The sequence below is a fragment of the Budorcas taxicolor genome, chromosome 5 (genome assembly GCF_023091745.1).
Source record: "Budorcas taxicolor isolate Tak-1 chromosome 5, Takin1.1, whole genome shotgun sequence".
In the NCBI taxonomy this organism is placed as follows: Eukaryota; Metazoa; Chordata; class Mammalia; order Artiodactyla; family Bovidae; genus Budorcas; species Budorcas taxicolor.
Genome location: NC_068914.1, coordinates 89670675 through 89814853, shown reverse-complemented (window position 1 = coordinate 89814853; position 144179 = coordinate 89670675). Strand labels below are relative to the sequence as shown.

General features: G+C 38.5%; 1 protein-coding gene and 1 pseudogene across 1 annotated transcript; one reads left to right on the top strand and one right to left on the bottom strand.

The window, feature by feature from the left end:
- Positions 1-78921: 78921 nt before the first annotated feature.
- On the top strand, positions 78922-125205 carry RAP1B (RAP1B, member of RAS oncogene family). The gene is made up of 8 exons (XM_052639675.1): positions 78922-79051; positions 114761-114842; positions 115830-115898; positions 117111-117167; positions 118030-118170; positions 120150-120293; positions 120925-121041; positions 123147-125205. Exons 2-7 carry the CDS (start codon positions 114786-114788, stop codon positions 121009-121011), a joined length of 555 nt encoding a protein of 184 aa, XP_052495635.1. The 5' UTR covers positions 78922-79051; positions 114761-114785; the 3' UTR covers positions 121012-121041; positions 123147-125205.
- Positions 110839-111221, bottom strand: LOC128047463 (40S ribosomal protein S15a-like; annotated as a pseudogene).
- Positions 125206-144179: the final 18974 nt, after the last annotated feature.

Here is a 144179-nt window from a genome sequence, read left to right as displayed (position 1 = left end):
GACAGGGAAGCCTGGCGTGCTGCAGTCCATGGGGTCACAAAGAGTCGGACACGACTGAGCAACTGAACTGAACGGATTCATCTGTACTGAGTGTTAACCATGTTCTGAGAAGTGTTAGGTACTTCCTAGTCTCACGGCAGCCACGTTGTTGTGTTTTTTTAATCCTTATACAGAAGCACATCTCAGGGCCAGAAAAGTAGCCACAGGATACTAGAGCCCATCCTTTCAACCCATATGCTTTGATGCCTACATAGATTTTAAAAAATGAAATCAAGGAAAGACTCTTTAATTTAAATATGGTTTCACAGGCTCGTTTAATATATCCAACAAGTATGAGCCAAATCTCCAATCCCTTGACAGGAATAAAGTATAGTATGAACATCCAAGAATGAGCATGTGGTCTCTTGCATGTAAGCTTAGTAGTGTAGTTAAAAATCTTTTAAGTCAAAATCAAATGTCAGTCATGAGACACTGAAGTGTGATATGTTCAGTACTTTTTCCCTTTATAAAACAGTCAGTAGTTGATGTTCCAAAGGAAAAGATGTGTTTGCCCTATGGTGCATTTCACTATTAGTGCATGTTGGCTTAGGCCTTTAAAGGGCCCTAGCTCATCACTTTTCCCTGAATTCAAAAATAATAACCAGAATAAAAAGAAATATTACAAAGCATCTCTCAGCAATGTCATTATTCCATTTAGTAGAAAGAAGGCACATTACACTAAGAACATTCTGAAGCCATACTGCTTTGGTTTATATCTAGGCTTTTCTACTTACTTACCTATGTGATCTTTGGTGTTATTTTTCACCCTCTCTGGGCCTCATATTCTCAACTGCAAAATGGGGATACAGTGATAATTAAGAGAGGTAATGTATACAAAGCCTGGCACACAGTAATAAGCACCATATAAATGTTAGTTATTACACACACTTGGATGTTTATAACACTACTTGTGATTACCATATTCTCAGTTTACTCTTGCTTGGATAGATAAATAAAAATTATAACTTTTTAAAAGGCATGTTTTCAGTGTTCCTCTGGTACATTCTTATAGCGCTCCAGGAAAAAGAAAAAAAAAACTCTTTAGGAAGACTTTCTTCATCTCTCTTGCCATCAGGCCTGGCTCTATCATTTGCTGGGCCCAGTGAAAAATGAAAATGTGGGGCTTCCTGCTCAAAATTGAGAATTCCAAGATGGCAACAGCATGAAAGTACAGAGCCCCTCTAAGTGCAGGACTTTGGGGGTACACATCACATGCCCATAAAGCTGACCCTGCTGGGCATCTTTTCTTCAGTAAGAAGATAAGATTCAGAAAGCACTCTAACTTCACTCAGTTACTAACCCTACCTTGTCCAGGAAAAAGTTTAAGGTATTAATAATTCTCCTTCTATGGAAATAGTCTGAGAATCAAAATATTCTTCAGAAAATCAACTTCCTATTCCAGGACAGATAGTCAGTATCTCATTAAATGTAACTGCTCTCCTGGAATGTGGGAATATCAATCTTAGAGTTAATAAGGATTCTCTCTGTTCAGGTGGCTCAGTCAGTAAAGTGTCTGAGACCCGGCTTCAATCCCTGGGTCGGGAATATCCCCTGGAGATATATCCCCTTGAGAAGTATCCACTCCAGTACTCTTGCCTGGAAATTTTCATGGACAGAGGAGCCTGGCAGGCAAGGGTAGGACACGACTGAAAGACTTCACTTTCTTTCTCTCTCTGTGTTCAGTGATAAGCTCAGAAACCTTTCCTGGACTGGGAACTGCCCCCAGTTGCCTAAAAGCAGGGGTGGAGCATCAGTGAAACCTGAGGCACAGGAGTAAGTCCTCACCTCCAACCAATAGCATGAGTCCTGTACTAAAAACTACAAGTTTTTATTGTAGTTTTTATTTATTCGGTTGAGATCCAACTGAATTTTCTAGCATGCCTTTCCCTTGCAGTTTTTTGCAAATTGCAAGTTTCCTAAATCATTCAAGAATATTCAAGGCTGAAATCTATTCACCTTAGTTCTGTATCACTATTGGTGATAATATCAATTGAACAAAAAGAAAAAAGCCAAACCCCTTTTCTTAATGAAGAACCTTGATTTTATTAGGTTCAAAGAGCAGAAAAGTATAAGCCTGTGCATTTCAAAACCATCTAGTGCTTAGCCTAGATTTATCCCACATGTCCTCCCTCTGGGCAGCAGCAAGGAAAAGCTCAACTGATAAAGGACCCAACGTTTACTCAGTCTCTTCGGAAACTTCTTTGAACTGAAAGCTGGGGAGGAGCCACCATTTGTTGAATTCAGTTGCTCCATTATCTTAACCTAGGCCCCCTTCAGAACTCTCAGCATTCTTGAATCTTCAGGAGTTGTTTAGAAGCAAGAGAGGGGTGGTTTTTGCCACTATTGGCAGATATTAATCACACTAAAATAGTAATACCTGCTTAAATCAGCTCATTTTCTCGTGCTGTTCTTTATCAGCTTCTGAATTTGAGTTGTGGTTGGCAAGGCCAAAGCTAGGAAGCCAGACAGCCCTATAATCAGATCATGGAATAAGGCCAGGTTTCAGTTATTGAAGCAAAAGGAACCTTGAGTCCAAAGGTAGATCCCAAAGTAAGAGCATATGCAGGATAGAAGAACCAAGAAGTAGAGCCAACGCAAGTCCACATGCCAGGGCACATATTCAAGCAGTAGCAGGGCAGGTGAGCAACAGAAAGCAATATGGCATGTGATCGCCAGGCAAGCAGTCCATATGTGAATGGGGCCCCATTTTAAAGAGCAGAACTTACATGACTCAAACAACCCTGAGTAAAGAAGGTATCAGAGAGAAACCAGTATTCAGGACAAAAAGCATTGTCTGGAGGGATGGTTGTATCCATGACTCCTTGGTTGTTGCAAACAAAGTACAAACTTGAGTACTGAGGACCTGGATCACAAAGATTAGAACATAGTAACATAATGAGAGAGCTAATGCTACCTCAAAAAGCTACTGACCCAGAGCTTCTAATAAGTGCCCTGCTTAGGAAAAAGAAAGACTGGCCCCAGGAGATTTGGCTGGAAGGACCTGTAGGGAAAGGAAATAATGACAATGGTGCGGAGGAGTTGGCTCCTATCTGCTCAAGACAGCCAATTGTTAAAATTTAAGGAATTTTGTAAGGCAGCCGTTAAACACAGTTATTAGTAAAAATTAAATTATATAAACTTCAGTTCAGTTCAGTCGCTCAGTTGTGTCCGACTCTTTGCAACCCATGGACTGCAGCACGCCAGGCTTCCCTGTCCATCACCAACTCCCAGAGCCTACTCAAACTCATATCCATCACGTCAGTGACGCCATCCAACCATCTCATCCTCTGTCATCCCCTTCTCCTCCCACCTTTAATCTTTCCCAGCATCAGGGTCTTTTCCAATGAGTTAGTTTTCCACACCAGGTGGCCAAAGTATTGGAGTTTTAGTTTCAGCATCAGTCCTTCCAATAAATATTCAGGACTGATTTCCTTTAGGATGGACTGGTTGGATCTCCTTTACGGTCCAAGGGACTCTCAAGAGTCTTCTCCAACACCACAATTCAAAAGCATCAATTCTTCAGTGCTCAGCTTTCTTTATAGTCCAACTCTCACATCCATACATGACTACTGGAAAAACCATAGCTTTGACTAGATGGACCTTTGCTGGCAAAGTAATGTCTCTGCTTTTTAATATGCTGTCTAGGTTGGTCATAGGAGAAGGCAATGGCACCCCACTCCAGTACTCTTGCCTGGAAAATCCCATGGATGGAAGAGCCTGGTGTGCTGCAGTCCATGGGGTCGCTGAGAGTTGGACACGACTCAGTGACTTCACTTTCACTTTTCACTTTCATGCACTGGAGAAGGCAATGGCAACCCACTCCAGTGTTCTTGCCTGGAGAATCCCAGGGACGACGGAGCCTGGTGGGCTGCCGTCTATGGGGTTGCACAGAGTCGGACACGACTGAAGCGACTTAGCAGCAGCAGCAGGTTGGTCATAGCTTTTCTTCCAAGGAACAAGCATCTTTGAATTTCATGGCTGCAGTCACCATCTACAGTGATTTGGGGCCCCTAAAAAGTAAAGTCTCTCACTATTTCCACTGTTTCTCCATCATTTGCCATGAAGTGATGGGACCAGATGCCATGATCTTAATTTTCTGAATGCTGAGTTTTAAGCCAGCTTTGTCACTCTCCTCTTCCACTTTCATCAAGAGGCTCTTATAGTTCTTCTTTGCTTTCGGCCATAAGGGTGGTGTCATCTGCATATCTGAGGTTATTGATATTTCTCCGAGAAATCTTGATTTCAGCTTGTGCTTCATCCAGCCCTGTATTTCACATGATGTACTGTGCATGTAAGTTAAATAAGCAGGGTGACAATATACAGCCTTGACGTACACCTTTCCCAATATGGAACCAGTCTGTTGTTCATGTCCAGTTCTAACTGTTGCTTCCTGACCTGCATACAGATTTCTCCGGAGGCAGGTCAGGTGGTCTGGTATTCCTATCTCTTTAAAAATTGTCCACAAGTTTGTTGTGATCCACACAGTCAGAGGCTTTGGCATAGTCAATAAAGCAGAAGTAGATGTTTTCTGGAACTCTCGCTTTTTTGATGATCCAGCGGATATTGGCAATGTGATTTTCTAAATCCAGCTTGAACATCTGGAAGTTCACGGTTCATATATTGTTGAAGCCCGACTTGGAGAATTTTGAGCATTACTTTACTAGCATGTGAGATGAGTGCAATTGTGCAGTAGTTTGAACATTCTTTGGCATTGCCTTTCTTTGGGATTGGAATGAAAACTGACCTTTTCCAGTCCTGTGGCCACTGCTGAGTTTTCCAGATTTGCTGGTATGTTGAGTGCAGCACTTTCACAGCACCATCTTTTAGGATTTGAAATAGCTCAGCTGGAATTAAATCACCTCCATTAGCTTTGTTTGTAGTGATGCTTTCTAGGGCCACTTGACTTTGTATTCCAGGATGTCTGGCTCTATGTGAGTGATCACACCATGGTGGTTATCTGGGTCATGAAGTTCTTTTTTGTATAGTCTTTCTGTGTATATAAACTTAAAGACATATTAAAATCAAATGTAATAAACACTCAAAATTCATCACTTACTAATTATTTTACTACATTTACATACTGTGTAAATACATACATACTATATTTACATACTGCGCTCATCAAGTCATTTGTGTCTATTGTAATGTGTGGGGAGAATATTTTTTGATGGTATAATACTGTGCATTTCTTTCTACATCCATATTCAGTAGTAACATCACATTGGTAGCTTGAAATTAGCTGTGACAGATAAGAAATATGGTCATAATATTGTAATAATTTTGTATGGAGACAGACATTTACTAGACTTATTGTAGTGATTATTTCATAATGTATGCCAATGTCAAATCATTATGTGGCATCAGTTCAGTTCAGTTCAGTCGCTCAGTCGTGTCCAACTCTTTGCGACCCCATGAATCGCAGCATGCCAGGCCTCGCTGTCCATCACCATCTCCCGGAGTTCACTCAGACTCACGTCCATCGAGTCAGTGATGCCATCCAGCCATCTCATCCTCGGTCGTCCCTTTCTCCTCCTGCCCCCAATCCCTCCCAGCATCAGAGTTTTTTCCAATGAGTCAACTCTTCGCATGAGGTGGCCAAAGTACTGGAGCTTCAGCTTCAGCATCATTCCTTCCAAAGAAATCCCAGGGTTGATCTCCTTCAGAATGGACTGGTTGGATCTCCTTGCAGTCCAAGGGACTCTCAAGAGTCTTCTCCAACACCACAGTTCAGAAGCATCAATTCTTCGGTGCTCAGCCTTCTTCACAGTCCAACTCTCACATCCATACATGACCGCAGGAAAAACCATAGCCTTGACTAGACGGACCTTAGTTGGCAAAGTAATGTCTCTGCTTTTGAATATACTATCTAGGTTGGTCATAACTTTTCTTCCAAGGAGTAAGCATGTTTTAATTTCATGGCTGCAGTCACCATCTGCAGTGATTTTGGAGCCCAGAAAAATAAAGTCTGACACTGTTTCCACTGTTTCCCCATCTATTTCCCATGAAGTGATGGGAACAGATGCCATGATCTTCGTTTTCTGAATGTTGAGCTTTAAGCCAACTTTTTCACTCTCCTCTTTCACTTTCATCAAGAGGCTTTTTAGCTCCTCTTCACTTTCTGCCATAAAGGTGGTGTCATCTGCATATCTGAGGTTATTGATATTTCTCCCGGCAATCTTGATTCCAGCTTGTGTTTCTTCCAGCCCAGCATTTCTCATGATGTACTCTGCATATAAGTTAAATAAGCAGGGTGATAACATACAGCCTTGACGTACCCCTTTTCCTATTTGGAACCAGTCTGTTGTTCTATGTGGCATATGTGAAACTAATATAACATTGTACATAACTATTTCAATTATATATGTATATATATATATAATTTTTTAAAGACTGGTTGTGACAGAAGCATGTATACCATGGGAATCAAAACACAAAACAAATCAGAGCTTTGGGCACGGAAAGGGAAGGAAGAAACTGTTAAACATATACTAGCACACCAATGGTTAGTGTCTCCATTACAGAGTTTGAGACTTGAAGAGTGTAATATTCACAGTTGTGAAAAGAATAAAGGATTTTGTGACTGCTGCTTGCAAATTTCTAAACCTAGCATATAGCAGTCTTCATGATCTGACCCCAATCTTCCTGCACAGGTTTGGCCCAGATCCTCTATTTTCTGGCCTCAACCATCATATAACCCATTAGGTTTTCTCATGCCTCCATTTATTCAACAGTTACCGAGCTCCTACTGAATACTGGGCACTGTGCTCTGGATTGAGGGTTCAGGAATGTAAGGAATCCTTCCTGCCCTCAGGGAGCTCATAGTTTAGGAAAGAAAGGGAAGCAACAAATATACACATGTGAGGATTAAATGTGATCATAAATGTAAGGCATTTAGTGTAAAGTTGATGATACAGAAATGCTTTTACAACATTTGTCTTTATATTAAGTATTAACCAAGTGAAGATGGAGAAGGCAATGGCAACCCACTCTAGTACTCTTGCCTGGAAAATCCCATGGGCAGAGGAGCCTGGTAGGCTGCAGTCCATGGGGTCACAAAGAGTCTAACACAATTGACTGACTTCACTTTCACTTTTACTTTCGTGCATTGGAGAAGGAAATGGGAACCCACTCCAGTGTTCTTGCCTGGAGAATCCCAGGGACGGGGGAGCCTAGTGGGCTGCCATCTATAGGGTTGCACAGAGTCGGACACGACTGAAGCAACTTAGCAGCAGCAGCAGCAGCCAAGTGAAGAAGGGAGTGAGGAATGTTTCTGGTAGAGGAAATGGTGCATGCAAAAACCTAGAGGCATAAAAAATTATGACATGTTTCCTCAAATGCATTTTTTTAAATACATCTGTTACCCAAAACAACAGCAAAGTGGGAATTTACCATCTTTTTAAAAGATGGTTGTTTCTGTAACTTTCTATAGCCACCACTCCAGCTGTGTGACCTAAGAATCATCTTACACTCCTTCCTTCCACCCACTCCATGTTATTCCATTACCAAGTCCTGCATGCGACTGCTCCTCAGCCACTGAAGAGCTTAAAGTATTTTGAACAGAGTCATGACAAAATATCTTATTGGGTTTTTGAAAGATGGGTCTGGAAACAGTATGATGGATGCATTGGGAATGAGAAGAGACACATGAGCCTAGAGAGACTAGTCTGGAATCTACTGCAGCAACTCCAGCAAAAAATGGAGAAGAGTTAGAGAGAAGACTGGTTCCATAGACATGAAAGAGGTTGAAGTGTGAGAACCCTGTTGAGCAATAGGAGTGGGGAAGCTAATTTCCAGATTTTTGTCTTGGTTCACTGGAGCCAATCGTTGACCAGAAGGATAAGAGTAAGGAGTGGGGTTTGGAGGGAAATCACACACGCACTCCTTCCTTTCTGCTCAGTAGCAAATTCAAAGCTTCACACTTTTCTCAAGTCTCATAGGAGAGCCCAGCAGAGAATCTCACTTGTTTATCCTTCAGGGAAAAAGAAGTCATCAAGCAAGAATCTCTCCATTTCCTTATTCCTTAGTCCTGCTGACTAACTCTTCTGTGTCTTCCTTCACACCCCAGTGGAAGAGGTTGCCCCCTCAGGTCTCACCCAACCCTATGCCCTCGACCTCAGCCCCAGTGAGAGTCTCTCCTCAGACCCTTTCCCTCTCCCTTATTAACTCTTTCCTGCAGCACATAGCTTTCAAATGTTCTCAAATCCTCTTCTGCCTTTTTGCTTATTCCTTGCTTTTCTTTCTTTCTTCTTTGTCTTTTTAAGAATATTTATTTCTTTGCTGGGCCAGATCTTAGTTGCAGCACTCAGGATGTTCAGTCTTCACTGATGCATGTGAACTCGTATTAATTGTGGCATGTAGGATCTAGTTTCCTGGCCAGGGATCGAACCCCAGACACCGCCACCCCTAGCACAGTCTTAGCCACTGGACCACCAGGATAGTTCCTATTCCTGGCTTTTCTTTAACCTTTCTTCTCTAAGATAAATCTCCACTGCTAACTTCAAGTTACATTTGCAATACATTATCATTGTTAAAAGCTCAAAAATACACAGAATATGAAGGAGAAATCATTTGTAATTCCACTATCCAGAAATAGTTCTTGCTAATGGACTGGTATATTTCTTTCTTTCTTTCTAGTAATTTTCCTTGCATATATCCAAGTATGCATAAATGTCTACTTTATAAATATGTTCACTTCAAATTCTACATGTTTTGTCATGTTATTAAATTTTTTTCCATAAATATTATGTTAAACGATATATAAAGCATCTATTATCTGGCCTAAATGTATTTAATTACCTCTCACTTGAATTTTTTTTAATTTTTCTAGTAATTTGTTAACATAAATAGCACCAAGTATTATAAATATCTTTATTCACATTTCAGATTGTTTCTTTAGACTAAATCTGTAAAAGTGGGACTCTTGTGTCAAGAGTATAAACATCTTTCAAGATTTTGATACATAGTTCTAAATTGCTTTTCAGAAAGCTTGTACTAAAATACACTCCTATACACTCTGCTTTTGTTAGATTTATTATCATTTTCTTTTAAAAAGAATTTTTTTCACTTAATGATCAAAAATTAGATCTGATTTTGTTCTGTACTTCTTCAATTAAAACTGTTGATCACAGAACTGTTCACTTAAAAATGATTAAGATGATAAATATTATGTGTATTTTACCACAATTTAAAAAATTGAAAAAAACAAGGTTAGGCATTTTAAATATTTATTAATATCTACTTTCCCTTTGGTGAAATATACATTCTTGTCCTTTGTCCCTTTAACTATTGGACTCAATAGTTTTCTTATTGATATTTATGAGTCCTTTATACAGTAAAGGCATTAAGTCTCTTGCTGTCAAATTTATTAAAACTATTTTTCCCTATTAGTTTCTCATCATGTAAGTTTGTTTATGAGCTTGAATGTTTATGGAGGAGAGGGTAGTATAGACACATTTTAAATTTATTATATTCAAATCTTCTAATGATTTCCTTTGGGTTTTCTTCCATTTCTATTATGCTCAAAAAGTTATTTACTAGCCAGCCATCAAGTAATCATTCATCTGCATGATTTTATTACAGATATTGTTCTCCAGTCCTAGGTGTAAAACAAAATGAAATTCAGTCTCTTTCTCAAGGAACTCCACCAGCCAATGAAGGAGACAGACATATACACAGGTAAACACAAACGTGTAAAAGATTGGTAAAGGAGTGTTCACCCTACTTAACAGAGGTTCATGACTAGGTCAGGGGGCCAAATTTGCCTAAAGCAGTTCATCTTGTGATTTTATCATCAATTAATTTTGGACCATGTAATACATGCACAAAATTGTGCTATTTCTAGAAATATATGAAATGGGAATATGATCGCCCATTCCAACTAATCAGCACCTTCTTCCTGAGTTGGGAGGTTTTAAAAGCAATGACTCATAAAATATTTCCCAGGCAACCGTCCATCTAGTTTCTTCCCACAAGTCTGAATTTGTCAGCCTGTCTCAATTTTGCCTAAGAAATTAAATCTCCATTTTAGTTTTATTAGCACTTTTACTGGTTTGCTGTTTTTAAAAGAAAACATGCAAACTATAATGAAAATAAACAAGAAATGAAAAGTCTACAATGGCGATGATTTTTAGTAAATGACCATTAGTAAAGGTTTCCAGAAATTAATCAAAACATATAGGCGTGGCAATCACTTGTGAAGGAAGCCTTCATAGAAATGCTTAGGGTTCTAGGAAATATACTGAGTCTCATACATTGATAACAGGAGTACAACCTTGCCATAGAATAATTTCTTTCAATATGAGTTAAGAGGCTTAAAGGGGTTTTAATTTTTTTGGGGGGGGGTTAATTTTTGAAATAATAATACCATTTCTTTAAAATTATTTTAAAGAAATCAGAGATTTATATATCAATATAGTGATATGTATTATGGCAAATATTCTAAACAGCCTCAGAAATAAAGGAAAAGATTAGATGAATTATTAATAGAGCTGCACTACAGAAAACTACATAACCATTCAAAAAATGGTTTCCTTTGGGTTTTCTTCCATTGAAGAAACAAATTTTTTTATGTTTTTAAAAATTCGTATGTACAATGACATAAGAATATGCTTTGGATAGTGCAAGATGAAAAAAATCAGGTTACAAAAACTATGTATGGTTGATTCCAATTTAGATATAAAAGAGACTGGAAGAAAATACACCAAAATAGTTTTCTCTGGCTAGTGTGATTACAGATGGTCTTCACATTCTGGATATTCAAAATTTTCTACAATAAACTAAGTTCTATAGGGGGAAGGAGCTATTTTCTATAAATGTTTGCCCTGTACAGTAAAAAGTCAATCCTTGTGATTGGCTCTGAGAAGGCCTATTTCCACCCACACTATTTCCAGAAAACAGGAAATGTTTAGAGGTCTGGAGCATACTGAATGCTTCCATGGAAAGGATTAAAAAAGACATGCTTCACACTTTACCTGAGAGATGTTCCATATTCATCTCTGGTCCCACCCAGATCTTACGTTCTCTATAAAGACCCATGACTTCTTACAGAAAACAACAAAAATAGAAAAATGCATTGAGTGTCCACAATATGCCAGGTAAGTTTACATGCGTTCTCTTATTTGATCCTCACAGAAACCTATAGCATCGACTTTGAATATATCTAGGCAACTTACCCAAAGTTACAGATACATTAAGTATTAGAGCCAAGATATGAAATCTAGGCCACTGACTCCAAGTCAAGAGCTTATCACAACTGCCTCTTTTGCCTGCACCTGCATATCCGAAGTATTAATACGTATAGTCCAAAATGTGTCCATGCTGCTTCAACTACTTGTCAGCTTAGAGAAACGAGACATTTGTATTTTTCACTAATCTGTTAAGTGTGTGATTATTTGTATGTTATGCATAAATATTGGCTACTTGTGTTTTATTTAAGCTCTGGTCCCCATTATCATCAATACCAAAAAACAAGTTCTAAACTTTTTCATGAAGAAAAGGTACATGGTTCTTCTCAAACAACAAACCTTCCCTGACATTTTTAAAAGATTTGTTTAAAAAGAAAAACTGAGTTACAGATTGTGTATTTAAATTTGTCTTTCCAGATTCACTTCTTTAAATCACTTTCCAAGTAACTAGAGATATGTGTTTATCTTTCTGGCAGTCCCTTTGTACTTACCATCCCTCCCCAGTCCCCCATGCTTCCTGCCACACCAAAGAAATCAATCTCTCTCATCTCAATTAATCCTAGATTAAAACCAATTTGAAATTTTTGTTCAACATTCACCAAAATAGTTTTCTAAGACTGGTCCAGTTCTGCTTTAATCATCTACCATTTCTCTTATTAGTGATGTATATGTTCTAAATGATTTCACACTTCTTCATGTATCATCTTGTGTTTGTTCTCCTTCATTTTATTTCTACCTATTTACATTATACATTTCTCAGGAATCATGACTAAACTTCTTTTTTCTCTTAAATCACCCCACACGCTTTATTAAGTGTTACGTACATTTCTTCTGTTGTTGCTGTTGTTTCATCTCCTAATTTATTAACTAGTCATAGGCCCCATCAGTGACAGAGGCAGTCTCACTCTTGTAACATTAGTTTTAAAAGTATGATTTTCACCCAGCTATAGAAGAAGGCTGAGCACCGAAGAATTGATGCTTTTGAACTGTGGTGTTGGAGAAGACTCTTGAGAGTCCCTTGGACTGCAAGGAGATCCAACCAGTCCATTCTGAAGGAGATCAGCCCTGGGGTTTCTTTGGAAGGAATGATGCTAAAGCTGAAACTCCAGTACTTTGGCCACCTCATGCGAAGAGTTGACTCATTGGAAAAGACTCTGATGCTGGGAGGGATTGGGGGCAGGAGGAGGAGGGGACGACCGAGGATGAGATGGCTGGATGGCATCACTGACTCAATGGACGTGAGTCTGAGTGAACTCCAGGAGTTGATGATGGATAGGGAGGCCTGGCATGCTGCGATTCATGGGGTCAGAGTCGGACACGACTGAGCGACTGAACTGAACTGAACTGATAGACATTAACATGCTGCTGCTGCTAAGTCGCGTCAGTGGTGTCCAACTCTGTGTGACCCCATAGACGGCACCCAACAGGCTCCGCTGTCCCTGGGATTCTCCAGGCAAGAAAACTTTATTTGATATGTACATAATGGTTTTCCAATAAATCCTTGTTAATCAAATGTTCCCAGCTTACTTCTGTTCACCTACAAACACATATTCCCAAGAAAATTAACAAAATGGAAAATAAATAGGCGAAGAATAAAATACCATGTTTTGAATTAGCATATAAGCCTATGCTCTCTTTCACTTTACTAGGTTCTTTTAGGCTGGGGAAAAGAAGTTTGGTATGTCTCCTAGCTTTTTTAGAAATTTCAGAATTGATGGCCAATTTCAGGGTCTGTCATTGTGACTGAGTTATCAGTGGAAATATTATGAAAGTTCAACTATTTACATTAGTTTGGTCTTTTCTGTGAAAAAAATTAGTAATGTGCAAAAATATCACCATGTATTAATCTAGCCCTACAGCTGCTGAAGGTTTCATAATTAAAAAAGAACTTATCTGAGGTAAAAGCTTTTATATATAAGAATTTCTAATAACTAAATGTATGATCTTATTCAAATCATTTAACCACTTGAGTAGCAATTTCTTCTTCTACACAATAGGGATAATAATACATTCTACACCTTAAGTGGATGGTTGTAAGAATCCTATGAGATAATGTATGTGAAAGCACATTATAAACTCAGCTGAAATATACAAACATGAACTTACTTTTTAATGCAGAGTTCCCCATATGCTCTTTCAGTTATGATTTTAATATTTCTAATCATTTGTGAGGATGATGGATATGCTCCCCATTAATGAGTGACAACACTCTCTTGTCTTCATTAAGACCATTTCCATCTCCTTGCTTCCTGCTGGCTTTATTGAATGATAATCACCACAAACCACATGCTCTTTAAAAATAGATCTGTTTTAGCCACTGTTTCAGATCACAGTCTGATCCTTTTATTCTTCTAGTGCAGACTGTCCCTTCAGGCACAGTAAAAGAGCTGTATTCAATTAAAATCCTTGCACAGTCCTAAGTGGACAGATAAATAAGTCCACTTTAACTATGCAAGATAAACTGTGCTCCTTAAACAAGTTTTCATTCATTTTTATCACATACTATCACTTAATCAAAATTTTGCTTTAAAAAAAAACCTTTTCTTTTTTAATTGGTTCTGGCAAAATTCCAAATATACACTCTTCCAAATGCTTAATTATTTGACATTACAATTCCCAAAATATCCCTAAGTAGTTAGAGGAAATGGAAGAGGGGAAAAGGTGTGAAAAACATTAGAAACATTAGAGGTAATATGGTGCCTTGAACACATGTTTCCAGCTGTCTCTCTCCTATTATCTTACCGAAACAATCCAGGAAATAAAAATACATCTATGTGAGCAAACCTACATCAGCAGTGGGAACGGAACTGGGGCAAAGGTACAAACATTTACTAGCAACACTGAAGACAATCTGCTAGACATGGGGCAGACTAATATGCGCTGAAGAAGGAATCCTTGTGTCCAGAGGGACTTAAGAACAGGTGATCCCAGCAGGCACTTAATACTAATTCCTCACAAGGAGGGACGAAGACTTAAGGCAAGACTAGAAAAGTCAGGGGCATTCAAGAAAGCCACCACAGAGACTCTTAGGAAAGTACTGGTCTGAGAGAGTATACAGATGGGCTTGCTCTTGACACAGACGTGTGCATTTTTTTAACCCAAATATATGCTCTGCTTTGGCTATTTTCCCATAATGTATAGATCTGCTGCACTATTTCTAATTTTCAGTCACACTACTGTATAGCTGTATCACATCTGGGTATACTGCTGAAAGAATAGTTAGCTAAATTCCAAAAAGTAAATTGCTAATCTAAAGGTGTGTGAATTTCATTTTGATTAATACTGCCAAACCGCCTTCCTTAACACATCAAAGCCACCTATTTTGCACCACCAAAGTATGTGTCAATATCTACAAATCCTTACCAATTACCATACTTTAATTCTTTAGTTTTCATGTTATCTCCCTATTACAATCTTTAAAAAAAAGTTTCTTTTTAGCCACTCTAGAGGGCAAAAGGTGACATTTCATGTTCTTTTATTTTTCTTTTCTTGAATGACTCATGAGGTTGAGCATATTTTCTCTTTTTTTTTTCAAAGAGCATATTTTCACACATTTGTAAACCACTGAATTTTTCCTCTGTGAAATTTCTACTTTTTTCTTTTGTTTATTGTTCTCTTGGGGTTTTGTTTTGTTTTTGGTTTATAAGCAGGAGAGTAGTTTAGAGAACAGAAGCTGGAGCCAACCCAACTTGATTCAAATCCCATCTCTGACCCTTAGCAGATACATCACACTGGAGAAGTTAATTAACCTCTCTGTACTTGTTTCCTCACCTATAAAATGATGATGCTAGAACCTATCCCATAGGGCTACTGTGGGATTTTGAATGGCTTAAAATTAAAAAGCACTTAGAATAATGCCAGACACAGAGAGAAATGCCTGATAAATGTTAGTAATTTATAGGAGTTTATTGACCAGGACTGACAGGAATCATTTATCTGCAGTGATTATTTTCTTCCACTCTACCTCTACTCTTTTTCATTTTGTTTTGTTTTAATCTGTCTTAAAGTAAGGTCTGTCTAGTCAAGGCTATGGTTTTTCCTGTGGTCATGTATGGATGTGAGAGTTGGACTGTGAAGAAGGCTGAGCGCCGAAGAATTGATGCTTTTGAACTGTGGTGTTGGAGAAGACTCTTGAGAGTCCCTTGGACTGCAAGGAGATCCAACCAGTCCATTCTGAAGGAGATCAACCCTGGGATTTCTTTGGAAGGAATGATGCTAAAGCTGAAGCTCCAGTACTTTGGCCACTTCATGTGAAGTGTTGACTCATTGGAAAAGACTCTGATGCTGGGAGGGATTGGGGGCAGGAAGAGAAGGGGACGACCGAGGATGAGATGGCTGGATGGCATCACTGACTCGATGGACGTGAGTCTGAGTGAACTCCGGGAGTTGGTGATGGACAGGGAGGCCTGGTGTGCTGCGATTCATGGGGTCGCAAAGAGTTAGACACGACTGAGCGACTGAACTGAACTGAAAGTGTACTAAATTGTTTTCATTTTTATAGAGTTAAATCTGTCAATCTTTTCCTTATAGAAAATTATTCTTTTTTTAATTGAAGTATATTTGATTTACAATGTTGTGTTAATTTCTGCTGTACAGCAAAGTGATTCATTTATACATACATGTACCTACTTTTTCATTTTCTTTTCCATTATGATTTATCACAGGATATTGAATATGTTACTGTACTCTACAGTACAATACTATATAGTCCTAATATATTATACAGTAGGACCTTGTTGTTTATCCAGTCTATATATAATACTTTACATTTGTTAACTGCAACCTCCAAATCCATCTTGCCAGCCCCCCTTGGAAACCGAAGTCTGTTCTCTATCTCTGTGAGTCTGTTAGACAAAGATTCTAGTATCATGCTCAGAAAAGTAATTCTTACTCCAGGATTTTATAAAGGCTTCCTCCACATGTCCTTCCAATGATTTTGTAATTTTTTTTCTTTTTACACTGGGCTATTTAATCAATTCAAAACTTATTTTTATAAGCTGGGTAAGATAAGACAAACTTTACTCTTTTCTTCATGGATAGCCAATTGTCCTGCTCCCCTTCTACTTATTAACTTGAAATAGTGCATCGAAGTTCCAACTGGAACTGCATTATTTCCATATCACCTTGGAGAGGATTGGTAATTTTATAATATGAGTTGTCTTATCTTAGGACATAGTAGTTTCTCTGTTTATTCCAATCTTGCCTTGTGTCTTTGGTTAAAGTTTTGTGAGTTTCCTTTATAAATCTTACAATTTCTTGCTCATATATTCTTAAACACTTCTTTAATTTACCAGTTGAGTTTACTAATTAATGAATTACATTAATATATTTTCCAGTGTTGAATCATCCTAATTGACTATGGGGTTCCATTTGATGATTTCTTATGAAATATGCCAAACATACAAAAAAGTATTACATATATTTAATTTATATTATGCTGTGCTGTGCTTAGTTGCTCAGACGTATCTGATTCTTTGTGACCCCGTGGACTGTAGCCCACCAGTCTCCTCTGTGCATGGGGATTCTCCAGGCAAGAATACTAAAATGGGTTGCCATGCCCTCCTCCAGTGGATCTTCCCAACCCAGGGATCAAATGCAGGTCACCCACATTACAGGCAGTTTCTTTACCATCTGAGCCACCAGGGAAGCCCATGAATACTAAAGTGCATAGCCTATCCTTTCTCCAGGGGAATCTTCCAGATCCAGGAATCGAACCAGGGTCTCCTGCATCACAGATGGATTCTTTACCAGCTGAGCTACCAGGGAAGCCCATGTTATACTTATATCTTATATTTAATTAATAGTTAATATAGTATAAATTAAACACCTCTGTATTATTCACCATTCATCTTTATCAAATCTAACATTTTGCTACACTTAAGTAACTGGAGGGAGGATAGAAATTCATCAGTATAGGCCCTTTAGGCCCTTCCCTTGCTCCCTACTCAGATACAGCCATTATCCTGAGTTAAAGGTTTATCATTAGCATGGACATGTTTATAATATTAATTATGAAGAACTCACAAGCAATGCAGTATTTTTCAACCAGCATACAAAATGTATGATACTATATTATCATTCTTCAGCTTGGTTTTGCTTTGTTTTTTGACTCAAAAAAAAATTATAATTACTGATATCTATAGTTCTAGTTTACTTATTTTGATAGGAGTATAGTATTCCAGTTTATGAATATATTACACTTTCATTTGTTCATTCTTATGCTGATAGACATTTAGGGTATTTCCAATGTTTTCCTATTATACATGGGGCTATGATGAAAACTCTACACATTCATAGATTTTCCTTAGAGCTATACTACCCACTACATTAGCCACTTCTCTAAATAGCTTGTTCATATCTTTGCTCATTTTTCTAGTAGATTTGCTGACATTTTAATTTTATACTTGTAGGAGTACTTTGTATAGTTAGAATATAAATCTTGTATGAGCGGTATGTGATATAAACATTTTCTCCCATTCTGAGCTTTTCTATCAACTTTGATTATGGTGTCTTTTGTTAAGCAAAGTCCTTTTAATTTTATCAATCTTTGCCTTTATGCTCTAGGCTTTTGATTGTGTTATTCAACAAATCCTTTCTTATCCCAAGGTCAAAAACATATTTCACACATTTTCTCCTAAAATGTCCTGAAATATTAAAGGCTTTCATATTTAGGTATTAAAATCACCCCCTAGAATTAACACTTTAGTATATGGTATGATAATTTCCCCTTCTATGTGGATACCCATCTGTTCCATGACAATATTTTGAGTAGTTCTGTTCCCAATTATCTGTAATGTCACATGCTATACCTCTATATGCATACGGCTCTTTTCTATGCTATTCTGTTACATATATGTATAGTGGGTCCTCTATATTCATAAATTCCATAGAAAGGTATTAAACCAACCATGAATTTAAAATATTTGGCAAAAAATTCCAGAATGTTCTAAAAAAAAAACTTGAATTTGTCATGCATCAGCAGCTATTTACATAGTATTTACTTTGTATTCAATATTATAAGTAATCTACAGTAATTTAAAGTACACAGGAGGATGTGCATACATTATGCACGAATGCTATGCCATTTTATATAAATCACTTGCATATTTGTGAATTTTGGTATTAGGGACATTCTGGAACCAATATCCCATGAATATACTCAGGGATGACTCTATTTGTATATCTTTGCATAAATATGATATTATTTTAGTTGCCTTAGGTTTATAGTAGCTCGGACGATAAAGAATCTGCCTGCAATGCAGGAGACCTGGGTTCAATCCCTGGGTTGGGAAGATCCCCTGGAGAAGGGAATGGCTACCCACTCCAGTATTCTTGCCTGTTGAATCCCGTGGACAAACAGACCGGCAAGCTATCCAGTCCATGGGATCGCAGAGTTGGATACAACTGAATGACTAACATTTTCACTTTTCCAGGTTTATAGCAAGCTTTGATATGTGGTTGTATAAGTTCCCCAAATTATTCTTCAAAATTTGGCTTAGCTTTTGTTCTTTCTAATGAATTTAAGTATCAGTTTGACAAGTTCCACAGACAACACTGCATTTGTAGATTGATTTGGAGAAAATGACAGAATTATATTCAATCTTCCTTCTCACAAAAATGGTATGCAGTTCTATTTATTCAGATCTTCTTTAATGTGATTCAGTGATGTTCTATCTTCTCTATAAAGCATCGTTTATTTTGTTAGATTTATTCAAACATACCTTATTATTTTGTTGCTGTTATGTAATAGCAACAAAATTTCTAAATAATAATTTAGAAGCAACTAATTTTCTAAATAATAATTACCAATATAGGAATGCAATTCTGTCTTACAAACCTGCTGAATTTTTCAATGGTCTTTAAATTCTCTATAGACAATCACATCCTTTGCAAATAAATCTTTATCTTCCTTTTCAATATCTTAATTCTTTTCCTTTTCTTAATGCATTTGCTAGGACTACCAATATAACACTAAATAGAAGTGCCAGAGGCCTCTTAGTCTTGCTCTTAACTAGAACAAGAATGAATACCTCCAAATTTTCACCACTAAAATATGATGTAAACTATTGTCAGGATTTTAAGCTTTTCCTTCTATTTGTAGTTTTCTAACAGTCTGGATATGTGAGTGGGTGAGTGTATAAATGAGCTCTGAATTTCATCAAATGCTCATTATGTACCTCCTGAGATGATGATCAGAAAGACAGGAATAACAAGAAACTTATTACTGTATACCCTTTTATACTTGTTGAATTTTTATCAGGACTTCCATTTCCAGTATTAAGGAGGGCTAAATAACTGGAACAATCCTTCACCTGAAAATACTAGATAAAATATTAGTAAAATCTCCCCCCAAAAAATTAGTAAAATCTTAAAAGCATCAAAGGAATGTTAAGAAGAAATTATTAAGATGGAAACCCAGAAGTGAATAGGACACTGAGGGCACTTGCCAAACCTAGTCTATTTCAGCCTTGGTTTCCATTGCCTCAGGAAATGTGGAAGAACTGAAGACAAAGCCCTGAGCCTGCATGGGGAATCAAATAGCATACTCATTTCCCAGAGGACTGGTAAAAGGATAAACCTCTGGTGCAAGAAAAAATCAAAAATAAGTCCCACAATTCCTGGCCTAGAGAAAGCAAGAATAAAGGAAAGGAAGTCCCCTGATGAGTTGTAATGACAAGCCAGCCCTCATGAGGATTTACAAATTCACACAATCTGGATGATCCAAGAAAAAGTAAAGAACTGATAGTGGTCCCAGGCACACAACCAAAGCAAACATAAATTCACACTGGAAAAGCTCACCATCACCCAGGGCCTCAAAGAATGCTCACAAATAATTCTCTAAAGGAAATGAGCAGCTCACAGTCATGCAGGAGACAAAGAACTAAAGCAAAACCAGCAGAAATAACAGAAAACGGAAACAGAGCGGCAAAACCTCTGATACAACAATTATCAGACACAGATTACAAAATGCCTATGAATTACGCTATTAAAGTCAAGCGTGAAAATAAATCCAGATAATATGTAACAAACTATACAAAATAACCAAGCAAAAATTTTTTTAAAAATCAAATAGAACCTCAAAAGCTGGCAACTATAACCACTTAAACACTAAATGGATGGTTTTAACAGCATGTTAGGCACAGCTAAAGAAAGAACTGGTAAAAACTGAAGTAGAGGCATGGATGTAGAAAACAAACTTATGGCTACCAGGGAACAAGGGCGGGGAGAGGGGAGGGATAAACTGGGTGATTGGGACTGACATATATACACTATTATATATGAAATAGATAATTAATAAGAACCTGCTGTATAGCACAGGGAACTCTACTCAATACTCTATTAATGGCCTTTATGGAAAAATAATCTAAAAAAAAAGAGTGGATATTTGTATATGTATAACTGATTCACTTTGCAGTACTCTTGAAATAAACACAGTGTTGTGAATCAACTATGCTTCAATAAAAGTTTTTTTTTTAAAGGCATTTTTGAAATGGAGGATAGATCAGAATAACTTGTCTAGGAAGAAGCACAAAGAGGCAGAGATGTAACATATGACAAAAAGGTTAAAAGACATTGAAGATGAGAAAGCAACATGCCTCTAAATCAGAATTCCAGAAGGAGAAAAGAGTGAGAACGAGACAATATCTGAAGACATAACAAGATGAGAATTTTCCCAAGTGAAGGATCCTAACCACAAACTCAAGAAGTGAATTACAAACAGGGATGAATTTGGAACTTTGTGAATGTATTATATATTTGAAAAACTTTGTAATTTAAACACCTTTTTGAAAAACAGACAACTTTGGGAAGAGAGGGGCAAGAAACTACAAAGAATCTACAAAGCAGATTGCATGTTGTTATGAACTACTTTGATTAAATTTCCCTTTGTGAATTAACTTGTACATCAGAAAGTATACTGAAAATAAATGAAAAAAAATCCATCTAATTATTTAGCATTTTAATATATGAAAAATGCTTATCCAAATTTCCCTTAAATCTAGACGTTAAACATTATTGAAGTATATATTCTGGAACGTTCTCATGATTTTTTTTTTAAGTATTGGCTAAGGAATCTAGCCTACTGAGTACTTTTTTAACTGGAATTTTGGTTCAATCACAGAAACATAAATTGAATCAGAAACCTGAACTAAAATGAACCCTGAATCAAAAACTCAAAATGAACTACACTAATCTGCAGAAAATACACAAAGGGAACCAAAGCCAAATATGGTAATAATTCTTTACAGAACCAAAATTCTCTCAGAAAATCATTTTCTTGTGCCTGTTTTTTCTCTTTCTGATATATTTTTAATACTTCTAGATAAAATATTATCTAACAAGATAATGTGTCCTTAAGAATTACCAGTTGGATATTTAATACATTGGTCATTCCTCTCTTCTCTTCAGACACCCTTAGCCAGCCCAGTCTGAGTGACAAGCTGAAAATCAAGCATTAAAGCAAACCAAGCCTTAAAAGGAACTCCAGAGAAGCCAGGAAAAACACTGAGAAAAACTAAGAAAGAAGCTGCAAATCCCTGGCTCTGTTCTGAGGTGGAAAAGGTTCTGAAAAAGGAAAAGAATAAGAAAGCTAATCTCTATTTTGCTTTTTTATTTAAAACTCTCTCTCTCTCTTCCTCCTGATCTTTCCCCTCTTTCTTCTCTCTTTTTTTACAAAGCATCTTTTTTTCTACACTTCTTTGGTTTTTTATTTCCATATCTTTGTAGTCTGTGTTTTCTGCTATTATCTCTCCCATTTGTCTTCTCTCATCCCTTTATCCCCATTCCTTTCCCTTGCCTTTTTCTACTTTTTTCTTTCTTTGGGCCCTATTGTTCTATTCTCCAATATTTCCCTTCTTCCATCGTTTTTTTTTTTTTTTCAATTATCTGACCTTGCTGCTGCTAAGTCGCTTCAGTCGTGTCCAACTCTGTGCGACCCCATAGACAGCAGCCCACCAGGCTTCCCCTGGAATCCCTGGGATTCTCCAGGCAAGAGTACTGGAGTGGGGTGCCATTGCCTTCTCCCTATCTGACCTTATTCCCTATCAAAAATGAAGGATGTTTATAATCTTATGAAACAGATTTGACAATATTTACTTATCTGCTTTATGCAACATGATGATATATTTTGTTCAAATACATGGGGAGAAATGATATTTACACACTTATCATGACTTTTTGTTAAATATTATTTCCAATTTTATACTACTCCATAATTTGTAAAACACTTTTTAGTGCACATTGATAACCAATTCAAAATTGGTGGAGGATTTTAAGACAACGCTAGTAATTTTCACTGTTAGTTAGCCTTCAAGATTTTTCCCCAATGATTCCCCCTCCTGGTATTTATGCTCTTTTGTAGTCCCTTGACCTGTTGTATAAGGGTTGGTTTGTGTGACTTGTTGAACATGGTGGAAATGATGGTGTGTGACTTCTAGGGCTAGGTGATTTAGAAAAACATAGCAACTTCCAAATTGCTTACTTGATCACTTGCTCTGCGGGAAGTCAACTACGTGTTGTACAGACACTCAAGCAGTCCTATGGAGCAGTACACAGCTTGAGGAACTGAGGTTTCCTGTCAACAGCCAGCACATATTTGCCAACTATGTGACTGCACCATCTTGGAAGCAGAGCCTCCTGTCCCTGTTATGCCTTCAGATGATTGCAGCCCTGGTCAACATCTTGACTGAAACACCCCTCCAGCAAAACATTCAACTAAGCTGCTCCTAATTCCTCACAGAAACTGTGAGAGACAAATGCTTATTATTATTTTAAACCACTAAATTTTGTGGTGATTTGTTATGCAGAAATAGATAACTAAAATGATTACAGTACTCTTTCAGACACAAACCCAAAGTAATTTGTGTGTAAATAAACACTTGAAAACAGTTCTTTCTTTACTCCACCAGTAATAAATAGATACTCACCAATTCCAGAAAGGAAATTTTTAAAAGTTCCTGGAAATTTCTTTTATGCACTTAGCTTAATTCAGGAGTACTTTGATAATCTTTTCATATGAAAATGGAAAAAATAGTACACATAGAAGAAAATTTAAACTTCTCTGTCTAATGAGCCTAGTTACATTAAAAAAAGAAATCCCTGATACTACTGACGATGTATCACAAGTAAGATCATCCAAAAAATGTTCAACTCTTTCAAAACAATGCATCTGCATTCTGAAATACAATCAGTCCTCTGTATCTATGGACTTTCAGAACTTGAACATCTTCAGATTTTGGTAATCACAGGAGTAGGGGATCCTGGAAACAATCCCCACAATCAAGGGCCAAGGGGCCACTGTATATTCTTTCAATTATCCGTAATATATAACCAAAGAATGTTTTTGGTATTTGCTGTCATTTCAAATAAATTTATACATTCCCTATTCAAAATTATATTTTCTCTTTTACAATTATATTTTCAAATAAATTTTACATCAAAAGTAATATTAAATCTTAATCTCATAGTCATTATTATCCAACTCCCACTATTGAACTTTTTTTAATTTAAAAAAAGTGAACCCAACCTTCTAATGACCCAAGGATATAATTTAACACTGCTATTAACTTAAAAGCAAAAACTGAACATCAAAACGTCCCTCTATTTGAAAACTGAACTCTACAGTTATATCACTTAATTGTACCTCTAGATACTTTGAGTGCAGAGCAACCATAATTCTGATTTTTTTTCCTTGCAAAGTATCCTGATGGGTATAATGTGATGATCATTTACATGATCTAAGATTAGGATGATAATCAAAAAGAATTAGATCAAAATACCCATCACTGAATCTTTCAGTATGTCTTTACAATAATAATCACATTGTATTTGTAGTGGCATATAAGGATTCTGATAATCTCTACAGATTAGATGCTGGGTGAAATTCATTCAATGATTCAACAAATACTTTATTGAGCTCTGATTACATGACAGGCATTATCCTGGAGCTTGAGAAACAGAAATGAATAAAGAATGTCAGTTCCCTGCTTTCATGGTCTCCACATTACAATGGTTGGCAGACAGACCAAAAACAGATTAAAAATTAAATGAACAGGCTCGCTCTAGGTGGTGATAAGTATCCTGAAGAAAATCCAAAGAGTGATGTGCAGGGTAAAACTTTATAAACGATGGTCAGAGAAGGCATTTCTCAAGAGATGATGCAATCTTAAAGTTTGAGTCCAGTCATTCCATTTGGAAGAAATAATGACACTGGATCATTTCTTTAGGTGATATACTACTATTTTTATATCCCCAAAGTGCTAAGACACACTAAGTGAGTGAGTGAAAGTTGCAGTCGTGTCTGACTCTTTGCAACCCCATGGGCTATACAATCCATGGAATTCTCCAAAGCAGAATACTGTTACAGGTAGCCTTTCCCTTCTCCAGAGGATCTTCCCAAGGATCGAACCCAGGTCTCCCACATTGCAGGTGGATTCTTTGCCACCTGAGCCACAAGGGAAGCCCAAGAATACTGGAGTGGTAGCCTATCCCTTCTCTAGCAGATCTTCCCTACACAGGAATTGAAACGGGGTCTCCTGCATTGCAGGCAGATTCTTTACCAACTGAGCTATCAGGGAAGCCCTAAGACACACTGCTGCTGAGTTGCTTCAGTCTGTCCGACTCTGTGCGACCCCATAAACGGCAGCCCACCACGCTCCGCCATCCCTGGGATTCTCCAGGCAAGAACATTGGAGTGGGTTGCCATTTCCTCCTCCACACTCCACACATTTCCTTCTCCACACTGAGCCAGGATCAAACATATTTTGTCCATTGGTTTATACTGTGGTCCTCTAGATCTGATCCTAGAACAGATATGATGATCTTGTACAAAGGTACCAATTTGTTGGTACATCTTCACCTGCATCTTAGCAACATGGGTAATGAAAAATTCCCTGGGACTATTAGAAATAGAAATTTTTAATTAGAAATTAAAAATTCCCTGGGACCCAGTTTATCCGGTTCTGAATTTATCTCTTATTCTCCAGGATTTTGAATTGATTTTGAAAAACTGGTGGTGTTGGACATTTATGAAATGTAAGGCTGGGATCTTAAATTTCTTTGATATTCTACTAAAAGCATTATTTTCCTCTGCCAGCCTCTTAAATTAGCATTGTTTTGAAGTCTAGCCAGTTCAAAGACTGCAAAATCAACTATGATTTTTAGTGTTTACCGCATCACATTTCCACATACCTCTCCACGAAGTAGCTTAAGACAGTTGCTTCCCGTCAGTGAGGAGGGTATCACAAAGTAGTGATTCTGGCCATAAAGTAGCTGGTTTAACCAAGGTGCCATAAGGAGCTCTCTAATCCCTTCAGAGATTTCAAAAAACCATCTAAATCTGTGAGCATCCAAAAAAATTCTTAACACTTATTCTGAGAGGTTGTTCTTTGCCTCCACTCTTGGGTCCACACAAGTTAACTCGTGTTCTAGTCTATCTAGACACAAGCCTAGCCCTTACTTTATACATGTTTCTATTTTTTAAAAAGACTTGCATCAAAAAAAAAAAAAAAAGACTTGCATCAAATATTTAATCAGTTTAGTCATTTCAGCGAAGCTGTGTCCGGGAGGGAAGCAAGGAAGAGTCACGTGAGCAGAGGAGAACGACTCTCCGCCCTCTTGGTGGCTGCGGCCCCTCCCCTGTGTCTCCTGACGCAGCGCTGGGAAGTTATGCCAAATTGCTCCCTTTGTCTCAGAAACATTCCGCCCACACCCTAGCCCCTCAGGGGCTCTCTCCTACTCTCCCAGCTCTTATCAGGGTATTTTTCAAAGTAAATCCATTTCCCTTTCTAGGGGGAATTCTGGTGCCAACTATTAATAAAATAACCTTCCTCTGCTTTGTCACACGTGATGCACCACTTTTCATCTTGGGGCCGCTTGGGATGGACAGCAGGAGGTTCCGTGTACTTTAGAGCTTGGTAAGCCTGACTTTTACCAAAAATAAAGAAGTTTAAAAACAAAGTGGAGCCACAGGGAGGGCTGCTTAGAGGGAAGGAACTAACAAGTGGTTTTCTACATTTGCTCAAAGCTTTGGGAGGTTGCTGATCTGTGAAGTTTGTCACCGCTGGCTTCCAAAACTAAGTCACATAAAAAGAGCAGACCTTTTCACATTCTATAGGGTTGTATTTTGGTGCAGACTGATCACGAATAATGAGCTTTTGATGCATTTCAAGTTGCTTGGTATAATCATAGGGTTTTGCGTTTTCTGATCCTCCCCTCTTAATTGAGGGATTGCCACACACCAGATGACATCACGAATTCCTTAGTTTCATTAGAAACAGCCCCTGCTCTGTCCACTTAGGTTAGGTTGTGAGAATTGCTTTTTCTAAAGGAAATACATGTATCTGAAAGCCACAGAAAGTTTCTAAATATAGGGTAGCTTTCAGAAACAGCAGTAGCTAGTGCCTTCAGGATACTTTATTTATATGGTTCATGAAATTTGATTCCTTTGAAATTGACAAGTAAATGTAAGTGAAGGAAAAACTCAGTTTTTATGGAAACATCTCATGGGGCTCTTCCTTTTCACATCATTACATGTTCCTTGGCTCAGTTGATAATGGGCATGTAAACTGCTTCATGCAATTGAATGGAGTATAATTTTCAGTTAATTTGGGGGTGTGATTATTATTCAAATATTTATGCATAATTACTATAAACAAATGCCCATAGAATTAATTTATCTGGACGTATATATCCATGTTCAAGCCTCCCTCTTCTTTCTTGATCCCTGCTTGGTAATTTCTTTTCTGACTCACTTTAATCTTGTCTTACCATCACATTGCTTTTTAATAAGACAGTTCTTGCCATCTTTCTGTAATGAAATGCTGTTCATGGAGCTTGATCTGTACAACCTAAATGATTTTTGCAGTCAGTACCACAGAATTATTTGTCTCAGACAGACCGTGAATGATTGTCCTGTTTCTTAAGCAGTTCTCCTTTGCAAATACCCAATTTACAAAGCTTTTCAAAGATATTAATAATAATAGCAATGAGCCTCCTAATCAATTTTCCTGTCTCTGACCATCTCATGGAAAAGCAGGTGACAAGAATGTAACCCAGAAGAAACAGAAATGACTGTTTTCTCAGCAAAGCTGTTTAGAACATCAATTGTCTGGTTTCCACAACTGCGAATCTCTTCATATGCCCAGGACCCCTACCAGCTCCATAAAAATCAGGCTCCCAGGGAAGACCACAAAACAGTAGGATCCAATCTATCTAAATGCATGTTCAAAAAAATAAGGTGACATTTAGATGTGAAAGATACGCTTTTGAGAAATGCACCATGAATTTAAGAGCATTCAAATCCTCTTTCTAACACTGGACAATACCTGCAAGGAGAACATGCAGATTATAACAAGAGTATTTTCAGGAAGCTGGAGGGCTAATTGCAACATACAATCTTATTAAATGTGGATTCCATTCACATTGTGGATGTGACAGTGTATGGATAATCTGAGGCGACAAGAGGAGTAAAACAGTTCTTTCCCTCACGAAAGGAATATCCTCCCAGAGAATGGAGAGGGTATTCGTAGTAAAAATAACTCTGACTAGTATTTACTGGATGCTTGCTATGTGTCAGATGCCCCACATGCTTACCTTATATAATCTTCATGACAACTATTTAAAATATGATTAAGGAAGACAATTTAGGTGATACAAACAAACTTTATTTAACACTTCATGAAGTGGACAGTTTCTATCCCAAGAAGTGCAAAAAGGGGTAGAAGGCAGGAAGCTCTGATAGGACAAAGAATAAAGAACAAGGAAAGACAAATAGAAAATATCTGATTGGCTGGAGCCTTATAGTCTGCCTTGTTTGGACTGAATGGCCCAGACTTGGGTTGGCGTTTGGGGATTGATTGACTGGATATCCTGCATTTCTGTTCAAGAGGAACATTTACAAGGATGTTATCTCCATTTCTGTTTGCTGAGGTGACATCCAGTTAGAAGCAGCTACATCTTGAGCCTAGAAATTTGTTTCATCACAACCTGGAAATACAAGGAATGTCATTATCCCCGTTTGCAGATGAGAAAACTGAGACGGGTTAAAAACTGCACCAAGGCCAGCGGCAACTGCTGAGCCCACACGCCCTAACTACTGAAGCGGGAGTGCCCTCGAGCCTGTTCTCCGCAACGAGAGAAGTCAGTGCGATGAGAAGCCTGCATACGGAAACTAGAGGGTAACCTCCGCACACCGCAACTAGTGGAAAGCTCGCGCTGCCAAAAATAAATAACTGCATCAAGGCCAGAAGAAAGTTCTGAAGTCGAGATCCAAACTCTGCGTCTGCTGCCAGGGATCCCACCCCTAGTCCTTCTGCTCATGATGACGGGGAGACAGAATATGCCTGGGGCCTTCCAGGGAGCGGGGAGTCCATGACATAAAGGAGAAAAGCTTTGCAGAGCTTGGAATGCTTCCTCTTTCTCTCCCCAACTCCCCCTCACCCGCACCCCCAATACACATAGAATGTCCATTCACTTGAACTGAGAAAACTAAAAGCATTATTCAGAAAAAAAAAGAAACCAAAAAATCAAAAGATGAGAGAAAAACATTTTCCTTTGCCTTATCTCATCTCTAAATATCAGCTCCCTGTTTGTTTCAAGGGAGAAGTTTGGGGGCTGAATTATTCTGATCACTACTCAGATTTGCCCCTTTACTCATGTAATCAAATCATCCCTCCAGACTCAGTCTGACAACTTTCATAAGGAAAATGAGCTCCATGGAGTAGTGACTACATTAATCATACTCATTTTATTCCATGTTCTAAAAATGTTGAGAGTTGATTTCCAACCATGGTCCCCAATTTTATGGGCAAAGTTCCCAGCATCGTCAGTGGGGGCAAGTTTCACACATCAAGTCCAACAGCTGGACTTGTAGGAAAACTTCATTGAATTTAATACCCAAATGCATTAAGGTTTTTCAAAGATTTAAATCCTGATTAGGTAAACATTGGTAACACAGAGAAGAATATTAGATCTCATTCAGTCACTTCCATTCCCAGATTGTTACTGTAGTCATTTACGATTTTTAGATTGACTCAGATGGAGACACACAGATAACTAGTTAATGCAAACATTAATAACCCTACGTGATTAAAAAAAAAGAGAAATAAGATACGAGAAGAAATTAGCCCTAACAACAGAAAATAATACAAGTAAACAAAGCAAGCTTCGATCTCCACACACCCCAGCCTCACCATTTCCGCTTTCTGAACATATGCACATTTCCGCTAAAAACAAAGTCCAAACCAGTGCTACATCTTAACAACTTCCTACCTTCCTCTTTCACTCCCCTGCTCCCGTGAGCAACTCCACTGGGTCGCCTAGGTCTCAGCAGCATTTGTAGATTTGTAGCACAATTTTTTTTTTTCTAAGAGCTGAGGAAGAGACTAACAGATGTTCTCTGGTGCCCTTGCCCTGGCTCTTACAGGGACACCTCCAAACAGGGCAAGGAGCAGACCGTTTTAGACTCTGTGGGAGCCAAGACTGCACAGTCACATAGCCTCAGATCAGCATTTAGATCTGGACTCACACATCCTATATAATCCTGAGTACAGTAGTGAAATCCCTTTGACTTCAGTTACCTTATAAATAAAACACGCTTACCCTACCAGGGCTTTCGTCTGAATTAAATAAACCTTGTTTGAAAAGCAAATTATCAGAAGCAGAGCAGCATTCACCAGTCTCTATTTGTGCATCTTTCTGCCCACCCCCACCGCATAAATACCCACAGCTTCCTATGATTGATAGTGATATCAAGGAGTCTTTCCTCTCTAGGTCACATTACCTTTTCTGGGTTTTTCCTGCTCTCTCGCCTTCCATTCTGTCAAAATGACTTATCCTCATGCTCCCAGAAAATCTGATCACCACCATGGGGGTTTTTATTTTCTGTATTTTATCTTTGATAATAACAATCTATATCTGCTTAGCCAGGATAGTCTGAATGTTTGTGTTTCCCTTAAAATTCATATGTTGAAACCCAATCCCCAGTGAAATTGTATTCGGAAGTGGGGTCTTGGGAAGGTGATTAGGTCATGAGGGTGGGGCCTTTATGAATGGAATTAGTGTACTTATAAAAGAAACTCCAGGAAAGTTCCCTCCCACTGTCTGCCCTGTGAGAACACAGGAAAAAAAGCCATCTATGAACAAGGAAGTAGGTTCTCACCAGATACCAGATCTGCCAACACTCTGATCTTAGACTTCTCAGCCTCCAAAACTGTGGGGCCTCCCTGGTGGTCCAGTGGCTAAGACTCGAGCTCCCAATGCAGGGGGTCCAGTTTCCATCCCTGGTCAGGGAACTAGATCCCGTGTGCCACAACTAAGACCCAGTTCGGTCAAATATGTCTGTTTTTGGACTTCCCTCGTAACTCAATCAGTAAAGAATCTGCCTGCAATGCAGGGGACCCAGATTCAATTCCTGAGTCGGGACTATCTCCTGGAGAAGGAAATGGCAATCCACTCCAGTATTCTTGCCTGGAAAATCCCATGGACAGAAGAGCTTGGCGGGCTACAGTCCATGGGGTTGCAAGAATCAGACATGACTTAGCGACCACCACCACCACCACCATATAAACCACTCCAGCTAGCTGTACTTTTGTTAGCAACCTGAACAAAGACAGTCCCAACATTTTACAGAGTACCATGATAGCCAAGCCCTCATTTGATCCTTCTGATGAAAGATACATGGGATGGGTGTTATTTTTTTCTCATTTTATATAAAGAAATCAAGGGTCCAAGCAATGAAGGGATTTGCTCAAGGTCACATCAACAAAGAAAGAAGTATAGCCAGGGTTTAATGACAGGCTTTCTGCTTGAGATAACTTGCCCTTTTCCACTCTTCATGGATTCATTCGACAAGTATTTGTTGTGATGTCACCTTTGCACTGAGCACCATTCCAGAGCTGAAGCTACCTCAGGCAAAGCAATGCCTCTGCCCTCATGGAGCTTAATTTAAACTACACTGAGGTGAGGTGAAGTCGCTCAGTCATGTCCTGACTCTTTGCGACCTCGTAGATTGTAGCCTACCAGGCTCCTCTGTCCATGGAATTTTCCAGGCAAGAGTACTGGAGTGGGTTGCCATTTCCTTCTCCAGAGGATCTTCCCAACCCAGGGATGGAACCCGGGTCTCCCACATTGTAGGCAGACACTTTACTGTCTGAGCCAAACTACGTTAGATTTATCCAAATTAAATTAATTCTTGAAGTGAAGTGAAGTGAAATTGCTCAGTCGTGTCTGACTCTTTGCAATCCCATGGACTGTAGCCTACCAGGCTCCTCTGTCCATGGAATTCTCCAGGCAAGAATACTGGAGTGGGTTGCCATTTCCTTCTCCAGAGGATCTTCCCGACCCAGGGATCGAACCCAGGTCTCCTGTATTGCAGACAGACACTTTATCGTCTGAGCTACCAGGGAAGCCATTCTTACATAAAAACAAATAAGTGACTTGCTGTGCTAAGACTTATAAGTGCTATGAAAAAAATAATGAAGCAGGGAAAGGGATTAATGAAAATGACTGGATAGGGGTGAAAGAGGAGGCTTTTTAAAATAGCATCATCCTGGAAGACCTCTCTTGAGCAGAGACCTCAGTCTGGGGAGGGAGTTAGTGATACGAATATCCAGAGAAACAGCATTCCAGGCAGAGGGAACAGTGAGGACAAAGGCCCTGAGGTGGGTGTGTGCTTGGAGGGTGAGAGAACAGCATGTTCATGGAACACTAATTTTACTGGTGGTTATTAGGTGTTAGCTGACAGAAGCTTTCTGTGGTTCAGTAACTTTCAGAACCTCTGGGTAAAGCAGAACTTCTAAGAGCCTCCAGCCTATGCAGGCGCCCTGCAAATCTTCCCTGAGCCAGAGGCAGTGTGCGGCATTGCACAATGTTGTTCAACCATGGAAACCTTTCCTCAAGGAGTATCTCAGGGGATTCTTCCTCCACAGAACACTCTGGAAAATGCTGCACCACACCCTGATTTTACTGGAAAGAGGAAGCTGGGCTCGGAGCTAGAGCTTCAGGCATGGCGTGAAGCCTTTAGAGTCCACCCGCAGAGGCACCAAGATCACAGCAGGCAGAGGCTAGCTCCTCTTATCCACAGGGGTGAATGTTCAGCTCATCCTGAGTTCTGTCAACTATCTGAAAACACTCTTGGTTCTTATTTCCTGTTTGAACCTCTGGTGTTTCTCATGCTTTAACCCTGGTTAGCTGATTCCCAGCCCTGCTGGCCTTCCTCGGGGCTCTCATTTGGGGAAATAGGAACAGGGCAGAAGAGGAACGGTGTAGAAATCTGCTGAGATGATGCTTCCCCTCGGGTCGGAGGTGGGAGGCAGGGCAGGGGGGATTTCCAGTGTCCTGCACCAAGTGTGCAGAAGGGTGGCCTCCCAACAGCCCATGGCCGGAATTCCTCTCAGCTCCATCATGGGCTCTGAGCTCTGACTGCCTGGGACACATCCAGCAGCCATGCAGGTGGGCAGCGGTGCAGCAGGAAGGCTCCGTATGGCAGGAAAACTGCCCACTGTGAAGAACACTGATCGCTGCCTCACTTGGGAAGTATTCCCAAGCCCTCTGCAAGCTGTGAAGCCAGGAAATGAATGGGAAGCAGCTGGAGTGGGCCAGGACAGCCTGGAGAGAGAGAAAGAGGGCCAAGCAGGGGCCAGACCCAGGGCGCCCAGCACAGGTCAGCTGGGCCTGCTGCACCAGAGGAGGAAGTGAAGGGGCAGAGGCTGGTCCCCGGGATATCACCCTGCAGGCTTAAATCAAGTCGCATCAGACAAGTGCCAGCAGGAGTCATCTGTTGGTTTAAAAAAAACCAAACTGTATAACTAGACCTTGATTCTAGATGTTGCTTACTCTTAAAAGGCATAAAGTGTAAGTGCTCAAGTGTAAATACCAAATGAATTCTTTCTTTGAGGACTTTCAAAGGAATCTTGCAAAAGATCTGACCACAGATTAACAAATACATTCCACGTAAACTTAGAATTTTTTTCATTATGATGGCTTGTCACAGGAGTTAAGAAGTTGACTCAGGACTATGATCCATGCACAACTGAGAAATCCTACTGAAAACTGCAAATGCCAGATGCCCAGGTCAGAATTTGTGAGCATTTTCTCTTTATGTGATGTAACAGATAATGTTAAAAATAAAATCTGTTGTAGCTTTTATTGTGTTGAGAGCTTGTGAGGCAGCAGACACCTCACACCCAGCGTTTAAAAATTTTTTGTTGAAGGACAGTCGATTTACAATGTTGCTAGTTTCAGGTGTATAGCAAAGTGATTCAGGTATGTATATATATGCATATATATTCTTTTTCAGATTCTTTTCCATTATAAATTATTGCAAGATATTGAATATAGTTCCCTGTGCTATACAGAAAATCCTCATTTATCTATTTCTCTATGGTAGTGTGTATCTGTTAATCCCAAACTCTTAATTTATACCTCCCCACCTTTTCCTTTGGTAACCATAAGATTGTTTTCTATGTCTGTGAGTCTGTTTCTGTTTTGTGAATAAGTTCATTGTATCATTTTTAGATTTCACACGTAAGTAATGATATGATTTTAAAAAACATGATATTTGTCTTTATCTGATTTACTTCACTTAGTATGATCATCTCTAGGTCCATCCATGCTTCTGCAAATGGTATTATTTCATTCTTTTTTACAGTGGAGTAATAGTTCACTGTATATATATATATATACATATATATATATATATACACACACACACACACACACACCCCTCATGTTCTTTATCCATTCATCTGTCAATGGACACTTAGGTTGCTTCCATGTCTTGGTTATTGTAAACAGTGCTGCTATGAACATAGGGGTGCATGTATCTTATTGAATTATAGTTCTGACTTTGTATACACCCAGGAGTGGGATTGCTGGATCATTTGGTAACTCTATTTTTAGTTTTTTGAGGAACCTCCATACTATTTTCCATGGTGGCTGAATCAGCTGACATTCCTAACAGTGTAGGAAGTTTCCCTTTTCTCCATACTCTCTCCAGTGCTTATTATTTATGGTCTTTTTGATGATGGCCATTCTGACCAGTCACACATAGCATTGTTAATGCTTACAATAAGCTAGCATTACTAAGCATATTTTACAAATGAAGAAACTGAGGTTCAGAAAGGTTAAGTAACACATCCAATGCCACAAGTTTAATTAAGTGGTCATCTAGGGTGCAGACCCCACTCTCTTGAACTGGAAAGTCTCTCTTCCTTGTATCGCCTACTGTTTGTGTTATCACATCAGTAGCACCGTAAGGTAGTTAGAACTGAGAATGTGAAGTCCAAGAGATGATTAAATTATTTCCTAGCACAACCATCCATCTACCAGCAATTTTCCACCAGGCTTCCCTGGTGGCTCAGAGGTTAAAGAGTCTGCCTGCAATGTGGGAGACCTGGGTTCGATCCCTGGGTCGGGAAGATCCCCTGGAGAAGGAAATGGCACCCCACTCCAGTACTCTTGCCTGGAGAATCCCATGGACGGAGGAGCCTGGTAGGCTGCAGTCCATGGGGTTGCAAACAGTCGGACAAGACTGAGTGACTTCACTTTCTTTCTTTGACAGAATTAGAAGAAAAGTGCTAGATTAAAAAATTATTGTACTACAAGATAAATCAGATCTAAATTGGACTGATTTGACTGCTCTGTCACCAACATGCCAGTAGTTTTAGGTCCTCATGGGAAGCTGCTGGCTTAGATTTCCCTGCAAGATATTAAAAGCAGTTCAGCCATGGGCGCTACCTTGCCAGCTTCTGGGAAACTTGGTGTTCTTCTCATTCTCCTCTACTCCTCAAACTGTTCTCTCTCTGAATACCCTTTCAGAAGCAGGTAAAAAAATGCAGCCACATAACTTATCAAATTGGACTCTGCAGGATCTATGGAAATCTCATGGATTTTATGGAGATCATGTGAAAATCTCATGGATCCTCATATCCTTGATCGCTTAGGTAATCACTTTTTTCCTGTCCCTATAACATATGCTTCCAGAGCTCACTCATGTTTTTAACTAAATCCTTTTTGTTTAATTTGCTATTATTTTAATAAAGTATTCAATTATTCAATTCATAAGCCTACTACTGTGTGCCAGCTACATGTTCCCAGAGAAAAACAAGGAGAAGGGATTGGTTCCCATCAAACAATTAGCCATTGAAGTTGTCTTTACATTTTGTTCTTATTAAGAAGGCTGTGCATTTATACATTTTTTTCATCTACATATTATTGCAATACACAACCAGAGCCAGAAATAGTGCCTAAACTCTCAACCACAGTTATCATTTGACTAGTATGTAATAGATAACCCCAGGGTTACCTAGGTTGTCCAATTTCAGTTTGTCCAAGTGATATCTGTGTAAAAAAAGAGAAGAGAAAATATGCTTTATGTGAATATAGTCTGCACACTGATATTCATGATCATGTCTTAGAAAGTGTACCATGTTATACAAAACACTTTTTCATAGTTTTTATTAACAGTCTCTATTCCCATGCTATGTCCATAGATTGAAAAGATCTACAGTTGAAAGAGAAATTGAGGGAAAATTTAATTCATTTACATAAAACTACCAAGAAAGTTAATAACAGTGTGCAGTGTGGAATCTAGTTCAATTTAAGTTCAACATTAAAGTTACTGCATAAAAATTCTTTGTAGTAAAATAAGCTTTAATTTTAAGGGGCTTTGTAGCCATTCTTGTAATCATTCAAGGTCAAAAGCAAAAAGAGCAGAAAAAGAACAAAGCTTGCCCCTGTTTGCAAAAACAGTAGCAAATTTCCTTTCAATCTTTTCCCTACTTCAATTATCAGAGACCAAGTCTTTCCCAGCCTGGTGGTTGTTTAGTCACTAAGTCGTGTCTGACTCTTATGACCCAATAGACTGTAGACTGCCAGGCCCCTCTGTCCATGGGGTTCACCAGGCAAGAATACTGCCATTTCCTTCTCCATCCCCAGCCCACTTTTAAGCAACTATATCTATTCTTATCTGCCTACCACCTGAATGACTGCAGCTTTAAATGATTTATTTTAGCATTTACACCCAAAGCAACATTCATTTTATGGACAGGTGGAGTTAGTGCTATAATCTGAAGACAGAAGAATAACTTCCTTTTGGCCTTAATAACCTGAACTGTGAAATTCTTCTATGAAAAAATTTGTTTCTTTGGGCAAAGATATTGCCTCCTATTAAAACATGAATATTCACTTTTTATCATGCATTGGAATAAACTTGAATCACTTTGGATAATTTATTCAAAGACGGATTTCTGAGCCCCATGTCTAGAATTTCCCATTCTTTAGGGTCAGTTCAGTTCAGTCGCTCAGTCGTGTCTGACTCTGCGACCCCATGAATCACAGCACGCCAGGCCTCCCTGTTCATCGCCATCTCCTGGAGTTCACTCAGACTCACGTCCATTGAGTCCGTGATGCCATCCAGCCATCTCATCCTCGGTCATCCTTCTCTTCTTTAGGGTAGAGCGCCCAGTTTTGCATTTCTCACAAGTCCTTGGTGATGCTGATGCTCTTTGTCTAGGGACCACACTTTGAGAACTTGGTATATCAGTTCTGAACATCTGGGGTGATACCACAGCTGTTGCCATCAGGCGGAAATAAGATATAAAGCTGGGACCACAAGCATACATAGGCTATATGCCCGGCTCTAAGAAACAAAATGTCATGGACCGGGTAGATGTAAAAGAAACTAAGAAGCAGCAGCAAAAAAAAAAAGAGAATAAGAAACACTGCAGGCACAATGAGAGAAAGTGCTTGTGAGAAGAATATCGCCTCTTATAATTCACAATTTGGATGCTTGATTAAGCAGTTTATAAGAAGTAAATAGCATTCCTGGTATTAAACTTGAGAATACTATCACTGTTTAGGGTCCACACATTAATTGCATTTGTGTTTTGCTGAAAGAGGGCACTCCCAGGTTAAACAGAGGAGAGTAAACTGTGTAGGTGTGTCCTTGGCAGTGCTGGGGTAATCAAAAGGTGAAGAATGCTTCTTGAAATCATGGCTAGCTAATGGTTATACTTTGATAGTTTTAGTCCTTTCTCTTTTTTTATTTATATATATATATATATATATATCGGTTCCAACTTCTCCCTAATTGCCTTTCCTCAAATATCACTTCAGTCCTCTAAAAACGTAGAACTATATTTTAGTTATATGAGGACTAAAAACATAACTATTTCTAGGGATATCATTTGGTCATCAATCTTTTCTTTGTATTTATTCGTGAAATTTCTCAGAGGTAAAAAAAAAAAAGACACTTTCTTTTTTCTTTTAGAGTTTCTTGTCTCATTAAAATAGAAAAAAATACCTGAACAAGGTTACAAAAATTACATAAATGTTAACATTTGGCAATGTCATACTTTTAACACTCTTTGCACCTCACCCACCCACGGAACAATGTGATAGTCACAAGATAATTGCAAGATTTATTCTAAAATAATAATTCATGGGAATGTAATCCAGTGATAAGATACACATTTAACATTGTAGAATGCATCTGGCAATGAGACTCTACATGCGACTACGTTTGGCAGTGGTATAACAGAAATCCAAATTTAATATTATTTGTGAATATGACTGTCCCCAGCCATAATAAGACCTTATTCCTTATGAGGGAGAAAAAAAATATTTGACAATGTGCTTTCTTCTAGAACAAGGAAGAAAAGGGCATATTTGTATGTTGGATTTCCAATTTGACCATTCAAATCTCGGAAAAGGGGAGCTTAAATCTGAATTCCTTTGAAAGCATCATCCTATCAAGAAGAATTTATTATGCAGCATGCAGTTATTTCTCCCACACTGTCCAGCCCAATGATTCAAACATTTAAAACAAAAGAAGACTTTACCATGCCAGTTATGTCAACGGCAGAGTACAAGTGTATTCATATTATTCATTTATCAAATGTTACAATAATGGCAACACAAAAATTTAATAACCTAACTTTATCTTTCTTAAATTATTAAAATATTATAGAAATATGGCTTAAAATAAACTGCCTATGAGGCATTTTTCTAAGAGGAAAAAAATTGTACAAATATTTATGGCTCTAGATAATTTTCAATATATTTGCCAGTTGAAACTTATCATGATTCTACCTGATTATATAAATTTGAGCCTCACTATTAAGCAATGGTTTCTTTAATTTTAAAATATGGTGAACGAATGATTTTTCATCCTAGCTTTGATATTGTCAAAGTCAACCTATCACCACGTTTATCTGTCTGTTTATAAAATGTATGGTTCATTTTTCTTCAACCTTTCAGCTCCACTAGAAATGCTGGGCAACAGAAAAGAATGAGTTTATGACTCAACCAGCTTATTAGGCTACTCTTTGAAGTGACTATAAATGCTGCTGTTAGTCTCATTTTTATGGTGCTAATAAACGAAGGTAACCTGTACAAAGGAGTTAGTTAAATGATCCAAAATATCATTGCTCAACACTGGAGATGCATTAATTTGTAGTCCTATAATTGGAAAACAGGATATGAAGGCTTTAGGGACTGACTGGCCAGCTGGTCAACCAAATAGACTACCATTATTACAGGAAAAGGAAATGTCATACAGCTCTTCCCTGAGTATATCACAGGATTTATTTTGCAAATCCTTTTCTTTTTTATTGGTTCATTTGCAGATTTTATTTGCTTTAGTTCAGTTCAGTTCAGTTCAGTAGCTCAGTCGTGTCTGACTCTTTGCAACCCCATGAATTGCAGCACGCCAGGCCTCCCTGTCCATCACCATCTCCTGGAGTTCACTCAGACTCACGTCCATCGAGTCCGTGATGCCATCCAGCCATCTCTCCTGGGTTGTCCCCTTCTCCTCCTGCCCCCAGTCTCTCCCAGTATCAGAGTCTTTTCCAATGAGTCAACTCTTCGCATGAGGTGTCCAAAGTACTGGAGCTTCAGCTTTAGCATCATTCCTTCCAAAGAAATCCCAGGGTTGATCTCCTTCAGAATGGACTGGTTGGATCTCCTTGCAGTCCAAGGGACTCTCAAGAGTCTTCTCCAACACCACAGTTCAAAAGCATCAATTCTTCGGTGCTCAGCCTTCTTCACAGTCCAACTCTCACATCCATACATGACCACAGGAAAAACCATAGCCTTGACTAGGTGGACCTTAGTTGGCAAAGTAATGTCTCTGCTCTTGAATATACTATTTAGGTTGGTCATAACTTTTCTTCCAAGGAGGAAGCGTCTTTTAATTTCATGGCTGCAGTCACCATCTGCAGTGATTTTGGAGCCCAAAAAAATAAAGTCTGACACTGTTTCCACTGTTTCCCCATCTATTTCCCATGAAGTAATGGGACTAGATGCCATGATCTTCGTTTTCTGAATGTTGAGCTTTAAGCCAACTTCTTCACTCTCCTCTTTCACTTTCATCAAGAGGCTTTTTAGCTCCTCTTCACTTTCTGCCATAAGGGTGATGTCATCTTATTTGCTTTAGCTTCTAATTAAAACATGATTTACAATGACTGTGTCTTTTCTGGAAATTATTTGTATTCATTTCTATAGGACAGTTTCTCTTCTTAGTAATATGAAGTGATGTTTGTGGTCACTTTGGAAAGTAGCACAGTTAATGAGATTGCCATTAATTCAATAACACAATGAAATATAGGGGGACTTTAGTTCTATGCATTTCCTTCTCGTAACATTATTTGATGTTCTATGAGCACATTGTTTCAAGTAGTTGTATAAACCATATCATAATGGCACCCCACTCCACTACTCTTGCCTGGAAAATCCCATGGATGGAGGAGCCTGGTGGGCTGCAGTCCATGGGATCACGAAGAGTTGGACATGACTGAGCGACTTTACTTTCACTTTTCACTTTCATGCATTGGAGAAGGAAATGGCAACCCACTCAGTGTTCTTGCCTGGAGAATCTCAGGGACAGGGGAGCCTGGTGGGCTGCTGTCTATGGGGTCACACAGAGTCGGACATGACTGAAGCGACTTAGCAGCAGCAGCATACAAATTGAAATACAAAAACATAGAAAACATGAGATGTATGGAAAGAGTAACATGGAAACTTACATTACCATATGTAAAATAGATAATCAATGGGAACTAAGATCACGGCATCCGGTCCCATCACTTCTTGGGAAATAGATGGGGAAACAGTGGAAACAGTGTCAGACTTTATTTTTTCGGCTCCAAAATCACTGCAGATAGTGATTGCAGCCATGAAATTGAAAGATGCTTACTCCTTGAAAGGAAAGTTATGACCAATCTAGATAGCATATTGAAAAGCAGAGACATTACTTTGCCAACAAAAGTCCATCTAGTCAAGGCTATGGTTTTTCCTGTGGTCATGTATGAATGTGAGAGTTGGACTGTGAAGAAAGCTGAGCACCAAAGAATTGATGCTTTTGAACTGTGGTGTTGGAGAAGACTCTTGAGAGTCCCTGGACTGCAAGGAGATCCAACCAGTCCATTCTAAAGGAGATCAGTCCTGGGTGTTCATTGGAAGGACTAATGCTAAAGCTGAAACTCCAATACTTTGGCCACCTCATGCGAAGAGTTGACTCATTGGAAAAGACTCTGGTGCTGGGAGGGATTGGGAGCAGGAGGAGAAGGGGACGACCCAGGATGAGATGGCTGGATGGCATCACCGACTTGATGGACCTGAGTTTGAGTAAACTCCGGGAGTTGGCAATGGACAGGGAGGCCTGGCGTGCTGCAATTTATGGGGTTGCAAAGAGTCAGACACAACTGAGCGACTGAACTGAATGGGAACTTGCTGTATGGCTCATGAAACTCTGTATTAACCTAGGGGGATGGGATGGGGAGGGAGATGGGAGGGAGTTTCAAAAGGGAGAGGATATTTGTATACCTATGGCTGATTCACGTTGAGGTTTGACAGAAAACAGCAAAATTTTGTAAAGCAATTATCCTTCACTAAAAAATTAATAAATTTTTTTGAAAAAACAAAAAACAAAATGTGTTGGGGAATCAAAATCTATATTTAGGGGTTAAAGAAAAATTTCAGTAAAATTACAAAAATAATATTGAGACATGATTTAACAGAGTTACTGTCAGGTGAGGCATTATTCCACATTAAGTGATTATACCAAAACCAAAAATACCATCGAAAACACATTTGATAGATGGAAAACTCATTCAAGAGTCCCCCCTCAAAAAAAAAAACAGTAAAAAAATATACAGATCCAGTGGCTAAGACTCCACACTCCCAATGCATGGGGCCTGGGTTCGATCCCCAGTCAGAAAACTATGATCCCACATGCCCACAGCTAAAGAGCCAACACATGGCAACAAAGATCCCACATGTCACAACAAAGAACCCAGCACAGTCGAAAAAAAAAAAAATTGTACATGTAACCACATCTAGACCTCAACAAAAATGAACATATATTATTACATAGAAATCTGTAAGGTTAAAAAATAAATTTAGGCCTAATTATTTTTGAAAGTGAGAGGAAACTTATTTTCAAAAATCCTGAGTTAAAATTAAGTTTTTACTGTGGGAAAGATCTAGCTTTGTGTAAGAGAGTGTATCCAAGTAAATAAAGGTGTGGGAAAAACATATTTTCATCATCCTGTGACCAAAAGTATAAAGACAGAGGGACTGTCCTGAAGAAGACGTTTTTTTAACGGTGAGGACCGAAGAAAAAAATAGGTCAAAGAAAAGATCATGATAAGCTTTCTGAACTATCAGAAGATTTCCATAGTCAACCCAACCAGGACCCTCCCAGTGATAAATCAGAAACATTGCTTATTGACACAAAATTCTCTGCTTCACAAGAGAGGCTTTTTAATTTTGAATAGGAATCTGCTGTGGCTAAATCAAACCAGATAAAGTAAATTCTAAACATCAGGCTATGAAATGTTGAAGACTCTTCACACTCTAGAAATAATTTCTGTGTGTTTCTAAGAATTCACAGGAGAAAACTTAAGACTATAAGATTTTCCTAATGACGCTCTTTCAGGATATCCATGCATACATGTATGCTAAGTAGATTCAGAAATATTTGACTCTTTGCGACCCTACGGACTATAGCCCGCCAGGCTCCTGTCCATGGGATTCTCCGGGCAAGAACACTGGAGTGGGCTGCCATGCCCTCCTCTGAACCCACATGTCCTGTGTCTACCTGCATTGGCAGGCGGGTTCTTTACCACTAACAGCACCTGGGAAGTCCCCATTTAGAACATCAGTTCAGTCGCTCAGTCGTGTCGAACTCTTCACGACCCCATGAATCGCAGCATGCCAGGCCTCCCTGTCCATCACCATCTCCCAGAGTTCACTCAGACTCACGTCCATTGAGTCCGTGATGCCATCCAGCCATCACATCCTGGGTCGTCCCCTTCTCCTCTTGCTCCCAATCCCTCCCAGCATCAGAGTCTTTTCCAATGAGTCAGCTCTTCGCATGAGGTGTCCAAAGTACTAGAGCTTCAGCTTCAGCATCATTCCTTCCAAAGAAATCCCAGGGTTGATCTCCTTCAGACACGCACTTTATTTCTGAGTCTCAAGAAACTTTGCCAAACGTGGCTGTCACATTCCATCCCTGGTGGAATTCCTAATTCTGTCTCTCATTTCTACTATGCAGCCATAATTGAGAACAAATAGAATGGAAAATAAACCTGAAGCCCATTCACAGTAATAATGAATGCCTTGATCTCTAGGAGAGCACTATCAACAAGCACTCCCAGACATGCAAAGGAAAAGGACCCCACCTTTTAGATTCTTTTCTCTCTAGGATTAAGCTTAATGATAAGATTTCCCTTACCCAAACACTACACTACCCAGCCTACCTCAAGCAGTTGGAAACTATGACATAGGAGTACCTCGGCCATCCTTGTTGAAAAGGAAATTTTGTTTGAAGACATTTTCTTACTGGCCTCATCCCAGCTCTGCTGCTGCTGCTAAGTCACTTCAGTTGTGTCCGACTTGGTGCAACCGCATAGACGGCAGCCCACCAGGCTTCCCCGTCCCTGGGATTCTCCAGGCAAGAACACTGGAGTGGGTTGCCATTTCCTTCTCCAGTGCATGAAAGGGAAAGGTGAAAGTGAAGTCGCTCAGTCATGTCCAACTTTTAGTGACCACCTGGACTGCAGCCTACCAGGCTCCTCCGTCCATAGCATTTTCCAGGCAAGAGTACTGGAGTGGGGTGCCATTGCCTTCTCCGCATCCCAGCTCAAGGACCCTTTATTAGCCACTGTGTGATGCTGCTTCCACAAGGGAGGTAGGTAGATGAAACCAGTTGAAACCCAATCAAATCTAGAAAAGAATTATACAATTGTAATGTATTAAATAAGGATTTCATGATCTGAGCCACAATCAGCTCCTGGTCTTGTTTTGGTTGACTGTATAGAGCTTCTCCATCTTTGGCTGCAGAGAATATAATCGATCTGATTTCGGTATTGACCATCTGGTGATGTCCATGTGTAGAGTCTTCTCTTGTGTTGTTGGAAGAGGGTGTTTGCTATGACCAGTGCATTTTCTTGGCAAAACTCTATTAGTCTTTGCCCTGCTTCATTCTGCATTCCAAGACCAAATTTGCCTGTTACTCCAGGTGTTTCTTGACTTCCTACTTTTGCATTCCAGTCCCCTATAATGAAAAGGACATCTTCTTTGGGTGTTAGTTCTAAAAGGTCTTGTAGGTCTTCATAGAACCATTCAACTTCAGCTTCTTCAGCATTACTGGTTGAGAGATAGACTTGGATTACCATGTTATTGAATGGTTTGCCTTGGAGACAAACAGACCATTTTGTCGCTTTTGAGATTGCATCCAAGTACTGCATTCCAGACTCTTTTGTTGACCATGATGGCTACTCCATTTCTTCTGAGGGATTCCTGCCTGCAGTAGTAGATATAATGGTCATCTGAGTTAAATTCACCCATTCCAGTCCATTTTAGTTCGCTGATTCCTAGAATGTCGACGTTCACTCTTGCCATCTATTGTTTGATCACTTCCAATTTGCCTTGATTCATGGACCCCCATGGAAAAGAAATGCAAAAAAGCAAAATGGCTGCCTGGGGAGGCCCTACAAATAGCTGTGAAAAGAAGAGAAGCGAGAAGCAAAGGAGAAAAGGAAAGATATAAGCATCTGAATGCAGAGTTCCAAAGAATAGCAAGAAGAGATAAAAAAGCCTTCTTCAGCGATCAATGCAAAGAAATAGAGAAAAAGAACAGAATGGGAAAGACTAGAGATCTCTTTAAGAAAATTAGAGATACCAAGGGAACATTTCATGCAAAGATGGGCTCAATAAAGGACAGAAATGGTATGGACCTCACAGAAGCAGAAGATATTAAGAAGAGGTGGCAAGAATACACAGAAGAACTGTACAAAAAAGATCTTCAAGACCAAGATAATCACGATGGTGTGATCACCCACCTAGAGCCAGACATCCTGGAATGTGAAGTCAAGTGGGCCTTAGAAAGCATCACTACAAACAAAGCTAGTGGAGGTGATGGAATTCCAGTTGAGCTATTTCAAATCCTGAAAGATGATGCTGTGAAAGTGCTGCACTCAATATGCCAGAAAATCTGGAAAACTCAGCAGTGGCCACAGGACTGGAAGAGGTCAGTTTTCATTCCAATCCCAAAGAAAGGCAATGCCAAAGAATGCTCTAACTACCGCACAATTGCACTCATCTCATATGCTAGTAAAGCAATGCTCAAAATTCTCCAAGCCAGGCTTCAGCAATACGTGAACCGTGAACTTCCAGATGTTCAAGCTGGTTTTAGAAAAGGCAGAGGAACCAGAGATCAAATTGCCAACATCCTCTGGATCATGGAAAAAGCAAGAGAGTTCCAGAAAAACATCTATTTCTGCTTTATTGACTATGCTAAAGCCTTTGACTGTGTGGATCACAATAAACTGTGGAAAATTCTGAGAGAGATGGGAATACCAGACCACCTGACCTGCCTCTTGAGAAACCTGTATGCAGGCCAGGAAGCAACAGTTAGAACTGGACATGGAACAACAGACTGTTTCCAAATAGGGAAAGGAGTACGTCAAGGCTGTATATTGTCACCCTGCTTATTTAACTTCTATGCAGAGTACATCATGAGAAACGCTGGACTGGAAGACACACAAGCTGGAATCAAGATTGCCAGGAGAAATATCAATCACCTCAGATATGCAGATGACACCACCCTTATGGCAGAAAGTGAAGAGGAACTAAAAAGCCTCTTGATGAAAGTGAAAGAGGAGAATGAAAAAGTTGGCTTAAGGCTCAACATAAAACGAAGATCATGGTATCCGGTCCCATCACTTTATGGGAAATTGATGGGGAAACAGTGGAAACAGTGTCAGACTTTATTTTTTTGGGCTCCAAAGTCACCGCAGATGGTGACTGCAGCCATGAAATTAAAAGACGCTTACCCCTTGGAAGAAAAGTTATGACCAACCTAGATAGCGTATTCAAAAGCAGAGACATTATTTTGCCAACTAAGGTCCGTCTAGTCAAGGTTATGGTTTTTCCAGTGGTCATGTATGGATGTGAGAGTTGGACTGTGAAGAAGGCTGAGCGCCGAAGAATTGATGCTTTTGAACTGTGGTGTTGGAGAAGACTCTTGAGATCCAACCAGTCCATTCTGAAGGAGATCAACCCTGGGATTTCTTTGGAAGGAATGATACTAAAGCTGAAGCTCCAGTACTCTGGCCACCTCATGTGAAGAGTTGACTCATTGGAAAAGACTGTGACGCTGGGAGGGATTGGAGGCAGGAGGAGAAGGGGACGGCCGAGGATGAGATGGCTGGATGGCATCACTGACTCAATGGATGTGAGTTTGAGTGAACTCCAGGAGATGGTGATGGACAGGGAGGCCTGGCGTGCTGCGACTCATGGGGTCGCAAAGAGTCAGACATGACTGAGCAACTGAACTGAACTGAATGTATTAAAATGTAGCATTATTTCCCCATAATTTGTTAATTATGCTGATCTAGACTGACATGATAAATATTACAAAAACAAAAACTGCAGAAGTCTCTATAATTTTAAAGACTTTAAAAGGAACTTGAGACTAAAGAGGTTGAGAACCTTCTCTTAGGGTAAAACAAAGCAGGTTTTAGAGAGAAGGATCTCCTCACTGCCCCATTGCCCTCTAGTATTCCCTTCTCTCCTACCTTCACACAAAGCCCTGCCTAAGCAATCTGTAGAAATGTCAACCTAGTCCTTCCATCCACTGGCCTTCTTTGTCTGCTTCTCCTATACACTATTCAGTGGAAGGTCATGGCTCTATTACAGAGGAAGTGCTGCATTATCAAACAGAGAACCTGCCCTTCTCAGAAGCTGCTCTGATCTGCTACAACAAAAGTATTTTCTCTCTCTAATGAAAACATTTTTCTTCCACAATATTTTTGGAATTATTAAGAACTGTGTAAAAAAAATAAAATAAAATAAATTACAAAATAAATAAAAAATTAAAAAAATAAAATAGTATTTGAATGAAAAAAAAAAAAAAAAGAACTGTGGCCATTTTTCTATGAGTCTAGCCCATTCTTACTTTTGTGCATCTTTGTTGCATTAGCATGGCTGTTCAAGCAGAAAGATATGTACTGGGACATCTCCTAGTCAATAAAATTTCATTAGATCAACACCATGCACCTGTTGAACTTTAATCACTGTGATTTTGTCATATGCATAAATATGTTCAAATGAGTAAGTTGTTCTAGTCCTGATTAATGAGTAAAGAGAAATGTATACTTATGAGCAAATTATATCCTTAATGGAACATCCACATGCTTAACTTGCATTTAATGCTAATGCAAATGCTTTAAGTTACTTGCTACAAATATATGTATTGATACATGAATGTTTCCTGTGCTTTCTTCCTATTCATTTAATTCATATTTGAGTAAAGTGAATTTCCTCTGGTCTAATTGTATTATGTTGCATTGAGATTGTTTCATTTCTAAGACTTGCAGCCAGTACTTTGGGACCTCACATAACAATTTTCATGTCACAGGTGCACATTCTGACAGACACTGGATTGACAGTTGACCCATAATAGCAATATATACCAACATTGCTTCTCTTCATATGTCGTAAAGGCAAAAGCTCTATTTCTTAGATTCTTGAAGCTAGATGTGTGTGTGTGTGTTTAGTCACATCCAGCTCTTTGCGACCCCAAGGACTGTAGCTTGCCAGGCCTCTCTAGAGAAATTTCCAGGCAAGAATACATGAGTAGGTTGTCATTTCCCGCTCCAGGGAATCTTTTCCACCAGGGATTGAACCAGCCCCTCCTGCATTGCAGGCAGATTCCTCACCATTGCACCACCTAGGAAGCTACTTGAAACTAGGGTTCTGGGTTAACTGAGGCTCTACCAGTTAGATCCAATCGTGTGCAAACTGGTTTTAGAATGGAGTTAAGTGATGCCAAAAAGAGCATGGGGCACCATTTAGGTGTGGATCATGCTGGATCTGATATAGGCGGCAGCTGTGTAATGCTGGAGTTAGGCTCTCAAGCAAGACTGCTGATTTTACAGATGGTTTCTTGATCATGGCAGGAACAGCAGTGCAATCCTCTGGGAGCTTTGATAGTTGTTGGTGGAAACTAGGCCCATGCTATTCTTCACCTTCTTATCCCCAGTGCTTTTTTGGCCTTTTAAAATCCTTCTGCTGTTAGAGTTGACCCTGTCCTCTCAACATTGACCAAGACTTGCATTTAAGGCCTTGTTTATCATACATGATATTATCATTGAAAATCACTTTCTTTACCCTTGTCACAATTATAGGACATGTAGCTGGCATCATTTAATGGTTCCATGACACAACCATTTAATTTCTACCTGGACTTAGAAAATGCATTATCAGAAGTTGACAGGTCAATATAGAGATGGGATTGTTTCTTTGCTCAGGGTTTCAGGTATGGCTGGTTTGCTGGGGGATCTGCTACACTTACTCTTCTCTGATTATAGCTTCAGGCACCCTGCAGGTACAACATACCTTGCATGTATGCAATACTTTTATAGTTAGTTGTAAAAATGCTTTCACAAACATTGCCTCAGTTAAATTTCACAACAAACAGGAAGCACCAGGAAAAGAATGGTCACTGCTAAGTAGCTTCAGTCGTGTCCGACTCTGTGCGACCCCATAGACGGCAGCCCACCAGTCTTCCCCGTCCCTGGGATTCTCCAGGCAAGAACACTGGAGTGGGTTGCCATTTCCTTCTCCAGTGCATGAAAGTAAAAAGTGAAAGTGAAGTCGCTCAGTTGTGTCCGACTCTTAGCGATCCCATGGACTGCAGCCTATCAGGCTCCTCTGTCCATGGATTTTCCAGGCAAGAGTACCAGAGTGGGGTGCCATTGCCTTCTCCAGAATGGTCACATCCACATTTTAAAATAAAAGATTAAAACTTTCAGGAAGTTCAGTCATTTGTTGAAGGTGTTGCAGATACAAAGTGGATGCAGGGATAGGACCCAGGGCATTTGTCTGCTAGTTCGATGCTCTTTCTCTGAATACGGGTATACCTAAGTCCCCATGTATATAATGTCATCATAGCTGCCACCTAATATCCACTCTCTTTTCTCCCTTAGAAATGAAATTCCAATTTAATTGGAGCCAACAAGACACCTTGTTATAAGATTACATTTCTCATACTGCCTTAAACCTGCATGGGACCATGTGACTAAGCTCTGGTCAATGGAATATTAGCAGAAATGTTGAATGGCTTACTTATTGAGAAGGCTGCTAAAAAGAAGCTAAGTTGGCTGAGAGAAGAACTTTTTATCTTTCTGTCTGAAAATCTTTTTTTAGATTTTATTAGTATTTCCAGGTTTCGCTCCTTGGCCCTCTCTTAGTGGTATTCACTCAACCAGGGCCATCTCACATACCCCTGATTTTGGTGCCCATCACTTTACATACAGTCAACTCCTGGTCCTGTGCCTCTCACCAGGCAATTCCTCTGAGCTTTGAGCCTGCATTTCTAACCATTTCCTTGGATATTTTCAGGCACCTCAATCCAAGATGTCCCAAATTGAACATCTTTCTCCTCAAACCCTTTTTACTACTTGAATGCAAATGTGGTGGCAAGAACATCTGCATTGAATCATAAAACTAGACATTGCTTGGTAAGAATGGAGTAGTAAAAAGAGGGAGACTGGGACAGTAACTTTATAGAGATGTACTGCTCCTAGACTTCTTACCTCGGGACTTTTTTATACACAAGAGAAAATATGATAAATATCTATTTTGTTTAAGCTACTGTGATTTGGCATTTCCAGTTATATGCAGCAGATCTTAATGCTAATTGATACCTATAATTTTCCCAAATTGTTTCTATTTTAAGGTTATAGTCTTTTAAGTAGATGCTTTTTCCAATGAGTAATCAGAGAATGGGGTGATTTTCTCAAGATAATAGCCATTCCCAAGTTCAGAGACAACCTCTGGATATATTGTCAGATACATATTAAATTTGGAAAAGTAAAAGCTAGATTCTCCTGTAGGCATCTTGAAGAATAAGGACTTAAACTGCGTAGCATATTATACATACTACGTATTCCCCTCAATCTTGGTACAGGAGGACTTCTGCAGAAATCCACAATCTACCTGAATCCATTACTTTACTAGCGTGTGAGATGAGTGCAACTGTGTGGTAGTTTGAGCATTCTTTAGCATTGCTTTTCTTTGGGATTGGAATGAAAACTGACCTCTTCCAGTCCTGTGGCCACTGCTGACTTGTCCAAATTTGCTGGCATATTGAGTGCAGCACTTTCACAGCATCATCTTTCAGGATTTGAAATAGCTCAACTGGAATTCCATCACCTCCACTAGCTTTGTTCGTAGTGATGCTTTCTAAGGCCCATTTGACTTCACATTCCAGGATGTCTGGCTCTAGGTGAGTGATCACACCATCGTGATTATCTTGGTCGTGAAGATCTTTTTTGTACAGTTCTTCTGTGTATTCTTGCCACCTCTTCTTAATATCTTCTGCTTCTGTTAGGTCCATACCATTTCTGTCCTTTATTGAGCCCATCTTTGCATGAAATGTTCCCTTGGTATCTCTAATTTTCTTAAAGAGATCTCTAGTCTTTCCCATTCTATTGAACTGTGGTGTTGGAGAAGACTCTTGAGAGTCCCTTGGACTGCAAGGAGATCCAACCAGTCCATTCTAAAGGAGATCAGTCCTGGGTGTTCTTTGGAAGGAATGATGCTAAAGCTGAAACTCCAGTACTTTGGCCACCTCATGCGAAGAGTTGACTCATTGGAAAAGACTCTAATGCTGGGAGGGATTGGGGGCAGGAGGAGAAGGGGATGACAGAGGATGAGATGACTTGATGGCATCACCGACTCAATGGACGTGAGTTTGAATGAACTCCAGGAGTTGGTGATGGACAGGGAGGCCTGGCGTGCTGCAATTGATGGGGTCGCAAAGAGTCGGACACGACTGAGCGACTGAACTGAACCTGAATTCATACCTGATATACTGTAGATAGAAACACAGTATATCTTGTTTGGCTATTGACTACTGGGACCTGTTCACATCCCTGGCCATGGGCTGGCTGGTCTTCCTTATGTTCAAGAGTTCTGACTCAGACCTGTTAGACTGAGGGTCAGTCATCCTCGTCGAAAGCTAGAAAGGTAAATGAGGCTCTCTGGATACCACACAGGGAGTTTCGCTTACAGGCTACATTTGACCAAAGCACCCTCAGGTATGACTCCCTGTGCTATTCAGTAAATCTTTGCTGCTTTTCTATTGGGTATAGAATAGTTTGTATCTCTTAATTTCATACTCCTCATTTGTCCCTCCCCACCTTCCTGCTCCCCTTTGGTAACCATAAGTTTGTTTCTATGTCTGTGAGTCTGTTTCTGTTTTGAATATAGATGGTTTGTACTATTTTTTCGAGTCCACATATAAGTGATATCATATACTATTTGTCTTTGTCTGACTTCTTTTACTAAGCATTATTTGCTCTAGGTCCATACATATTGCTACAAATGGCAATATTTCATTCATTTTTATGGCTGACTTAATATTCCATTGTATATATATGCTACATCTTCTTAAGTCAATCATTTTTTGCTAGGCATTTGGGTTGCCTCTGTTTTTGGCTATTATAAATAGTGATGCTATGAACACTGGGGTACATGTATCTTTTCTAGTTAAAGTTTTCAATTTTCCTGGATATATACCCAGAAGTGGAATTACTGGATCATATGATAGTTCTATTTTTAGATTTTTAAGTAACTTCCACAATATTTTCCCTAATGGTTGCACCAATTTACATCCCTACATTTATGAGGGTTCCCTTTCTCTGGTGGAGCCCTTATAGAAAAATATTTCCAAATCTATGAAATTAAAGTAATAAGATTATAAGCCAATAACATCAAAGTACAATTATCAACAAATTTTTTAATTTAATATTATATCAAGATATGTGCTTCCTTATTAAAACATTCAATTTTAAGATGTATAATAATATCTGGCAATTACTGTGACTTTAGAGACAGGGATAAATGATATTTTGTGACATTGGTAATAGCAGTAATGTAACGACTGAAGTGACTTAGCAGCAGCAGCAGCAAAGGGAAAATACCTATGATTTCTAAGACAGAATCACAGGTATTATCAATGGGTAATATTAATACTACTGTAGTTTATGGCCTGCCTTCATAAGGGAAGAAAATTCTAAATTTCAGCCAGAGATTAGTGAAAATAAATATATGTTTTGATTTTCTTTTTTTTCCAATCAAGTCTACTTAATTCTAAACAGATACCTTGGGGATCTATGATTCCCAGGTTAAGAACCCTACTTTAAATCATGAAAAAATCCTCATGACTTCTGCATTTCATTAGAGACCACATAGGAGTTCTGGTTTATAAGACAGTTTTGAACACTTGACAGGATTGGTCCTGGATTTTGGCTCCTTTCACAGTTCAAGAACCTTGTGAAAGCTGTCATATATGGATATCTGATTCCAGTCACTGTCATCCGGGGAAGCCTGCATTGTACCTTAATTCCATTGCAAATAACAAATGACATCAGATTGCAGTGATAGGCCAGTGCATGGTGGTGGTGATTTAGTCACGATGTCATGTCTGACTCTAGCCTGCCAGCCTCCTCATCCATGGGATTCTCCAGGCAAGAATACTGGAGTGGGTTGCCATTTCCTTCTCCAGGGGATCTTCCTGACCCAGTGTATGGATTAAAGGAAAAATGAACTATCAGCTAGCCCCTGAGGATCTCTCTGAGGGTGCATTGAGACTCAGGAAAATGGCTGTGTGTTCACTTTGGAAAGATTCTGTTTTGGCTGATCTGCAGATAAAAGACTTTCTTTGAGGTATCCTTCTGAACATTAAAATCAAACATGAAACTAAGAAAAATAGTAAAAATCACATTCTTTAAAAAATTCCCCATAAACATTAAGCTCACCCCAAAATCCAATTTAGTGAAAGAAAATTCTGCCATGAAGTGGTGCTTCATAAGAACAGTTCAAGAAGCAGTTGTAGTATCTTTGTCTACTGCTGAAGAGACACACCCAAGTAAAAGATGATGAGGTGCTCATCACACACACACATAAAAAAATACTTGAAGTTTTTTCAAAAATATAGGAAATCTAAAAAGATAGCCTTGGTGTTTATAAAAATGGACACTAACCCAGCCTTAGCAAAATTTTGGAAGCCTAAATTTCAGTAAACTCACTGAAATTACGAAAAACCAAGAGAAACTATTTCTCACTTAAAATATACTTTTAAGTGGAACAAAACTTGAGGATAAAATTATCTTTTAGTAAAAGATGTATTTTGTTGAGATAATGTATCATTAATTGCATTAATAGAGGCAGAAACATACAGAAAATATATAAATGTGCCCTGACAATTCTAAACACAGAAATGTACCACACAAGGCCAGATTTAGAGTCAGTTCAGTTCAGTTCAGTTGCTCAGTCATGTCTAACTCTTTGTGACCCCATTGACTGCAGCATGCCAGGCTTCCCTGTCTATCACAACTCCCAGAGTTTACTCAAACTCATGTCCATTGCATCAGTCATGCCATCTAACCATCTCATCCTGTGTCATCCCCTTCTCCTCCTGCCTTCAATCTTTCCCAGCATCAGGGTCTTTTCAAATCAGTCAGTTCTTCACATCAGGTGGCTAAAGTATTGGAGTTTCAGCTTCAGCATCAGTCCTTCCAATGAATATTCAGGACTGATTTCTTTTATGATTGACTAGTTGGATCTCCTTGCAGTCCAAGGGACTCTCAAGAGTCTTCTCCAACACCACAGTTCAAAAGCATCAATTCTTGGTGCTCAGCTTTCTTTATAGTCCAACTCTCACATCCATACATGACTACTGGAAAAACCATAGCTTTGACTAGACAGACCTTTGCTGGCAAATTAATGTCTCTGCTTTTTAATATGCCATCTAGGTTGGTCATAACTTTTCTTCCAAGGAGAAAGTGTCTTTTAATTTCATAGCTGCAGTCACCATCTGCAGTGATTTTGGAGCCCTAAAAAATAAAGACTGTCACTGTTTCCACTGTTTCCCCATCTATCTGCCATGAAATAATGGGACCAGAGGCCATGATCTTAGTTTTCTGAATGTTGAGTTTAAAGCCAACTTTGTCACTCTCCTCTTTTACCTTCATCAACAGGCTCTTTAGTTCTTCTTCACTTTCTGCCATAAGGGTGGTATCATCTGCATATCTGAGGGTATTGATATTTCTCCTGGCTATCTTGATTCCAGTTTGTGCTTCATCCAGCCCAGCATTTCTCATGAGGTACTCTGTATATAAGTTAAATAAGTAGGGTGACAATATATACCCTTGATGCACTCCTTTATCTATTTGGAACCAGTCTGTTGTTCCATGTCCAGTTCTAACTGTTACCTCCTGACCTGCATACAGATTTCTCAAGAGGCAGGTCAGGTGGTCTGCTATTCCCATCTCTTGAAGAATTTTCCACAGTTTGTTATGATCCACACAGTAAAAGGCTTTGGCATAATCAATAAAGCAGAAGTAGATATTTTTAGGGAACTCTCTTGCTTTTTTGATGATCCAATGGATGTTGGCAATTTGATCTCTGGTTCCTCTGCCTTTTCTAATCCAACTTGAACATCTGGAAGTTCACAGTTCACATACTGTTGAAGCCTGGCTTGGTGAATTTTGAGCATTACTTTACTAGTGTGTGAGATGAGTGCAATTGTGCGGTAGTTTGAGCATTCTTTGGCATTGCCTTTCTTTGGGATTGGAATGAAAACTGACCTTTTCCAGTCCTGTGGCCACTGCTGACTTTTCCAAATTTGCTGGTATATTGAGTGCTTCACTTTCACAGCATCATCTTTTAGGATTTGAAATAGCTCTACTGGAATTCCATCACCTTCACTAGCTTTGTTCATAGTGATGCTTCCTAAGGCCCACTTGACTTCGCGTTCCAAGATGTCTGACTCTAGGTGAGTGATCACACCATTGTGATTATCTGGGTTGTGAAGATCTTTTTTGTATAGTTCTTCTGTGTATTCTTGCCACCTCTTCTTAATATCTTCTGCTTCTGTTAGGTCCATACCATTTCTGTCCTTTATCATGGCCATCTTTGCTTGAAATTTTACCTTGGTATGTCTAATTTTCTTGGAGAGATCTCTAGAGTTTCCCATTCTATTGTTTTCCTCTATTTCTTTGCATTGATCACTGAGGAAGGCTTTCTTATCTCTCCTTGCTATTCTTTGGAACTCTGTATTCAAATGGGTGTATCTTTCCTTTTCACATTTGCCTTTCACTTCTCTTCTTTTCTCAGCTATGTGTAAGGCCTCCTCATACAACCACTTTGCCTTTTTGCATTTCTTTTCCTTGGGGATGGTCTTGATTGCTGCCTCCTGTACAATGTCATGAACCTCTGTCCATAGTTCTTCAGGCACTCATCAGATCTAATCCCTTGAGTCTATTTGTCACTTTCACTGTATAATCATAAGGGATTTGATTTAGGTCATACTTGAATGGTCTAGTGGTTTTCCCTACTTTCTTCAATTTAAGTCTGAATTTGGCAATCAGGAGCTCATGGTTTGTGCCAGTCAGCTCCCAGTCTTGTTTTTGCTGACTGTATAGAACTTCTCCATCTTTGGCTGCAAAGAATATAATCAGTCTGATTTCGGTATTGACCATCTGGTGATGTCCATGTGTAGAGTCTTCTCTTGTGTTGTTGGAAGAGAGTGTTTGCTATGATCAGGTCATTAGAGTCAGAGAAACCTATTGTAAATCTTTCCTCTACCACATATTTAACTGTGTGAGCTTGGGCAACTTTCTTAGCCAATCTGATCCTCAGTTTCCTGATCCTCAGGAACAACAATTGTACCTGTCTCTTAGAGTTGTGTGGAGAATTAAGTAAGTAAATAACTTTAATGCCTAGAACCATGCTTGGTATATTCTAAGCATTATATCTTTTATCATCAAAAAAGTCTTGTGAGGATTAAATGTAATAATAACTCCAAAGTTCTTGACATAGTGTCTGACATATACTTAGGGCTCAGTAAATGATAGTTTGTATTAGATAGTTTGTGTCAGAAATAGTAGAAGCATTAATGTTGGCATTTAATAATTTTGGAATTGGTATTGGCACCAGCATTAATAAAATATTAGGATTAGTAAGGGCATTTGTATTGGTTTGGGTTTCAGTATTGGTATCAGCATATGATGTTATCCCAGAACAAACACCTACCAGGTTGTGGAGCCCCTCCTTAAGATGCTGTTGTTCTAAGGAACTCCTTTCCTATCTTGCATCAGAGAAGATGAGGGCTGGGACCCACCATCTTTCTTTGGGCGTATTTTAGATATGGATTCCAAATCAACAATTCCATGGCTACACACAGCCATGGCCATAGACTCCATGCCATTGTTTTGGGGTTCAGACAATAGGGCCATGTAATACTAATAATACATCTCTCTCAATAAATCCTGCTGACAAGGAACTAAACATACCTGAGTCAGTCACCGCCTTTGGTCCCTACAGCCACAAGACCAGCTCTGAAAAGACTAGCTGTTTTTGTGCTCAAGCTGGGCTCATTAAGAAAGGGTTCAACAGTTCAATGATTTCTTAATTTGTTCGTGGTGAAAATTTTTTTTCCATAAAGTCCTATTGTCTGGAATGCCTTAGAAATAAGATCTTAAAGTTAGCTATATTTCCTGGACACAGAGATGATCCTAGACTCCATCCATAAATCATCAATCAACTAAAACAGGGTATTGAGGAGTGTCCTAGTTTCCATGCCCACTTCAGGAACCCTGAGCTCTCTCTGTCATATTGGCCAAAAGAACCGTGCCCATTTAAACACCAATCTCAGTCACCATTGACTAAGTGTCTACAACATCCAGGGATCTTCATAAAGTGCTCCTGCTTCTCAACAATCCTGTGTAGAGACATTAATGTCTCCAACTTATGAGTAAAGAAAGTTCCAAATTTTGAATGACTTGCCCAAGGTCACAGGATTACCCAACGCTAAGATTCAAACCTAGGTCTTCCCAGTTCCAAAACCTACATTTATATCCCTCATTTAAAAGACTAGCCCAGGTCAACCAGACGAGCCATCGCCTTCTTGGGCAAATCTCTCCTCTGATTCCAGGGTGAGCCAAGCTGAGCCAATGCCTTCACACTGACAGCATTCCTCGTGGTGGCAGGAAAAGGGCGAGTAAAGCAAGAACAGTAAAAATGAGAGCCTGAGCAACAGGAGTCACAGCAAGGTGGCCAGGGCAGTAGCATTAGCTGTGGGAAGCTAGAGGTGCCACCAGGCCCACGTCGTGAAGCTCAGAGGGGACCCAGAGTGCAGAGCTAAAGTGAATGCTCACCTCGGCTCTCCCAACTGCCCACTTAGTTACCCAAACACTGTCTGAGTGACCTGAATCAGGAAGATGGGTCGATGCCTATGAGTGAACACAAGCGCCAATTCCACCCAAATAGCAAGGTGCTGGGGAAGTGTCGTTAGTGACAGAGTCAGCTGCGCTGTACCCAGGCACAGACAGAGAACATCCTCATTCGCTTTTGTAAGACATAGACTCACCCACTGCCCAAGAGCCGTCCTGGGCTTGTCTCTGCAAAGATCTTTGTACGAATCATCCTTGAGTGAGCAACTTGTATACCCTTCCAGGAATGATGTGTGTCAGGAACTCAACCAGATTTAAATATCAGATTTTTAAATTTTTCCTGAGGAAGAGACAGGAGGGAGGGAAAGGAAGGTGCTAGAAAGAATCTGGTCTTTAGACTCTCCCTTCCTTCTCTGCACGTCAGCATGTCCCTGTTTATCGGCACACTTTCTCTTTCATCCCTGCTGTCTGGTTGCCCAAATTTTCCCTCAAGGGCCCCCAGTAAAGGTTTCTTTTCCCTGAAACTCCCACTACTCCAAATGTACTTCTTGCTCATTCTCCCTCATTTCCCCCATTCTCCTCAGAAGTCCCTTCCCTTGGTTCAAGAATTCGAAAAGCATTTTAATTACACTCATTTATCCCAAGTGTAGATAACAGACATTCTGCTTCAGGGACTCCTCCAGATGAATGTCTGATAGGAAGCAGGGAAGCACTGTGGAGAAAAGAGCTCTGAGCCGAGGGCCTTTCCCTCGAGCACATCTGTGAGTGAGTCCTGACGGAGAGTAGAGACAGGGCGGTCTCCACTCCTGGTAACAGTCAGAGAAGAAGGAATTGGAGCACCTAGGGTTTTCTTCAAGAACCATAGGGGTAGTTATGCAGCCAAGTCCCCCCATGTGGCTGAGGTTGGGGACTGCTCCGTGACCCACGTGTTTTTGGAGGTCCTCAGTATATCAGGGCGATGACTATGGATTGTTGGGAGTCCAGACACAGCGATAATAGAAAACAGGTTTTGCTAAAACAAAGCTCGTCCTTCACTCCACGCTGGGTGTTGACTCTGACTCTACCAGGATTGGTTCTGGCAGTTGAACCTTTCAGATTCCAGCAAGAAACTGATGGGGAAAGAGGGGGAGAACACTGGCTGATTCCTCCATCAATACAGAAGTAGATGAGTGCTTATCCCTCCTCCCAAGAGAAGAAGAATTCAAGAGAGCTTCCTGTCCCTTCTCCTTCCAAAACCACCTCTCAGCCCCTCTACCTTTTGTCAGAAAACCACAGCTACCTAAGCCTCAGATTCACAAGTCTTCAAAAAGGCCCTCAGAGCAGTTTCCTGCTCTTCATTTTATTTTTCACTCTGTTGGCTTGGTGTGCAAAATAAATACGACACTCTAAAATGAACTACTTACCATTTATGCTGTGTTATCATGTAGCACAATAATAATTATAGCTATCATTAAATATATGCCTAAATTTATTATAAATGTCCTTTGATTGGAATCCTAAACTGTTCACAGATATTCATATTTGGTAATTTATTGCTCAAGTGGTATGATCATTCACTCAGAACTTTAAAAATATTAGGGCAACCATTAATTAAGAGGCCAGGTTCTAGTCCCAACTCTGATTATAATTAGCTGTGTGATTTGGGGCAATTCCCTTAGTCTCTTTGGGTCTTGATTTCCTCAAACATAAAACAACATAATTGAACTATAAAGCTCTCTAATTTACCATCCATCTCTAGAATTTCACAAGGTTGTGATTTCACTAATATTGAGTATCCTTTAACACTGTTAAGACTTTTGAGACTCTTACACAATCTTGAAAAATTATTATAAAAGCTGCATGTACCATCATGAGCTTTCCTGGTGGCTCAGATGGTAAAGGATCCACCTGCAATGCAGGAGACTCGGGTTCGATCCCTGGGTCAGGAAGATTCCCTGGAGAAGGGAATGGCTACCCACTCCAGTGTTCTTGCCTGGAGAATCCCATGGACAGAGGAGCCTGGTGGGCTACAGTCCATGCGGCCCCAAAGGTTTGGACATGACTGAGCAACAAGCATGCTATGATAGCCTGACATCCACTGAACATTATGTTTATCATAGACACTATCCCTGATATTTCACAAAACGGTCTCATTTAATCTTCTCAACAAACCTATGAAGTATGTACTATTGCCCTGATTTTAGAGATAAGAAAACAGAGGCTGATGCTCCTGAAGTCAACTAAGCTGGGATTCAGTTAACTATATGAATTCTATATGGTTCCAAAGTCTGTGTTCTTCAAGCCACATTGTGATGCCTTCAAAATAATTTTGCAAAATGTAAATGAGGCAAGAGATTGGTTTGAATCTGTCCCAAGTTGGAAATATACCTTGGATTTTTCATGTCTGGTGTGTGTGTATGCTTATGTGTGTTTCCTCCTCCTTCTCCTCCTCTCTTTTCTCCTTCTTCTTCAGATAAATTTCTCTATAAACTGACTTTTTCTATCATCTATTTCTTTCTTACAAAATAAAAGTTTAGAACAGCCACAAATATTCCTGTAACAGGAATTAATTAGTTGTTGGAATGCCTGATAAATTCAAATTTATTAATTTATCCTAAAATTAAAAAATCATATAGAAAATATCCTGTAATGATTCACAGTCCATAAGCAGAGGGAGAAAGTGCAGTGAGATGCATAGGCTTTGGAACTAGATAGTCGAAGCACAAATAACAACTCAGCACAAAGTTCTGAGACTTGGGGTCAGTTACTAGACTTCACTGGTTATGCATTTACTCATCTGTTAAATAGGTGCAATAATGCCTGTCTCACAGAGTAATAATAAAAACCGAGGCTGTTAATGTAAGTGGAGATAGGTAGCTACAACAGTAAGAATGAATGTCGATTAAGGACAGGTACTATGCTAAATATTGTACTGTATTATCTAATTAACACTCACAACTACAACTGAACTATGTCCTGTCATTATCTCCATTTCATAGATAGCAAAATCAAGGTATGTAAGATTAAGTAATTTGCCCAAGTCATGCAGGTGAGGGTGGCGGCACTTGGATTTCAACCTACAAAGTCTATCTTCAGGGGCCAGACCAGAGTAAGGTGCCTGACATAGAAGAGAAATTTGATAAAGACATATTTCTATCACACCTATAAGAATTTTTAAAGATTTAGAGTAAAAAACTGATCAACACATTATTTGATGAAGTGAATTTAATTTCTAACCTTAAAAACCTTGGATTTTGTAGAGAATATTGTATCAGAATGTTGGAAAATATAGAATGACCTACTTCAAGTAAAGAAGCCTTAAATAAGGTCTGTTTTAAATAGCACGCCCTAGAGTATTCACCACAAAAATTGCCAACCATTTATCAAGTGAGCTACCAGTGTGTGTGAGAGAGAGAGAGAGAGAGAGAGTGAGAGAGGGCACCTCACCCACTCCTTTATCCTCCAGACATTTGGTAAATAGACTTGTGATATCGTTTTTGTTTTTGACACCAAATAATTTAGCCTGAACTTGACCCTTGAGATTGAATGCAATGTGAAGCAAGGTTAGTCACATTTTAAGGGAAAGTATTTAAGCATCTGAGACCCTTTTTAGATTTCTAAGTTTTTCTTACTGGATTTTTATCAAATAATAGAAATCCCACAAAGGAAGGAAGGAAACGAGAGGAAAAAAGGAAGAAAGAAAGAGAAAGAGGGAAGGAGGGTGGGAGGAGCTTCAAGCTAAGGCAAAAGAATATAGCCACAGACCTCCAAATCAATAGGAGAGTATTTCAAAAATAAATTTGAAAGATGATGTCCATCAAATACTTCAAAAGCAAAATTAAATGAAACACACACACAAATAAATAAATAAATAAATGAAACACTTTTAGTGAAACAAAAACATACTGTTTGTGTATTTATCATACACATTAAAATTCAGATTTACATTCTGTAGCTTTGATGACAAAGCAGCCAGTCTAGTGCTGCAAATAAGAAGAGGAAGTAAAGGTTTCATTGGCAATCAAATGCAGCTACTCAGTAGGAACTGGGAAAGGAGTCTGCAGGCTGTGGCTGTGGACAGTTGGACAAGCACTGTGACATGACATCTTATACAGTAGGGCAGACGTGCCCTTTCATCAGAAATCACCAGTTCTGGGCTCTGTTTCAGCCTTGCTATTTAAGTTACTATGTGGTTTACAGTAAATTATTTAAACTCTTTGAATGCATTAGAAATGATGATACAACCACAATTAGGCTATGTAGTGTGTTTGAAACTCTTAATTTAGAAAAGCAGTTTGAATGAAATATCAGTGACATGATTTCTTCCATTTCTGTTTGTTTTCAATGTATTTCAGGTGAGATGAGATTAAGAATATATATTTTAAATATGGCAATTTGCTTCATGTTTATGGCAAATAGGAAGAGGTGTACCTAGTGAATTCTTACTAATGGGTCTCTTCTCTTGGGGTTACTCTTCCTGTTCCAGGGGAGGAAAAAAGTGTGTAAAATTGTAGAAATATGAAGTCCATTAGATGAGAGGTATATTAATCAAGAATAAAAGTTCTAGCCTACATCCTCAATTTTGTTTTCTTGATTAAAGTTAGATTTTTTTTAACGCTAATTATAGTGAAATTCAATAGCAGGGAGAAGGAAAAAGTAACCAAACTGACCACAATTTATTTTTCTTTTAGTCAGTTTGTTAATTGGGTTAGAATCCTACTGTTAAAAAAAAAAGGAGACTAGAGAAGATTATTTTTAGCTTGTTGCTCTAAAATTCCTTAGTGCTTCTTTCAGCTTCGTGTCAAAAGAAGAATAAATGTCTAAACGTGATAAAAGGTTAAGTTTCTTTCACACTGGCAGCCTGGTTCTAATGACCAGACAGTTTGATTTAAAGACATCAGACCTGTATTCTGCTCGTTCTGTTCGTTACTAGTTCCCAACCTCTGGCTTATGTCGGTGGAAGTTTTACCATTCTCAGCATTAATGTATTGCGGTTGAGTGCTTTATCACTTTAAAACATACAGCACAGCCTCATATGTATTCATTTCAAACTATTTACCACCTCACTGTTTTTTTTTTTATCCGTGAATAATGCATAAGAGAACAAGTGGAATCAGCCTTTTATTTCTCCACCATCAAAAATAAAAAAGAAGAAAATCCTGTGCCAACTCTTACTGAACACCTTTTCAACCTAAATCTTTGCCACTGAACCACTGGGAAGCCCTGCTTATTCCATCTTGGATGACTCCCCAGGGCCAACCACCATGTCTTGCAGACAGTATATATTCAATGCATTTTGCTATTACTTTTCTTTTATGAAAGGTATCCTTTTTATAGAAAAGAAAATGAAGAAATAAAAAGACTTGCCCAGGGCTACAAACTGATTAAAAAAGAAAGTGCCAATTTGCAAGATAGCCTTAAGGTGTTTATCATTCTATTATTAAATGGGCCAAGAAAGTTATCCCCATCATTGAGTTACTTTATCAGAGGACTTTAAAGGGACATTCCCAGATTTGCCTGGCTGTGCTCACATGACTTCAGGCCATTCATGGTAAAACCACAAACCTCACCACCTCTGAGGTCACTAAAAGCTTTATTTACTGGAATGATGGCCACATGAAGGTTAGACTGTTTACTCAGATTTGCCTCAAAGCAGAGTGCTGTCAGTTGTCACAAGGTGGAAGGGGCTGGGCTCACTGCCCACTATTTAGTAAAAGGCTTCCCAAAAGTCCAGGTAAGGCAGGAAGTTGCAGGTGACTCACTGTTCAGAGCCCTCATCCTGAGTCATTCTCCACCAAACTTCTCAGGATAGTGTTAAGGATAGACAGGGCCAGAGCATCATGACCCCAGGGAACTGTGAAATAAGCTGCTCTTTTCTCTGATTTCCCACTCTTCTTCTCTGTGCTGCCTTCCTGGCCACGACTGCCCCTCACGCTGCCACACCTTGCCACTATAACTGTTGTCTTCCTCACTCAAACTCTCTTTCCTGATTCTTCAGAACCAGCAATTAGTTTCATAGCAAAGAAGCTCTTTTGTGCTAAATTGCCCCGGTTGTGTCCGACTCTTCGCAACACCGTGGACTGTAGCCTGCCAGACTCCTCTGTCCATAAGATTCTCCAGGCAAGAATACTGGAGTGGGTTGCCGTTTCCCTCTCCAAATGAAGCTCTTACTCCTGGTCAAGGCAATCTCTTTCTTGCCAGGAGACACATTTTCATCCTACTATAACCTTTTAAAGTTAAGGCCACTGTTCTCAGTCTCTAGTCCAAGGATGACAAGTAGGTTTCATCTCACATGTTAATTCCAGCTGGTTGGTTAGTGGGGACTGGGATGCTGGGCTTGTCAGGGTGCTAAGGATGTACCTTGGCTCAATAGTGGAGAGGACTGTGATAGTGAGTTGGTACTCTGGGCGTGGGCATGTCTGCCATGTGTTGGTCATCCCTGACCACAAGGAAGTACTTTCAATAGAGGGAATCTCCAGAGATGCAGGAGAAAAGGAACTACCATAGCAGTTCCATGTGACTGAGTATTTAACTAGATCAGACTCCATGGCTTTCTGCAAATTATTTCATTCAAGAAGCCTCAGACTTTACCATACGCAGAATCAGTTTAGATCAGAAATGCTATCCAGCAAATACAATGTTCTTATGAGGTTTTAACTAACATTATCTGAAGCACTGTCCCATTTTTATATTTTTTTCTTATTGTTTCCTTCCAGAGTAAACGTTGGAACTCTACCTCTTGGTCCTAGTTATAAACTGGGTGATTACTTACTGTCTTTTTCTCTGGAGAGCCCCAACTGAACACATTGTTTTTAATTTCCCTTTCTAAAAACAATGTTATATAATGACATTGGGTACTACCTCACACCACTAAACTGAAAATGTTGCCAGAGTTGTAGAGTGATCTTGATTTACTACATATTCACAGAAATATGAAGTATTTGAGAAATAAATAATTCTCATCACTACCTTCAGATCTAATACACTTCCAAGTAAGTACAGAAGGCATATTTTCACTTAAAAATATCCTTACTTTCATTTGACTTCCGTGTAATTTGCAGAGGTGCTGGAGGCCACAGCTACCACCTAAAGACCTCTTGTGACCACCCCTAAGACTTTTGCACTTGCCATTAACAAGCAGACTGCTTCAAAGCCTGTCCTTTCAAAGCCCATCAAAGTGACCACTGCCAATGCGTGAAAAACCATTACAACCAACAGGGGTCTCCTTGCATTCACTGTCAGAGGTACTGCCTAGTCACCAAGTCACCACAAACACCACTTGTGAGGCAATGAAGGAACCAAGACCAGCCCAAGAAAACCTGGAAAGTGGAAAAATGTCTTTATGCTGGCCTGTAGCTGTCATCCAAAAAAGACTTAAAGCTCTGCGAGGGTGGAGACCATGTCTTTCTTACTCATTTTTGAAACTTTGGTAGCAGAGTGTATGATACACAGCTGGAACTCAAGAAATCATTATTGAATGTGTAGATGATGGATGGAAGGATGAATGAATGGGGGGAGGATGGATGGATGGATGGGAGGATGAGTGAATGTTGCTCCCTTCCAGTCCTTTGTGTTAATGTGTTGGCATCGGCATGAAATAAACAACAAACCCCCAGATGGCTGCAGAAACATTTGATAGTTTTAGTTTGACACAGGAAATAGCTATCAAGCAGATGATTTTTTTTTTTTAGTATCAGGAGAAGCCTTTTTGATGTCGTACTCAATCTGAAAGTTGTTTTCTTCCTGTCACCCTTACTGCGGTATGACACACTGAAGAGACAGAAAAATTTCAGGGTATTCGCAGGCAACTCTAGAAATCAGCATTTTCCATGGAGAATGATTTCTTGTACCCCAGTAATACCTGAATCCGTACAATAGCAAATAAGAATGGGAATAGCTAGAGCTGTGTAAATATAGTTCTTAAAAGACTCCCTCCCTAAAGTTTCAATGCTTAGTGTTCAATGCTTAGACTCCATTGTCTATACATGAATTACCAGTCCTGATAAGAGAAATCCACTACACTAGGGTGAATCAGTGAGGGGATGGAATGGGACTGGGCATAAAACATTATGAAGCCCAAACAAGGTTCAGCAAATAATGCTGGACTAAAATAGAGATTTCTTCTTTCTTAATTATTTTTATCTATAGGTTTTACTGGTAACTCAGTCAAAATGACTGAATAGAAGAGAGAAGAAGCTTTATTGAGATATAACTTACATACCATAAAATTCATCCTTTAACAAGTGTATGTTTCAATGATTTTGGTAAATCCATGCATTTGTACAACCACCACAGCAATCTAGCTTAAGAACATTTTCTATCACCTTCAAAATTTCTGTCATTCCCATTTGTAGTTAATCCTCACTCCCATGCCCAGCCCAGGCAATTACTGTTCTGTTTATATGTCTCTGTAGCTTTACCATTTCCAGAAATTTTATATAAATAGGATCATGCAATATATAATCTTTTGTGTCTTTCTTCTTTCACTTTGCATGGTGGTTTGTAGATTCACCTATGTTGTGCACATATCAATAATATGTTTCTTCTTATTGCTAAATAATATTATATAATAATACCACATTCAATTTAACCAGTCAATGGACATTCAGATTGTATCCATATTTTGCCAAGAGCCAATGCATGTGAGCATGCTAAGTCACTTTAGTCATGTTAGACTCTTTGCAATGCTATGGACTGTAGCCCACCAGGCTCCTCTTTCCATAGGCTTCTCCTGGCAAGAATTCTGGAGTGGGTTGCCATTTCCTTCTCCAGGGGATCTTCCTGATCCAGGGATTGAACCTGCATCACTTATGTCTCCTGCATTGGCAGGTGGGTTCTTTACCACTAGTGCCACCTGATCCATTTTTTAGCTATTATGAACAATGATTGTGTGAGCATTTTTAGACAAGTCTTTGTGTGAACACGTTATTTATTTCTCTTAGGCATGTACCTAGGAAAGGAATGGCTGGTTCATATGCTAAATTTATGTTTTACTGTTTAAGACATTGCCGAACTATTTGCCAAAGTGGATATATTGTTTATATTCTCACCAGTACTGTGAATGCATTCCAGTTTCCCCACACCTCCTATACTTGATAAAGTCACTCTTCATCACCGTCATTCCAAAGAGTTTAATATTGGTATCTTACTGTGATTTTTAATCTGCATTTCCCAAAACAAGGATGTCAAGCATCTTTTCATGTGTTTATTAGCCATTCAGATAGCTCCTGGTGAAATACCTTTCAAATCTTCTGCCCATTTTTCAATTAGTGAGTTTGTCTTATTATTATTATTATCGAATTTTAAGTGCTCGTTTCTTCTGGACTCAAGTTCTTCATTAGATATATGATTTACAAATATTTCTAGAAGTATTTGGCTTGTCCATTCTTTTAATGGCACCTTTTTTTTTTTTTTACCATTTTAGCCTTTCTTTTTTTTTTTTATTTACTTCTTAATTGAAGGATAATTGCTTTACAGAATTGTGTAGGTTTCTGTCGAACATCATGAATCAGTTAATGGCACCTTTTAAAGAGCCTAAGTTTTTAATTTTGATGAAGCCCAATTTATTAATTCTTTTCTTTGTGGATTGTGCTTTTGATGTTTCATCCATATTTTTTCTTTTATTGTTTTTATTTTCTTTGTTTTACTTCTTTTCTTGATATCTGATATTGCTGCATCTGTATTTATGCCTGAGTCCCCAAATAGGTATTTCAGCCAAATAGATATTTCATAATGAAGTGTTTATCTGATTGTGTTCCTCTTTCTTTCTTAAAGTTACATATTAAAAGAGCCCCACTGGGTATTGTTAAAGTGAGGAGAGCCCATTTGATAATTCCAATGAATATTATGATGCCTCAAAAGCTGGATAATAATAGTGATTTATCCAGGGCTTACTGTGTGCCAGGCACTGTTTTAAGCTCTTTGCTGGTATTAGCTCATTTAATCCTAATGTTCTCATGTAGTAAAAACTATTACTATCATCACTCTAGAGAAAAGCAAACAGACACACAGAATACTCAAGCGAGTTGCCCAGGTAGTGATGGTGCTGGTATTCAAGTTCAGGCAATACAGCTCCAGAGCCAGCGCTCTTGACCACCTCACACTGTTCTGTCTAAGCAACTCCCTATACAGAATGACTCCCCAAATAAGATCTGCGTCTGTAGGAATATGTGGTAGTTCTCTAATACAGTGTTAGCCCAGCCCCTCTTCTCTGGAAACTGTCCACGGGGAGGGTTCCTGTTTCTGTTGTGTGAACTTGTCACTGTATGGATCCCTGCCCCTTCCTGCCCCCACAGCCAGTGCTGATCAAGTCAACTGTGAACAATCACCTAAGCTGAACACAGTATTCTCACTCTAACTTGAGGCTCAAGATATACTGGAATCAGGAGCCAAGTAAAGTCGCTGATTACTATAGGCTGGGACGTCTACCAACTACCACTGTCATCTCAGAACCTTCCTTGGTTCCTCTTTTCCTGAGGTCTGTAGTGGTTTAGCTGCTAAGTCGTGTCCGACTCTTTGCAACCCCATGGACTAGGCTCCTCTGTCCGTGAGACTTTCAGGCAAGGATACTGGAGTGGGTTGCCATGCCCTTCTCCAGGGGATCTTCCCAACCCAGGGACTGAACCTGGGTCTCCTGCATTACAGGCAAGATTCTTTACCATCTGAGCCACAAGGGAATTTCCTGAGACTTGGTTGCCCCTTAATTCTAGGATTCCCTGAGATACCTCCCTATTCTTCTAATCTGCTCCCTTTCTGCTTAAGGTACCTCAGGCTGGTAACTGCTACTTACAACCAACAGACCATCATTATCCCAGGCAGCCGTGACTGAGGCCCACACTGTCCCAGGGTGTCCCATCACTATGTGGGTTTCAGGATCCCTACCCAGACCTGCTGGGCTCCTGGAGCACTGGTGACACTTGCTTGTCAAGTGTGTTTTCCCAGAAGTAGTCTTTCTAGGCTTTCCAGGAGACAAGCTTATGTCATAAACTGTGCTAATGAGAGAGAGCAAGCACTGCTTCTGACTCCCAGGTATATACTCTAACTAGGGCTTTCTGAAGACAAGTGCCCTTTTGTTTTCCAAACTGAGTGGCTTTAATAGTGGCTATTTCAGGTCAAGAAGGAGGTGAAGAAATATTTCAGGGCGAGAGGGGCTTTATTGTGCCCTCTGGTTCACTTCCTCTGCGTGGCAGCTCCCCGCCTTAGCAGAGGGTGGGTTGGCAAGCAGAGCACCATCACAATCATCCAGGGACAGTGGTCGTCTCCAGAAGATGATTTCAGAACCTGAGCAGCTCCATTAGTCACACTAACTCCAATGACAGTAACAAGCGGCAAGAAGTTCTGGCTTGGAGAATGTGGTTTGAGAGAAAGAACACAGCATTGGCACCAACCTGCATTTAAATTCCAGTTCACTGCTCACACAGGCAAGTTCCGAGCCTGTTTCCTCATCTTTAAAATGCAGTGATGGCCCCCCAAAAAAAAGTTTTTTAATAAATAAATAAAACTTTAAAAAGAATTTTAAAAATGCAGTGATGACAGTGGTCACATTGAAGTGTTGAGGATTTGTTTGCAAAAAGCATGGCACGCTTTCTCCTTTGTATTATTCAGGTTTACACTTTTCCAAAAGCAGCAACTTCACAGCTTTTTCTACTGTTTATTCTATACACACACACGCACATAGATGAAAAATGATTCACAAAGAGATCATAATTCTGAGTGTAAAATTGAGACATTTCACAATTTTAGTTCTGTAATTATTCAAGTTAGCAGATGTATCCTCAGTGCCAGCTTTCCAGAGAGCCATGATCCAGGCTGGAGGAAATTTCCCCATGGTTGCAACTTGGAGAGTATCTCTTGGATTATGCAGCAAATGCCACAAAACTGTTGGAAAACTATCTCAAGTTTCAGATTATTCAAAAATCAACATTATTTTCCTTACTACTTATTTCCTTGCTGAGAGAAAGTGGCTGAAAATTTCATTTCCCAAACATAAAGGGATACTTTTAACACAATTCCAAAATCTTTGTTTTTTCCACCAAGCTTTGCAAACTCATCAAAATGTCATGCTGTTCGTTAGTATCTCTGGATCAGCTACCTTCGCAGCTGATCTAGATCCTGAATCACCTTCCTGGATCCACATAATTAAGAGATCTAAATCTGGAGTAAATTTCCAAAACCCATAGGAAAATCTACCCATCTAACTTGGGCTTTCCTTGTGGCTCAGCTGGTAAAGAATCCACCTGCAATGTGGGAGACCTTGGTTTGATCCCTGGGTTTCGGAAGATCCCCTGGAGAAGGGAAAGGCTAACCACTCCAGTATTCTGGCCTGGAGAATTCCATGGACTATATAGTCCATGGGGTCACAAAGAGTTTGACATGACTGAGCGATGAAGTAGTAGAATCTTTAAAAGTGAGCTAAATGTAAATAAATGGTCATAAAATTACAGTGTCTAACATTGATTGAGTGCTATGTGCAAAGCAACATATTAATATAAATGATATTAGAGAGAAATATTTAATTCTCACAAGCCTTTGCTTGTTTGTTTAGAGAGGAAACAGGTTTAGTTAGGAATTGTTGCTCTCCCCATCATATATTTAAGTATGTACTCTTCTTAATCCAGATTTTAGGTGAAGCAAATCAAACTCAAGATGTAGAAATAGTGTGGATTCTCAAAGCTAAGTGAAGTGAAGGAGTCATAATTTGAACACAGGTTTTCTGATCCAGAGTCCAGTTTCTTAACAGTTTTTTTTTAATCGTAGTAAAATTTGGGTAACCTAAAATCTACCAGTTTAACCACCTTTATGTGTGCAGTTTCATGGCATTAAATACCTTTACACTGCTCTGCACCCTTCACCACCATCCATCTCTAGAACAATTTCATCTTCCCAAATTAAAACTCTGTACCCATTAAACACTAGCCTCTGACAATCACCATTTTACTTTCTGTCCCTATGAATTTGACTACTCTAGGTACCTCATATAAGTGGACTCATGCAAATTTGTCTTTTGGTGGCTCGTTTATTTCGCTTTACATAATACTGTCTTCAAGGTTCACCTGATATAACATGTTTCAGAATTTCCTTTAAGGCTGAATAATATTCCATTGTATGTATACACCACATTTTGTTTCTCCATCTATATGTCAGTGGACATTTGAGTTGCTTCCACTTTTTGGCTATTGTGAGCAATGCTTCTAAAAACAAAATAATCTATTCTCCTTGACACTTCAGTTCTTTGGGGAATATACCCATTAACCAAGACATTGTAAATACTTTCCTTCTCTTGGCTATCGGTCAGTTATTCTTTGCTTTTTGTTTGTTGTTTGTGGATGTCTCTATTCATGAAGCAATTATAAATGTGTGATTTTTCAGGGTGATTCTTGTGTCATCTTAAGCTAGTAGCATGGAGAAAAGCAGGAGGAGGCCAGGCTAGCTCACAGCTGGAGTAAATGCAGGAACATGCAGGCACACTGGTGAAACAGAATTTTTCAAGCCAAATACATTTTAAACATAATTTCTCTCCCTTGGCTAACATAGCCCTTTGACATGCCTTCTTAGGCATTAAGGACATGACAAGCCACTGAAGAATTTAGAGACAGTTAGGAGGGGCAAGGGATCCTAGTGAAAAGAAGTTGTGGTTCTGAGGTCTACAGAAAAGCAGGAAGGAAATGTATAAGCATATTAACGATGTTAAAGTCCGTCTTAAAAAGGCAAAAGGATATAATTTAAAAAGAAAAAAGAAATGGACAGAATCAGCAAGAGTAACAGGGCACTGAGAGATAAATGCCCTTAGGAGGCTGTTTCTGTCACTGTTCGACTTTTATCAGACTTTTACCAATTTTCATTGGGATTACACTGAGTAGTTACTTTCTCATATACATTCACCTTATATCAAAATAATCTACTCCCCCTGATATACACTCAAGTAGGACTTGGACTCTTTTATTATTTTTTCCAAAGCTGGGTGAAGAATCTACCAGAATTGTCTTTTGATAGTTTTTCCCTATTGAAACCACCTTTCACTGCTTTATTACTATAGCAGTGTGGCTGGATGGAGAGACCATGAGCCTCTGGGAAACAGTCTGGGGCTTCGATTCTGACCCTGTTTCAGACTGAGGCCATAGTCCCATATTTTTTACTTAGCCTCTCTCAATCTGTTTCTTAACCTGAAGACAGGGATAAAAATATCCAACTCAAAGGATTTTTTAAAGGAGCAAATGAGATAAGTTCTAGTATGCAGTATATTCACTTATCTGGATTTTGAGATAAATAAATGGTTTTTTATCCATCTTCCATATTTTTTGACATAATGTAAATATGTGAAAGGAAGATCCTTATTTTCTCAGTCTAGCATTTGTAGATAAATATGTGTGATATCAAAGCTAGAGGATTTTTTCCTAAAGCTATAGGATTTTGCCACAGTTATCCACCAAAAGTCATATTATTTATACAGAAGTTGAAAGATGAAAAAAAAAAGGCACATCACACAAAAAAACCACAAATGGTTATCCATTCAACAAAAGGAAGAGAGCTATTAGAGATTAAAAAGGATTTAAGATAATATTTAACATTTAAGATAATATTCAATTAAATATTGTGTTTAAACTTGCTTGGATGACAAATGGAACAAATCAACAGTAAGGAGGCATCCTGAATACAATCAGAAAATTTTAAATTTGGCCTGGGGATCATATTTTGTTAAGGAATCTTTTAAAAGTTTCTTAGGTATGATACTGACATTGTGGTTATATTTTTTAAATGTTCCTATCTGTGGGAAATACATACTAAATTATTTATAGGATTTTCCTTAAACTACTCTAACCAGAAAAAAAAAAAGAGGGGACAGATGAAACAAGAGTGGCAAAAATTAGGATAAATGTTGGAATTGAAAGATGTGTACATGGAGGCTCATTAATTCTTCTATGTGTAACTGAAATTTTCCATTATAAAAAGTTTTCTTTAAAAATTAAGATCACTTTTAGTGAATGGATGGAAGGAAGGGCAAAAGTACATAACTGAACCAGACAATGAAAAGGAGAAAAGTGGTCATATTTTAGTGGTTTAGGAAGTACAGCTGATCCTTGAACAACATGGGTTTGAACTGTGCTGAGCCACTTATATATAGATATTTTTCCAAGAGTAAAAACTACAGCTCTATAGTACCTAAGGTTGGGTGAATCTGCCCATGAGGAACTGAGGATCCAGAGGACCCTCCCAACTCATAAGGAGATCCAACTACAAATTATACTCAGATTTTGGACTGAGTGGAGGGTCAGTGGCTCTAACCCCCATATTATTCAAGGGTCAACTGTAAAATCAACAGGACTTGGTAAAGAATTTGATATGTGGAGTAAGGCAAAGGGAAGTGATAGTTCTCAGTTGTAGGGAGGTGATACCATTGGTTGATAGGAGGATTCCTGGAGGAAGAGAATGTTTGGGCAGGTCAGCCAAGGAAAGGTTTCGTGGAGGCCATTGATTCTATGCATGTGGAGCTCAGCAAAGAAGTCTGAACTGCAGATATAGACCTATGAGCCACTGGCACTTAGGAGGCATACAAAGTCATAGGAAAGACTAGAAGTGCCCAGAGGAAAGTACCCAAGAAGAAAAGGGCCCAGGATCAAGCCCTGGGGACTCCAACCCTTAAAGGTCAGGAGGAAGAAGGGATAGCAATAGAAAGGGGAAGATGAGAAAGCTGGAGAGAAAAAACCATGAGAATAAGGTGCCTTGAAAATTAAGGGGAAAGTGTTATAAATGCTGATTAGTAGCAGCTGAAATAGTACTTTTGGAACTGTGTTTTTCAGTGTCAATGGATTAAAACAGCCTTTTTTTTCTCACCTTTCCTAATAATCAAGTCATATTTTAAGGTAGCCACACTATAAACTTTATAGCATTGTTTCCATTCCATAAATATTTTCAAGTTACAAACTGTTGATGTGAAGAAAGTTTGGAACACAACCAATCCTTCACTGAGGACTGTCACATTGTTCAGTCACTAAGTCATGTCCGACTGTCATAAAAAAAGCAAAAGGAAAGTTTAACAAGCATTTGTTGAACTCTTACTATGTTTGTACAAAGTTTTATTGTGCCAGAGGATGCAGTACGAACCAGCATTTATTGAGAATCTTTTCATGATGACGTAGCCAACATTTATAGAGTGCTTAGTTTGTGGTGGGTACTATTCTATTTGCATTGTTAACTCTTTTAATCCTCACAATAAAACCATAACATAGGTTCTATTGGTGTACTCCTTTTACAAATGAGAAAACAGGAACCAGAAATAAGTTCCCTAAGATGAATGGAAACTCCATTTGAACTTGTAATCTGATTCCAGCACCAATCCACTTAACTGTTACTCTATATTACTTCCATTTTTATACAGGATCCCTTATTTTAAAATATCAAAACTATATTTTAAATACTTTTATGTACATTTTAAAGATTACTAGTAAGAAACTCTGAAAGGTTAAATAACTGCCAGAGGTCACAAATCCACTTTGATCAGCTTGGAGAATCCAACCAAGATTGGCAAGATTGATGTCCCCTCAAACTACATTTTTATTTCTAATATGTGATGCCAAGCAGTTTGGTAAGTACAAAGAAATGTTAAGATATGTTTGGGTTCTCAAAGATCTCAGGACGGAGAGAAGACAAAAGCAATTTAAGTAAGGCAATGTTTGATAAGTACCAAATGAGTGTTAAAGGAAATTCAAAGAAGCAAGAAACCACAAGGTCTTGAACGATGACTAAGATTTAGAAAATTACAAAAGAGACAGAAGAGATTTTCTGGCTGAAAGAACAGCCTTAATAAAGGAATAACAGGACAGTATGGTGCCAAACCCCACTCCAGTACTCTTGCCTGGAGAATCCCAGGGACGGTGGAGCCTGGTGGGCTGCCGACTGTGGAGTTACACAGAGTCGGACACGACTGAAGCGACTTAGCAGCAGCCTCAGCAGCATGGTGCCAGATGAAGGTAGGCAAACTAAGATATACATTTCAACTTTACCCACATTTTTATATATAGCCTTGGTCACTTTGCCTTTCTAAGCTTTGGCCATCTCATCTATATAATGGATTATTCAAACCAACCTCCTGGAATTGGTCATCATTACTTAAGTATGTGATTCATACACCGGACTTGGGAGTGATTGAGAATAGAAGCCAGGACTGTCATAATGATAGTCTGAGAGGACACCTAACTTTTGGGCATCTTTGACATACTTTTATTAGATGTTTGATTTGGAGAAAGCCCAGATTCTGAAAGTACTTTTATGTGGTTTTTGAAGATTTTCTGAATTTCTTTTGAAAGTTTCACGACAAGGGGAATTTTGTGAAGCTGGTTCTTCCAGTGGTTTTCTGCTTCAACATTCATTTACATGGTGGCTCTGGGAATGTCATTTTCATTTGTATGGTTTTTCTCAGCTATAGCTTAAGAAAGGGGAAAAAATTGAAGTATAATCTGTTCCTTACACTATAGACATTATCAATGACAAAATTATAGAACTGTTAAGAGTTATTTGACGTGGTGTAGGCAGACCTGGTGGTCGAGCCTACAACTACTGAAATAGAGTACAGACAGAATTTGAAACCTATCTTGAGACAAATAAGCGGTTATAGCTATTAGAGTAAAAACCATGCCAAACTACCTCATTTTTCTTATATATAAGTATGCTGCTACTGCTGCTGCTAAGTCGCTTCAGTCGTGTCCGACTCTGTGCGACCCCATAGATGGCAGCCCACCAGGCTCCCCCGTCCCTGGGATTCTGAACACTGGAGTGGGTTGCCATTTCCTTCTCCAATGCATTAGAGCGAAAAGTGAAAGTGAAGTCGCTCAGTCGTGTCTGCCTCTTCGCGACCCCATGGACTGCAGCCTACCAGGCTCCTCCGCCCATGGGATTTTCCAGGCAAGAGTACTGGAGTGGGGTGCCATTGCCTTCTCGATATATGAGTATGAGGTTTCCCCAAATCAGAAATCTTAGAGAAACACAAACTACCCTAGGAGAGTATGAGTCCTAAGTTGTTTTCCTATAATAGCAATGGTCTAATATGCTTGCCTTTTCTCTCACATGATTAAATGCTAGAATTTCTAAAATAACTGCATAGAGTTTGAAACACAATCATGAACCAAGAAAACAGAACAAAACTAACCTGGGATATAAGTCATTGTTTTTCCTCTATTGTATCAACAAACAGCCTTCTTAGCCTTCTCAACCTCCAACCCCAGCTATGCAGGGTGTTGCAAAGAAACAGAACTACATTTATATAATCATATATTACACACACACACATGTACACAATAGAAAAACTTGTAACAAAGTGTCTTGAAAGGATCAGATTTTAATATTATCAATTTGTGAATGAAATAATGTAATAATATTTAACGTTAATGATTCTCAATGCTACTGATAACCATGCTTAATTGGAAGTTAAACAGCATGACTCTTGTTAATGCGAATAATCATTAATTGTTAATTAGGAAAGTTGTAAATGTGAAGGTTCTTTAAAATCTAATTTTGCATTTGCAATAAGACCTTTACTTATGTGGACCATTGAAATGAAACTAATGAGGTATAAATGGTATTTGAAGTACAACATTTAAGAGAGCAAGTACATAGAAAATCAGAAATATAATATCAGGTTTAATACAGCAAGAATTATGGGAGAGCACACTATTAATTCACTTCCCCTAAAAAGGGGAAACCTAATTTTGAGGTTCTTCGTCTAGTCCCAGGAGCTAAGATGTGGTTATTTTCTCTATCTGACAACAGTTTTGTAAGGCAGAGGTTATGTATCCCCATGCTGCAGATGAGAAAACTACGCCTTGATAGAATTAAGGAATTTGCCCAAGACTATGCTGCTAATTGGCCTCCCAGATGGCACAGTGGTAAAGAATCTACCTGCCATAGCAAGAGATGTGGTTCAATCCCTGGGTTAGGAAGATCCCTTGGAGTAGGAAATGGCAACCCTCTCCAGTATTCTTGCCTGGAAAATTCCATAGACAGAGGAGCCTGGGGGGCTATAGTCCATAGGGTCACAAAGATTCAGACATGACTGCATGATTGAGCACCACCATCACATGCAGCTAGTGAGGGGTGGAGCTGAACTCTGACTCTGGTGTTCTCCACTGTTTCACAGTACTTAAGGTACCGAAAATCCATCACTGCCTATTAGAGGAAAACCACCATGCCAAACATGAGAAATATATATCCTTATCTTATAGACTTTATCTCCCAGTACCAGTAGTACCCACTAGATGATTTGAGGGACCTAGTACAAAATGACAATGCAGACCTCTTTGTTCAAATATCATTAAAAATTTCAAGATGATGACATCAGAGCTCACTGAAACAACTATGGGGACTTTCTAAGCACAGAGCCCTATCACATGCCCGCAAAGCTGGCCCTGAGTACAGCCAGGCAAACAATGGCAGCCCACCATCTGTTTTTGTTACAGCCATGAGCTAAGAATAATTTTCACATGTTTAACGATACTTTTAAAAAGAAAAATATTTGAATTATATGAAATTCAAATTAGTATCCATAAATAAAGTTTTATTAGAAAGAGTCACACTCATTCTTTGTGTATCCTATGGCTGTTTGCACAACAAAGGCAGAGTTGAGTAGCTGTAAATCTGGTCCACAAAAACGTAAATATTTTCTATCTGGCTTTATATAAAAAGTTTGCAAGCCACTGCCCTAGTAGGAAGGTAGAAAATAAGTGACAAAAAAAGGGAGCAGTAGTGTTACGGGGATTCAGTAGAGAAGAGACCACATTAAATTGGAACTATCAGAAAAGATGCTCTTTCTTGGAGAAAGTAAATGGACCTTGAATGAAGGGCAGAGGTAGGAAGGGGCATTCCAAGCAGAGGAAATCACCTCTGCACACGGGAGAGGTGGGGAAGCACTATGGCTGGGCAAGATGAGAAGTCTACTCTGACTGTAAGCCATTTTTAAGTGGAAGGGAAAAATAAGATACAAGGATTTTAATTTTAGTAGGACAGGGGAGTAACTGAATACTCTCTTAGGAAGAGAGTGGCTTGCTTAGTAAGCTTTAAGGTAATATCTGGCAACAATGTGTAGAAAGGATGACAGTAGGAACAGACAGGAGGCCACAGGCAAGGCAGGAAGGTGCCCCCGGAGTCCAAGAGTTGAGAAGAAATGCCAAGCCAAACAGCGGGGTCTCGGGAGAAATGAATTACTATCTGATAGACCTGCCAATTGACTGATGGCTTCAGGAAAGGCAGAAAAAGGAGTATCAGGATTTAAGACTGATAATTTAGTCTAATTTAAATTAGACAATTTAAGGTAATTTAAAAGATGATATAATTAACAAAGGAGAAGAAACTTGTTTGGTGACAAAGGTGATAAGTTCAGTTTGCCCGCATGACCTATTAAAGCTGCCAGTGGAATATCATGGTGCAGGTTTTAAGGTGACAGGAGCTTTCAAGAACTCAAACTCAAAACAAATGTTTTTCTTTTCTTTTCTTACAAATATATTTTAATTAAACTATTTTACATATTCTCTCAAACTCGAAATAACTCTAGCTCCAATCTTCTAAAACCTACTCTTTCTGGGGAAAAAAGAAAATCAATTGCCCAAAGGTCAAAGAGTTTAAAAAGAGAGAGAGAAAGGAAAAAACAGTATAGCCAAGTAACATTGCTCCCATAAACTCAGTTTCAGGCTTTCAGACTTTTCAAAGTTTTCTGCAATAATTGAAAGGTCAATAAATTTAAGTTTGTTGTCGATTCATTCATTCAGAATTTACAATAATTCCTACAGACTGCTCTGACACTTGCCTTTGAAATCTCCATTTTAAAAGGATTTTCTAAGGAAACAAATAACCAAAATACGTAACATATTCCATCAACCTAAATCATGAAAAATCTAGAAAGCACTTACATACAAAAAACTAAGGATAATTATAGTTCATTCTTATCTATTTTTTTAACTTAGTTTTCAATTACTAGTATTCTTAAAAAGAGTAAAAGTAATCATTTTCGCTAATCTTCCAAATTTATAAAAATTCATAAAGATTTATTTCAAGAATGCTTTATAACAGGGTCCAGTTAAACTATGGACTAAGCAAAAATAAATCTTTAATGACCTCCCAATCCCAAATTCTCCCTGCACTTTGCTGTTTGAATACTTTTGTCCACCAAAACTCAGTTTTATAAAAGCTAACATCTTGTATAAAGGGTAGTTGTATTTTAGTCTTTTCTCTAATAGTGGTAAATTCCACTGTTAAGTCCTCACCCTTTTTGAAACGAGGCATTTTGGAAGAGAAAGTGCTTTCTGTTGCCCAGTAGTCACATCATAAGGACCCCTATAGGTAATTCTTTTAGAGTGCTCGAGTCATGCATTTAAATACACGCTTTATTTCACTCATATAGTTGATTTAGGTACAAAGTTGTTTGGGATTATGTTGAGTTTGACGGCGTAATTTGGAAAGAATTGTAATAGATTAAGACACCTGACCTTTCAGGAGAAACCATTTCAAGAATGAAAGAGACTGCGCCCTGGCCTAGGCACCTTCACGGGAGCTCTAGGTGTGGAAACAGCGCTGTTACTTCTCGGGCCACTTTCCCCAACACAAAGGAATACGCGAGCACCAACTGTTTGGTGGCGTCGGTGATTAAACTACAGTTTGCACTAAAGGCATCTTTTGAGTTTCGGACGGTTTCTAAGCCCTTGGCACCAGTGTAAACCCACTAAGGTCTCAGAAGTCAAGGCGAGGCCGAAGGGGCAAGGTGGAGAAGGAAGAGACACCCGGAGGAGGAAATGCTGCGAAAGGGGCCCGACGTCGGCACGAGTGGCCCCGCCCCTCGACTCTCTCGCCCCGCCCTTCGGTGCCGCCCCTTCCCGGGCCGCGCACCCGCGCGCCCCGCCCGCGGACGGAAGCGAGAGCGAGGCTGAACGCCTGACGTCAAGGCGACACCGCCAAACCTCGCCCAGAGTCAGGCGTGTAAACCAGCCGGAGCGGCGGCGGCGGCGGCGGCAGCAGCAGCAGCAGCAGCAGCAGCGGTAGCGGCAGGACCGCCGTGGCGCCGGGAGCAGCGACCCGGGGGGAGCGTGAGGCGACGCTGGCTGCGGGCACCCGGTGACAGCGCGAGAGGTTGGCAGAGTGCGTGCGTGGCCACTGAGGGGAGCGGCGGCGGCGGCCGCGCGGGGCGGGGGCCGGGCGCCTGCGGAGGGGAGCTGATGGGGTGCGGCGCGGGCCGGGCGGGGCGCGCGCGACGGTCAGGGGGCCAGGGCGGCGACGGCGGCCTTGCAGCGCGGCAGGTGGTGCTGGGGCCCGGCGCCGGTGCGGCGAGCGCGCTGCCTCCCAGGCCGGCGGGGACGAGCCGCCGCCGCGGGGGAACAGCGCGCTTTGCGGAAGGGGTCAAATGTCTGAAATATGGCGGAGGAAGTGAGAGCCCGAGGACCCCCCCACCCGCCTGCTCGTTTCTGGCCGCGGCCGCCGCTGCCTCTCAGCTGCCCGCCGTCCCTCGCCGGAAGACTCATCTCCCCGCCCCGGAGCCCCCTTGCCGGCCGCCTCGGTTCCTTCCCGGGTGTGAGTGGAAGTTAGAACGGAAACCAGAAAGTTGTCTTTTGCGGAGACTCAGCTTCCCCCAGTCCCGAGCAGGGGCGGAGAGCTTTCGGGGGAAACCACTCCCCGGCGCCTTGCGGGCTCGAGCCTGACAGGGGAAAAGTTTGCCTGAAACCGGGCTGGTTTGCTCCATTTGTTGCGGGAAGTGGCAGGAGGAAGGCAGCGGAGGGAGCCCCACCTAATCTGGCAGCAGCCGCCGCGAAGAGAAAAACTGTTAAAGGGGCCTTTCCAATCGTCAGGAAGAGGAAATCTCTTTCTCTTACAGAGGGAAAGAAAATCCAGGAAGTTTGTCGTCTTCTCTTTTTCGGACATCTCGGTGTGTCTAATCCTAACACTGTCTGTCAGCGCCATGAATATTGTTTAAAACTACCCCCGTTGAATCTAACCATCCTAGTTTTCCTTCTGAAAACACCGATAGCTTTTGGAGAAAAGACTGTCCTTGCTGAGTTTAAGCTGACCATTTGCTTCCTCTTCGCTTGCTCCCTCTTACTAGTTTAGGACAACATTTTTGCCCTGCAGCTCTTGTTCGGAGTGAAGATGAGCAGTTGTGTGTTACTGTAATGGGAAATCACGTTTTAACGGGGTAGAAAGTTGACACTGAAGATTGTGATTTTAATATTTTAAAATTCAAGCTGATTGGATTTTTGTTTTGCTAGTAGCATAGCATCTACTATATAAACATCTAAAATATAATTTATAATTCTTATAAAACTTAAAGCTTTCAACTCGAAGATTCATTTTTTATCCTCTTATTTTGTAATTAGAATGCTATTTGGACTTGCTCAACAGAATCTTAGCAAGAGGTAACTTAAAAAGGGGAGACGTTCATTTAACTTAAAGCTGGTATCACTCGTGAAAACTGAACCTTGAATAGTATTTGAGTCATAATGTAGTCATGGGACTTTTTAAGGGCCGGAAAGGGCTATTTAGATCGTCCACTCCCACCCTCTGAACTTACGGTGGAGGAAACTGAGGCCTAGAAGAGATAAGATAACTAGTCAGTGGTCCTGCTGACTTGAAGGACAGTAAATGGCAACCCACTCCAGTGTTCTTGCCTGGAGAATCCCAGGGACGGCGGAGCCTGGTGGGCTGCCGTCTATGGGGTCACATAGAGTCGGACATGACTGAAGCGACTTAGCAGCAGCAGCAGCAGCAGTCCATCCATAGTAGAGAAGCTGGAGGAAAAAATACGACGTTTTTATGGTGAATTATTACATTTTGTAGAGGGTAGACGTCCCATCAAGTACCTTAGTCAGTGTAGAAGAACCCTTTGGGTAGTTTCATTACCAGATTTTAAGAGAGGAAGTTGATATTCAGAATGATTAAATAACTTTAAGGACACAGAGCCGTGAATGATAGTCTTATTTGAGCCCATCCATACTTTTGGTCTCTGCATTGTTGTGAAGGTGGTTTCACTTGCATTTTCTTTCTGTCATTCATAATAAATTCTGAGACTCCCTTATCTGAAGAAGCCAGAAAGTAAATCTTTGAAACACCTGTATCCAGTTTGGTTTTAATGTTCCAGGTATGGGAATACAACTGAAGAACCCAATAATAAACTGACTTTATTTTAAAATGTGGTGTGGGTTCATGACAGTGTTGTTCCTTCTGCCCCCTAACCCCTACCCTCCCCCATCCTATGAAAATAGTATCGTGTCTTCTATGGCAAGTATCGCTTCCTCCCGTCTGTTATTTTACCTGTTTTTTGTTATCCCACTAAATTATAAACTCCATGTATTGTTTGTATGCCCTGAAACACAGGCATAGTATCTTAACGTAGAGATAATACCGGTTTGTTAAATGTAAGTACCATGAGGGTAGGAACTTGACCCGTTTTATTCTCTACTGTATCTTCATTCCTAGAACCTTGCCTATGCATAGTGTTTAGCATTTATATTTAGATATTAACTAATGAATATTTAAAAGAGATGATATTTGAAGAGATCTTTGTATTCCTTCAAAAAGAAACATTTCCACATTGGCTTTGGAGCCATTTTAATTTTTACAGATTGATTTTTATCCTCAAAGCAATCTTGTACTGTGGCATTTCAGTATTTTCTCTTAGCTGTATAAAGTGAAAGAGTCCCCATGGTAAGGAGCCACCATGTAAGGAGGGTGTTATCAAGTGTGTCCTCTGATATAATTCAATATTGGTAGAAGGCTGATGCGGAGATTGATAACATAGTAACTAATTATACATGTTGTTTTAAATATAAAGTCTAAGCTTTGGGTGAGAAATTATCCATGTTCAGTTTTCTTTGACTTTTGTTGTAGGTATTTGATCAGTGTTTATTAAGGCAGTGAAATTAAATAGGGAATAGATCTCATACAAATAGAATTTGATTAATTTTTCAAAGATGTCATTTATTTTTCTTCCAAAAGTGTAAGTAGACAGTTTTATTATTGAATATCAGGATCTTATTGGTATGAATGTGTCATTTTCCCAAAGACTTAATGTGTTTTTGGGTTATGTATTGGTAAAGAGGGAGTGGTTATTGATCTGTAGTGTTTAGATTTGACTGACACGGGGAGTAGTTTAGTATTTATGAACTGAATAGTCAAAAGCTGTCTTCTATTATGGCAATGATGTAACATGTTCAGTCTATAGAAAATCTTGATAAAGATTGGTTGTAAACTTTGTAAGACCATATAAGGTTGTAACTAAATTTATGCTTTGATTTTTTTTTCTTCTATCATTTTTGAAGACTCTTAATAAGAGTTGCCCTTTTCAAATTGGATTTCTTTTAGAAAAAGTTAAGAAACATTTTGGCTGATGATTCATTGTAACAGTAGACATCTGCAAATGACTTGCCCTTGTGCTGAAAACCTAATGTTTTTCAGTGTTCTTAAAATATTTTGCAGTAGTACTAAAAGGTACTAATTATTACCTTTTGAGGACTTAAAAGCCCTGAAAAGACTTTTAAGTCATTTATTAGTCCTTTGGAAATTTTATGAATACAATGGAAGCAGTAGGTACAAGGAATAGAATGAAATTATCTATTTGCAGTAAAGACTGGCTTGATGTTTAATCTCGTAGTTTGTTTGAACCTATTTGATCACTGGATTCTAAGACCAGTCCCTTTAATCTTATATTTTATATTTTATAGAAGAAAAGTTACCAGGAACTTTTTGCTGCCTTAAAAAAATTAAAATCACTTTTTAAAGTACACCACTAACAAAAAGAAATACCAGTTCTCCATACTTCCTAATACTGGTGTCTTTATTACCGATATTAGTCAAATAAAGGCTACATAGCAGCTGATTATTATTTCAGTAATGTCTTAAAGAATTTTTCATTGTATCAATAATGGATCAAGATATTTAAACTTTTTTAAAGGAGCCAGCCTTAAAACTTATTAAAGAAAGACATGACAATTTGAGGAAATGTACCAGGGTTTTAAATAATATTTAAATTACTTACCGAAAGGAAAAATACTGGGGGAGTTCCCTGGCGGTCCAGCGGTTAGAACTCCACACTTTAACTGCACAGGGCCTGGGTTCAGTCCCTGGTCAGGAAACTAAGATCCCACAAGATACCCTGAGGCCAAAAAAAGAAAAAGGATGTATATTTGCCATATGAACTGAATAATTTCCATCTGGAATTTACTGTGTAGAACAATATTCTGGGATATTACTAGGTCTAAAATTGTATATGAGGTGCTCAGGTACTAGAAATATGTTCACATTTAAGAATCTTAGTCTATTAAAAACTTACAGAATAATTATCTAATGTTCTGATTTTGTATTTCATATTGGACTGGTTCCTGACTGTTTCGTAATTTTGCAGCTGTGCATGCACTAGGTGGTCTTGTCCAGTGGTGGATGGTGAGAGGTTTTAACTTGAACAGGTGGACTTAAAGATATTAAAGGAAGAGAGCATCCATTTAAACCAGTTACACATAATTTTGATCACTTGTACATAATTTTGATCACTACTGATTTCTTGAAATCATCACTTTTACTACATGATAGAGCTGCTTCTTGAGTTTTTCAGTAGTTGCTTTGAGTATTTATTTCAGTAAATAGTACTTTTAATAAAACAGTTTTCTCTCCTGTATTTAAAACTTAGCATTTTGCTAAGTAACTTTATTTTCAAAGTATACAGTGGACTAATTGCCCTATTGGTGGATCACTTCTACCTGTTGCTTTCCTCTTCTTTGCCTTCTGGGAAAGAAACAAAGATGAAAGAAAATCTGTTTTGTCCATTTAATAGTTTTTGGCAAAAGCTTCTAAAGAGGAAATGGAAAATGTTACTCAAAATTCTAATTATCTGTATTTTCTACAATTTTTCTTTATTAGAATATGTTTTTCAAGTCACTGTGTTCTAAAAAAAAAAATGGAGTTTCTAAAAGTTCTTAGATACTGGGAATAAGGACTATAAATAAAAGCTCTTTTTGTTTAATTAATAGTTTGTTGGTGTCAAAGTAGTGTGCATGTTGCATCCAACTTTTACCTTGTGCTTTAAGGTTGTAGTGAGACTACATTATGCCTGCATAGTTACATCTGCTGTTTCTAAGATTTGTAGTTATCGTTAAGCTCTTCAGTATCTATAGCAAAACTGGGGACTCCCTCAGGAATCTTGAATTCTGTACTGTACAGATAATAACAAAGGATGGTAATGAGGTATATAAACGTGTGTATTATTGTGCTGCTCTTGAAATTGTTGAACTTGAGATATTACACTAAAGTGCTTTGAATACAGATAAGTATAATGAAGAAAATTAGTATCACTTGTAATTTTTACCAGTGCAGTGAATTTTAAGGCAGAATTTGTACTTCTTTTCTAAAGTTTTCCTAACCTCTTTGCTTCCTTGGTGGGAAAGATGGCATATACTACTTAGAGATATTGAGGATTCAGTGCAGTATTATTCATAAATGTTTATAAAATACACTAACGGGTAGTGTTTTTGTTCTTTATGATAAAGCTTCTCTTCACCTTTAGCATTGCTAGTGCCAAGTAAAGTTGATTAGGTTACTTAATTTTTAAGATTCCTACTAAGGTGTGAGTGAGAACTAAGGAAGAAAATTGTGATTGTGAACAAATAAATTGTCTAGCTCAGTGGTTTTCTAAGAATGGTCGAAGGAATCCTGGGGATTGCCTCAACATTTGCAGGGAGTCTACAAGTAGAAAACTTTTTACAGTAGTACTGAGATGTCCTTTGCGTTTTCACTGTATTGATAGCTGTACCAATGTACAAAACCAAAAGTCAATAAAGCTTGACATCTTAAATCAGGTCAGAGTACCACACTGTATTAGCAGTCATTGTCTGTATTCTTCATTGCCATATACCCACACTTTAAAAAAGAAAAAAGAAAACCTAAACACACTTGATGAAGAAGTTAAAAAAAAACCAGAGCAACTTTATACACATCATTTTAGTATATTATGACTAAATAGAAAGTATGCTTAAAATACTTTTTTTTTTTTTTTCCGCTCCTTACGGAAGTATAATGGTTGTCTCTATGGAAAGTATTTGTGTGATTATTTGAGTTGCAAGCTGAATCAGCCACTTTTATAATGAACTCTGTTTTTATTTAAAAGAATGCTTGACAGACTGAAGAAGTTTTTCAGACTTGGGTATTACATTTTCTCTAAAGTGAACCTGTTGCTTTAAAAGGAAAAGATTGACAGTATTTATAAGCAATGGTTATAGTTCTAATTTTCAAGTGAAAATTAAAATTTTGTAAAATTTGTGTTAGTTAGCAACTGTGCTCTTCACAGTTTCTCAATATCTTAAAAAAGTTTTCTGATGATATTGGTGATGTAAATGAACATGGTTTTTAAAATACTATGTAATAAAATATGTCAATATTTGAAAATCGACATGACTCTATAAGCAAGTATATTCCAAGTCACCAGTGCATGAAAATCATGCAGGGATAAGAAATCCTTCCAAAGTTCTAGCTAGACCACTGAGTCTTAATGTGATAGAGAACACAAGGTTTACTGATAAGGTTTATTGATTTATTGATAGATTCCAGTATATTGCAGCTAATAGAGGTTGGTATAGCATCAAAAGAGAATATCAGCATTTATTTGAAAGGCTGTTAAGATATTCCCATCTGTTTGTCTGGTTATTACTTTTTTGTGTGTATTACTCATTTTTCCATGCTTTACAATATATTGAACAAATTTTTGTTGTGGGGGAAGAGAAGAATAGGAACCATAGATGAACACTGTGAGGCAAGTTTAGTTTCTTTTTTTTTTTTTCCTGTTGAGCAGTCTATTCAACATGTGTGGGGGAGGGGGGGCCACATCTCACTGCTTGCAGAATTTTAGTTCCCAGGCCAGGCATTGAACTGCCAGGTTTCCTGGCAGTGAAAGCACCGAGTCCTAACTACTGGACCAACAGGGAATTCCTCTCATTCAATTCTTGATCACAGTAATAGATTATGTAATTTATTAAGCCACTTTCTGGTTTTAATACTTGTTTTGTACATCTGATGACTTAACCATAGATAGGTTACTGTATTCAAGTTTTGACATAACCTTAAATATATTTTTAATAGTTGTCTTTCACAATTTTAGGATATGTAGTAGCTTTCATCTGGTGACTCAGACAATAAAGAATCTGCCTTCAATGTGGGAGACCTGGGTTTGACCCCTGGGTTGGGAAGATTCCCTGGAGGAGGTATGGCCACCCACTCCAGTATTCTTGCCTGGAGAATCCCCAGGACAGAGGAGCCTGGTGGGCTACAGTCCATGGGGTCAGAAAGAGTTGGACACGACTGAGCTTGGACACAGCACAGTAGCTTTCATACAGTGAAGCTATGTATTTTTTCCCCTTTCGAGCTTAATAATGTCTCCTTGACCTGAGAATTTGACGTGATAGTTCTCCAAAACAAATGATGTTTTTACCTTCTAGAAGAAAGTTGTTTCTTTTTTATGTTTGTTTAAGAACAAACCTCATTAAACAACCATTTTTATAAAAGTCGTGTCTTAGAGTTGTTCCAAATTTTAAAGGATTTTTAAGCTAACCTGCATGCAGTTCAAGTAATTTCAGATTTTGAAAGAAGTAAGATACATAAATTATAGTCTGTAGTGTACCTAGTTTCTTGGAAATTTAGTGCCAGTTATTTCCCTGGAAATAATGGGTACGTTCTGTGAAGAAACAGAGTATTGAGTCTGAACATCACTACTTGGAAGAACAGGGTGTGTATCAGAGAGAGGATATGATGTGGTTTAGAGAAGTGTAAAAAGGTAATAACTTCAGGATAGTTTCAGGGATTAAGTATTTAGAATTTCTGCTTCCATGAGCTAATCCTGCAGTAAGGTAGGGGAGTTTAATAGGAAGCTTTCGTGCTCCCTATATTAAATAATTAACTGGTCAGCCATTCTGGCTGTTCTGAATTAGAGAACATACGAAGATCATATTTTATGTCCTGGACGTGCAAACTAGTCACAAAGTTGCCACTTGCAATTGCTTATATAGTTCTATTTGCTAACTAAACAAATGTTTGAAATTCCCTCTATTTTAGGCTTTTTTATACTTAAGCTCTTTCTTTTTTTTTTTTTTTTTTTGAGAGCTCTGTCTCGTATTTGGTCATCTTTCAACAAAGAAAGGGCTTCCCTCATAGCTCAGTTGGTAAATCATCTGCCTGCATTGCAGGAGACCTGGGTTCGATTCCTGGGTCGGGAAGATCCCCTGGAGAAGGAAATGGCAACCCACTCCAGTATTCTTGCCTGGAGAATCCCATGGACAGAGGACCACAGGCTACAGTCCATGGGATCACAAGAGTCGGACACGACGTGGCGACTAAACCACCACCAACAACAAAGAAAAGATTAGATTTGCAAGCTTTTAAATACAGAAGAGCATTTATAACACTTTTCTATTGCTTACATGAAGGTAATGATAATAATAGGCAATTAAGAGGTGAAAGGGCAGGAAGTAAAACAGAAAAAGAATGAGAATGGTGATTAAGGAGTTCTCTTTCTAAGGAGCAGGGCTGCTATTGAGCAAAAGTGGTAAACTCCACTTTGAAGAGCACTATGGTGCTTTAGTGACTGATAATATCTGGTCCACCAGAGGGTCCTCTGTAGAGGATAAATCAATATTATCTATCAGTTGGAAATTATGGTTTTAGAGTAAAAGTTTGATCACTATGCGTGTGAGTTGAGAGTACTTTTGCTGTTTTTACTCTATTTGTCCCCCCTCCTTCCCCTGCTGTGTGCAAAGTCTGTTTTCTATGTCTGCATCTCTATCCTGCCCTGCAGATAGGTTCATCAGTACCATTTTTCTCGATTCTATATATATATATATATATATGCGTTAATATGCGGCATTCGTTTTTCTCTTTCTGACTGACTTCACTCTGTATAACAGGCTCTAGGTTCATTCACCTCACTAGAACTGACTCAAACGCATTTCCTTTTATGGCTGAGTAATATTTCATTGTGTATATGTACTACAACTTCTTTATCTGTTCGTCAATGGACATCTAGGTCGCTTCCATGTCCTAGCTATTGTAAGTAGTGCTGCAGTGAACATTGGGGTACATGTGTCTTTTTCAGTTATGGTTTTCTTAGGGTATATGCCCAGTAGTGGGGTTATTGGGTCATTTGGTAATTTTATTCCTAGTTTTTTAAGGAATCTCCATATTGTTCTCCATAGTGGCTGTATCAATTTACATTTCCACTAACCGTGCAATAGGGTTCCCTTTTCTCCACACCCTCTCCAGCATTTATTGTTTGTAGATTTTTGATGATGGCTGGTCTGACAAATTGTATAATTTTAGTTGAGAGAATACAGTGTTCAATGGTTTGTCCTTATCAATTCCCATCATAGGCTATTTCTTACACTGAATTTTTTTAAGTGTTACATTTATTTCCAGCTATAATCCCTCATTATTTAGGGCATCTGTCTCTTGAGGACTCATTCATCTGACTGCCTGTAATTGAGAGCTAGTTGTTCTCAGTTACTATATGTTATGATTAAATTGCGTTATTATGCACAAAAGATTCTTAGCAAAGACATGAAAATTTAATCATCACAAAATGTAAATGGAAGTTCCAGATAATACCCAAATGAGTGATATAGATGAGTGCTTATAGAATCAAAGGAAGAAGTGAAAGCTCTTAGACTTGAGTAGTCCAAGATGACCTTGAAAGTGAGGTGAGAGTGTACATGACATTGAAGGGGTTAGTTTTAGACAAACAGTGAACCCCAGGTAGACAACACAGAAATTAGAAAAGTGAAAAGTATGTTCAGGAGTATTTTGCTGTAGTAGATGTTTATGAAATGGATTATAGGTCCATAATACTTTACCTATAACCCTTGTGTTAGTCACTCAGTCGTGTCCGACTCTTTGCAACCCCGCAGACTGTGTAGCCCACCAGGCTTCTCTGACCATGGAATTCTCCAGGCAAGAATACTGGAGTGGATTGCCATTCCCTTCTCCAGAAGGAGATTAGGTGCCAGGTAATTAGGAATTCAGAACTTTGGGGAAAGTTTGTTTAGAATTTTAGTAAGAGTAATCAAGCACTTAATATTTCTAAAGTGAACCATGAATAATTACAGTAAATGGGATAAATAAAAACTGTAAATAGCTTCACATCAGTGCTTAGGTGAAATCTTGCTGTATAAAAATTTTATATTAGGTCAGGTTTTGCCACTAAATTAAACTTTAGGTTTCAGAGATTTTCTGATTTCAAATTTTGTGAGAAATGGGTCTTAAATAGTTGGAAAGGCTTTATTCTTTATTACTTTGTGTCTTTGGTGAGGACGTCGGGGTCTGAAAATGTTACTTTGAAGCAGTTAGTATAGAAACAGTCTCTGCCAAGGAGTTCATTTTGACACAGACTTAGGGTGGAAGGCACTGCTGAGGGTGTGAAAGTCTTTAAAGGTATGGGAGAACCACCTAATTTGATAATTTGAGTCCAGTTAAATGTTTGAAAGTAGTAGAGATTCATGAGTATATATTAGTGCCTGGAAAGTAGTAGTTTTTTTTTCTTTTTCTTTTTTTTTAATGTAATGCTTGAGAGCTCATATTTTAGCTAAGGTTTCTTCTTTGATTTTGAAAGTCTTATACCCTGCAGTTTGTCTCCCAATTGATAGATTTCTAAGAATTATATAATACATTTAATTGTGAGCTAAGAGCACAAGAGAAAGTTAGAATAGGCATATTGTAGGACTAACATAATCTCTGTTGTAACGTCTTTGGTGGAATTACTTGGTATTGACAAGGAAAGAATTTTAAAAATCTGAAGATCCTACTTTGAAACTCAGGATTGATCATAAGAAGTACCTGCCCACTTTTTGTGTTTTCCACGTATGCTCACCTTATTCTAGCAGCCTAATTACCTGTAACTTCAGTCCTCATTGCCTTTATCTATTTATTTGGTGTATGTTAATGTCCAAGAATGCAAACGTGTGCTATTTTTAGATATTGACTTGTATCCATAATTGCCAAGACAGGCATGTTTCAAAGGTACTTTACTTTAAAAAGTGCTTATTGACCTAATAATTATACTAGTAAGTGGAATAATGTATGAAAAAGCCAAATGTAAGCATTGTTTATAGCTTCCAAATGTGGCATGCCTTTTATTTGTCTAAGTGCTCTTTATTTTACTGGGTACTAAGTGCATCTGTAAATAAACTGAGGAGGCTAGAGTGTAACAGGAAGAACTATTAAATTAGACAGCTAGCTACATACACCAGTGTGGGCATTAGCTAACATAAACTGCTGCTTAGATTAAGATAATGACATTATTAGAGAAAACTATGTGAAGTACCTGTGCTTCCACTGTCTTTTGTTAGTTGGTTAATTTTTCTCCTCTGAACTTGTGGCACATTTATTAGGAAATTTTCCATTAAGAGTGCCCTGGTCTGGAAATTTCACTTAGAATATAATGCAAATTATATAAACCCACAGTCTAAAATTATGGCATTCTTATTATGGTTTCAAGTGCATTTGAGGGCAGTCATGTTAAGTTTTGTCATTAAAATCTCAGGAAGGTAACACTAAAATGAAATAAAAATTTGTGTAGTCATTTGTCCCTTGTCTCATAGAAGACTAATTCGGTTTATTTCTGAATTCAGCCTTAAATTGAAACGGACTGTAAAGTTCTGTTTAAAAAGTGTTCTCCCATCCTTGTGGGGGGTAGTGTATTATAAAATCTAAATATCTATGTTAAAATAAATGTGACATTTTTCCATTCATAGAAATGAATGTGATTTGTTCCAGAATCATTACCCTTAACTTGAATTCTAATCTGTCTGCTGGTAGTAAAGAGCTTCACTTCTGATTTCTCGAGATGCATGAAAACAAATACTTTCCCTAACTAATGAGGATATCTTTGTAGTTGATGTAATCATTTCATCCTGCAACCTGTTCAGCAAACAGTATTGAGCACCTTTGGTGTAAGTGTTAAATTCTGGACTCACAAATTCAGGAGGCTTGGAGAAAATATGGCTTCACTAGGAACATAGTAAAATATCTGGTTAACCTTCTTACTCCTCCAAATAGTCATCCCTTTGGAGTGGTGGTGTCTCTTCTTTCGTGTGATGTGTGGAAGCTAAGCTGTTAAGAATGGATTATTTGAATGACTAAGAATTGTTTAAAATATTCTGGAGGCCTCAGGAACACAAAGACCTTTCTGTACTAAATTTTGAACACTTAATTGGAAGCAAAAAAAAAAAAAGGGATATAGGTCTTTGGATCTTGAGGAAAGGAGGTATTATCAGTACTTTTAAAAACACACACATATCCAATTCCTATGATATTGAGAGATGTTACTGATAACCACTGGTCTAATATCACTTAATTCTCCTAGACTTTAGGGGCTTTAAGATTTAAATGTGATCTGACCTTGTGACATCCCATCCAACCATTCCCATCAGTGCCTTGCCACTTAAATATCGAATGCATGGCTCTTTACTTTCTATCCCACCAGGGTATGGCCAATACCCTGGCCAGGCTGCATCTGACAGAAACATAATATCTGACTATAAATGTCATATATGAACATACAGATGTGGGTGTTCACATTATCTTTAGAGAGACTCAGTGTCTGAAAACGCGCAGACCTAAATGAGTCTTTGTGGACAATCTGAAAATGCCAAGTACTAGGTTTTGAAGACTCCCTAGGTAGCTGGGGCACAAGTACTTGACATAGGCCCAAGAAACAAAGAACTTTTAAAAATAAAATGAAAGAAAACTTTGCAGGGCATGAATACTTTACTGTTAGGCTGTTTATTAGCTACTTCATAATCAAAGTGAGAAGATTTAATAAATCAAACTTAGCTTCACATGTAAAGAATATACTTTACCCAAGATACCCTTTTCAGTTTTATATGTAAAACATGATGGAGTTTTGGGATATGTTGGAGTCTTACCTTAAGTTCTCCTAATAATACTTTTTTCATCCTTACAAATAAACAACTGAATCTGTGGACCAAGTGAATAAGGTACCTCTTGAATGTTGTAAAATAGAGCAACATCAACCATAGCAGAACCAAAATTGTTGTTTGTGAGACAGTCCTAAGCATTCACATGGACCATTCTCGATTCCTTTTGGGGTTTTCTGTTGAGGTTTTTGCATATTATTTTGCAGCTAACTCATCTTTGTGAAACTATCAGACAATATGAAATATTCTATAGCAGAAGTTTTCAAAGGTTTTTTATTTACAATCCTGTTTCTCCTTTTCCTAAACCATAACAGACATTGATTATTGAGAACTGTACTCTTTTCCCTTTGTGCCCCAAATCATTCTTAACAACTGCACTCCTGGTAGCCATTAATATTTTGAGTAGCTGTTTGAACTAAAGCCCTTTTCCCAACAGTTAATTAATAGACAAGATCTATCCTTAGCTCTTCCAGGATAATATCAGCAAACTTTCTGTAAAGGGCCAGTTAATAAATGTCTTGGGCTTTGTGGACCATATAGTCTCTGTCACAACCACTCAACTCTGCTGATTTAGTCTGAGTAACTGTAGACAGTACGCAATTGCATGGCCGTGTTCCAAGAAAACATTATTTACCTAAGACAGACATGGTAAAATTTGGCCTGTGGGCTGGAGTTAGCCAACCTGTGCTCTAGGGCTGGAAACTGGTTTTGATTCATTCAACAAATAATTGCCTTTGTATTCCAGGCACTGTGTTAAGTGTGGGTTATAGGGCAATTAACATTATATATAGATCTCTGGCCATGAGGTATTTAAGCCTTAACTGATTATTTTTTTAATGCTTTCTATGTGCTTAGTCACTCAGTCATATCCAACTCTTCTTGACCCCACAGCTTGTAGCCCACCAGGCTGCTCTGTTCTTAGGGATTCTCCAGGCAAGAACACTGGAATGGGTGGCCATGCCCTTCTTCAGCAGATCTTCCCAACCCAGGGATCAAACCCAGGTCTCTTGCATTGCAGGCAGATTCTTTACCATCTGAGCCACCAGGGAAGCCCTTTAATGATTTAGGTATACTCAAAGCAGCTTGAGGAAAAATGTAAGAAATAAGTGTTAGTCGCTCAGACGTATCCGGCTGTTTGCGACCCCATGAACTGTAGCTCTCCAGGCTTCTCTGTCTATGGGATTTTCTAAGCAAGAATATTGGAGTGGATTGCCATTCCCTTCTCCAGAGGAATCTTCCTGACCCAGGGATTGAACCCAGGTCTCCTGCATTGCAGGCAGATTCTTTACTGTTTGAGCTTCAGGGAAGTCCAAAAAATATGGCTTGCCCCATATATTTGCCTCGTTTGTCAGTACAGATGAGATCTTAGGCAAGTACCCCAAGTGCCATGTTCTATGGTAGTGTTATTAACAGTAATCTCAGGATGCTTTGGATACCAGATGGTGAAGTGTGAAAGTTAGCATCTTGTTGTAAAAAGGATGGGGGAGCCTAGGATGCCTGGGTCTAGTATCTTCTCTGTCTGAATGTAATAGCTGCTTCATATTCATACGGTCTTGTGGGATAAAACTGAAATGTCTTAAGTGTCTTCTGTCAGTCTCTTGCAGTTTCTTTCCTCTAGGCAGCATATTGCTTCTAACCTCTTAATTTTGATTTTCATCATGTTGGTTAATAGATTTTATCTTACAGATCAATTCATGCATTTTAAAAGTAGGCCATATATTAATCATATTTTAAAAAATGCTGAACTTTTCTATATGTATTACCCTGGTTTCTGTTAGAACTCCTTTTATTCATTTAAAAAGTATCTCATGTATTAACAACGCATATATATATGTATATATATGGAATCTAGAAAAATGATACTGTTGAGCCAATTTGCAGGGCGGCAGTTGAGACAGACAAAGAGAACAGACCCGTGGACAGTGGGGTAGGGAGGAGAGGGTGGGGCGAATGGAGAGAGCAGCATGGAGACGTGCACAACACTGCATGTAAACCAGATGGGTGACTCAGAGAACTCAAACCAGGGCTTTGTGACAACAGAGGTGGGATGGGGTGGGGGTGAGAGGGAGCTTCAAGAGGGAGGGGATGTATGTATGAGGCTTCCCTGGGGCTTAGTGCTAAAGAAACTGCCTGCAGTGCGGAAGATGCAGGAGACCTGGGTTTGATCCCTGGGTTGGGATGATCACCTGGAGGAGGGCATGGTAACCCACTCCAGTATTCTTGCCTGGAGAATCCCAGGGACAGAGGAGCCTGGTGGGCTACAGTCCATGGGGTCATGAAGAGTTGGACACGACGCAAGTGACTGGGCGCACACATGCATGGCTGAATCATGCTGAGGTATGGCAGACATCAACACAGTACTGTAAAGCATAAAGCAGTTATCCTTCAATTAAAAATTAATAAATTTTAAACCGGGGAAGTGCCTTTAATTTTCTCCATATTGGTATAGTTTTCTTCAAAATATCCACTACGGTTGATTACAAAAGGAGTCAGATCTCTTGACCAGTACTCAGAGATCTTCGTTTTAGCTTAACTGTATGTAGACTCTCTCGCTGTTTTTTCTGTCTTGTTCTTTTTTACCTTGAGATCCACTCAGACCGTGCTTTATCTTAGAGTCTAATCATATTCCTACATTTTGCTGACTTCTGTGCCTTTGCTTTCACTTTTCTCTGGTATGTTTTCCTTAATGCCAAAACTTTTAGTCATTTGCTATCTTCTTCATAAATCTGTTCCTGACCTTTTCCTCAATTTCCATAGTATTGTTGTGTTTCTCACAGTTTCCATGATTTTTGTCTCATCTTTCTTAAGAAATTGTAAGCTTCTTGAGAACAAGCATGTTTTGTTCATCTTTGTAACCCTCATGATCATTTGCATTGAATACGTATTCAGATACTAATTCGATGAAAGCTGTAATTTCCTACTTAAGAAAGGGACACTGTTCCTTCATGACAAATTCCTTGGATTTTTATCCAAATGAGAGAAGTCATGTCAAAATACATCGTAAATTGTAAAGGCTGTACAAATACTGTTTGTTACCATAAACACTCAAACTTGGCTCATACAAGTGCTGCTGTGCACAGTTTGCTTTTAATTTCCATGTTTGTTTCAGAGAAAAAAATGGTAGTGAAGAAAGATAAGCTTTGTAGTACATTTGCAAGATTTTTTCTAAGCTTCCACAGTTTCACATCTTTAAAACTATGAAACATGAGAGGAAGAAAATTCCTATCAGTATGTGTTCCAGCAAAGGTAGCCAGCCACCTTGTTTTGCTCGGACCGAGAAGTTCCTGGGACACAAGACTTGGAATGCTAAAACCAAGACTGTTGGTCACCCTGAGTCCCCTTTATGATGTAGCTGTCTTTTTCACTTATAAATGTTGTTGTTCAGTCGCTAAGCTGTGTCCAACTCTTTGCAACGCCATGGACTGTAGCCTGCCAGTCTCCTATTTCCGCGGGATTTCCCAGGCAAGAAGGCTAGAGTGAGTTGCCATTTCTTTCTCCAGGGGGTCTTCCTGACCCAGGGATCCAACCCATGTCTCCTGCATTGGCAGGCAGATTGTTTACCACTAAGCCTCCTCAAAAGCCCTATAACTGTTAGGACAGTTTAATAAATCCCTGGTAACTAGGTGATTGGCTTAGGAGGAGAGGGGTGTTGGGACACTTGGGCTGTTATTAAGTTTCTGAATATTACTTATTTTGGACAGACATTCTTTAATGTTCAAATAAAAACGCATTTGACTAATTATCTATTTAGGAATATGTGTATGATATAGTACCTTTATCAGAATGTAGTGCTAAATTTTTTAACATCTGTCACATGGTTAATGCTTTATTTAAATGTACTTTTTAATAAGATACAGCAAAGTCCAAGGCAGCTTGAAATTTACCTCTTCAAGTGATTTAAGTTTGGACCATGGATTAACAAGAGACTGTGTTTGTAAAGAAACATCTAGGGTAATGTGTGCATAGGCATTCCTGTGCTGGAATTAGCTTTTGTGTCTGTTCATGTTATGTAAATCAGAGTTTGGCTGAGAATATCTTTAGCAGGTGTATAACTTAAAGTGGCTACTAAAAATCCTTAGAAATTTTGTCAGCAGTTAAGCCATTGTGGGACAGAAACTATTCTGGGACACGCACTAAATAGTGTCCTTAATTTGAGGGCTAAAATAGGCCCTTCTGGGATGGTTTTTTTGGTTATTATTCTTTTGTTATTTTTCTTGTTTTAAGAATGTGAATAGACTCCATTTGGTATTTTAGCTTTTTATGGTTCTTTTTGCCACCTTGTGAGACTTGCAGGCTTATGTCCTGGGCTACATTGTTGTAGAAAAATTACTTGTTCCCTTAAAACTAGTGTATTCAACATTAAATCTTCTGTAGAAATGTAAAGAGGGATCTGGATGTTGAAAAAACTTGAGAAGACAAGAAAACAGGAACATTTACATTAACGTTGAGAAGAGCTATATCCTTTTCACGTGAGAAAGAAATCTGCCCTTTTTTGCTTATAGTAGTTTTTGTTGATTTTTAATAGATACATTTTATTTTTAAGCTAGACTTTCTTTAAAAAAAATATGGAATAAATGCTGGCAATAGTGTCACTATAGCAGTTGTATCTGTTCCTAGAGAAATCAGAAATAGGATGTAAGGTGCTTAATCTCCCATGTAAAAGATAAAGAGGAAAAAGACAAAGTCCAAAGACACAGTGTAGGCAAATAATTTTTATATGTTATGATTGGTTGTACAATACAAGCTAGTCACTTGAGTGTTTTATCCTGAGAAACTCATTAAGCCTAGAATGGTTTTTGGTTTTGTACAGCATTTTTTTCTGTTCATATTTCTTTTTCTCATAAACAGGCAAAAGACTCTATCAGAGTTCATTTGATAAAGGTTTACAACTAAAATTATAAAACCTTAAAGTTGAGATTTGTTGTTGTTAAGTTGCATCCGACTCTTTGTGATCCCATGGATTACAGCGCACCAGGCTTCCTTGTCCTTCACTATTTGACAGAGTCCTTCCCTATCTCACAAACTCATGTCCTTTGAGTCAATGATGCCTTCCAACCATCTCATTCTGTTGCCCCCTTCTCCTGCCCTTAGTCTTTCCCAGCATCAGGATCTTTTTCAGTGAGTCAGTTCTTTGCATCAGATGGCCAAATTATTAGAGCTTCAGCATCAGTCCTTCCAGTGAATCTTCAGGGTTGATTTCCTTTAGGATTGACTAGTTTGATCTCCTTTCTGTCCAAGGGACTCCCAAGAGTGTTCTCCAGCATCACAGTTTGAAAGCATCAGTTCTTCAGTGCTTAGCCTTGTTTATGGTTCAAGTCTCATATCCATACATGATTACTGGAAAAACCATAGCTTTGACTGTATGGACCTTAGTTGGCAATGTGATGTCTCTGCTTTTTAGTATGCTGTCTAGGTTTGTCCTCCCAAGGAACAAGTATCTTTTAATTTCATGGCTGCAGTCACTCTCCGCCGTGACTTTGGAGCCCAAGAAAATAAAGTCTCTTGCTGTTTCCGTTTTTCACCATTTATTTGTCATGAAGTGATGGGACCAGATGCCATGATCTTGTTTTTGAATGTTGAGTTCTAAACCAGCTTTTTCACTCTCTTCTTTCACCTTCATCAAGAGGCTCTTTAGTTCCTCTATGTCCATTTGTTTGATCATGCTACATCTCATTTTCCTTTCCTCACCCATTCTAGTCTGTCCCCGTGTTCTCTTGATTCTGACTTAGACATTTCTCAAGTATCCATTCTCTTTATTCCTTCTGTCACTATCTTGACTTCAGTTGTGATCTTTTACCTGCACTAAACTCCTTCCTAGAGTTGAGAAAACTAATACTCTTTTTCTGTTTTCTTTTAAAACACATATGTTCATTCCCAACTTGGAAACTCTTTGTTTCTCAGTTTCTTACAGAGTACAGGTCAGGAGTCCCCATCCTCTTTGACCTGCCACCCTTTCCCATGTACTCATGATGTAATGAATTCTCATGCTCATCTTTTTTTCCCAGAATGCCCTCATCTCCCCGTGAATCTACCTGTTTCTTAAACTACCACTGGTCTGGATTAAATATCCATTTAGGGAAACCTTGCCTAGCATATCCTTGGTGGTGGTTTAGTCTCGCAAGTCATGACCGACTCTTATAACCCTATGGACTGTATTCCGCCAAGCTTCCCTGTCTGTGGGATTTCCCAGGCAAGAAGACTAGAGTGGGTTGCCATCCCCTTTTCCAGGGGATCTTCCCAACCCAGGAATTGAACTCAGGTCTCCTGCGTTGCAAGTGGTCTGTTGCAGTGTGGAAGACGTGGGTTTGGTCCCTGGATCTGGAAGATACCCAGGGAAAGGGAATGGCTACCCACTCCAGTATTATTGCTTGGGGAATTCCTTGGACAAGGAGGTTCATGGGCTGCAGTCTGTGGGGTCACAAAGTGTCGGACACGACTAAGTATATCCTTATAGGCAGTCAATTCTCTTCTGTGCAATAGTGTTTTGTTCTGTAAATTCTACTTGGTTGTGAGCTAACACAGTACAAATGCTATAAACATTTTAAAGTTCTAAACTTAAAAGCATCTTCTAGGATATAAAAGCTACTGAAATATAGCTGTCATATTTGTTTTTTCTCAAGTTTCTGGAATGCCCTGCCTCTTTATCTTTGCAATTAAAGCTAACATCTCTCATCTGGTCATGAACATTCAAGTGTGTAATAAATTAATGTTTTCCCTTCATATTTGCATCCTATATCCCCCTTTTTCCACATGAGAAAGAATGAGAGCCCTTATGAGGTAATGGAGTGGAGAGAATGGAATTGATTTCAGAGACATCAAGGTAGAATGGATCAGACTTGATAATGGGGTGAAAAAGAGAGACAAATGACAACTCCCTGGGGTATACGGTTTTCTGGTATACTATAGTGTGCTTTTGAAGCCTTTCAGGTGCTTCAGGTTTTAAGGGCTCTAGACAGCTAGATAGTATAAAAAAATTTTAAGTACCATTGTGTTAAGCATTTTGCGTGGAATAAGTTACTTTATTTGAATTTTTTTTAGCTTAAAGAAGTACTATTTTTTCCCATTTTCAGATGAGGAAATGAGGCACAGAGAGATTAAATAACATGACCAAGATCATTTAGCTAATAATATGTGTTAGAACCAACATTCTAACCTGGGTAATCTGATCTAAGATCTGTGCTCTTTAACTGTTGTTATATTTTCCTATTTTACCTTTTTTTTTTTTCCAATTTAAAGTATAGTTAGCTAAGGCCTCTTAGTTATGTGTATGTATGGAATTCTAAGATATGTAGCAAATAATTACCTACATTCAGTTCAGCAAGCACAGCAGATCTTTGAGTCATTATGTAAGCCTGTAGAATTTGCAATTTACAGCTAGATCTGACAAGAGGGAAAAAGCTGACAGGTAATTTTTAGGACATGTCCGAGGACCTGAGGGACCAGGGGGGACACAGATCCAGCAGATAGAAACTAATAAGGTGATCTTGAGCCCCCATTAATTTATTCTTGCCTGCTTTTGAAACGTTGGGATCTCCTTTTGTGTGATTTTTTTTTTTTTTTTTTTTTGGTTCACTTAACTGCCCTGCTCATGTATTGACAAGAAATCTATTAAGTTTTCTTTATGTGGTTCTTCTGCAGTTGTCAGATTACTAATAGTTATACTCTAGTTAGTATATTCTCTCAGAGATGTCATCAAGTACTGAACTGAAAGGTAACTGCAGTAAAAAGTTCAATAATAAAACTGGAAACTGCTTAAATAGTACATCATAGTGTATGTTGGAATAAGCTGCATTTACAGACAATATTAATCCATGAAAAGTGTGAAAGGAAGAATTTTTTTCCTCTGTGAAGTGTTATAAATAAGGTCAGGCTAGAGAAAATGCTATGAACAGTTTGATGGTCTGCAAATTCTGTGCTTGAGTAGATTTAGAAATCTGGTTTACAAAAAAGGCCGTTTTCTTGGTGGAGTGTAAAATTAGTAAGATTGCAAACATTTTCCATTTGTCCTCTCATATCAGTGGTATTCGTTTTTAAGTTACTGTTTATTTTGCAGTTCCCTGTTCGTAGTTGTTTGGTTTTGTTTGTTTGGGAGGGTGTTTTTTTTTTTGGCTGTGTTGTGAGACATGTAGGATCTTAGTTCCCCTACCAGGAATCAAACCCGTGCCCCTGCATTGGGGGTGCAGAGTCTTAACCACTGGACCTTTTAGTTCCAGAAGCTCCAGATGTTTTATTTTTAAGAGAGGGTATGAGCTAGTGGTTGGACATCTTAATTTTTCCTCCAAAAATTTTTTTATTCTAATCAGTTTTGAATTCTAACATTGTGTCTAAAAGATTAGTCCAGATTCTTTCAACATTTGAATTAGTTAATTTTATTTAAGAGTGAGAAGAGGGCACAGTAATCCTCTTTAGCTACTAAAATACTACTTTGGGAGTAGGAGGCAGAAAGGAGAAATCAAATATCTCTTCCAGAAAGTGTTCATTGGGAGAGGTAGTGTCACTTGACTTTAGGAACCAGTAGTTAAGTGTTTTTACTTAGCCCTTTATAGTTTAAGATCACAGAATTTCAGATGGGAGTGGGATAAGGGTATGTAGGGAGGGTTGTAGCTAAACAACTTGAGGATAGGAAAATTGCTTGAATTACCAATGTTTTAGTAGACTTTTATTTATTTTTAATTGGAGGATAATTGTTTTACAGTGTTGTGTTTGTTTCTGCCTTAGATCAGCATGAATCAACCACAGGTATATATATGTCCCCTCCCTCTTGAACCTCTGTCCCATCCTCTACCACCCCTCTGGGCTATCACAGAACATTGGGTTGAGCTCCCTGTGTCACACAGCAATTTTGAGGGAATTTTAATTTGACTGTAGCTATTTGGAGATCCTTTTGACTTAATATTTTAATGGAAACGAATTATAAAATGTTGCTATCACTTTTAAAGTATTGATTCTTATAACCTGACTTCCCTGGTGACTCAGACGGTAAAGCGTCTGCTTATAATGTGGGAGACCTGGGTTAGATCCCTGGGTCGGGAAGATCCCCTGGAGAAGGAAATGGCAACCCACTCCAGTACTCTTGCCTGGAAAATCCCAAGGACAGAGGATCCTGATAGGCTACAGTCCGTTGGGGTCGCAAAGAGTCGGACACGACTGAGCAACTTCACTTTCTTTCTTTCACTTTCTTATAACCTACTTTCTACGTTTATTAATGAGACTGATTTAAAGATTAAGATTATAGAGTTAAGAGCAGGTAAGTTGTGAAGAGTTGACTCATTGGAAAAGACTGATGCTGGAAGGGATTGAGGGCAGGAGGAGAAGGGGACGACAGAGGATGAGATGGCTGGATGGCATCACTGACTCGATGGATGTGAATCTGAATGAATTCCGGGAGTTGGTGATGGACAGGGAGGCCTGGCGTGCTGCAGTTCATGGGGTCGCAAAGAGTTGGACACGACTGAGTGACTGAACTGAACTGAACTGAACTGAAGTGTCTCTGGAACCCAAAAGTTGTTGGTTTTCATACTGTTCCTGCTGTAGAGCATTTTCTTTTCGACCGAAGTTACAGTTCCTACAGGGCAAGTATAAAAATCTAATTTTTTTTTAATTGAACTTTTTGGGATATATGCCCAGAGCATCTCATGTATGTATGTATCTATTTTTTTAGCTGCACTGCATGGCATCAGGATTTTGGTTCCCCAACCAAGGATTGAGCCCGTGTCCCCTGCAGTGGAAGCACAGAGTGTTAACCACTGGACCACCAGGGAAGACCCTTAATTTGTGTTTAATGTTAGGATTTGTGTAATTCATTTTCCATTGGAATTCATGATAATCTGTCAACAACTAATTAACTTAAATGGCATTTTATCTAAAAATAGTTAACTTGTTAGTGGCCTTTAAAAAATTTTAAATATTCTTTCCTTTGCTGAAATGAATTATTAGTCTTTAAGTCATCCTTTTATTTGACAAACATTTCTGAGCCAAATAGAGAACACCAAAATAAATATGGTAATGACTAACATTTAAGGCTTTTATAGACATTATGTGTTCTTATTTAACCTGCCCACTAACTGTGAAAATTGGAATCACTGTTTTATAGATAAAACACAAGCCTAGAAATCAGTGAAAACTCACTGGTAAATTGAATTAATAGCCAGTTTTCTAGATCTTATTTCTGGAATCCATGTTTTACAACCCTGGACTGCAAAGGTAGTATAGTTTTTACTTTTATGGTATAAGGAGAAGTTAACTTTGGTCCTCAAACTTAGCTAAATGACTTCCTTATTGATAACTGAATTGGCCATACTTGGCTAAGGAAAGTTTCTAAAAATGTCAGTTGAGTATTTGTTTGGTTTCACCTTCTTAAAATATAGGATTGTTTTGTTTATTAAAACATAGGTCCATCATTAAAAAAAAAAAAGAATATGTGTTTGCTTTTTAAGATAATCTTGATTTCAAACATTTTCATGGTAACTTTATGGAAACAAATTTTGTTACTGGATTAATATACCAAGTTCCTTTGGTTTGATGGTGTATTGTATTTTATCCAGAATAGAATTAAAGCAATCTTTAATTAGAATCCATTATTCAGTGTTTTATCGGTCAGCCCTGTGACATTTGGTCCCCAGTCCACGTTTTTGCATATTTTATATGCAGACTTTTCTCTTGCAACGACCTTTTGCTTCTTTTTATAGTTTATTTCCCAGTCTTAATCCTTGTAATCAATATGTATAATCCTGTACAACCAACCTCTTCATTTGGGTTGATAGTTGGAGTATATTTCCTGAGGGAGAACCTCATGCCTAGGCCCTAATCTTAAATTAGTTTGAAAGAACCCTTGATTGACCTCACAAAACATTTTGGACTAGCATGCCAGAAGGGAGAAGAAAACGTAGAAGGCTTTTGCATCTTGCCTTGGTTGTGTGTCCAGTAGTGTTGATAGATAGGACAGCAAATGAACAGGAAGATTGTCCTTATTGTTTCAAGCCTTTTTATTTAGCTTTATCTGTATTATATTTGAAAGATAATTCTAAAATGTCTATAATATTAAACCTCCATTATGTAGATAGGAAAAAAAATTTACATTATCATTAAATTTTATTACCAAAACAGAATTTCACAGTTGGCCCTTGAATAACGTGAAGGTTCAGACAAAAATTCAGGTGTAACTTTACAGTCAGCCCTCAGCATCTAAGGAGTCAGCCCACCTCCAGTTGTGTGATACAAATTTATTTTTTTAAATAAGTGGACCCCACATGGGTCAAACCCATGTTGTTCAGTGGACAGCGATGTATCATTTTATACTAATTAAGGAGTATAACAATAGAATACTTTAAAAAAATTGTTTCTCTTTATAATTCTTCAAAACTTGATGTAACAATATTTTGGAATTGAAAGGGACCTTAGAGTTCATCTAGTCCAGAAGTAAAGAAACTGGTGGCCCAGAGTAAAGATCTCCATAACTCAAATAAGTGTGTTGGTTTTCACTAAGTCACAGTTTTTAGATTTGGAATGACTTTAGCTGTATAAGTGTTCACTTTATTTGGGCATAATCCACACTATTCCCTAATAGTAACACCTTGCTGCTGGAGGCGTTTACATACCTAAACTAAAATAGAGCCAAGCCTCTTCAATCACAAGATAATATTGCCTTCTACAACCTTTTGTTTCCTCTTAGAAAGCAAAACAAGAGTGTATAATCAAGTTCTGACCTAACAGAAGCAGAAGATACTAAGAAGAGGTGGCAAGAATACACGGAAGAACTGTACAAAACAGATCTTCACAACCCAGATAATCATGGTGATGTGATCACTAATCTAGAGCCAGACATCTTGGAAAGTGAAGTCAAGTGGGTCTTAGAAAGCATCACTATGAACAAAGCTAGTGAAGGTGATGGAATTCCAGTTGAGCTGTTTCAGATCCTGAAAGATGATGTTGTGAAAGTGCTGCACTCAATATGACAGCAAATTTGGAAAACTCAGCAGTGGCCACAGGACTGGAAATGGTCAGTTTTCATTCCAATTCCAAAGAAAGGCAATGCCAAAGAATGCTCAAACTACCACACAATTGCACTCATCTCACATGCTAGTAAAGTAATGCTCAAAATTCTCCAAGTCAGGCTTCAGCAATACGTGAACCGTGAACTCCCTGATGTTCAAGCTGGTTTTAGAAAAGGCAGAGGAACCAGAGATCAAATTGCCAACATCCGCTGGATCATGGAAAAAGCGAGAGAGTTCCAGAAAAACATCTATTTCTGCTTTATTGACTATGCCAAAGCCTTTGACTGTGTGAATCACAATAAACTGTGGAAAATTCTGAAAGAGATGGGAATACTAGACCACCTGACCTACCTCTTGAGAAATCTGTATGCAGGTCAGGAGGCAGCAGTTAGAACTGGATATGGAACAACAAACTGGTTCCAAATAGGAAAAGGAGTACGTCAAGGCTGTATATTGTCACCCTGCTTATTTAACTTCTATGCAGAGTACATCATGAGAAACGCTGGACTGGAAGAAACACAAGCTGGAATCAAGATTGCTGGGAGAAATATCAATAACCTTAGATATGCAGATGACACCACCCTTATGGTAGAAAGTGAAGAGGAACTAAAAAGCCTCTTGATGAAAGTGAAAGAGGAGAGTGAAAAAGTTGGCTTAAAGCTCAACATTCAGAAAACGAAGATCATGGCATCTGGTCCCATCACTTCATGGGAAATAGATGGGGAAACAGTGGAAACCATGTCAGACTTTATTTTTGGGGGCTCCAAAATCACTGCAGATGGTGACTGCAGCCATGAAATTAAAAGACGCTTACTCCTTGGAAGAAAAATTATGACCAACCTAGATAGTATATTCAAAAGCAGAGACATTACTTTGCCGACTAAGGGCCGTTTAGTCAAGGCTATGGTTTTTCCAGTGGTCATGTATGGATGTGAGAGTTGGACTGTGAAGAAGGCTGAGCGCTGAAGAATTGATGCTTTTAAACTGTGGTGTTGGAGAAGACTCTTGAGAGTCCCTTGGACTGCAAGGAGATCCAACCAGTCCATTCTGCAGGAGATCAACCCTGAGATTTCTTTGGAAGGAATGATGCTAAAGCTGAAACTCCAGTACTTTGGCCACCTCATGGGAAGAGTTGACTCATTGGAAAAGACTGTGATGCTGGGAGGGATTGGGGGCAGGAGGAGAAGGGGATGACAGAGGATGAGATGGCTGGATGGCATCACTGACTCGATGGACATGAGTCTGAGTGAACTCCGGGAGATGGTGATGAACAGGGAGGCCTGGCGTGCTGCGATTCATGGGGTCTCAAAGAGTCAGACACGACTGAGCAACTGAACTGAACTGAAAGTATTTGATGCAGCCTGTCAGAAAGAGGAACAGTCACTATGGGCTGAGATAGTGTGAAAATACTTCAGATGTTTCTGACATTACCCTCCTAAGGACTGCATCCCAAGTATTTGTGAGTCAATAACATTCTGTCCTGATCCCTGTGTTATTTTTTCTACCGTGAAGGATAATGAATATTCTCCTATATAGAGTTAGCAAAGGAAATCACCAAGGGGCATTTTGTACATATTGAATAATGCTGCCTCATAAGACCAGCTATGTTTGAAAAGTGAAAGTGAAGTTGCTCAGTTGTGTCCGACTCTTTGCAACCCCTTGGATGGTAGCCTACCAGGCTCCGCCGTCCATGGGATTTTTCCAGGCAAGAATACTATAGTGGGCTGCCATTTCCTTCTCCAGGGGACCTTCCCAACCCAGGGATCGAACCCAGGTCTCCTGCACTGCAGACAGACGCTTTACCGTCTGAGCCACCAGAAATCCCATTTATATCCCAATTAGCAAAGGAAGGAGGGACATTGAAGTCTTGAGCTCTCTTGTGGATCCCAAACAAATGTCTATAACTATCTCAAATTCATATTTAAGTTCAGCCACAAATTAATTAAACATCATCCCACCAAAGATGTTGGTTTAAAAATATTGAGCAGAACAAAGCCTGATGATAGAATCTTTTGTTGAAAATAGGATTTGATAACAGTTTGTTGAAATGACTTGAGTACTGAGCTAAATAGTACTTTGACTTCAAGTCCTTCATTACCACCCTGACTAACATAATCTCTCCATTCCTTGCTATCTCCCTTAACTAGTTTTATACCTTTTTCTCCATAGTACTTGTCAAATTACCATGTTTTATGTTGATTTTATTTGTCTCAACCCACCCCCCCCCAACTGTAAATTTTGGGGGCAAGGTATTTTATTCACTGCTTTATTCTGTTTGCCTGGAACAAAGCCTGACATGTAGAAGGTACTCATATATGCCTGTTGAATATTGAGTGCTATAATACAGTAATCTTGATAGAGGGTGTCATTTCTTAGATTTTCTTTTTTAATTCTCAGGTTTTAGCACAATTCTTGGTTTAGAGTGGGTCTTCAGTAAATGTCAACATGAACTAAAAAGCCAAGAGGTTTTTTACTGCATCTGTTTTTCATTTTGTAATGGTGTTTAAAGTTTCCTCGGTTTGTTTGTTTGTTTGTTTGTTTGACTGCATCAGGCCTCAGTTGTGGCGCATGAGATCCTGGTTGTGTCTCACGGGATCTTTTGTTGGGGTGTGTGGGCTCTCTAGTTGGGGTGCGTGGGCTCAGTAGTTTCTGCGAGCGGGCTCTCTGGCTGTGGCGTGTAGGCTTAGTTGCTCCATAGCATCTGGGATCTTAGTTCCCCCACCAGGGATCAAACCCATGTTCCCTGCACTGCGAGACAGACTCTAACCACTGCACCACCAAGGAAGTCCCTCCCCAATGATTTTTAGATGTATAATCTTGTAGTTCTTAATTAGGGACAGTAATGTCTGACCTTGGGTGTGTCCTGGGTCTTGTTAGTGTAGAATATTATATGCAATATGTGTGCATGTGCACGTGTATGCGTGCAGTCTCAGTCATGTCTGACTCTGTGACCCCATGGACTGTTACTCACCAGGCTCCTCTGTCCATAGAATTTTCCAGGCAAGAATAGTGGAGTGGGTTGACATTTCCTACTCCAGGGTATCTTCCTGACCCAGGGATCAAACCCATATCTCTTGCGTCTCCTGCATTGATAGGTAGGTGGGTTCTTTACCACTGCACCATGTGGGAAGCCCATTATACGTAATACAGAATAGCAAATATGTTTATCAATATTTTATAATTATTATTCATTGTGAGTTGAGTGATTGGCTAAACTTGGCATTTTTGAGTTTATATTGGCCACCTTTTTTTTTTCCTGATTTTATTGAGATAAAATTGATGTACAGCACTGTAAAAGTTTCAGGTGTTCAGCATAATGAATTGACTTAGATACATAGTGAAATGATTACCACAAGTTAGTGAACATCCATTGTCTTATATACATAGAAAATTAAAGTAGAAAAGAGTATTTTTCCTTGTAATGAGAACTCTTAAGATTTACTCTGTTAAGAACTTTCATATAACATAAGCAGTGTTAGTTTTATCCTGTTGTACATTATATCCTTAGTATGTACTTATAACTGCAAGTTTATACCTTCTGACTGCCTTTGTGCACTCCCCCCCTTTTTTTATAATTCTAATAGATTTCACCATTTTTAAGTTATAATAACATGCTACAATTACAAGACAACTCCATGACTCCTCTTTCACCTTCTGGCTTTAATTTTCATTTGTGTATTATAAATTTACTGCTTATTAGTAATAAAACTCTCAGAAAAAAATACATTTTAAAATAATTCAAAATACTGATAATTAGTATATATTAATATATATATTACATTTTGTATTGACAGCGAGAGTTTCCTATAAGATACATTCCAGTTTCAGAGATGTTAAAATATATTTTAAAAATGCCTCTTAGATTTTAGTGGAATATAGTAACTATAGCTAAATTTATAATATAGTTCAGTTAGTTTTTAACATATTCTAAACTGGTTGTAGTAATAGGGCTAAATTAAGGATGGAAACCCACATATGATTGGAAAATAGTTTAAGGCTGTGCATTGTATCTTTTTGCCTACCTAGAAGAAACTTTCTATTAATAAACTAGACAAACACTGAATAGCAGTAGTCCTCCTCCTTTCTTAGTGTTTTGTTAAACTAGTAGGTAAAAGGGTAGACCAGTGATTCTCAGATGAGGGAACATCAGTTCTGCTACACTGTATTGAGCAGTGGCCCAGACCATTGCTATTACAATTATTTTTAAAGCTATCTTTTACTGATTATTACTATGTGCAAGGACTCTTGAGGGAAATTACCACATTTCGTATGCCAGTCACTGTTTGAGGTTCTGGGGATATAAGAAAAGACAAACATTGTCATTTTTGTGGAGTTTGTGTTTTTGTATATCCATCTCACAACCTTACTGTATAGGCATTACTGTCTCCATTTTCCCTGTAAGGAAAGTGAAGCTCTAAAAGGTTTCATGACTTGCCAAAGATTATGCAAAATCAGGTTTTAAAATGTAGATGCTGTGAACCACTCTGCTGTGCTGTCAAAATTGTCCCTCTTTGGGGTTCAGTGAATGAGAACAATTGTTTTCAGTGACTCAAACAACAATTATCATAACACCTTTGAAATTCTGATATAACTCTACCTACCTTAAAATTATGCATGAAATTTTAAAAACTGAACTAATGGCCATTGCCAGCCATTCGGAGTTGGCATTCATAATGAAATCCTCTTTTTATCTTTGGCTTAGAATCTGTAAACACTTTTTCAAAGCTGGTGTAGTAGAAGGCACAAATTTAAAAAATAGGTATTAGTTCCAATCTTGGCTTTTTTTTTATTATTATTAAGGAAAATACTATCCCAAGAGTTGGTATTTAGTAGGATTTAAATAAGAATATTTTGCTTTTTTGTCCATATAAGGAAATATTGGCAAAAAAATTAATGAAAGGGAATGACTTACTTCATTTGTGGTTCCCTCTTATCAGTGTGCCTTGTTAGAAAGCTGCTTATTGATGTTAAATTTGTTTTGTCACTGTTTTTGTATTCGAAAGTCTGTTGATGATTTTCATATTTCCTACTTGAAGATTTGAAAAGTTTTCAATTTCTTGTGAATTTGGGGCTCTACAGTTAAAATTCTTGTTTGGGTTACTAAAATTAAACTGACAAGTGTTATTTATAATTTCCACAAGCTGGAAACAAACCAAAATATCCATGAGCTGGTGAATGGATAAAGAAAGTATCATCTATATCCATACTATGCTTTTTATCAATAATAAGTAGAAGGAACAAATTACTAATCAAGCAGTAATATAGGTGAACCTGTCTCATCCTAGCAATAAGTAATACTTTGGATAAATGAAGCAACTGGGAAGAAAGAAGGACCCTAATCATCTCATTAAGAAATGTAATTCCCAGAAATGTTTACGTTTTATAGTATATACAAGTGTCCTCGTTCACAGCTTCCCATTTCTTAGAAAAGAAAAACCTTTTGGTTTAGTTTTTCTTTCTGGCTTGTTTACTTTGTGAGGATCTCTGAAAATGCTCAACTATTGTAGATTTTCTAATTTTTCATTTTCAGTTTCCTGTTCAGGTCTTTAGACCATTTACAGAAAGAACATGTCTCTCTCTAAAATTTCCTGAAGTTAATATATTTTGTTTCCTGTGTTCATTTTGTTTACAGTGTTAAATGTTGAGAAATCTACCCCTGAAATAGTATATTTCCTAAATTTTTCTTCTCTCAGGGCCAGTTTTTTTTTTTTAAATATGCTGGACTGTTTGAATCTGGTCTTTACTGTCCTCCTTCTTTTAGTCTCTTTCTTCTATGATAAAATTAAGTACTTAGTAATTCAGTTGGGATTCTGCAACAAATTTCTGTTCGTCTACCTGAGATTTAGAAAAATCTTTAAACATAACTCCAACTAAATTCTAGACCAGTTTTTAAATTCAGTTTCTACAACTCTGACTTCTACTCTAGCAGTTTAAGAGATTTCTTTGCTAAGAAACTGTCAAGAAAAGTAGTGCATTTCAGTGGTATGGTCAAGGAGTAAGTGGAATAGAAAGGCATTTTGGGAAGTATAAAGAGACAGTGGTTCAGGGTGGGTAGGTTTCCAAAGGTTTGCGCAGGGGAGTAAAGGAAGGCTGTCTTAGTCATCTTATTATGAATCTTTGGAATACCAATTAGAGGAGTTGATTATTGAATGTTATTTTTTTCCTCATAATTATTCTGTGTTTATAATTCCTCTGAAAGTGTTAATTTTTACATTTTAAAAGTTGGCCATAAGTCCTGTTACTCTGTAGTTGTCAAAGTCCCCATTTTTGTAATTTAGCGATGAAAGTGCAAGAGTCAAGATTATATTGGAAGTTTATAAAAGACACAGAAGTTTTTCCTAGAAAAGGTATGGCCTTGACAAATAAGAGAGAGATCACTAGCGTAAAAAAAAAATGGTGTTGGGGTAATTAACTGGAAAGAGATACATTGGGAACTGTTTGGATAATGGAAGTGTTTTAAATGTTAATGAGAGTTGTGTTTGAGGTTGGAGGGTATTGTCATATGCCAAAATTTAACTGTGTGCTTAAGATCTGCTTGTTTACTGAATGTAAATTATTCCTCAATATGATATAAAGTGAAAATGAAAGTAAGTGAAAGTAAAGGTCGTTCAGTCATGTCTGACTCTTTGCGACCCCATGGACTATACAGTCCATGGAATTCTCCAGGCCAGAATACTGGAGTGGGTAGCCTTTCCCTTCTCCAAGGGATCTTCCCAACCCAGGAATCAAACCCAGGTCTCCTGCATTGCAGGTGGATTCTTTAGCAGCTGAGCCATAAGGGAAGCCCAGGAATACTGGAGTGGGTAGCCTATACCTTCTCCAGGGTATCTTCCCAACCCAGGAATCAAGCAGAAGGGGTTTCCTGCATTGCAGGCGGATCTTTACCAACTGAGCTATGAGGGAATATGATATAATCTAAGTGTGCTTTAATTTTTTTTTCCATTGAGGCATTTTCATATTTGTATTATCCCTAGAAAAAGGATCCCAGGAATTTCTCTCCTGTGTTTTTATCTTGCTTCTTCATTGTCCGTGATGCCAGCTGAAGTTGTCAGTTCAATGAAACCATACTGACGGGTTAGGAGCATATTATTCTGCCATTTTTCTAGATCTTTTAGTGGCACCTCAGATCTAGGGGCTGATCACTCCACACTTGTTTGACCTGCCTGTGAGGTTCACAATAGTTTTCTCAACTCTGCAATCATTGATTTCAAATTCACTAGTGTAATCATGCTTCATTATCATATTATCACAGAAACTGACTGGAGCAACCCTAGTAAGAACCTGATACTTGCCTCTCCTTTCAACATTATTGATGCTCTCGAGAGCATCAGCTGGGACTTTCGTGTGCACCATGATAGCAGCACAGAAAGAGTTTAAAAAATTCTTTTAAACAAATGTGTTCTTACAAACAGATCTTCAGGTCTCTTGACGAAGCAGAAGTTAGGAAGGTGCCCCATAATCAGCCCCACAGTTCATGACCCTGTAATGCTGTCATGAAAGTGAGTGACCCACGGTGAAGTTTGGCCCATCACTCACCTTTGCCTGGATTGGTCACTGATTGTACTCATCTTCAACCTTTAGTGCTTGGGGCCAGTTTGAATTTCACTGGAGGCTTTTCAGACCTATGTGTCCATCCATTCCAAACAGCTCTCCCTTATACAGTGAATGTAAACAAAACAGTTCAGGACAAAACAGAACATGAGACAAAATTTTGCACAAGTAGACTAACAAAAAGCAAAGCAAGTAGCTGAAGAATTATGAACTAATGGCAAAAATACATATTAAATAGTACACTCCAGACCAAAATCAAAAGCCTAAATTGCCTTATACAAAAACCTACTTGGTACAAATCCTAGAATAACAGATTTAACAGTGTGAGCTCAAGGAACTGATTGGAGCACCCATCATTGTTGTTACCGACTCATGTGATAGGAAAATCTAAGAACAAACAAGTTGGACACAGGCAGCCCATTCAGTACGCTTGTTTGTCTGAGGGCATCATTTGGAATGATGCCAGATGAGGATCTTAAGTGGACAATCAAAGAATGAGCAATACCATTCAATAGCTGAAGTTATTGATTACTTAAGGAAACGCTACCCTGGTCTCATATTGCCTGCCCTGATCAGAGCAGACTACTAGTCTTACAGAGTCTTTAGGGAATTTCAAAGTCCAAAGATCCACAAGCTTTCAAAGGCAGGAATGAATTAATTATCAACTGTAAAAGCAGCATCAGTTAAGTTAGACAGTTGCTGATTGTTGGCATTTTTCTGAGTGTTCACTGAAGTCTGTTTTTTTTTAAGTTATGACACTTGCAAAGAAGTGAATCAATAAGTGGCACAGCCCAGCTGCCTAAAGGATAAAAGATTCAGGGAAATAAGTCTGTTTGTGTTAAAGTTAGTTGATTAGCTCTTTGGGATGCTGTTTAATAAATTATTGACCCCAAAGTTACCATGTTCGGTCTAGCTGGGTTCAGAAACACAGATTTGAAGATGTCTTTCATTAGAGTCCTAAGTTTATTTTTAAATATTTCTCAAATATTAATGTAGGTCTGGGTGGTTGGATAATGTCTACATGGAGCTGGATAGAATTACCACCTAAGTAATCCTATTTTTAAATGACTTTACATTAAAAGAAATAAACCTGACCAGTTACACATTTACAGAAAACAACTTATTTGTCATAAATTAAATGCACACTACCATGTGGGATATTCTTTAAAGTGAAACGTGGTTCAACTTTTATTTACATCTTTTTTCATGAAATATCTGGTAAGAACTGTGCAGTTCACAAAAGTTAAGGAGTGTTCCAGTACTGGAGAGAAGTCTATGGAAATGATAAGTTCACTAAGTTTAGAAATAAAATATAGGAACTAGTAAGTGGGAAAGTTAGCAACTGACTTTTTTGGTATTTTTTAAATTTGGTCTCTTCCAGGGCCCCCTACCCCCCCAGTTAAGGAATGGAGAAAAATACAGTGAGTGATCCATGTATTTAAAGGCACAAGTGAAGGAGAAATTTTTGAAAAGTCATCCTTGGTATTAAACACGGCATCCTAAGGAGAAATAAAAGGATGGCATATAGTAGTAGTGTTAGTTGCTCAGTTGTGTCCGACCCTTTGGCAGCCCCATGGACTGTAGCCCTGTTCCAGGCTCCTCTGTCCATGGAATTCTCCAGGCAAGAATACTGGAGTGGATCGCCACTTCCTTCTCCAGGGTATCGAACCCAGGTCTCCTGCATTGCTGGGAGATTCTTTTACCATCTGAGCTACCAGATAAATAAAACACAGGATTTCTTCCAAGAGTATGGACCAGAAAGAAAGAACATATAAAGAGGTTTAATACAAAGAAATATGTCAAAGTGAGTCCATTCTTAATTGACTGAGAAGTAATCACTAAAGTAAATGGTTATTGGTGGGTTAAATGTGTTCAGACCAGTCCTGGTATTGTGTTACTATAAGTAAAGAACTCCGACTCTTTGCGACCCCATGGTCTGTAGCCTACCAGACTCCTCCGTCCATGGGATTTTCCAGGCAAGAGTGCTGGAGTGGATTGCCATTTCCTTCTCCAGGGGATCTTCCCGACCCAGGAATCGAACCTGGGTCTCCCGCATCGCGGGCAGACGCTTTACCATCTGAGCCACCAGGGAAGCAGGTATCAATAAAAGGCTGGTCACAGAAGTGTATTCACTAAAGTAAATAGTTATTGGTGGGTTAAATGTGTTCAGACCAGTCCTGGTATTGTGTTACTGTAAGTGAAGAACTGTCATCTCTTCATTGGAGAGGATTTAAAGCCTGGTCTGGTGGCTACTTTTGTACCATAGCTACTAGCAAATTATTATTATTTTTTTCTAGAAATGTGGGAGCTTTGTATTCTCACGTTATTCCCCATCCTGGAAACTTGCAGGATCTTCTTTCCCTCTCAGGAGTAAGCTAAAATTTTTAAATGATGAGCCTTGGTATGGGTTGTTTCTTTTGGGTTTTATGTTTATTTGATTTTCCCTGTTTCATCATACTGAATACTCAGTAGACTTTTATCAGTCTGGACACTCATGTTCTTGAGATTTACTTTTGATTCCTGACCGTTTTTAATCTCTTTGCCACCCCATCCAAACACCACCCTCAATCTTCTCTCAGACCACACAGGCACACAAACTTCAGTAATAGATACTTGGTTAGCTTTCTCTGCTAACTCATTCACCATTTATGTATCTCAGAGGCCAGCAAGTTTTTTCTGTGAATGCTTCATATTAATAGTAAGTATTTTAGACTCTGTGGACCAGATAGCTTCTGTTATAAGGACTTAACTCTGCCATTACAAGACAGCAGCCACAGACAATACAAATGAATGGATGTGGCTGTATTTCAGTGAAGCTTTATGTGCAAAAACAGGGAGTTGGATTTGTTTGCAAATCCCTCCTCTATACTGTTCATCTTTACCAGAAAGTTAGCTCAGTTGAGGGCAGGAATTTTATTTGCTGTTCATTGGGGATATCCTTGTACTTAGTAGACCTCAACTACTTGTGATTCAGGATTACAAGGGGTTCAGAAAAGGAGATAACATGTTTATCACTGCCATCTTTTAGCCAATAGAATGCCCCTTAATGCAGTTTTTCAGTCCTCTCCCCCCACCCCCATTTTTTTTGATAGAGTATTTTATAGTAATTGAATATAGGGTAGGACTAAGAATCATGTCTAGAATTCTGCAATTTCTTTCTTCTGATGTTTTATAAAGAGCCCTACCAGTAGCATTATTTAGTAAGGTTGTTTATGAAATGCTCCATCTTAGTATGGTATAGTAGTCATTTTAAATAAATGCTTGAATGTTTTGTTTATATAAGAAGCACATGAATGCAAAGATATTACTTAAGAATTCTTTCTTTTTTTTTTCTTAATAAGGTACTAGCTTTTACAAGTTTGCACCATGCGTGAGTATAAGCTAGTCGTTCTTGGCTCGGGAGGCGTTGGAAAATCTGCTCTGGTAAGACATTCTCACTGTACCCAAGCTATTCACACTTAAGACATGTTCTTTTTCTGTTGAGTGTTAGGTTTTGCTTATTTTTTTGTTAAGGTGAAATCTCATTGATTTTAGAAGTAATATGATATTTTTTCTTGTAATTTAGACAACTTTTAGTTGTATCTGGGTAGATCGTATTCTCTCTGGAACATGGGTTCCAGACCAGAATACAGTTTGGACTTAGCCCAGTTTGGACTTGAGCACATACAAGTCTATGTCTGTCTGCATTTCAGAGCAAGATAGAAATAAATTTTGGTCCATTTCATTGTGAGTTGGCTTGAAAAATATGTTTTATGTTATAAAAATTAAATAACTATATTTTTAAAACTTTTTTCAAAGTTTACCTTTGACTGTCCCACCATGTTTTTTATATCAAAAAATAGTAAAGTAAGAAAGAAGACACAACTTAACAATGGTAGGTAGGAAGGGGAGAAACTTAGGGGAAATAACTTGGTGAATGAGTTTAGCAAAGCCCCACCTCAAGATAGACTGACCATCTTACTTTGCCACTTGTTTGTCACATAAACACCCAGCACAGAATTTGACTTGCTTGGATCAAACTGAGAAGTGTGTACAATGGAGTATGAACTGTGTTTTCATTTGTAAACATATTCAAAGTGATGGAGAGGCATTGTGAGTGTGCACATATGTGTGTTCACCAAATAATTAGCCATTTTCTAACTAAAATTCCTAAAACTGAAATAGGAACCATTTAACAATTTTTAAATATATGAACTCTAAATTTAGACCTACCCAATAAGGAACGTTATGATTATTAATATTTAAAAAAAGCTTTCTGAGGTAATTTTCCCACCAAATGCTTATGTTCGAAGGTAGTTGTTATTTTTTTTTATCAATGGTATAACTACTTATGTGAAATTAATATTTTTGAATGTGCAGACTTGGATTTTTCTTTTTGAGGGAGTATAATGGTATGTTAATTTTTTTCAGACTGTACAGTTTGTTCAAGGAATTTTTGTTGAAAAATATGATCCTACGATAGAAGATTCTTATAGGAAGGTATGTTACTTTAGAAGGCTTTTGCTTTCAATTTTACTGTAAACATAAATTATTGTTTTTAGCTTAATAAATATTAAATGTTGTCTATAGAGTATAGGATGAGGAGCAGAGTTAATTTATAAAATTAGTGGGGAGAACTCACATCTGATTATTTCCTGGCATTGCATGTTTACCATCTTACAAGAATCTTAATCACTCTTGCTTTATCTTTCTTGCTTGCTCACAAAGAATTTTAAGTTTACACTGACCCCCAAGTTGTAATTTGTTACAATTTGACTTTAGAGTTGAGACATCCACTTCAGGTGGGTAGTTCCATGTTTCTCCCCTCTTTCTGCCCACCAAAGACTGAATGACTCTCAGGCTCCCTGCTTTAAAGATGTAAGTACAAAAGTCTCCCTAACCTTCCTATTTACAACTCCTTGAGAAAATTCCACTGCTCATAATAGTAGAAAAGTTTATTGTTCATTTCTGTAACATGTGACAATAAAACTTAATATGCAGACATTTTTAATTTACAAGGGAGAGAATTACCCGCCACCTTAAAGCAGCCAGCCTGGCCCTTGCTGCGGTGCAGACACTGTTTCCATTCCTCTTCTGTGTCCACAGTCTGCCAAAACTAGAAACCCTTTCTGGACCCCAGCTCTGAGGCAGCATTACTCTTTTTTCTGCATCTGTATCTTTTTTTCCTAGGAAATGTTAGGTTTAAAGGGTAACGGGGATATATAATTTATTTGATAGCTCTTCTTCCTTGCTGCCAAAAATTTTGTTCCAATATAGTGAAGGGGATGTAGTTATAAGCAAAAGGAAAGTATATCTAAAGTATGGCAGAATTGATAAAGATAGTTACTTCTGACATTATTGGAACTATTACTGCATTAAGTAAAAATTTTTTGAGCTGATTTGAAATTATTTCCTCTGCAGAATTAAGTGCTGAGTGATTCACATTGAGATTGGAGCTTGTATATCTTGTAGATATCTTTATATTAAATTGAGAACTCATGGTTTTTACACTTAATGCAGTTTGAGGGTCAGTAGACGTTAGTTATCCAGCTATTTTTTTTCTCCTGTTTCGTTAAAGCATGTATTACTTGAGATTAGTATCAAAGTTGCTATAATCTGTGTCTGTTTTAAATATCATATTAATATTATATATATTAAAGTAGTCTTATATACAGGAAAAAAAATGAAGATCTACCTTAATTTCCCCCCTAGCAAGTTGAAGTAGATGCGCAGCAGTGTATGCTTGAAATCTTGGATACTGCAGGAACGGTATGTAAAGCACTACCCAAGTGTATGCACAACTTGTGCAGTGTTGGCCTTATAAATGCTGGTATACTTACAGACAAACATTTAACAGTAAGGCTTGCATTAAGTCTTAAAGCTGTCTTCCTTATCCTCTTGAATTATTTTCTTTTGTGCATGGGTTATTTACTGAAGAAATAAGTAGAAAATTTGTATGAAAATTTTCATAGCTTCACTAGTACTTTTAAAGAAAGTTAGGCTATATTTCCATATATTAAATTATGTGGGAAATACCTGAGATTCCTCAGTGACTGTGTGAAGTATTTTGAATAGTACCTTTCATCCTTCAATATAGTTACAGAACAGCTAGATCTGATGGTATCTGAAGGTGAAGGGAAGATTTACTCTGGATGTGTGGTATTCATTCATCTAATGTTTGAGTATCTGATATGTGTCGTGGCTTGTATTCTTACACTCAAAAGCTTACAGTCTAGTGAAGGAGGAAGTGTGGGAAAATGGCACCATGTAGGTAACTTGCTGGTGGACCTCGGAGAGCTGGAGCATTGTGAGCTAGCTGTGAGTAACGGTGATTCGATTTGGGTGCCTTCCATATGGTGGCTTGAAAAGCTGCCTTCAAGCAGCATTTGAAGATGGGACATTTCCACTTCAGTGCATTTACTGCATATAAGTCTGCTCTGGTATATTATTTTTAAATAAAACACTTATTTCTTGAAATACCAATTTTTCAAATAGCCACGGACTACAGTTTTAAGAGATGTTACATAACACTACTACATTCTTCTTTGCGCTCTAATTATAGACTTTGAAAATTGTCAAATTAACTGTCAAAACATTATTTTTTTTTAATGATTCTTTCTTTCAACTGTAGGAACAATTCACGGCAATGAGGGATTTGTACATGAAAAATGGACAAGGCTTTGCATTAGTTTATTCCATCACAGCACAGTCCACATTTAATGATTTACAAGATCTGAGAGAACAGATTCTTCGAGTTAAAGACACGGATGATGTAAGCTGGCTTCATAATAACTACATTTTCTTTCAAACACTTATTGTGTTGATATCCGATTTAAAAGTTTGAATTTAAATCCAATTTAAACTTCATCTATGTTGAGGAGTTTGTTTTTCAAAAGCTTTTTCTTTGAAAGCGAAAAACATATCTTTAACACTGTATAAAATGTAAAAAGTGAGAAATACCTTCCTCCTGTGTAAAATAAAATTTATACCCTTCGTGTTTTTTTCCCTTCATATTTTTGAATCTTGTGTTTGGTGGAGAAGGGGGAGAGGTGTCTGTGGCAAATATTACTAATAGAGCAGATGATGTTCTGGTAGATTTAAGAGCCTTTTTAATAGGAATCAGAACAACACATGAACACATCTCAAGCAATTATGACAGAAGGAGCAAGAAAGCCAACAAATATATTCAATTCTAATGTTAAGTAACATGCCCCTTCCAAGTACACCATAATGGAGTTTAACCCTGTAGGAAACTACAAAAGGATTTTTTAAATTCCTCGTCATGCTATGTATATAAATTCATCTTGCATCAGAATCACATGTAAAGCTAGTTAAAACAGATTGCCAGGTCCCACTCCGAGAGTTTCTGATTCAGTAGGTCTGGAATAGGGCTCAGAAATTTGCATTTCTAACATATTTCCAGATGGTATTGGTGCTGCTGGTCTGGGCATCATACTTTTAAGAAGCACTGTACTATGTATAGTTTAATTATAGCAACTATTTCGAGAGCTTGAGAGCACCTATTAGAAATATCTTCATTTCCTCACCTTCTGAAGCAGGACGCCTTTGGGGGGACCTTAACATACTTAGGGCTTCCCTGGTGGCTCAGACGGTAAAGTGTCTTATCTACAATGTGGGAGACTTGGGTTCGATCCCTGGGTCGGGAAGATTCCCTGGAGAAGGGAATGGCAATCCACTCCAGTACTCTTGCCTGGAAAATCCCATGGACAGAGGAGCTTGATGCAGGCTACTGTTCATGGGATTGCAAAGAGTCGGGTACGACTAAGAGACTTCATTTTCTTTCTTTAACGTACTTTAGTTTAGTAGCTTTAGTTGGTAAAAGCTGTTTACCAGTGTCTCTGGTAACTACTATAGGTTTTCTATCAGTTACATTAAACAGGTATTTACTAGTATAATACTATATATCTGTTCCTTAAAAAGCCACAAATCTTGATTTTCTAGTTTGGATTTTTTCCAAAACTTCTTTAGAGAGCCAATCTATAAAGGATTAATAGGAGTTTTACAGAATAAGGATTATTTTTCCTGTAGTGTCCAAAAACATGATTCATATGGTCTAGATTTTTAGTAAATTAGGATGATTTTAATTTTTGGCTTTTCATATAGACTATATGAAAAGCTAAAAATTCTACCTTAAATTTTATCTACCTTCTAAATTTCTCCTTTTTTTGTGTTATGAAATTGAGAATGACTTATTTGATAAATACTTGTTAAGAAACCAGAAAATCTGAAATTTATTTATGTCCCTTGGAGAGACACTGTAAAATTTTGGAATATGTTGACTTTTTATGAAATTTCCTTTTGCATTTTCTTTTTAAAAAGGTTTTGTGTTTTCTTACTATAATTGCTATAATTAGTTCATTGTGAGGAACTTCCCTGGCAGTCCAGTGATTATGTCTGTGCTTCCACTGCAAGGGCATGGCTTCAGTCCCTGATCAGGGAGCTAAGATCCTGCATGCTGCTCAGGATGCCTAAAATAAAAGTCTGTTTTGATACAATTTTCATGGTTTTTCCTCCCTCTTTTATAAGTAGATCATAGCTAGTTTTCTAAAAAATTTATGTGACAAGTTAATTGCTAATGCTTTTATATTTAACTGTCAGTTTTAGCACACCTTATTAATTTAGTGTTTTTCTCTGGCATAAAATAAAAACTAATCCTTATGGTTGACTCTTAGAATTTTGATTTGAATTTATGTAGCATATTTGTTTACTTATTTGTTTTTACCCGTTTAGGTTCCAATGATTCTGGTTGGTAATAAGTGTGACTTGGAAGATGAAAGAGTTGTAGGAAAGGAACAAGGTCAAAATCTAGCACGACAGTGGAACAACTGTGCATTCTTAGAATCCTCTGCAAAATCAAAAATAAATGTTAATGAGGTATGGTGTAATAGAACTCTTGATTTGGAATTTAGCTTTCAGAATTAATGGAAAATAATGAGTGGGGTATTAACACAACCCCAAGTTAATTAAATATGTTAATTAGCATGCTAACAAGCAATAATACTATTTGAGCCTCTTTTATTAAACACTGGTGGTACAGTAGAATTTACCATAAAATGAAGTAAGATTAGATGGAAAAGAATAGGGGTGGGGAAGACAGATTTAATCCTCAGATGTATGAACAATGGTATGTAAAAGATGAAGACGAATTCAAGAGGAACTTAAAATTATGTTGTAGAATAAGAATACATAGAGTCAAAGAAGAGTAAAGGATTGTTCTCTCTGGATGATGATAAATGTTCTGACTAAACTAAGGTTTCTGCAGCTACTCAATATTTACTTTAAGGAGAATGATGTTAGCCCTCCCAAAAAATAAATAGAAAAGCACTTGACAGTTACAAGAATACCTGGCTTTACTCTCGTTCCTTAAATGAACAGAATATTTGCTTTCTGGAGAAGAGTTAAGGAAAGTTCAATTTTTTCATTGTACTCTTTCACTTGTAGTTTGGGTGGGGGGGGGGGGCGGTTTCCCTGCAATTTAAAATAAAAAATTAATAAATGTTTGCAGATCTTTTATGACCTAGTGCGACAAATTAACAGAAAAACTCCAGTGCCTGGGAAGGCCCGCAAAAAGTCGTCATGTCAGCTGCTTTAATATACTAAATGCATTGTAGCTCTGAGCCAGGTATGTTAATTTATCCTTTCTTCTGTTTTGTTTGTTTCCTCTAATTTTTAACCTCAACTTTATTAAAGGTCAAAAAAGCAAGTATAGGGTTTTCTGTTGTAGAAAACAAATGGTTACTTCTTACGAGTTAATATGATATCCTAGTAATTGAAATAATTATTTCACTTATATATGATCATGAGAAGTAAGGTATTCCACATAAGTATTCTAAATGAGTTTATCCAGTATATACTCACGTCTCAGTGGGTCACTGGTTTGTGCTGACAACATAGTGATGATCAAAACCAATCTTCTCTGCTCTCCTCTTTGTTGCCTTAAGCTAATAAGGGTCTAGTGTAAAAGTCAGACAAACCATTGCAAAATATTATAAATGCTGGTGGCAGAATAAATGCAGCATGGTACTGATAATTAAAACCCCTGACATCATGTAGCAGACAAAGTACTGCCTATATGTTAGTTGAATTCTCAGAACAATTCTGTGTGGCAGAATTATTATAATTCCCATATTACAGATGAGTGAACTGAGGCACAGAAAGATTGTTCAATCCCTATAGTTAGTGAATAGCAGAGTCAGAATTGAACCTAATGATCTGAGTACATGGCTCAGAATTTGAACTCTGAACTGATTGCCAAAGTCCATAATTAGTCACTATGCTGTTATGGGTACTATCAAGAGTATTTAATTGGGGTACCAAACCAGTCAGATGTGAACTGTGGATTCAGGGAAAGTCTCAGAGTGAGAGCATCTAAGTTGAAATCTGATGGATAAGTAGAAATTAGAGGGTAAAGAGTTCCTGGGCAGAGAGAACCATGGATGCAATCTTGAGATGAGACCACAAAGGAAAATTGAGCAAACATCACTATAACATAGTTTTTGAAAACAGTTATATCAAATGAGTTAATACTTTCAAAGCAGTTAGTTCAGTACCTGGCACGTGGTAAACCCTCATCTGTTAGCTGCTGTTTGCCAAGTATCATTAAGCCATATTTTTCTACTGTATTCTTACCGTTGGGAACTTTGGACTAGCTCTGCTTCTTCCCATGTTAAATGACCCTGTACAACCATAGTACTCTGATTCTGTAGTTTTCTAGAGTTTTGTCCCTTCTCTCCACTTATGACTTAGTGCTTAGAGATACAACTCTTCATTTTTTATATCCTCTCCTTTCCAACCACTTGGCCATTCTTAACAGCACACTTGTGCCTGAGCTCACTCTGCCATCTGTCCTTTCCAATTTGCTCCATTCAGTCTGCTAAGATTTAGAAAACTTAGGAAACTCGTTCAGTCTGTAAACGAGGGCTTAAAGTTCAAAGCATTTGTGGAAATTACTTCATCAGCCATATCTATATTAACATTCTGGAGCAAGTCTGATTCCCAGAAAACCAATATAAAAAGGAAGCATTTTTTTAGCCCAGGCGTATGTACAGAAAATCATCCAAAGTAAATAAATAAATGACAGACTGAGGAATTCTGATTTTACCCTTTTAAGTTTAGATAAGATTTTAGTGTAATAACAGCCTTTTCTGACATTTCTCTTAAAGTAAGTAGGATCTGTTTTATAGAATTAAAAATCTATATAACTCTCAACTGTAGAGAGCCTTCATGAAATAAATTTGTTTTATTGACTTCTCTACACCAGCTTTTTAGCCACTTGCTGCAAGAGTAGGGAAGAGAAGTCTTGGAAAGCTTGGTCAGATGTGCATTCTGTACTCACGATGTAATTCTAGGGTTATAAACACTAGGCCAGCCATGTTGGTAGTATTGCTGCCTGTTTGATTCTAGTCAAGTCGACTTGATGTAAAATTTTAATATGGGGTTTTGTTTTTGTTTTTAGTTTTCCTGCTGTTAGTCTTTGGGAGGTAATACAAAGAAATTTGCATTTAAGTACATTCAGCTTTCACTTGAGTGCCTTTCAGGAAGGCAGCAGAATATGTCTACCCGTGCTTTGCTGTGAATCATAGTACATGGTCATAATGTAATGATGAGGATAGGAACCTGTATTATATTTATTTCTGATACTTAAGCACTGTTGTATTAATATGTCCTTTTGATCTTTAGTGTGCTGTTTATAACCTGTGTTTTCAATTAATTTTCTCCTTTTGACAGGTCTGAAGAACTGTTGCCCAATTCAACAGTGCCAGCATTCCAACTTTGTTAAACCTACCAACATCTTAAATGGACTTTCTGTGGTGGTACCCTGTAAGAGGCGGATGAAAACTACTACATCAGTTTGCACATTCTAATCACTTTCCAGTATCACAGAGAGATTTTTACTTATATAATAGTCCTAGAGTATGCAGCTGGTAAAACCAGAGGCTACAATCCAGTATTACTGCTAAGAGACATTTTTCATCCACCAATGTTGTACATGTATGAAAATGGTGTACTGTATACTTTAACACACCCCATACTTTGTATTGGAGAGTACAATAATGTAAATCCTAAAAGCACCACTATTTTAGCATAATAAAAGAAAGTCCAAAGAGCTCCTATATAGACTACTCCAGATAACTTTGCTTCTTTGATACTTGTAGCTTATTGTAATTTTTTTTAAGAAATTCAAGGTCATTATCATTGTATTGTACAAATAAGCGCTTTGATTAACACAGCTATATAGTTTTTTTAATTTTTAAAAAACCTGTGGAGACAGTGATCTTGTCTTTAAAATATGATAGTCCTTTCGGTATAATGTCTTAGATTAAAGACGTTGCCTTTAATATCTGTTGGGAAGGAAATGTCCAGACTTTTCAAATCTTTTATTATATGTTTCCTTTTTTGTTTACATAGGGAACAATGTTTATAGTTGTGTGTACAGTGGGGGTCTACAACAAGAAGTGTATATTTTCAAACAATTTTTTAATGATTTAACAATTTTGTAAATCATTTTCAGGCTTCTGCAGCTGTAGATTCTCACTGTGAATCCCCTGCTTGCTCATGCATAAGTGTATCTGCAATACCAAATATACAGGTTTAGTATTTTTGCCTGTTAGTGATTGTTTCCCATGTGTAACGTTTTGGTTGAGATGTTAAATGGTGGAAGAGTACTGTGGATGTGAATGTGGGAAGTAATTTTAATCATGTGTAATTGGTCACAAGGCCTAAGTTGCAGTAACTATTGCTGTTTTATTTAACAATGCCTTGTTGCTTTGTATGCATTAACGTTTGGGTGTAAAGATTGTGTGTCTATCCAACAGGGAGCCACAGTATTTAAATTGACCAACCTAATGTTACAACTACTTTTGAGGTGGCCAAATGTAAACTAAAAGCCTTAATTAAAGTGGTGCAATTTTGTATAACTTAGCATCAGTAGTTCAATAAATTTGGATTGCCATGCAAGGGCTTGCATTATAATTACTTGCCACTTGAATGTGTTTTGTGTAATGTTTAACAGTGCTAGTTAAATAAATATGGGTTTAACTTCTTTTTATATGTGATAGGTGCGTTTTGCATAGTGTGGTTTCATAATTTAATGTTTGGGCAAGCCAGACTCATTTATTAATTACAGAAATGATGAGAGAAAAATGTCAGGTATTTTTCTTAGTATTGTTTGAATATCCACATAACCATCTTTTGAATTTTTCCTTTGGAAAGAGTTCTGTAAATCAAGCAATATTACTTAACGAACATATGCCTTCTGGGTAGTGTTCAGTAGCTCTTTGAGGTATAGAAGGAAGAATTGAAAATACTTCAGCAGGTGTTACACTTACAGATTTTTTTAAACTAGAGGATGCAGTTACACTTCTGGTCATAAAAGTCTTTTAATCAAGTGGACTCAAGTACTACTTTTTATATAATGGGTCTTTGTCTCAGATGTGCTGTAATTTCTGTTCTTTTTTGAAATCTGTAAATGAATCTTAAACTTTCTCAAAATACTTTCCAGCCGCTGGAGAATATCAGCAGTTAATTAGTAATACCATCTAATTTAGGGATGTCTGTTAATCCCTTAGATACTTGGTATTTGAATGAGACATTTAGAAGCTTTTATTTTAAAAAGAAAGAAATCTTATTGCTTACCTATTTAACTCGCAGAGTTCCATGTATTTAAAGGTTCAATGTATCTAAAGAAAAAAATGTTGTTCTCTCAGAAATCCCACTTAACCCACTTGTTTTGGCAGAATTGTTTTTATTTATAGTCATTGGGAGAAAATTAAATCTGAAAAAAGTGGCATTGTGGAGCATTGAAATCACTTCAATTTGTTATGTCCTGTTATATCTCTTTGGTCCTTTTGGGGGGCACCACCATTAATTCAGGTACCTTAATAAATGTTTGTTGCCTACCAGCTATGTGCCAGGCTGAATTCTAGGCTCTTAAAAACAGATAAATAGTCAACAGATAAACTTAAGTAATTTCTATATCTGATGATAGAAAAGCAACCAAGATCAACTTAGAACCCTGCCCTCCTAGAATGTATACTCCATTTAGGGTTTTTCAGCCTCAGCACTCTAAATGCTGTGTGCTAGATAATGAGTTTTCCTCTCATATTATGGGATTTTTACACCATCTCTAGACTCTACCCACTGAATGTAATACCACCCCCAAGTTGAAACAATCAGAATTATCTCCAGATATTGCCATGTGTCCTTAAGTTAGATTCAGGGAAGAGGGAGAGGGGTATTGAAGGGCAAGATTGCCCCAGTTGAGAACTGTCGATCTGATGGGAACCAGTACATTAATTATAGATAAGGGTTAGGGATACAGAGTGGACAGTTGACTATAGTGAATAAGAACATGGGCTCTGGAACCGTATTTCCTGGATATCTAATCCCTGCTCTGCCACCTCGTAGCATGTAAGCCTAGGTAGGTTCCTCAGTTGCTTTATCTGTAAAACAGAATGTTAGTAACATCTGTTTCATAGGCTTTAAAAGGGCTTCCCAGGTGGTGCTAGTGGTAAAAACCCTGCAACATAAGAGATGTGGGTTCGATCCCTGGGTTGGGAAGATCCCCTGGAGAAGGACATGGCAACCGACTCCAGTATTCTTACCTGGAGAAAGCCATGGACAGAGGAGCCTGGTGGGCCACAGTCCATGGGTTCACAGTCGGACACAACTGAGGCGACTTAGCATCCATGCACAGAGAGAGTGAAGTACTTGACCAGTGTCATCCTCCAAGTCAGTATTTGTGGTGTTTCTTATTTTGCATTTCGCTAACAGAAATAGGGCTGGGGTTTGGCAAATGCACCATTTGTATCCCATACAAAATAACTGCAGCTTAGGAATGCAAATCATGGACCTTTCTGGTGCTTAAATGGTGTGTGTGGGAGGGGTTACTAAAATAAGTCAAAAAATTTGAGTTCTTTTTCATGTCCCCAAGGATACTTGGAGAAAGGTTTAAGTTTTTGGAGAAAACAGTGGTATTTCACTTTTTTCTGAAAAGTGTAAAAACCCTGTTTTAACTTTCATGTTGATTCAGTTCTTTTTCTTAAATGTATAGTCTTTACCACATGTGGATATTATGAGTAGGAAGTTTTATAGTCTCTATTTATGAAAATGTTTCCTTTTTTAAAGTCATCTCATCTTTAGATGTGGGGCAGCAAACTTAGAATCAGTACTTTTTACTGCAACGTTTTTTATTCTAGTTTATCTGTTTTCATTGAATTTAATCCTCATCTATTATTCTGCCTCTTTAAATCACGAAGTGTAGAGTTTGTTAGTATTTTATAATTAATACTCCTATGACCTTGTCTTGGAAATCAGTGTTTGCAGTTTTATCTCTCAAACTAACAATGAGCCTTAAATTGTGACTTACAAGACTCAAAAAATTTTAATCTATTCTGTAATTTGTTACAGGGCCTCCATACATCTGGTATTTTATGACTGCATGAGAGAAGTGAAATAGATTGAAAATAGAACTAAACTTCTGTTCCTTTAACTGACCATTAAAAGAAGAATGTATGAGTCCTTGTTATGATATTGATGATAATTGTCAAAACTCTAAACCTGTTAATGGAACAACTAAGTTTGTAGGCTTAACATTAGTTTATGTTTGAAAGGTAGAAATAAAATACTGCTAAATAGGTCAGTTTACTCAATGCTGCAGAAGCATTCCATATGTTGCACATGCTCTGAACTTGGTCCCTTAAAACCCTTTGGGTCACCTATAGATTACTGACCTTACAAATGATTTATTTTTTCCAAAATTAGGGCTATTTATGCAAATTTTGTATCAAAAGCATCAACAAACACATTTGGTGTATTTACTATGTTCCAAGCATGGTTTACTGTGCTAGCGTGGACAGAGCAGGGATGTTCTGCCCTCACAGAGCCTAGGTTCTGCTGGGGGAGGGGGAGTCATCAAATGAGCAAAGGTCAGTTGGTAATCTATTAAACTATCTCAGAACTTTCATTTGGGACAATTGAATGATTTAGGAAAGTATAGTATCATTTAATATGTATAAAGGTTTTATTATTTATTGGCAGAATTGTATGAAAGGGTATGGAGAGAATTTTTACTGTTCTTTTGTTGTGTTACAAAACAGTAAACCTGATTTTTCACCTTACAAAAGCAGGTTAAACTTAGTTTAACCTGATCTCCCTTATACAGTGTCTTCAATGCAAAATTATCTATATTTAGTTTTGAGTCAGAACACAGGTTTTTTTTCTGAAAACTAAATAATGCAGATTTTACAAAATTTGAATATGAATAATGTATTCCGTTACATCAAAAGGTTACAGGAGTTTTCAAAAGCCTTCAGTGTTTTTGTCATCTGTCATTATTATTCATTCAAATTTCTATTTATAGTGTGTTATTATGTCCCCTGGGAGAACTAAGTTCATAATGGGAAATTCTGTTACTGTCAAACTTCTGAAAAAGAAAGGTACTGTGCTTGGAGGAGAGTGGAGTAGCAAAAAGTAAATGAGAGAATAAACCCAGTCCCTGTTGCCAAGGTTCTTAATGTTTCAGTGGTAGGGAAGGCCAGTCAGAATAAGCAAAAATCCAGTACCTCACTTCTAACCACAGAGTTCATGCTCCATTATCCATACTAATCCAAGTGACTAACAGTAAAAAAAAAATTGTATTTTGCTTTAAAATGTATGGACTGTTGATTTATATTTCTCTTTTATTCAGGTCAGTGTTAATTAGCAGATCACCCAGTGATGGAAAACTAGACAGAAAGAAATAAGTGTCTTTACATACTGGAAATGGGAAAGCTAAAGTAGGTACAGTACAGAGTCAGTAGTTACTAGAGAGCCGCTCTGCTGTTCTAAATGGGAGTAAAGGAAAGCAGTGTATTTTTTTTTAAACTTAATTGAAGGAAAATCGCCTCACAGTATTAATATTGTGTTGGCCTCTGCCATATATCAACATGAGTCAGCCATAGGTGTATATGTCCTCTCCCTTTTTAATGTCCCTCCCATGTCTTACTCCTCTAGGTTTTGAGAGTCCTGGTTTGAATCCCTGAGTCATACAGCAGATTCTCATTGGTTATCTGTTTTACACATGGTGGTATATATCCTTCCATTACTCTTCATTCAGCCCACCCTTCTGCTAGCTCATGTCCATAAGTCTGTTCTCTATGTCTGCATCGCCGTTTTTGCCCTGTAAATAGGTTCACCAGTACCATCTTTGCAGATTCTATATATATACATTAATACACAATATTTGTTGTTCTCATTCTGACTCAGTTCAGTTCAGTCACTCAGTCGTGTCCGACTCTTTGTGACCCCATGGACTGCAGCACGCGAGGCCTCCCTGTCCATCACCAACTCCCAGAGTTTATTCAAGCTCATGTCCATTGAGTCGGTGATGCCATCCAACCATCTCATCCTCTGTCGTCCCCTTCTCTTCCCGCCTTCAGTCTTGCCCTGCATCAGGGCCTGAATGAGTCAGTTCTTCACATTAGATGGCCAACATATTGGAGTTTCCGCTTCAGCATAAGTCCTTCCAATGAATATTCAGGACTGACTTCCTTTATGATTGACTGGTTGGATCTCCTTGCAGTCCTTGGGACTCTCAAGAGTCTTCTCCAACACCACAGTTCAAAAGCATCAGTTTGGCGTTCAGCTTTCCCTATAGTCAAAACTCTCACATCCATACGTGACCACTGGAAAAACCATAGCCTTGACTAGAAGAACCTTTGTTGGCAAAGTAATGTCTCTGCTTTTTAATATGCTGTCTAGGTTGGTCATAACTTTTCTTCCAAGGAGCAAGCGTCTTAATTTCATGGCTGCAATCACCATCTGCAGTGATTTTGGAGCCCAGGAAAATAAAGTGTCACTTTTGCCAATGCTTCCCCATGTATTTGCCATGAAGTGATGGAATCAGATGCCATGATCTTAGTTTCCTGAATGTTGACTTTTAAGCCAACTTTTTCACTCTCCTCTTTCACTTTCATCAAGAGACTCGTTAGTTGTTCTTCGCTTTTCTGTCATAAGGGTGGTGTCATCTGCATTTCTGAGGTTATTAATATTTCTTGCAGAAATCTTGATTCCAGCTTGTGCTTCATCCAGCCCAGCATTTCTCATGATGTACTCTGCATAAGTTAAATAAGCATGGTGACAACATACAGCCTTGACATACTCCTTTCCCAATTTGGAACCAGTCTGTTGTTTCATGTCCAGTTCTAACTGTTGCTTCCTGACCTGCGTACAGGTTTCTCAGGAGGCAGGTCAGGTCGTCTGGTAGTCCCATCTCTTGAAGAATTTTCCACAGTTTGTTGTCCACACAATCAAAGGCTTTGGCATAGTCAATAAATTAGAAGTAAATATTTTTCTGGAGCTCTCTTTTTCGATGAGCCAGCGGATGTTGGCAATTTGATCTCTGGTTCCTCTGCCTTTTCTTAATCCAGCTTGAACATCTGGAAGTTCACGGTTCACGTATTGCTGAAGCCTGGCTCAGAGGAATTTTAAGTATTATTTTACTAACTTGTGAGATGAGTGCAATTGTGTGGTAGTTTGAGCATTCTTTGGCATTGCCTTTCTTTGAGGTTGGAATGAAAACTGACCTTTGTGGTCCCGTGGCCACTGCTGAGTTTTCCAAATTTGCTGGCATTTTGAGTGCAGCACTTGCACAGCATCATCTTTTAGGATTTGAAATAGCTCAACTGAAATTCCATCACCTCCACTAGCTTTGTAGTAATGTTTTCCAAAGCCCACTTGATTTTGCATTCCAAGATGTCTGGCTCTAGGTGAGTAATCACACCGTGGTGATTATCTGGGTCATGAAGATCTTTTTTTATGGTTCTTTTGTGTATTCTTGCCACCTCTTCATAATATCTTCTGCTTCTGTTAGGTCCATACCGTTTCTGTCCTTTATTGTGCCTGTCTTTGCATGAAGAGTTCCTGTGGTATCTCTAGTTTTCTTGAAGAGATCTCTAGAGTTTCCCATTCTATTGTTTTCCTTTATTTCTTTGCATTGATCACTGAGGAAGGTTTTCTTATCTTCCTTGCTGTTCTTTGGAACTCTGCTTTCAAATGGGTATATCTTTCCTCTTCTCCTTTGCCTTTCACTTCTCTCTTTTCTCAGCTATTTGTAAGGCCTCCTCAGAGAACCATTTTGGCTTTTTGCATTTCTTTTTTGGGGGATGGTCTCCTGTACAATGTCACGAACCTCCATCCATAGTTCTTCAGTTACTCTATCAGATCTAATCCCTTGAATCTATTTGTCACTTCCACTGTATAATCATAAAGGATTTGATATACGTCATAACAATGATCTAGTGGTTTTTCCATACTTTCTTCAATTTAAGTCTGAATTTGGCAATAAGGAGTTCATAATCTGAGCCGCAGTCAGCTCCCGGTCTTGCTTTTGCTGACTGTATAGAGCTGCTCCATCTTTGGGTGCAAAGGATATAATCAATCTTATTTCAGTATTGATCATCTAGTGATATCCATGTGTAGAATCTTCTCTTGTGTTGTTGGAAGAGGGTGTTTGCTATGACCAGTGCGTTCTCTTGGCAAAACTGTATTAGCCTTTGCCCTGCTTTATTCTGTACTCCAGGGCCAAATTTGCCTGTTACTCCAGGTATTTCTTAACTCCCTGCTTTTGCATTCCAGTCCCTTAAAGTGAAAAGGACATCATTTTGGGGTGTTAGTTCTAGAAGGTCTTGTAGGTCTTTGTAGAACCATTCAGCTTCTTCAGCATTACTGCTCAGGGCATAGACTTGGATTTCTGTGATAGTGAATGGTTTGCCTTGTAAACGAATAGAGATCTTTCTCTCGTTTTTGAGATTGCATCCAAGTACTGCATTTCAGACTCTTGTTGACTCTGATGGCTACTCCATTTCTTCTAAGGGATTCTTGCCCACAGTAGTAGATATAATGGTCATCTAAGTTAAATTCAGCCATTCCAGTCTATTTTAGTTCACTGATTGCTAAAATTTGCCATCTCCTGTTTGATCACTTCCAATTTTCCTTGATTCATGGACCTAACATTCCAGGTTCCTATGCAATATTGCTCTTTCTGACTGACTTCACTCTATAATGGATTCTGGGTTCATCCGTGTCATTAGAACTGACTCATGAATTCCTTTTTAATGGCTGAGTAATATTCCACTGTGTATATGTACTACAGTTCCTTTATCTGCCTGCGTGATAATGGACATCTAGGTTAAAGAACAAATTTTGACAGCTGTGTGAAAGATAGGTCAGGAAGTGTGATGTTAGAGCTGGAGCCAACCCACCCAGTGTGTATGCTGCTTGAATCTGTAAGCATGAAGTGATTCGCTGGAGCTGTGGTGAGAAAGGGAGCCCGAACAGTTTTTAAAAGGAATAATTGGAGAATTGGTTAGTGGCTTAGGTGTGGGGGCTGAAGGAAAGACAGACATAGTGGATTATATTAGCCAATTTGGAGGAGATGAACATCAGTGCTGATAAAATAACAGAAGCCAGCAAGGAATTTCTGTTTTTAGTGCATGAGTAAAGAACTTTTTGGTATGACAAAGTTTAAGTGAGATGTTTTTAATTAAAGAGTATCTTATAAGGAGAGATGATTTTAACAGACTTTGAAGTCATTGGTGTACAAGAGGCAACTGAAACCATAGTGAATGAAATTATAAGGATTAAGTATAGAGAAAATACAAGAAAACCTGGTCTGAATGGGGTGGGGAAGAGAAGGATTGGAGAGCAAAGGATTGCTCTTAAAAAGATAAGGGCAGAGAAGGCAGCAAATAGCCTTCTATAGCCAGAGAATACAGCATATTCGATGGCAAAATAGTAAGACTGTGACCCCACTATTTGTCTTGGCACTGTTCAGTTCAGTCACTCAGTCGTGTGACTCTTTGCAACCCCATGAACCGCAGCACACCAGGCCTCCCTGTCCATCACGAACTGTGGGAGTCCACCCAAACCCATGCCCATTGAGTCGGTGATGCCATCCAACCATCTCATCCTCTGTCATCCCCTTCTCCTGCCCTCAATCTTTCCCAGCATCAGGGTCTTTTCACATGAGTCCGCTCTTGGCATCAGGTGACCAAAGTATTGGAGTTTCAGCTTCAACATCAGTTCTTCCAGTGAACACCCAGGACTGATCTCCTTTAGGATGGACTGGTTGGATCTCTTTGCAGTCCAGGAGACTCTTAAGAGTCTTCTCCAGCACCACAGTTCAGAAGCATCAATTCTTCAGCGCTCAGCTTTCTTTATAGTCCAACTCTCACATTCGTAGACCAGCAGTAATTCATTCTCTAGATGTGTCATAATTTATATTTGTTTCTTCATATACTACTTGGTGGGGAATTAGCTACTGATCTAAGGAAATGATAGGATAGTTTTGGAAATACCATCTTCTTAGTATCAGGTCCATGTATGTCTGCAGCAGCTACAGGCGCACTTCAGAGTTATTGGCAGGTTTAATTCAGACCATTGCAATAAAGTAAATATTGCAGTAATGGAAGTCAACGAGTTTTTTAGTTTCCCAATGCACGTAAAAATTGTACTGTACTGTAGTGTACTAAGTGTACAATAACGTATCTTAAGGAAAAAAACTACAAACCTCATTTTCAAGTACTTGATTACTAAAAGATGCTAATCATCATTCAAGCCTTCTTCGTATCCTAATATTTTGGGTGGTGGGGAGTCTTGCCTCGGTGTTAATGGCTGCTGATGGATCAGAGGAGTACTTTCTGAAAGGTAGAATGGCTGTGGCAGTTTCTTAAAATGAGGCAACAGTGAGGTTTGCCACATGGGTCAGCTCTTCCCTTCATGAACAACTTATCTGTAGCATGCAATGCTGTTTGGTAGTATTTAACCCACAGGAGAGTTTCTTTCAAAATTGGAGTCAGTCGTCTGAAACCCTGCTGCTGCATTATCTAGTAAGTTTACATAATATTCTAAATCCTTTGTTGCCATTTCAGCATTTTCATAGCATCTTAACCAGGAATAGATTCCATTTCAAGAAACCACTCTGTTGATCCATAATAAGTGGCTCCTCATCCATCTGAAGTTTTAGTGTGAGACTGCCACAGTTCGTCACGTCTTCAGGCTCTGCGTCTAGTGCTCGTTCTTTCGCTGCTTCCACCACACCTGCACTTCGTCTACTGAAACCTTGAGCCCCTCAAAGTCCTCCATGAGAGCTGGAGTCAGCTTCTTCCAAGTTCCTATTAATATTGATACTTTGATCTCTTTCTGAATTAGGAATATTCTTGGGTTTTTTTTTCCCATTATCATTTATTATAGGATATTGAATATAATTGCCTATGCTGTAGAGTAAGACCTTGTTGTTTATCCATTCTATATATAATAGTTTGCATCTTCTAGTCCCAGACTCCCAATCCAACCCGCCTCAACCTCCCTACCCCTTGGCAACTACAAATCTGTTCTCTGTGGATTTTCTGTTTCAGAAATAAGTTCATCTGTGTCATATGTTAGATTTCCAGTGTAAGTGGTATCATATGGTGTTTGTCTTTCTGATTTCACCTAGTATGATCATCTCGAGGTCCATTCATGTTGCTGCAAATGGCACTCTTTCATCCTGTGTGTGTGTGCGTGTGTACACACCACATTTTTATCCATTCTGTCAGTGGACATTTAGGTTGCTTCCATGTCTTAGCTACTGTAAATAGTGCTGCTCTGAACATAGGGGTACATGTATCTTTTCCAATTATTGTTTTGTCTATATACGTGCCCAGGAGTGGGATTGCTGGATCATATGGGCAACTGTATGTTTTTTAAGGAACCTCCATCTAGTTGTCCATAGTGGCTGCACCAATTTACATTCCCACCAAAGTGCCAGACTGTTTCCTTCTCTTTACACCCTCTCCAGCATTTGTTATTTGTAGACTTTTTAATGATGGCCATTGGAATTAGGTGTATTCTTAATATCATCTAGAAAGGTGAATTCTTCCCAGAAGATTTTCAAATTACTTTGCCCACATCCATCAAAGAAATCACTATGTGTGGCAGTTATAGCCTTACAAAATGTAGTTCTTTAGTAAAACTTGAAAGTCAAAATTACTTCTTGATCCATGGGCTGTAATACAGATACTGGGTTAGTAGGCATGAAAACAACATAAATCACCTTGTATAACTCCATCAGAGCTCCTGGATGACCAGGTGCATTGTCAGTGAGCATTACTGAATTTGAAATAATCTTTTATTGTGAACAGTAGGTCTCAATAGTGGGCTGAAAATCTCAGTAAACTGTGTTGTAAGCAGGTGTGCTGTCATCCAGGCTTTAATTTTCTATTTATAGTGCATAATCATAGTAGTGAGTGAATGAAGTTGCTCAGTCGTGTCTGACTCTTTGCAACTCCATGGACTGCAGCCTACCAGGTTCCTCTGTCCATGGGATTTTCCAGGCAAGAATACTGGAGTGGGTTACCATGTCCTTCCCCAAGAGATCTTCCCAACACAGGGATTGAACCCAGGTCTCCTGCATTGTAGGCAGATGCTTTACCGTCTGAGCCACCAGGGAAGTCCACTAAATTATGCTAAATCATAGTAGATTTAGCATAATTCTTAAGGGCCCTGGGATTTTCAGAATGGCAAATGAGCATTGGCTTCAACTTAAGTCGCTAGTCATGTTAGACCCTAACAAGAAAGTCAGCCTGTCCTTTAAAGCTTTGGAGTCAAGCATTGACTTCTCTCTAGATATGAAAGTCCCAGATGGCATCTTCTAATAGAAGACTGTTTTGTCTCATCATATTGTTTAGTGTAGCCACCTTCATTAATTATCTTAGCTAGATCTTCTGGGTAATTTGCTGCAGGTTCTACATTAGCACTTGCTGCTTCACCTTGCACTTTATGTTATGCAGGCGGCTTCTTAAATCTCAGGAACCAACTTGTGCCAGCTTTCGTTCTGCAGTTTCCTCACCTCTCAACCTGCATAGAATTGAACAGAGGGCTTTGCTGTGGATTAGATTGTGGCTCAACGGAATGGCTGGTTTAGTAGTTCCACTGTAGTTCCACTGCAACTTTCTCCATGGCAGCAATAAAGAGTAGCACTTTCAATTTCCTTCAGTAACCTTTCCTTAGACTCACAATAGGGCTGACTGGTACAAGAGGCTTTGGGCATACTTCTCTCACTAATTTTAATCATTTCTGGCTTCTGATTTAAGATGAGAGACATTCAATTCATTCTTTCAGTTAGACGCTTAGAGGCCATTGTAGGGTTATTAACTGGCCTAATTTCAATACTGTTGTGTATCAAAATAAGGAAGCCTGAGGAGAGGGCAGAAGACAGGAACAGCCAATCAGTGGAACAGAAAACCATGCACAAAGTTTGAGGCCACATACAGGCATCCCAAACAGTCACAATACTAACATCAGAGATCACTGTAGCAAATACAATAATAGTGGAACAGTTTGAATATTACAAAAATTATCAGAATGTGACAGCAAGCAAAATGTGAGCTAATGCTGCTGGAAAAAATGGTGCCATTAGTTACTGGATACAGGGTTGCCAGAAACAGTTTTTAAGAAATGCTGTATCTGCAAAATTGCAACAAAGTGAGGCATGTATAAAGTCTGTTTCAGAACCAGTGTTGACAGCTGTACCAAGTCCACAAGGCATCTTTCAAATATGTATCATTGAAATATTTCTCCTTTCCAATAATACAAACATTTTTGTTCCTCTTAATGTTACCAAGTCTAAGCTTGCTCTGCTCACTGCTCAGCAGACCAATGAGAGCGAGAGCTGAAGTGTCGAGACAAAGAATACAACTTTATCCAGTAAGTCAACTGACTGAGAAGATGGCAGACTAATGTCTCAACCATCTTACTTGGGTCTGGATGCCAGGTTTCTTTTTATGGATCAGAGATGAGGAAGCAAAGTAGAAAGGCCAATAATCTTGCAGATATTTTCTAGAATGGCGAGCCTCCTGCAGGGAATCTGTTTACTTCTTTCCTGCCATCTACAGGTGGACAGGGTTCTGAACAAAAGCACTATAGTTGAAAGGTAAGGGGCAGGATTCTCTGAGGCAGACCTTTATGTATGATTATAATAACAAAAACAACAGAAAGCAAGTCAGTTTCAACATGGAGTCAGAATTGACTTCTTGCAATATTATTTTTTTTAATGTGACAGCTTGGTGCTTTACCCCATAAAAATGTATTAGGACGGTAAATTACTGTTAACTGGGTTCTCATTATTTTTACAACATGTTTCTTAAGATCTAAAAAGATATTGTCCTAGCTAGGCAGTATATATTAGTTCCTAGGGCTACTGTAACAAATTACTACAAATTTGGTGACTCAGAACAGAAACTTTATGAGGGTTCTAAAGGCCGAAAGTCCAAAATCAAAGTGTTGGCAAGCCTCGCTCCCTCTAGTAGCTCCAAGAGAGAAATCGTTCCTTCCTGCCCATATTCCTCGGCATGAGGCCTTGATCTCCAAACTGCCTCTTTCTCCATATATCTGTATGTGTCTCACCTCTCTTTTAAAGATACTTGTGTTGGCATTCAGGACCCACCTCAATAATCCAGCATAATCTCAAAATCCTAAATCACTCCTGCAAAGACCCTTTTTTTTTCAAATAAAGATAAAATTCACAGGTTTGGGGATTAGGACATGAACATACCTTTGGAAGCCATTATCCGCCTACCACACAGTGTTTTTATTAATTTTGCAATGACAAAGACCAGCATAGGTCTACTCTAGGATAATCCAAAATGTGCTGAATTGAGTCAACAGACCCAAGGGTCTCTAGAGAGATCCTACCTACGAAAGCTTCAGAATTAAAGCTACTCTGCAGAGATCCTTCTAAGGGAAACCTGGAGAGTCAGTAGAGACCTTCAGGAATTAATAAGAGGTCCAGTCTGGGCTATTTCCACAATTCTAGAACCAATAGAGTAAATTCTGTTAACCATTATCCCTGAATTACTTTATTTTATTACTTATTACTGAATTACCTTCCACTTGGGTTAGCACACATCCTGTCTATGCAACATATTTTGTGTTATTCATTGATCAATGATGACAAACTTCCCCCTTCTACTGACTTAGATTTAGGAGTGATATAAATAGAAAACTTTATTTTCTCTGCTTTTCATTTCCAGACACAACAAAAAGGATTTTCCCTCCACCTCATCCTCTCACCTTTAATCAGACTTGAATGATTCGTATTAGAAGAAAATGAGTGCTTCTGAAACCAGTGTCATGATTTAGAAGGTTTTATTCAACTCCCACACTGAATTGAATGGTTTGTTTACTCCCTTTGTTTTTAGAAATAAGAATACTGGATGGGCACAAGAATTAAATGGTAAAAATTCATTTGGTTGGAGTAAACTACATTGAACATTCAAGCAAAGTAGGGATTAATTCAGTCCAGTGGGGTTTGGGGTTTTATATTTGTTAGGACATACTGCATTAGGTTTCTGCAGGGTTTCTCAAAAATGAATTTGGACCTTCTCCAGATAGGCTTTATCTGTTTATTATTTCTGGTAACTATTTGAGGTAATGGTAAAAGGAGAGAGTAACCATCTGTAGGATTTACACGTTTAAGATACAAACTTAGAGTTCCCAGAAGTTGGTTCAATCATTCTCTACCAGAACTATTGTGGAAAATGTTCTCGTTTCATTCATTTATTCCTTTGGGTCTTCAAACTTCACTGAAGTATCTTGGATCATGCAAGATAATGTTAGCCACCACCATGCCACCCAATGGTGTCATAGAGGATGGCACCGCAGAAGAAAGAGGCACCCAGCATGTCTCCCCTCATCCTTCCACTCTGAACCAGTACAGGATATTCTGATGGTCAGGGCTTCCTCCCCTTGTCAGGATGTGGCTAATGCTGGATACAGAATTAATGATTTTGTTGCCCTGGGCTCCCTGCAGGGAGGGTAAAGAGGGCAGATCTCAGGATGTCATCCAAATAGGATAGAAGTAAAATGTCAAACCGTGTCAACCCTGGACAGTGAAGACAATTCACAGTGCCACCTCCCCGCCAGTTGTCTGCCGGAAGATATCAACAGCTCATCTCCCCAAGGCTATTGCATCATAAGGGAGGACTTTTTTCCTTAGCTCACTTACTTGTGAAACTCACTGAGAGGAGCAGTAGAAGTGGTCAAAAGTGGCTCAACTGCTCTCTCTCACTTTGAAGAAGATAACAAATTCTAGGAAGCCATAGATTTTGTGACAGGCCTCCTTGACCTGCACACAATAAACTCAAAAACACCCCATGAGTTAAAATATATTCAATATCTAGCATTAAACCTAGTTTGTAACTTATCTTTTCGAAAGGAAGATAACTGTGAAGTGGTAATGTTTCCTGAGATAGTTGTTATAAAAATTATGTACTAATTTAAATTTTTATTTATTCAGTTCACTCGCTCAGTCGTGTCCTAATCTTTGTGACCCCGTGAATCACAGCACGCCAGGCCTCCCTGTCCATCACCAACTCCCGGAGTTCACTCAGACTCACGCCCATCGAGTCGGTGATGCCATCCAGCCATCTCATCCTCTGTCATCCCCTTCTCCTCCTGCCCCCAATCCCTCCCAGCATCAGAGTCTTCCAATGAGTCAACTCTTCGCATGAGGTGGCCAGAGTACTGGAGTTGCAGCTTTAACATCATTCCTTCCAAAGAAATTTTATTTATTACATAATAACAATCTATGAACCATTTCCAAACATAGACTATTTCTCTGCTCTCTTGCTGTCATTGTATCATGATGAAAGAATCACAAATAAAAGCTTACGAAAGTTGTTATCAAGGCTCCCCAAAACCAATTAAAATGGAGAATGATGTTCTCATGATGTTCCCATGAGAAAATTGAGATTGAAGAATTCATAAACTCATAAACTTGATAGTTGAGAAGTAATAACAATATTATTTCTTGGACCCCTTACTATGTGCCACCCACTGCTCTAAGCAATTTCAGGTGTTTATCTTATTTAGCTTTTAGAACAATGCTATAAAATGCTGTAAAATATTAGTGTTCCCTAGTAGTGCTTAGGGATGCCTTGTCAATAGACTGAAACATTAGAAACACTAGAAAATTAAATTATTATAAATGAATACCCTAAAGGCTCAAAAAGTGTATTAGAATTATTCGGGAACTTAGGGAAGTAGGGCTTCCCTTGTGGCCCAGCTGGTAGAGAATCCGCCTGCAATGCAAGAGACCTGGGTTCGATCCCGGGGTTGGGAAGATCCCCTGGAGAAGGGAAAGGCTATCCTCTTCAGTATTCTGGCCTGGAGAATTCCATGGACTGTATAGTCCATGGGGTAACAAAGAGTTGGACACGACTGAGCAACTTTCACTTAGGAAGGTAACTGAATACAGAATAAATATGCCAAAAATCAATAGTTTTTTTTCTGTTTTCACCATAAGTACTTAGGAGTTGAAAGTGAAAGTGAAGTTGCTCAGTTGTATCCGACTCTGTGACCCCACAGACTGTAGCCTGCCAGGTTCCTCTGTCCATGGGATTTTCCAGGCAAGAATACTGGAGTGGGTTGCCATTTCCTTCTCCAGGGGATCTTCCCAAACCAGGGATCAAACCTGGGTCTCCCGAATTGCGGGCAGACTCTTTACCGTCTGAGCCACCAGGGAATCCCTATATGAGGGTAAATATTATAACAAAAATTATAAATGTCTCAAGGAATAAAGCAAACAGGAAAGAGTTATATAAAAGTCTTACTGAGGCTTCCCTGGTGGCTCAGTGGTAGAGAATCTGCCAGTGCAGGAGACACAGGTTCCATTCCCTGATCTGGGATGGTTCCACATGCTGCAGAGCAACTGAGCTGGTGCACCGCAACTACAGAACCTGTGCTCCGGAGCCCAGGAGCTGCAGCTACTGAGCCCACGTGCCACAACTGCTGAAGCCCGGGCACCTAGAGCTCATGCTCCACAAGAGAAACCGCCACAATGAGGACCTGCACCTGGCAGCTGGAGAGTGGCCCCCCTCCCCACAACTAGAGAAAAGCCCGTGCAGCAAAGATGCAGCACAGCCAAAAGGAAATTAAAAACTATTTTTAAAAAATAAGTCTTATTAAAAAGAACATAAATCACAAATCTATACAAATTCTTTATTCTTGAATGGGGAGACAGCATCATAAAATTTCCCCATATTAACATTTTAATGTAATACGATTCTAATTTGAATTTCAACTGGTGAAGTATTGAAATTGACCTAAATGATCTTAAAGTTCAAGTGAAAGGAGAAATCACCTTAATTGGTAGAGTTAAATTGAATCCAGAAGTAGCTTCTAGTATACAACGAGTTACTCTATGACAAAATTTTATTTCAAAAAGAATGTAACTTGGAAAATGCTAACACAACTAGCTGTCCGTTGGAAGAAAATGAAAGTGCAACTCCTTTATCACACAAAAAGCAAATTCCAGATATATTAAATTTTAAAAATTAAGTATAAAGTAAAACAAAGCTAAGAGACTGGAAGTATAGTCTGGAGATAAGGGAGAACTTCTTAGCAAATTTAAGAAACTCAAAAGCTACTTTAAATGAAAATATCTCATACATTTAAATTAATGAAATTAATTTATAAATTTAAAATTTGGCAAAATATATTACAAAGTCAATTGATTTGGGAAGGTACAACAAAATATATAGTTGTTGCTGCTGCTCCTGCTAAGTCACTTCAGTCATTTCCAACTCTGCGACCCCATAGATGGCAGCCCACCAGGCTCCCCCGTCCCTGGGATTCTCCAGGCAAGAACACTGGAGCAGGTTGCCATTTCCTTCTCCAATGCATGAAAGTGAAGTTGCTCAGTTGTGTCCAACTCTTAGCGACCCCATGGACTGCAGCCCACCAGGCTCCTCCATCCATGGGATTTTCCAGGGAAGAGTACTGGAGAGGGGTGCCATCGCCTTCTCCGTATATATAGTTGTTAATATCTATAAAATACAAAAGGTTCTTAAGAATGAAGAAGAAACAATCCAAAAGAAAAATGGGTGAAAGATGTTAGTAGGCAGTTCAGAGGAAAGCAAATTCAAATGGCCATAAACATAAAAAGTTGCTCAAAGTAACTAGTAGCCAGAGAAGTGCAAGACCATGTACCAAAGAACCCCAAACACAGGCAAAATTTGAAAAGGAGATAACAATCTGAGAAGGAAGGTGAGAGGGCAAGAAAGGAGTCATATATGGCTGATGGAAATGTGCCTTGTAGAGATTTTGGTAAGCAAAAATCTTAATTTGCTGTCTGCTATTATCTATTAAAAGTCAAACTAGGCATATTTGACTCAGCAATCCTATTCCTGATAACTACACCAAAGACACACACACATACAAGGCTGATACAATGTAGTAGAGAAAACAGAACCAGGGTGAATGGTCATCAAAAGTGAGTAAATTATGATGCATTCATAATATAGAATATTATGCATCCATTAAAAATGAATGTGATGTTTGATGGTTGACTTAGAGGGATTTCTCTGAGGTATAGAAAGTGAACAAAGTAAAATGCAGGGAATGCTTGTGTGTGTGTGTGTGTGTGTGTGTGTGTGTGTGTGTGTGTGTGTATGTATTACATGAGCCTGGAAAAGGTACTGAAAATTACCTTCCAGGTTGTTAACATGGTTATAGAGGCGAGGAAGGATAAGGAAGTTAAAGCTAGGGAGATGTGAGTATATAAGGGAAGAAAAGCAAAAACATACCTATGGGAAAACAAATCAGGATCACAAAGACATAGAGAATTCCTCATTGTCAGTAATACGTAAATAAGTTTCTGGAATATAAAAGCTATCTGAATATCATTACTGAATGTAAAACATCAGTGTCAACATGTGGGAGATAACATGCAATAATAAAAATTATTGTCCTAGCAGTTGTAATATGGATGACTTAAATTATTCCTTTTCCCCCTAACATTCTTATGCTACCTCTAAGTAAAGATAAATTTTTAAAAATTTAAGTAAAGTCATAATTTTACGAAGCTAAATCAGGAAAAAAAGTCATTGTTCAAAAAGCCAAAGGAGTTTAGTTTTCTTCTATTACTTGATTTTCAACCTTCTTACATAGCTGAAGAATTTCAGTTGATCTTGTGAAGGACAAAGAAGCAGAAGGACTCCCCTAGGATGGCAGGCAGTTTCTTAAAGAATTAAACTCAATCATTTAAAGATTGCAAATAGGAAACCAGGATGGATTCGGAAGCACAGACGTACCTAATGCCCTTTTGTGGCACAGACTCCAGCTTCCTAACGAATTTCAAGGGCAGACTGACACAGCTTTTTCTTGGCATTATATCCCACTGCCAGTACTTACATTATATCATTTTAGGCTTTTAAATGTTCTTCTATTTATAGAACCTGCATAGTTGGCTCCTATATGACAATATGTTTGTGGCTCAAAATATCCTTAAAGTATTTTAAAAGTCAGTTCCCGCTCTTGATTTATGAACTACATATGCTACATTTTCAGTCATGAAAATAACCCCTTTGAAAACTGCGTTGTTAACAGATTCATAGCATCGTGGGTGCATGAAGCATCCTCCTGAGGATACATTTTCATAGAACATCTAATAACGTATTTTCTTACAGAAAAAGATAACTGTACACATATGGTGTCCATTCAAATTTTAAAATTATTTGCTACATTGTTTCTCAAAAAGTTATCATTTCGTCACATAGTAATAATGTGCTTTCTTTTCCCTGTTTTCTTTTAACCCCTCCTTGCCCTCTTCCACTGGGTATGCTGCATATGCCTCCCATCTTTCTGACATCTGTCAGACACAGAGATCTGGACAATGACCTGCATTTGGTAAAGGGGAGTGAGGGCTAGATATCTTTATCTGTGTGCCTAGCACCGTAGAAGCCACCCTATGGATTATGCAAACTCTAGAGAAGAGGAAAGAACCCCTGTAATGTGTGAGGTTGAATTTCCTGCCTTCAAACCTCCAAACCAGGCAGGATGAGGGCTCAGTCAGAAATAAGATCATATAAGAAAAAAATTTGAACGTGACTTTTCTTAGTCAAATTTATGGGGTAAGTTTCATGCTAGCTCCCTTCTTTTTACAATAAAAGCTAAACAGAGTGTAAATCATGCTATTTAGAGAAAACAGAACAATGCAATGCTGTCTCAAGGGCCCTAAGAAATCATTCATCAGAAATGAGAGTGTGTATTTGATTTACAAGATATCTATGCCAAGCAGAGAAGTATCCAAAAAAAGCAAAGCAAAATGCATAAACTGCAATATTAGTTTGTGATTTAGCTGGAGAATGTCCCGTATCAACAGGGAACAATGATTTTAGTTTTTCAATCACCCCCAAGATCATGTTCTCTATTGATGATGCCTGAGATGTCTATAAGAAATCACTGAAATTGATTTATTTGTCCAGCAGACTTTCTGTCAGCAAATTCACCACTACCTTCAAAATGTCACTGACCGCTCAATGCTTTCAAGCACAAGCCACAATGAAACCTGTATTGAGCTCACCCTTACTGTCAGAATTCTAAGAAGCGATAATATATTTATGATTTCATGTTAAAAATCTCTCAGACATCACTGTTTAAATCACAATTCAGCAATACCAGTAACTTGAAATTACAAAATTTTACATTTCACCATTCCATTTTCCTCTTCACATTGCACACAATTTGAAAGGATTAAGAGAAGAAGCTGAAACACATAAATTATTCAAGAGTTCTTCCTGTTTTTAAGCTCCACAAGATTGAGATGATAAAGAAATCTTTTGAAGTGGTAGTGAGTACTGTGAGGTATCTGTATATGACTGAAACTAATATAAATGCAAGTATGTTCAGTCTGATTATATAAAGGTAGATACTCTTTGTTGACGTGAGTCTGAGTGAACTCCG

Bases quoted from the DNA above. Each gene is read 5' to 3' on its own strand.
- RAP1B (XM_052639675.1), top strand. From the start codon at position 114,786: ATGCGTGAGTATAAGCTAGTCGTTCTTGGCTCGGGAGGCGTTGGAAAA. The intron at 114,843-115,829 runs GTAAGACATTCT...AATTTTTTTCAG, and splicing joins GCGTTGGAAAATCTGCTCTG to ACTGTACAGTTTGTTCAAGG. The intron at 117,168-118,029 runs GTATGTAAAGCA...TTTCAACTGTAG, and splicing joins TCTTGGATACTGCAGGAACG to GAACAATTCACGGCAATGAG.